This window comes from Vipera ursinii, assembly GCF_947247035.1.
Source record: "Vipera ursinii genome assembly, chromosome: 2".
Classification (NCBI taxonomy): Eukaryota; Metazoa; Chordata; class Lepidosauria; order Squamata; family Viperidae; genus Vipera; species Vipera ursinii.
The window spans coordinates 262,589,633-262,713,367 of NC_139513.1; the positions used below are offsets into that span (position 1 = coordinate 262,589,633).

At 39.8% G+C, this 123,735-nt stretch overlaps 1 protein-coding gene across 1 annotated transcript; it reads left to right on the forward strand.

Annotated features, from left to right (window-relative positions):
• Positions 1–48,733: 48,733 nt before the first annotated feature.
• Positions 48,734–121,542, forward strand: SV2C (synaptic vesicle glycoprotein 2C). Its single transcript, XM_083354751.1, has 13 exons — positions 48,734–48,831; positions 69,974–70,662; positions 84,855–85,035; positions 89,466–89,617; positions 100,430–100,563; positions 101,094–101,183; positions 102,502–102,612; positions 104,276–104,364; positions 106,522–106,686; positions 107,998–108,131; positions 110,206–110,409; positions 111,411–111,570; positions 120,336–121,542. The coding sequence occupies exons 2-13, from the start codon at positions 70,080–70,082 to the stop codon at positions 120,517–120,519; spliced, it is 2,187 nt and encodes a 728-aa protein (XP_083210877.1). The 5' UTR covers positions 48,734–48,831; positions 69,974–70,079; the 3' UTR covers positions 120,520–121,542.
• Positions 121,543–123,735: the final 2,193 nt, after the last annotated feature.

Here is a 123,735-nt window from a genome sequence, read left to right on the forward strand (position 1 = left end):
ATGAACTGTTGTAAGTTGAGGACTACCTGTATTAATTTATATTAATTTTTATCTTCTTTCTTATAACTTTACAATTATACTAAAAAAAATGAAAAGAGGCAATTTTGCTTTTTCACTAGGATCATCTCTGGATTAGATTAAGCTTGCCTGAGTATAGAATAGACCATTATGTGCAGAGGCTTTCCTAAGAACTGATTCAATGAACGCTCAATGTCCCAGCTACTTTAGAAATGTGTTTTATAAATCTGTGCAGGTGGATTTTCACTTTTTAGATATGCCTCTGTACATACAGATTGTGAAAAATGGCATTCAAGAGGCAACATGGTCAGGTGTATTATTTTCTTTTCAACTCACATGGTTGTGCAACAATTTATGATTTTTTTGTGAATTATATAACTATAATCACTGCATTATATTAAAGCTATTCATGATTCTTTGAATCTTCAAGGTAAGAAGATTATAAGATTATATCAACAAGTGTTATGCCATTCCAATTTCTCATGATAGGAAATAATTTATATTCAATAAATATATTGTTACAACATGCTAATCCCTGGTTAAATCATGATCTACTAAGGCTTCTATACCTGGACTGTAAAAGTCTGAATAACTATTGAATGGCACCAAAGATACGGAAAACTCAACTTATTGCCACTTAATAGTCTTCTGAGTTTTTGTAACCTAGGGACATGATAACCCTAGTGTAAATTATTTATGTTGGTTGTGTTGCACAGTACATTGAAGCATAAACCAACCACACTCAGATTTCATGCCACATATTGGCTGAGTTCGCATATAATGTTACTAAAGAGTAGCCATATAGTTTATGACTGAGCATGCTGTAGGAATCTAACTATTGACGGCATCAAGCTACATCCCTTCTGATTCTAGGCATTCATTTTATTCCTGCACTTCTAATCATCTGTTCAGTGGAGAAATTGCTCCTTAAGTGCTTCTAAAAAGCTCGATCTCTTATCTGGGCTATTGAAACAGGCAGAATTCTTACAACAGAAGTATGTGATAGTCTATTCTTAAAAATGTTTAGCTATTTTTTAAGGTTCCCAAAAGATTGTGATGGATATATTTTAAATGCTCCCTAATTTTACTTTGTTTTCAGATGAAAGTCTTTTTAAACAGTAGTACAAAGACAAAGACTTGATATTTAATATTTGAGAAATTAAACTTTGAATTCTTGTGTTAATTGGGCCAAAGAAAACAAATTTTGTTCTTATTACATAGTTCTCATTTTAAAATCTCTTTTTCAAAGTCACCAAAATTATGGAACTGTAGCATTTGATTAGTTTTATGGCACCATTAATAAATGCTTGACTTTGAATAAAGTGGTAATTTAGAAAATGATAAGTGGAGGCTGCCCAACCTATTATTTTGTTTGATTGCATTACAGTTGCTTTCATGCCATTGAGATCCAGCTGTGCATGATTACATTAATTCTCATAACAAATAACGCACTGGTGCATTGCCAACACAACATGGTTGAAGCTAATATAGTTGTCTTAGTATTAAGTTACCATAATATTAGTTAACATGTAATTGGAGACCAGTGAACTATTCCCATTAACATAGTATAGTACCTATGTTATATAGGTACTATATAACATATAGTTATCCTATATGTCCTGCCTGTTTCTCTGTATTGGGTCATTTACGTTGAATATGTTTGCTGTTTTTGAGTTATTTGTAAAAATAATAATAATGGGATACAAATAAATAAATAAAACTTCATATTTTATTTCAGGAATAATTTTGTCATGATCTATTTATGGCATCACCAGCCCAAGAGGAACCATGAAGAAAACTACCTAAAAAAAAGGTAGGGAAAGAACTTGGAATTCAAAGATAAGAAAGAGGAAGAAAGGAAGTAACTCAGCTTATTTTGATAGAAATTGCATCCTACTGGGAAGAGCCATTGTATTTCCACAGTGCTACAATTTGTATTCTCCAATCTTTGTAGAAGATTTTGAACTTGGTTTGCAATTTCCTTTACATCCATCAACCTCTCAGTGCTAAAGGAAAAAAAAAAACCTCCCACAATCACTGTACTCTCCAGTTGATGCAAAGGAGAGTGCAAAAACTGGAGTTCAATTGATGTTTTCCCAACCTATCACTGATCCTTCCAATCTCCTTACTCCTACCACACACAGCAGAGAAAGAGGATACTTCCCTTCCCCCTCTGCTTTTTTGTTCATGTCAGGATCGTTTGTCTGACTGTAGGCAAAAACCCTAGAGTCATTACCACTGGAAATGAGCTGCTGAAGCCAGGGCCCCAGGGCTGTACAGTGGAGAGAGGCGAGAACTCTGCAAAAGCCGTCTGCCCATCAGCTTCATGGCTTCAGTGATTTCAGATGGAGCAAAGCAGCAACAGAAATTAATCAACTTGCTGCTCAATATAGACAAGAGGAGGAATTCGCCCAGGTCCAAAGATTGTGAAGTGGTGCAAATAGACCAGAGAAACCCCTCCCCCTCTTCAGCAGATGAGAACAAATCAGGGTTTATTGTTTTAAGATTTTGAATTGGCAGAATGTTTACTTGAGACCCTTCTTTTTATCAGTATGTCCTACAAACGTGTAATGTCATCTCCATTAGTTTTTGAAGTAACTGGCCTAATCAGCAGTTACTTCTCACCAGCTCCCTAAATACAGATGAACATCTCAAAATTATATTTTGCCATAACATGAATGCTCAGCAGATATCTGCCAACAGGCTGTTGCATCAGTAATCCTCCTGCCTTTCCATTCATAAAACAAGAACATCCTTGAAGTGAAGCCCTGTGTGTGAAGTTCCAGTGTGCTCATGGGGGGGAAGGAGTGTGTGTGGGGTGTGTGTCTGTACCTTTGAGCTAGTCTTGACTCCTGGCAAGTGCCTGAATAAGTCCCTGCAGTTTTCTTGGCAAGATTTTGGAAATGGTTTGCCATTGCCTGCTTCCTAGGACACAGAGAGAGGGAGGGACTGGCCCAAGGTTACCCAGCTGTCTTTGTGTCTATGCCAGGACTACAACTCACAATCTCTTGTGTCTGACCTGATGTTTTAGTCAGTACACCAAACTGGCTGTTAATTTATGTTTGTGTGTGTCCCTTTGGGTCAGTGTGGACTCTTGGTGCCTATCTGCAGAGGACTTGCAGTTTTCTTGATAATGTGCACAAATCATATTCAAATAAAGTATAGCTACTTCATTGCATAGCTAAAGTTGGGAATTTTAGCTACATGCCACATAGAATTCCTCACCATCTGATGCTTTGAGCTTCATAAACTTCATAAAATTGCCTTTAGCCAGATCTGGTGCTTGTGAATCATTTTTGACAACAAGTCTGTCAGATGAAATGATCTGCAGTTCAGCTCTGTTGAAATGAAAATTAAATAGGCAGCTCCCAAAGGTTTTCAGTTTGCAAAACATACATTACTGTCTTCCAAGAAATCCTAAAGTCAGTCATCATTGGAATCCTGGACTGCTTCCACGTAAAGATTACATTCTGCTATCAGATTTGTGAGAGAAATGAATTAGTATCATAATCCTGATTTCCTTGGAAAAAAATATGCTTTTTTCATAGTAATAACAGAATAACAGTATAACAGAATTGGAAGGGATCTTGGGAGTTCTTCTATTTCAACAGGAAAATCAGGCAGGAAACCCTATACCATTTCAGATAAATGGTTGTCCAATCTCTTCTTAAAAACTTCCAGTGTTGGAGCACCCACAACTTCTGGAGGCAAGTTGTTCCACTGATTAAGCATTCTAACTTCTAAGTAGAAATTCTGTCCTGATTATATATACTGAGCAGTCACTGATTTCAGAATTTACTTGCAAATAGTGATGCAATCTAGACTCATTTACTAGGGCTTAACTGAATTTTTATCTCTTGACCTTCAAATCTCCAATCTTAAGACAAGTCTACCTGAAGAAACATCTTTCTCCTTGTATTCTTGGCCTGTTGCTCCAGGCCATAATGCTTGGGATCTTCAGTGAGGCGGCTATTTTTTGTACAACAATCTACTTTTTTTCACAGGACCAGTTGTCCCTGTGAAAAATACCCTCAACAGATCTCCAGTCCAATACTGTATACTTTCCATTGTTTATTAATTCATATTTCTAAGAAAGCTACTAAATTTTGTTGATAGTTGTCATAAGATAGTTGCCATATTTTACTTGTTATTTTGTCTTATTAGTTCCTTTTAAAATTCAATTTACCAATATTTCATTCACTTTTTTAAAAAAAGAAATGGACAATTTCATTTTAAGGTTATTTTAAAATTATTTTCTAGAACATTCATTCACTCAATGAATTTTTCTTTTTTTAAAAAGTAACACAAAATAAAATAACTTTATTCAGCCTGAAGCATTCAATATTTTTTGTTTATACACTATTGTTGTGAACATGCAGACTGAATATTAATACCTCAAATGTCAAAAATTTACTCCACTACTTACTGGCTTTAGGCAAAACTGCTTATTTCTCCACAAGAAAACCAGCTTTACTGTTGTTTTCTTTCCCTATACATTAATTTATTTGAAATTATTGACTAAAAGTTAATTTCTTGATGGAATAAGCTTTCTGTCTAATCACAAAATTGTCCTATAATGAAATGTCAAATAAGAACACCAGCTCTCCATGCTAGCACACAGGGTGCAACCGCAAGCTTGTCCAATCTTTCTGCCTTACTTAGTTTGCAGTGATTTGACAGCATATGGTGCTTTACCAAACTCCAAAACCAGAACTAAACCCTTCAGTATAAGTATAAAATATGTAATGATAATCAGATATTGTGATAACAAATGACACCATGTAGAATGTGACTTGCATTTCCTCAGAGTTCTTCCTACAGAAAACCTGGGAGTCTGGTGTCCAGAAATAAACCTGCTGTTCATTGTGAGGCCAGGATGCTCGCATGGCACATTCAAAGAACTGACTCCACATTCCTCCACTGGCTTCTTTCCTTAAAGTGATTTTCACCCTTTCAAAAATGTCTGCCTGGAAACAGTCCAAAAGTCCAGGTTTCTTGAAATAAGAAATATACTACTGAGGTATCCTTAGGGGCTTTCTTATTCTCATTTAACAGAGCTAAACTCCAGATCATTTCATCTGACAGACTTGTTGCCAAAAATGATTCACGAATGCCAAATCTGGCTAAAGGCTCTTTTATGAAGTTTATGAAGCTCAAAGCATCAGATGGTGAGGAATTCTACGCAGCATGTTACATAGCTCAGTGTTGTTTCCCAATTTTAGCTACTCAGTGAAGTAGCTACAGTATACTTTATTTGAATGTGATGAATAACATGCCCATGAAAATGGAGGAAGGTCATATTCCTGACCTGCATAATACTTAGCATTCTGTTTCCAGTTTATAATAACCCATCAAACAAACTGATCCTGTTAGGTTCGAATAGATGATCACACCGTGAGGTTTAATGCAAGAACGTTTATTAACACAAGCATAAGTCAACTGCCAATTAACCGTTTAACTCCCCCTTATATAGTCAGCTACATTCAAACAGTGGCCAATCCCCAGCCCGGAAACTCCCGCCTAAATTGCATCAACCAATAATTGCACTCAGAGCTTCCCGCTTCCAGAAAGGCCCTTTTAATTAATCTACAGACACAACACCCCTTCCCCCCCACTAATGTTATTTGTTAACATAGTCTCTCAAATATGATGGTGGCTTGTGAACCCTGGTGAGGTATCTATTACTCTTGGTGGCAACCGTCTCATTAGCTGTCTGGCCTTTGGCACCTGTCCCCGATGTTTGGGCCGAGGGCTCTGATGACCCGATGTTAGTGGTCTGTTGTTGTTGAGTTTGTTGTTGTTGACCTCTATGAGATGCACTTGAGCTACCCATTGGAATCAACTCCCAGTCATCGTTGCCAAGCTGAGGCACTACGTTAGGTATCCTGGTTTGTGTTTCAACTCCACCCACACCGTCCCTGGTAACTGTTGAGCTCAGGCGGTCAGGGTTGAGTATGACATCTTGAGCCTGTGTGTATTTGCCCACATCATTTTTTACAATATCAATTTCTGGGGCCCTTTTCCTTAATTGGTCTATATGTCTCTTCATTACTCTATTCCCTTCCCCCTCAATAGAATAAGACAATGGCCCCGTGACATCAATGACCACTCCCGGTACCCATTTGTCTCCCGGACCATGGTTCCTGGCCCACACTAAGTCGCCGATGTTGAGAGATCGGGTTGGTATAGCCGCCTCAGCTTCTGTGGGCAGTCTGTCAGGGTGAAGTCTATCCAGCTTTGTTGTTAATCTTCTTCCCCACCTCATCTCAGCTGGGCTCTTCCCTGTGGCTGTGCAGGGAGTAGTGTGCTGTGCCAGAAGGAATTGTGCCAATCTCTGTTGCCAGTTGCCGCGGATGATGCGTTTCAGAGCGTCTTTTGTTGTTCGGACGTTGCGTTCAGCCAAGCCATTGGTGGACGGGTGGAAGGGTGCCGAAGTCGTGTGCCTAATCCAATTGGCCTTGAGGAAATCCTGAAATTCAGCAGAGGTGAATTGGGGCCCATTGTCAGAGACAATCACGTCAGGTAACCCATGGGTGGCAAAGAGGCCCCTTAAAACCTGAATTGTTTTAGCTGATGACATTGTTTGTACAGGCACAACCTCCAACCACCGGGAGAAACTGTCTACCACAACTAGGAATGTTAGGCCTTGAAATGGGCCTGCGAAATCAATATGGATACGTGACCATGGATTCCTAGCCGCCTCCCACTTGTGAGTTGTTATGTGAGCCTGTTCCGGCCTAGATCTTTGACATAAGTAACATCCAGCTACGCACTCTTCAATTGCAGTATCTAGCCCAGGCCACCACAAATGGCTTCTAGCCAGAGCCTTCATGCGTACTATTCCTGGGTGGCCATCATGTAACTCAGATAATACTGACTTCCTATGAATCTCAGGTATCACCACTCGGCTGCCCCACAACAAACATCCCAGATGAGATGATAATTCATCTTTCCTCCTAAAATAAGGTGTGAATTTGGGGTCTGGATTCTTATTGGGCCATCCCCCCTGAACCCATGCTGAAATTCTGTTAAGTGTTAGATCTTTCTTAGTGGCTATGGCAATGTCTTTTGCAGTCAATGGGCACTCAGGTATTTCATGTAATGACAGAATCTGGCCCACTGGAGCAGGATCCCTCTCAGTGTCAGTCAGTGGCAACCTGCTTAAGGCATCTGCATGACCCATTTCCTTGCCAGGTCTATGTTTTAGAGAGAATGAGTATGCTGAGAGGAATATGGACCACCTGAGCATCCTAGGGGACATGATCTGAGGAGTCTGCTTATCCGTGGTGAACAATCCCAATAAGGGTTTGTTCTATGATTCTGATTCTATGTTTTTCCTGCCATTGCCAACTGATTCTATGTTTTTCCTGCCATTGCCAAGGGGTTTTCTTTTCTAAGAGTCTATGTAATGGTTCAGCTATGGCAGCCTTATGTGGCAAAAATGTATGATAAAAATTGACTAATCCTAAAAAGGCTTGTAATTCAGCCTTATTCTTGGGTTCAGGTGCCAATTTAATTGCTTTAATTTTTTCAGTTGTTGGGTGAATGCCCTTCTCATCAATTCTAAACCCTAAAAATTCTGTTGATTTAACTCCTATAAAACATTTTTCCCTTTTTAATTTAAGTCCTGCAGCTCTAAATTTCCCCAGTACCTGTTCCAGTCGGTCAGCTAAGATTTCTTCAGTTTTTCCAGCAATCAGGACATCATCAAAGTAAGGGCATACACCAGGTATGCCCTTTAAGGTCCTCTCCATCACCTCTTGAAAGATGCCTGGAGCTGCTGCAATTCCAAATTGAAGCCTGTGAACTCGAAACGCCCCCTTGTGGGTTACAATCGTTTGGGCTTCGGCGGCTTCCTTAGACACGGTAAGCTGTAAATACGCCTGCGCCAAGTTGAGCTTGGCAAAGATGGCGCCGTCCTGGATCGTCGCGAGGACCTGCTTCACCGTTGGGACCGGGTAAGCGTGTTTTTTCATTCCTAAATTTAGAGTGGCCTTATAATCGGCACAAATCCTCACATCCCCATTAGGTTTAAGGGGTGTGACGATTGGTGTCTCCCACAGGCCTCCCTCGACCGGTTCAAGTACGCCTTGGCCTACAAGCTTATCGAGCTCGGCCTCGATTTTTTGTTTAAGGGCGAAAGGCACCCTCCGGGCCTTCAATCTAATCGGTTTTACAGCGGGGTCCAAATTAAAGTTAAGGGGGGGGCCTTTATATTTGCCTAAAGATCCATCAAATACGTCTGCGAATTCATCGCAAACAGATTTGAGGGTCTTACTTTGAATTGTATTTATTCCCCCTACCCAAATTCCTAAGGCAGGGAACCAATTAAGGCCTACTAAACTAGTCCTTTGGCCCTCAGTCACTAACAGGTCCAATGATCCATTGAACCCCTTATAACTAACCCTAATGGAGATTTTTCCCTTGATGCTTATGGGGGATTTTTGGAAGTCGGCTAGCTGGATTTCTGTTGGTTTAAGCGGAATTTTGTGACCGCTTTCCCGTTCAATGTACTTCAGGGTTTCGCATGAAATTATTGATACTGAGGCCCCTGAGTCTACCTCCATTTTACAGGGTATTCCTTGCAATTGGACTGCAATTTTTAATTTAGGCCTCAGTATGTGATTTATTTTTTGGTGTCCTATGTGGTTGACTCTCGCCCCCTCCCCGCGGTTGGATTGTTGTGCCCTAGGTCTAAGGGTCTCTATGCCAAACTCCCGGGGGATTACCTTACCTTCGGCCCAGACGTCCAATTCGTGGATTCGGTTGTCTCGCGTCCGGTTGCGGCAAATGGCCTGGATGTGGCCGGTCTTTCCACACGATCTGCATTTCGCTGTGCAGAATCTGCATGTTGATCTGGGGTGGTTGCCCCCATAGCTACCACATCTGGTGTCTTGGTCTCTCGATCTGGGCAGGCTGTCTCGTGGCACTCTCTGCGCTGCTTGTGGTTGTTGCCTTTGGGCCTGGTCAAGAGCTTCGGTCCGCGGTGGTCTGGCTGCCATCTTACCAAATCGTCTGGAGATTTCAGCTATGTCGGCCTCCCATTGCTGGTCCACCTCCCCGCTGTCCACATGGCTTTCTAGGTTGATTTCGGCTGCAGAGCCCATGCTATTTCGGGGGGGGTCTCGCGTTCCCGTTGATCCATAAGTTAATAGCTCATCGAGGACTTCCTGCAGGTCTCCCGTGGGCTTAGCGATGATTCGATTTTGTAGATTCTCGTCCCGCAAACCGAGCACCACTCGATCTCGGATCCGGATCTCTAGGTTGTCATATTTGCACCTCAAAGCCGCCTCTCTAACCGCTGCCACGAACTGTGTAATCGATTCGCCAGGTCTTTGATTCCTTTTTTCAAAAATCCGTCTCCAAAATAATTCAGACCTTTTTGGCGTGAAGTGTACCTTCAATTTTGCCAACAAGTCTGCATACGAGACGCTAGAGACCGGCAGCGGTTGACACAGGCCGACGGCAACCCGATACACAGGCGTCCCGCTAATGGTCAGAAGAGCCGCGGCTTTCTTCCTGTCGTCCGTAATGCCGTTTACTAACAGGAACCCTTCAACCTGGCCAACATATTCTTCCCAGTCTTCTGGAAATCGCGGGTCAAACTCTTTCAATGAGCCGACTTGAGCCATCGTGAAATTTTTTCGGCAGCGTTGTACTTCGGTTGACTGCGTTCAAATTTTCCCGCCTCGCGCACAGCTGATTCTGCCGTTCCTTCACCGATTTGTCGTCTATCCCACCTTCGTCGCCAATTGTTAGGTTCGAATAGACGATCACACCGTGAGGTTTAATGCAAGAACGTTTATTAACACAAGCATAAGTCAACTGCCAATTAACCGTTTAACTCCCCCTTATATAGTCAGCTACATTCAAACAGTGGCCAATCCCCAGCCCGGAAACTCCCGCCTAAATTGCATCAACCAATAATTGCACTCAGAGCTTCCCGCTTCCAGAAAGGCCCATTTAATTAATCTACAGACACAACAGATCCATTATCAGCAATTATCCATATTCCCTTCCCATTGAGAAAAAGTGAGGAAAAAGTGGAAAATGAGTCAGAATTCCATGTGCAAACCCAAACTTCACCCACAGTGCCTCATTTCAAGGATCCCTCAAGAGAGTGAGGTCTTCTGACACGAACGGTAGGACAGGAGTAGCACTGGTGCAGCAGCCCACTGTTGAGTACCTAATGAGCACACAGGTTCCACCTGGAGAAAGCCCTATCCAAGGTCTGGTTCAGTATTGGAGGTGATCAGAGTTTTCATTCCAAGTAGAAAATCAATCTGGTAAAATATAATTTTGAGGCTTTTATTTGTATTTAGGGAGATAGGATTCTCTCACACTCTTGTTAATTAGGCCAGCTACTTCCAAAACCAAAGAGAAAATATTAGAGGTTTGTAAGATTTAGTGAGAAAAGAGAGTATCTCAAGTAAACATTCAGCTGATTCTGAATCTTAAAAAATAAATCCTACTTTACTGTTATTTTCTGAGGAGGGGAGGGCTTCTGTTTAGGTATTTGCACTATTCCAGAATGGTCTTCCATCCCACTGATTTATCAACTATATTATTTTTGGAGAAAGTTTAATAGACTAGACAAATTGACCAGTCTTCCTTGTTAGCCTTCTCTCTTTTCAGTCTGGACTAAAAAATGGAACTCCACGGATCAAGAATTTAGGTGCAGCGAATGATAGTATTTATTGGAAGGAGGATTTAAGATACATCTCCACATTTTCAGCAATTTACTTTACTTTCAGATGAGACACTTTTATGTAGGCAGTTTATGGCAGCAGAAATCTTCTCTATTACATCCTGCTTTTTTGATGTGAAAGGATGGAAGCTGGCTTCTTTTGTGAGGGAGGACATGCCTCTTTATTAATGTGAGAAACAACTCTCACATTCTTATTATTAAAACTATGAGACTAGTAGACTCATGTCAGTTTCTGACTCTCAAATATCTGAAATCCATAAATGGCTGCAGAAAAGCTTTAACACACTCATTTGGAGCAGAACCAGCAACATATGGTAGACAGGTCCATTAGTCTTGCAAAAAAACTTACTGCAATATATATAAAGAAGCCACACAATGGCATTTTCCAGTGGCGTAGCGTGGGTTGTCAGCACCCGGGGCAAGGCAAGTAATTTGCGCCCCCTAACCCGTGGATTTTAGCACTCGAGTCTGCCGCAGGGAGCCCCGCATCCTGGGCGTCCGCCGCACCCCCCACCCACGCCTCCCCCGGGAAAAGGGGGAAGGTCCGGCATCCCCTCCCTCACGTGCGGCAGAAGCGCCGGGACCCGAGGCCGTGCCAGGAGGCGGGCGGCGCAGCGGAGCCTCTGCTTCGGAGCCGGCGGGGGGGGGCGGCTGGGGGCGCCGCCGTCCCTTTCTTACCTCTGATGCCTGGAAGAGAGCGGAACCCGCCAGCGCAGCTGCCCGTCTCGCTCAGGCATGCACCGCGGCTGGCCGGGGCTTCCGCCGGGGGTGCATCCGGGCGCGGGGAGCGAGGGAGGGGGCCGCCATGACGCCCCGTGAGCTTGGCAGCCCTTAGCCGGAGCTGCGGCTGAGCCTGGAGCCGCACCAGCCCGCACCTGCTGCCCCGGGAGAGCTCGGCTCGCTCCTCTGACCCCCTTCCCGCCACCGCCGCCCCCTCAGCCACGTGCGCCAGGCCACCACCGCGGGGGCCGCTCTAGCGCGGAGAGGGGGAGGCCGGTCCCCGTTCGGCCCGCCAGCCCCGGGAGAGCCCCGCGCGAGCGCCTCGCCAGCCGCTGAACTCTGGCTTTTGAGCAGGAGCGACCTTGCCCTGCTTGCCCTTGCCCGGCGCCGGGAGCAGCTGCCGCCGACCGCCCCGCTTTTCGCAAGCCCCGCTACGCCGCTGCCACCTGCCGTGGGGTGAGGGAGTCGGGGCCGCACTGGCGGGTGCTTCTCTGGCAGTGGGGCATGCTGGTGCCCTGCACTGCGCTCCGTCTGCGGGGGCCGCCCTGGGAAAGGTGGAAGTGCAGCTGTGGTCTGGGATGGCTCCGAGCCCTGTCTGGCCGGCTTTGTGCCTCCGTCCCCCAAGAGTAGCTGGTTGTGAGTTGCTGCTTCCCCGAGTGCGCCTCAGGCCCGGATCCCCCCCGCGGGACTCCAGCCGCGCGAAGGGCGCTTCGGCGCATCTTCCATCCCTCCCGAGTGCGAGCGCGCCCCCCCCAGATGTTGCACCCGGTGCGGCCGGCCCCCCCTGCACCCCCCACGCTACGCCACTGGCATTTTCTGAAGTGCAGGTCAGGAATAACAAGGATGGATGATGGATGGATGCATGCTTCCATGGAAACCAAGTGTCCAATTTATCCTGTAGTCCATGTCAAAATGGTTGTGGAAGGCAGTATCTAAGAACTAGAGAGGAAGTGATTTACCCATAGCAGCTTTGATCAGCTAAGAGGAACTCAGGAAATCCTAACCTGACCATAGAATTGTTACCAGTATGAATGAGGCATTTTAGATTCTTGGTGTGCCAAGACTAGTGCTGGGGAAAAGACATAATGCTGTTTTCAACCTGGAAAAACTAAGGCTTAATTTAGGCTGCCTTCACAGTGGAGTAGAAGTGAGAAAAAGTTGCATTATGAGGACATGCCCTTTGGAAACAATCTCCGAACTACAGTTATTGAGTCATGTGAAAGAACCTCAAGAGTTTATTTTGAAGCTCAATTTACTGTTGGAAATGGTGGAAGGTGCCACAACTGGTATTAACTTTTTTGGTTATGCTACTTTCCATGCTGATTGCCCATATTTTCCCAGGTTCAGTGGGGACAGTTTCCTCATGAACTGAAGCATGGTGAATTTAGAAGGTGACTCTACAATTAAAAAACAATTAAATGCCTTCTTAGGGGTAGGAGTGGGACAAAAAATAAAAAAATCAAGATGGCAGCTGCAACTGTATGACTGGCAGCTGCAGCTGCTTCTTTTTACAACTTATATAACCTGATCTTGTTTCTCTTCAGTTCCTGTTATACATGTCTGAAAATTGAGAAGACTGTCAGTTCACAATGAGGTTTTAATCTGTGGTGAACAATGGCTGGAAAATGTAAGATGAACTCCCAAGTTGAGCAAACCCATGGCAGTATTTCTCAGAAGGGCCTTCTGTACTAATGAACTTTAATAGAATTATTTAGCAATGCTCTGAGCAATGCGGTTATAATTTTTCATAATGTCACTAATACAATTTTAGAGTATGCCTCTGGGTTTCCATTTAAATTTTATGTTTTTATTATTTCTTTATAAAATATACGTATCATACTTTTTAAAGAATTCTAAAGAATGGAAAAATGAATTACATTTTTAGAAATAACTAAAGGTAGTTGTAAATGAAAAATGAAGCACTCATTAATTCCACAATTGCTAATAAGTCATCAAGAATAGACTTCAAAGTAATTCATAAAAGTTACTGGTAACATTATCAGTGCATAAAACACAGGGTTACCTAGTTGGGTAACAAAACAACTGCAGGCAAACAACCAAGCTCAGAGAGCACCAAGGATTCCACCGTTCAACTCTGACATACAGATATTTTCTTTTCTATTGGAATAGTATTATTCCTAAAATAATACTGTAAATTAATAAAAACCTTTCTGGATTGTAATGAAGGGTTGTAATGTAGTTTATAGATAGTGCTGTCATGGTGGTAATTCCACTAAGTTACTCAGGGCTTTTTTTCTCATAGAACGCTCAGACCGGAGTTCCGGCACCTTTTTTTGGATGGAACCTTGTAGGGTAGGCAAGGCAGGTTGTATGACATGTATGAGTCCCGGCACCTTTTTCTTTTACAAAAAAAGCACTGAAGTTACTCATTTTGGCTGAAAGTGTGTAATTGGAAAAAGTTTGGTCTAGTCTAGAAAGCAGGAGTCTGTGAGTTTAAGTCATGCCTTAGCCATGAAAGCCAGCTGTATGACTTTGGCCCAGTCATTCTCTTTCAGCCCAACTCACCTCACAGGGTTGTTATAGTAGGGAAGGTAGGAGGAGGAAGCTGTGTTGGATATGTTTGCCACCTTAAGTAATTTGTAAAAAATACGGTAATAAAGGCAGGATACAAAGAAACAAATTATTCAAATAATTGTAATTTGTAATTAAATAGTATGGTTCATTGTGTATTTTCCCAAAATAAGGTAGTGTCATATAAGAAATCAATTTAATTTTTGTTATTGTGTGTCAGATTTTCTCAGAAAAAGATCAGAAAATAAAGTATGCTTATCAAATGTGGGAAATGGCACTTCATGAAAAGTTAACATATCTTCAAAATATTTTAGAAAAAAAAATAGTTTCGGCATTCTATTCTTAATTATTAGTTTAATGAAAAGAAGGACAATGGGTGATATGACAACAGTGTTCCAATATCTAAGGGGATGCCATGAAGTCAAGCTATTCTCCAAAGCACCTGAAGGCAGGAGAAGAAGCAATGGATGGAAACTAATAAAGGAGAGAAGCAACCTAGAACTAAGGAAAAATTTCCTGACAGTTAACAATTAATCATTGGAACAACTTGCCTCCAGAAGTTGTGGGGGCTCCAACACTGGAAGTTTTAAAGAAGAGACTGGACAGCCATTTGTCTGAAATGGTATAGGGTTTCCTGCCTTAGCAGGGGGTTGGACTAGATGACCTCCAAGGTCCCTTCCAACTCTGTTATTCTGTTATATTAACAAACAAAGTAAATCACCTTTGCCTCTAGAGATAAGCATTTAAACAGAAATATTGGTTATGGATAAATGCATTTCTTTTATTAAAATTAAAATGTACCTTTACATATTAACCAAGTTTTTTTTGCTCAGGTTTAGTTTTCATTAATTATTTCCATAGCCCCTTGGAACAAGAGTATGATAATGGCACCGTGCAAACTATATAGCTGTCTAGCTGCTAAAAGAATCAAAAGGACCGAGAATAAGCATTAAGGCCTAAGGGACCAACATTTGCTTTGGGTGATGGTGACAACAGATCTATAAGACTTTGCTTTAACACATAATTTCTTTCCAGGTGTCTGCCTGGGAGACTGAAAAAAATAAAGATGGCAGCCACAATCATGTAATTGGAGCCTCCTCCCTTTTTACTTGTGGCACAAGTATGATGCAGTAAAAAGGGGCAGGGCTTTGACTGCACAATCCTGTTGCCATTTTAATTGTTTTTATTCCCCTTATGGACACCCCTAGCCACCTTTCACATTTTCAAGTTTGAAACAATTTTTAGCCATCAACATCTTCATGAGATCTGCAACAAGGTTTTGCAGGGGATCTTCACGGACTTCATGGGAATAACGCAAGTGTTATTTATCTTCTGAAATTGCATATTGTTTTGGAGAGGTGCTCAGTTCCTTAATCTCCTTCTTACGAAAGCAGTACTGAAGCTCCGAATTGTCAATCCTTTCTGTTTAGGAAAGATGTAATTCCCTTTGTTTTCTACCCTGCTCAGAAACTGGACTTGTGTTGCTAAGGATACAAAGAGCAGAACATTCAGTTGCTGCGGTGCTTGGAAGATTACCTTGGTGATTATACTAGGAAAACAAGAATAATTTATTTTGTTGCACAGTTTTTGAAAACATGCTGTCAGGTAATTCACTGCAAAGGAAGACAAACTACTGGTACGTTAGTGCTGCGTGTTCAGTGAATTGCATAAGGCTAAAATAAGGAACTAACTTATAGGAGAGAAAAACACAATTGAATTGAAGAGCACAGTAATTATTTCTAATGTTCTTAAATGAGTAGCTATTAACCTTCACAGAATCAATGAACTAAAATATATTTGTGGGAAGAAGAATTAGAATGCTGGACATACTCTTTTTTTGGTCTTGTATAATTAATTGTACCCATAATCAAATTTGAGTAGTTTTTTATTAAATAGCCAAGACAAAACATTTTTTCTTGTATTCTTATTTAAGTGTCACCCAAATGTTTGAAGTTAAATAACTTATCTCTTTGGTGTTGTGATTCATATATCCACACAAATGTTAGTAGGTTGTGCCCACACAGACTTACCTACGAGTGTTGCACTGGCCAGATTTGACAGCAACTTGATCCTCCAGCCTGCTAGTCAGTAATGCCAAAGCTGAAGGCATAGGGACTACTAATTCAGCAATTAATCTAATAACATACTCAGGTATAATAATAATTATAAAGTTGGAAGGGACCTTGGAGGTCATCTAGTCCAACCCGCTGCTCAGGCAGGAAACCGTATACCATTTCAGACAAATGGCTGTCCTGTCTCTACTTAAAAACTTCCAGTGTTGGAGCCCCCACAACTTCTGGAGACAGGTTGTTCTAGTGATTAATTGTTCTAACTGTCAGGAAATTTCTCCTTAGTTCTAGATTGCTTCTCTCTTTGATTAGATTCCATCCATTGCTTCTTCTCCTGCCTTCAGGGGCTTTGGAGAATAGCTTGACTCCCTCTTCTTTGTGGCAACCCTTGAGATATTGGAACACTGCTATCATGTCACACCTGTCCTGCTCTTCATTAAACTAGACATACCCAATTCCAGCAACCATTCCTTATATGTTTTAGCCTCCAGTCCCCTATTGTCCAAACAGTACAGATAGTTCTCGACTTAGGACTACAATTGGGACCAGAATTTTGATGGCTAAGCAATATGATTGTTAAGCAAGTTTTCATGTGACTGGATTCAATTTTACAGCAATTTTTACTGTGTCCATTAAGCAATTCACATGCTCATTAAGTAAGACACATGATCATTAAGTCAATCTAGCTTCCCCAATTGACATTGCCTATAGGAAGCCAGCTGAGAAGGTCAAAATCACAATCACATAACTGTAAGACAATACAACTGCCACAAATGCAAGCTGATTGTCAAGAGCCTGAATTGCAGCCATGTGACCATAGGAGTGGTGTCACCATTGTAACTTTGAGGATGGGTCATAAGCCATTTTCTAAGGCTGTTGTGACTTTGAATGTCATTAATCAAACTTTCATAGTCACTTAATCATTGACTACACAGAGGATCAAAACAGTCCCTCTCTGAGGAGGTTAGGTGGTTTAAAAATGTGAAAAAATAAATAAAACAAATAAAACCAATTGCAATTTATCAACTAACAACCATTTTTATTCATATCTTAATTTTCAGCTGTTGGACATAGCATTTTTAAGAGTAAACCATTTTTCATTCCACTCAGTGGAATGTTTAATTTTAAACTGCAGTCACTTGGATTTAACCAGCAAGGAAATATGCTTTTGTGAAATGGACACCCTGCAGATGTGTACAAATTACAAGTTCCAGAATTCCAGATGTGCCCTATCTCTGAGAAGGTAAGAGGTTAGGGAAGGCAGTATCAACCATTCTTGCTGGAACAAGGTACTTATGTTGTTGGTTTTTTTTATTTGCATTAGTCTAAATGTCAACCCAGGGACGCGGTGGCTCAATGGGTTAGGACGCTGAGCTTGTCGATCAGAAGGTCGGTAGTTTGGCAGGTTGAATCCCAAGTGCCGTGTAACAGAGTGAGCGCCTATTACTCATCCCAGCTTCTGCCAACCTAGTAGTTCGAAAGCACATAAAAAGGCAAGTAGAAATAGGGACCACTACGGTGGGAAGGTAACAGTGTTCCGTGCGCCTTTGGCGTCTAGTCATGCCGGCCACATGACCACGGAGACGTCCTCAGACAAGCGCTAGCTCTTTGGCTTTGAAATGGAGATGAGCACCGGCCCCTAGAGTTGGAAACGACTAGCACACATGTGCGGGGGAACCTTTACCTTTACCTTTACCTAAATGTCAACCCAGTCCTTTCTTGGATATAAGCTACAAATCAAGCTTTTCCTTGAATGGAAGCATGGAAGACTACAAAGCATAGTAACTGAGTCAGTCTTTTACTGAGTAAATATTTAGTCATTTCCCCATTAATGATATAGTATATTCACATGTCATCTAGCCTTTGCCAAAGCAGTATAAAGTATGACCTCATTACTATTGTACAGTATAATATAGGCCAATAATCGTTGGATGACTCTAGAACAGTGATGGCGAACCTTTTTGAGACCAAGTGCCCAAACTGCAACCTAAAACCCACTTATGCATCGCTGGGTGCCAGGGGCGTGGCCACCGAGTGGGCGATGCTCCAGCGACCCGATACGGGCGTCGGAGGCCTGTAAAATCACCTGGGGGGAAAGCAAAATCGCTCTGCAGCCCTAGATCTGGACAGCAGAAGCATTTTGCAGGCCTCCGATGCCCGGATTGGGCCTCTGGAGCATCGTAAAATGATTGGCCGGGGGGCGCGCGAAATCACTCTGGAGGTGTACCTGGACTCGTGCTGCAGCTGCCTCCACCATCCAGCCCAGATCTGCCCAGCTCTTGCAGCTGCTCCCTGACTCTCAGTGCAGAGAGAAAGAGAGCAAGAGTGCAGGAGCATGTGGAGAGTGGACGGGGCAGCCTGGCCCCGCCTCCCTCCTGGTAATGGTGCGCATGCCCACAGGGATGGCTCCGCATGCCTCCTGTGGCACGTGTGCCATAGGTTCGCCACCCGTGCTCTAGAAGATGCTATAAATCATTAGTGGAAATCCTGCTGTATTAGGAATCTCGCTGATCGATTGATGCTTCATAAGTGACGGTTAATAATAAGCTTTATTAGCATATGGGTTGCTTTATGCAAGTCAAGATATCTTTACTGGAATGGCTCCAATACAGTGGAAAGAAAGCTGGGGAAACTGCACTGCTATTTTCTACTTTTCTGAGCAAAGAACATCTTTACCATTCAATTTTAAGTACATCTCCGAACTTTCATATCTTATTATTGTCTCTTGGAAAGCATGCCAGAGCTGAATGTTAAAAGCTTCCATTAGTAACTGATATTCTCACTGAAAAGTATTTTAGATCCATAATAGACAAGGAGGTGAGGGAGAACAGTTCTACTATATAAAAATTTAGCTTCAACTTCACTTTTACAAGAGACCATATTAAAGGGAGTAAATGGGATGTATTTTTTTCTAGGATTTTTTTTCCTTCACTGCTGTGTGATGACTTTTAGCATCCTACCAGAAGAGCACATATTATTGCATACTATATTTTAGAAAATGCTAGGAATCCATTTGAAAATGAATGTATTATGTTTATGCCTTGCTTTTTATTTAAAGACTGAAGCCATCTTCCCCCTTAATAAACACACCAGCAACCTGTGAGAATTTATATCTCTCATTCATTCTCTATAGCTGAAGCTATAGAGCAGAGGGCCGCATCAGCATTGCAGTTGCCCTCAGGGGGCCGGGTGGGTATGGCCTGGGTGGGAGTGGCCTACTGGGTAGGCGTGGCCAGCTCTACATCGTTTGCATCAAGGGTGCCTATGGGGGCCCAGGCAGGAGTGGGACAGATCTGAAGGTCTCTGGCAGAAGGAGGGTCTCTGGGCCAGGGCCAAGGCAGTGGGGGCCGTTCCCTCACTGTTTCCAGGATGGCTTTGCAGGCCACATGAAACCACTTTGCGGGCCGGATCTGGCCCCCGGGCCTTGTGTTTGACATGTCTGCTATAGATTATCAAGTTATCTCTGTGACTGTTCAACATCCCCTGATATTTTCTGGGGACATGTTTCTCCTCTTCAGTTCATTAGATACACCGTATTTTTAAATTGACAAATAAGCTGGAATAGTGGCTTTTAATCTGTTTTGAGGAACTGACTCCTCTTAAGTGCCCTGTTCAAACATTTGTCTGAAAATGGGGGTGAAAATGAAGTAACAAACGCTGGCTGCACCCTGTTCTTAACATGTGCTGTAATGGAAGAACTGTATCAGAAAGAGTACTTTTAGATGTTGAGATTTATCCTTTTGATTATATTCACTTCTAAGCACTATTTGGTTCTGAGTGTCTATGAAGATTCTCAGTCGTCCAGGTCATAGTTGTCTCAAAGCTGCTTCTTCAAAAGACAACTGATATTTTTTTTTGTTTTTCCTTGAAGACATTTCGCTTCTCATCCAAAAAGGTTTAATCAGTTCTGACAGGTTTGGGAGGGTGCGGGAGAAATGGAAGGATCATATTTCTTTGCAGTCACCTGGTCATTAGCACTCTCTCTGAGAGCCGTTGAAGCCACTTGGGGATTTATCTGTGCCCTCAGGCTCACCTGAATCAGAGTGCAAATGGGTGTGGAATCTGTTCTGAGTCACTGGCAAATGAGCTTTGGGAGTCAAGGTGAACCTCCTGACCTGTTATTGTATCACAACTGAGTACTGCACTATGAAAGGACTGAATTGCAAACTCATCTCTATTTCATAATTACCGGTATCTTTTCTGGGCATATAATATTTCTCATATGAAGTTGACAGGCAGTTGTTTTTATGTCTCTGCTGCTTTAATAACAGCAGAATTAGTCTCTTTGCTTTCTCACACATTCCAGATGCAACTCTCCTCAGTGCGATATAGTTGACCTCAACAGAGTGATTATTTACTCCTTACGGGCATCAACATGGACAGTCAAATTTGGAGTATCCAGATCTGTTGATGGCTAAACTTCAAAAGATTCAGTTGTTGCCTGTAAAATGTAGGACAATCTGTCCTGGAAAGATTTCCAAGTTGGCTTAGTTCTCTAGTTGTTCATTAAAGTACAAGAAAAATATTTTTTTCACAGATGAAGGCAGATATACATGTGTCAGGATAATGCTGCAGGATCCAATCTGAATCGGTCAGCGGGACCAGAGTTTTAGTCTTTCAAGCTTTCGGACTCAAGCTAGAGCCAATCAACAGGGACACCCCCCCCCCCGCCTCTCTCCAGAATGTCTGTCCTGGGCTGTTCTGTGTGTAGTATTTATGTGGTGCCTGTTGTATGTGGCTTTTAGTTGCTAATTGGGGTGTTGATGGCCAACTAGTAAATTGGAACTGATGACTTAATAGCCAGCCATCAATCCCCCCAACCCCCGAATTAACAACTAAAAGCCACACACAACCAGGAACCACATAACCATTACTGAAAAAAAACATTGCCAGGAAAACTGTAGGGACCAGTCAAGGAATTCACCAGGAATCAAGACTGGCTATAGGGCACAATTTTTAAAATAATCTTTGTTATGGAAGTTCCTTTTAAAGGGTTGATTTTGGGGGCAAACTTTCCATCTGAAGTACTCATATACAGATATTAGAGACTGATAATGCAAAACATATGTGTGTGAATTGTTGGGTAAATATACACTGACTGTTGTCAAAAAATGAAAACATAGAAAACCTGATCTGAAGCTAAGTTCTTTATTCAGTGCATTCAATTGGACACATATAGAACTATACTTGCAATCAAAGTCAATAAATAAACGGTTTAATTGCAGTCCCAAGGAAATCTTAGTCTATGCGATGATAAAATAAGGATGTTAAAGGGGTGGAATATGTAGAATGCAGGACAACTGTAGGTTTTGTTTAACTTTGATATACAGGTAATCCTCAACTTACAACAGTTCACTTAGTGATCATTCAAAGTTACAACAACACTGAAAAAGGGAGTAATGACTTTTCACACTTCTAATTATTACAACATCCCCACGGTTATGTGACCACAATTCGGATGCTTGGCAACTGACTCATATTTATGACAATTTCAGTGCCCCAGGGTCATGTCATCACCTTTCGCAACCTTCTGACAAGCAAAGTCAATGGGGAAGCTAGATTCACTTAACAACTGTGTTGTTAATTTAAGAATTGCAGTGATTCACTTAACAACTGTGGTGGGAAAGCTCGTAAAATAGAGCAAAATTTACTTAACAAATGTCTCACTTAGCAACAAAAAAATTGGGCTCATTTGTGGTCGTAAATCAAGGATTACCTGTATTCAAAAACTATCTGAACAAGGCTTCTATCACTTAGATGAGTTTCAGGATCTAGGATTCCGAAGAGCTATTCTAGAATTCCCACTGTTTCTAATAGTACACTGGGAGTGATAGATGGTAGAAAATTGATAGCAGTGAACAAACCATATATCTATATGGATTATTTCTTACATACAGAGGGAAATACCGCAGAAAGGAGGATAATATTACAAATGAATGTGTCTGATAAGGTACGCTGCAAGTGACTTTCATCTAAAGCTTTCTAAATGTCAGGGTTGGGTTAAAAATTAAAATTCTATAAAATATTTGTGAATGTAAGTTGTTCTTCCCTAATGGTAACTCCTCCAAATGACAGCTCCCACAATTCCCAGCTGGCATGGATGCTCCCTTTCAACCAATCCTAGGTGTTGTAATGTACAGGTCTGAAGATTGGAAAAGTTATGTCTCATCTTAAGAACACTGTATATATTGCAAGTGATTGAATGCAAAGGGGTATTAGAACTGAGTTTCAGAAATGCCCTAGCCCCAGATCAGAAGTCTTAGGGAGAAGATCAGGCAAGAAAGAGTATTTAAGGACAGTTGTATGAAATATGTATCAACTAGTAGCAAAACTAATGCTGGCACACTCTGGAGACTCATATTTAGCAATAGCAATAACATTTAGGCTTATATAGGTAGTCCTCAACTTACAACAGTTCATTTAGTGATTGTTCAAAGTTACAAATAGCACTGAAAAAAGTTACTTATGACCATTTTTCACACTTACGACCATTGCATCATCCCCATGGTCACATGTTCAAAATTCAGACATTTGGCAACTGACTTATATTTATGACGGTTGCAGTGTCCAGCGGTCATGTGATCACCTTTTGTAACCTGACACCAGAAGCCAGATTCACTTAAGAACCATGTTACCAACTTAACAACTGCAGTGATTCACTTAACAACTGTAGCAAGAAAGGTCGTAAAATGGGACAAAACTCACTGAACAAATGTCCCACTTAGCAGCAGAAATTTTGACTCAATTATAGTTGTAAGTTGAAGACTACCTATATACTGTCCCAGAGCACTTTATAGCACTTTCTGGATGGTTTACAATGAATAACCTGGATCTTCATTTTACCAGCCTTGGAAGAATGGAAGGCTGAATCAACATTGAGCCCCCTCAGGATCAAACTCCAGACTGTAGGCAGAGTTTGCCTGAAATACTGCATTCTAAGCACTGCGCCAGCACTTTTTGCTTTACTATCTTAGCAGCGGGTGTGACTTCAGCTCAAATTAGGCACTTTGAATTATGGACAACCTCATTGTGCTTTCCTGTTGGTTTTCTTGATTTCATTCCCCCCCTTTTTAATATACAATGTACATAAAAGCATCTCCTCTTGCAAAGACGTTGAGGTCTATTTTAAATCGTCATACAGCATTACGTGTGTATGTGTGTGTGTGTGTGTGTGTGTGTGTGTGTGTGTGTGTGATTTGTAATTCAAATAATCCTGAGTCTTCAAGCCTTGCAAAACAACACTTTAAAAAAATGCCTTATTACTTTTTCTCACCCCTTGTTTAAGATACAAGAGCAGCAATATCCTGAACTGACAGATCCTTTGTTTGGCCTGAGAGTGACTCTTTTTTGATATCAAATATGGTAGACATTGTAGGAGGAGAACCATATTAAAGCAATTCACAAAAGCTTTAATAACATTTGTTAATCAGAAAAGATGCCACCAGACTACTTCAAATAAATCACTGTCATTTTGTCCTTCAGAAGAAAAAAGCTGCTTTTTTTTGGTTCCCAGTTTGTGGAATCATTATCAAATCATAGCAGACATATTGCTTTAGTTTTGCTTTTGAATTACACCCTTAAAATTATCTCCATTCATTAAGGTACTTTGCCACACTAATTCTGCTTTTTCAGTTTGAAGCCAGACATGCTAAGTTAATCAGCCGCACAACAAGAACTTTTCTGCCTAATGCACAGGAGCATATCTCTCCCTGGCCGGGATCCAGGTCATGATGGCTGGTTTCTTAGGTTTATATATCTGCCTTTTTCTAATAAGACTTTGTAAGAAGAGATACCATTGGGTCAGTAAAACAGAATAGATCTCTTTTGAGAAAACAGAAAAGCTACCCTGATAGGATGATTCATGTCCTGTGTGCCTCTTTTAGAAAGAAGGACAATCTATTTGGTAAATGACATTCTTGCCATGATGAATCAAATGGGGTCTTGAACTAGCAATCTTAAAATGCTGGTGTAGTGTGGCCATGCTCAGCTGTTTGAAGAAGGGAACTGCAGAGCGGTGTTCCTCAGCCTCGGCAACTTTAAGGCAGGGCTTTTCAACCTTTTCACCCATTGTACCACTTTTAGGATATGGCAACATCCAAGTACCACCAGTCGCCTAGCAAGGTGTCAAAAACTTGAAGACCAAAAAAAAAAAAAAGGAAAAAAAGTGATGAAGTACAAGTAGTTCTCAACTTACAACAGTTTGCTTGGTGACTGTTTGAAGTTACAATGGCACTGAAAAAAGTGCCCCCCAAGCCACAGGTGAGCAAGACACCTGCGCTTTTCCTCCTGTCCGAGGTTTTCATTTCATTTTATTTTATTATTTTTATTACGTTTATATCCTGCCCTTCTCCGAAGACTCAGGGCGGCTTACAAGCTTAGCAGTAGCCTTCATTCTATGTATATGCCTGCTTGTTAGGGCTTTCACACACACACACCCCAAGCGGCATTTTTACAAAGTCAGCTTATTGCCCCCAACAATCTGGGTCCTCATTTTACCTACCTCGGAAGGATGGAAGGCTGAGTCAACCTTGAGCCTGGTGGGATGCGAACCTGCACTAATTACAGGCAGCTGGTGTTACTTAAGGAGGCATTAGCCCACTGCTCCATCAAGGCTCAGTGTTGTGAGCATTTCTGTTGAGGATTGACAGTGGGGATGGGGTGAAGGGGTGTTTGGTTTTTATTCCCCCCCATCTGCTGGGTGGTTGCGGCAGGTTTTGGTCACTTCACATGACCCTGGGACAATGTGACCGTCATAAATATGAATCAGTTGCCAAGCAACTGAATGTAAATCACAAGACCCGGGAGATGCTGCAACATTCCAGCTGATTGGCACTTCTTCTGGGCTCAGCAGAAGCACCGGGATCAGCACCGAGCTCCAGCTGGAGACTGGCGCTGATCCTGGTGCTTCCGCTGAGCCCTGACAGCCCTGCAGCTCCAGCCATCTCTCACTCAGGCTTGTGCGGTGCTGCCATCGGTTCAGCTCATTCCCCTCCCCCGCTACCACTTTTCTAGGATGGTCACGTACCACCTGCCAGGTGCTAATGTACCACAGGTGGTACCCGTACCACTGGTTGAAAAGCCCTGCTTTAAGATATGTGGACTTCAACTCCTAGAATTCCTTAAGCAGCCCTGCTTTATGTGAAGAATACTCAGCCCCACCCTGCTGCCCTGGTAGAAGCGTCCTCTTCAGATTTGCTTGTTCATTTGACCTGTTAAGAAATTTGACTTACTGACTACAGGCCTTCTGTATTTGTAAGGAAATTGAATTTGTTGGAATCTGAAGTGTGTATATGTAAAGGCCTGGGAACATTTGCAACACAATAACTCATCCTGACTAGATAAACACATTCTGCTTAATTGAGTAAAGTAAAATTGACTGAGTTCACACAAAGCAAAAGAGATAAACATCTCAGTTCTACTATGTAATGTATTATAGCAAAATCTATCCTGAACCAATGACTGAATTAGAGTGCATGCTGCTGAAAAATTAAACTTAAAAATTAGATCAAGCACCTTCTAATCTCAATAATCAAAAAAAAAGAAAAAAGAAAAAAAAAGAAACCCAAATGCTACCACATAAAAACAAATAACAGTTAAAAGCCCCAAACCCAATGTCACATGTTTATTTATTTGTGGTTTATTTATTCATTTTGTATAGCTGCTTATTTCAAACCAGTGACGCTGGGCAATCAACAAACATAAAAACAAAAGTGAAAACACAATGCAAAACAAAATTAAATACGAACAGCAACTCAGATATTATAATCCATCAGTATCACCATAGGTAAGAAATAGGGCCTTTTACACACTTGGGATCCTAGGCCTATGCGCATAGCCTGGTCTTCCGGGTCGGACAGGGGACCCAGGCTGAGGTCTAGGGGTAGTGGGGGGGCCTCGCGGACATAGATGGGCTCAAGTGGAAGCCAAGCAGCCCTCCCGAATCTGGGCTTCTGGACGGAGCAGCCGGTGGTGCGTTTCAAAAAGCAGAAAAGTTGGATTTTGAACATTTCAGCAGCGCATCTGCACCCGCTGCTTTTAGAAAGTACGAGGACCGGCAACTCTACTTCTCGGCTGATGCAGCGGGAGGCCGTGGGTCAAGCAGGCTATGCTTCCCCGGGCGCTGCAACGGCACCCGTTTTCCCCGGCGAGTTTTCACTACCTGGCCCCTGCAGAATCGCGGCGGCGCCCCCGGAGAAGCCTACCCCGAGGCTGCGGCCGATTTTTCCTTCTCCGGGCCTCTGCCGCCCAGAGCGTTGTTTCTCCCCCTCGTCTGTGTGTGTGTGTGTGTGTGTGTGTGTGTGTGTGTGTGTGTCAGACCCACGGGAATGGCTGGTAGGGAAGCGGCATTCCGGCATTCCCCCCCTTCCTGTGTGTCGGGCCCACGGGGCTTGACACACAGAGAAACGCAAATGCCGGACTGCCGCCACCTTTACTAGCCATTCCTGCGGGTCTGACACACACACACACACACGCACGAGGGGGAGAAACAACGCTGGACTGCGACCACCTCTGCCAGCCCTGCAAGCCTCTGCCGCCCCGGCGTTGGTGGTCGAGCTCTTCGGAGCCGGCAGAGAATCTCCCGCAGGAGGAGGTCGCGGCTTTCTCTCTTGCTTCGGACTGCAAGGATTTAAACTCCAGGAACAAATCCCGATGGAAGTTTTTTTAAAAAAAATACTCCTCTGGGTCGGACAGGGGACCCAGGCTGAGGTATAGGGGTAGTGGGGGGGGCTTGCGGACATAGATGGGCTCAAGTAGAAGCCAAGCAGCCCTCCCGAATCTGGGCTTCTGGACGGAGCAGCCGGTGGTGCGTTTCAAAAAGCAGAAAAGTTGGATTTTGAACATTTCAGCAGCGCATCTGCACCCGCTGCTTTTAGAAAGTACGAGGACCGGCAACTCCACTTCTCGGCTGATGCAGCGGGAGGCCCAGCCTCTCTTCAAACTCAGCGCCCGTGGCGGGGCTGGATTCGCCACCCGAAAGACTCTCGGGTGGCGCTTCCACGACGCAGTCGAAGCGCTTCGCTCCGCACACGGAAGGAAAAAGGTCGGCCCTCCAGCCGTGACCCATCTGGCGGGCGCTCCTGCTTTGCGGCTCTCGACGTCGCTGCCGGGAAGCCTCCGCAGTCGTGGAGGAGCGAAAGGCAGTGGCGGCACCTCCCCACGGTGGAGGCTCCCCGGCGTGTCCCTGCACCAGTCTCCCCCGCCGGCCGTGGGTCAAGCAGGCTACGCTTCCCCGGGTGCTGCAATGGCACCCGTTTTCCCCGGCAAGTTTTCACTACCTTGTCCCTGCAGAATCGCGGCGGCGCCCCTGGAGAAGCCTACCCCGAGGCTGCGGCCGATTTTTCCTTCTCCAGGCCTCTGCCGCCCGTTTCTGTCTGACACACACACACACACATGCATGCACGAGGGGGAGAAACAACGCTCCGGGCGGCAGAGGCCTGGAGAAGGAAAATCGGCCGCAGCCTCGGGGTAGGCTTCTCCAGGGGCGCCGCCGCAATTCTGCAGGGGCCAGGTAGTGAAAACTTGCCGGGGAAAACGGGTGCCGTTGCAGCGCCCGGAAAAGCGTAGCCTGCTTGACCCACAGCCTCCCGCTGCATCAGCCGAGAAGTGGAGTTGCCGGTCCTTGTACTTTCTAAAAGCAGCGGGTGCAGATGCGCTGCTGAAATGTTCAAAATCCAACTTTTCTGCTTTTTGAAACGCACCACCGGCTGCTCCGTCCAGAAGCCCAGATTCGGGAGGGCTGCTTGGCTTCCACTTGAGCCCATCTATGTCCGCGAGCCCCCCCCCACTACCCCTAGACCTCAGCCTGGGTCCCCTGTCCGACCCGGAGGAGTATTTTTTTAAAAAAAACTTCCATCGGGATTTGTTCCTGGAGTTTAAATCCTTGCAGTCCGAAGCAAGAGAGAAAGCCGCGACCTCCTCCTGCGGGAGATTCTCTGCCGGCTCCGAAGAGCTCGACCACCAACGCCGGGGCGGCAGAGGCTTGCAGGGCTGGCAGAGGTGGCGGCAGTCCAGCGTTGTTTCTCCCCCTCGTGCGTGTGTGTGTGTGTCAGACCCGCAGGAATGGCTAGTAAAGGTGGCGGCAGTCCGGCATTTGCGTTTCTCTGTGTGTCAAGCCCCGTGGGCTCGACACACAGGAAGGGGGGGAATGCCGGAATGCCGCTTCCCTACCAGCCATTCCCGTGGGTCTGACACACACACGCACGCACGAGGGGAAGAAACAACGCTGGACTGCCGCCACCCCTGCCAGCCCTGCAAGCCTCCGGCTCCGAAGAGCTCGACCACCAACGCCGGGGCGGCAGAGGCTTGCAGGGCTGGCAGAGGTGGCGGCAGTCCAGCATTGTTTCTCCCCCTCGTGCGTGTGTGTGTGTGTGTGTGTGTGTGTGTGTGTGTCAGACCCGCAGGAATGGCTAGTAAAGGTGACGGCAGTCCGGCATTTGCGTTTCTCTGTGTGTCAAGCCCCGTGGGCCCGACACACAGGAAGGGGGGGAATGCCGGAATGCCGCTTCCCTACCAGCCATTCCCGTGGGTCTGACACACACACGCACGCATGAGGGGGAGAAACAACGCTGGACTGCCGCCAGCTCTGCAAGGCTCTGCCGCTCCCCTCTCTCAGCAGCCTGTTCCGAACGAAGGGACAGTTCTTTTTTTTTTGTTCACTGGAGTATAAGCCGAATATATATATATATATATATATATATATATATATATATATATATATATGTGCGGTGACGCTGAGCTTGTTGATCAAATGGTCGGCAGTTTGCCGGGTCGAATCCTGAATGCCACGTAACAGAGTGAGCGCCTGTTACTCATCCCAGCTTCTGCCAACCTAGCAGTTCGAAAGCACATAAAAATGCAAGTAGAAAAATAGGGACCACTACGGTGGGAAGGTAACAGCATTCCGTGTGCCTTTGGCGTCTAGTTATGCCAGCCACATGACCACAGAGATGTCCTCGGACAAGCGCTGGCTCTTCAGCTTTGAAACGGAGATGAGCACCGGCCCCTAGAGTAGGAAATGACTAGCACACATGTGCGGGGGAATCTTTACCATATACTGTATATATCTTTGTCCTGCTCTTTACATACTTTTTTGGAGGAGGAAATGTACTGGATAGTTTATTTCAAATTTGTTTGAAACTTGAAAGCAAGCTACAAAATGCTATAGGAACTGTTATCTGCCTTTCACTCACTCACTCACTTATTAACTAATTAATTAATTAATTAAACATATCCAAGCTTTACAGTGGATTGTGCCCTAGAGAAGTAATTGATGAGCAATAGATATACTTTAAGACATTAGTTGATCTTAGCATAATGGCTCACTTTCTGGTCTGGGCATTCTCCAAAGAGCCAATGGAGACTTGTGTCTCAAAGTTGGACTCTCCAGTTATTTATGCTGATTGCATGTTTGGGTGGAACTGTGCCCTTGCATATGAATTTACATATCTGTATTCTTATATATACTACAGAAATGCCATAGTTTAAACCACAAAAGTATAAAGAAGTTATTGAAGACAGAAAATCCTTGCTTGTCAACTGTCCCATTGCCTTGCGAGTCAACCTTGACATTGCTCTTGGGCAGACATAAAGCTTCATCAATATGCTTTTGAAGTTAAATCAATTTTGCAAGAATGTAGCTGTAGATTTCCTATTCCTTTAGCTCCCTGGTTGTTTTTGTTTCCACATTCGGTACAAAAAACAGACATTTTGCAGTCATTTGGGAAAGCATACTTACAGGTGAAGATTTGGAATTTTAAGCATTGGAGCTCATTATATCTGATGAGCATTAGGCAAAGTTCATATATATTAGATTTACATTACAAAGGTGCTGAGGAAAAAAAATGACCCAATGTATTTTCCCTCTTTTAGCTGCAAGAGGAAAGAGATGGGAGGGAAGAAGAATTCTGGATTTACAAATTAAAGTTGGAGGTTATGAAGATTTTTTCTTAGATTGGCACTAGGTACTAGTTTCAACTCACTGAGCAACTCTATTGCCCTGATTTGTTTCATATTTGGGTTTTGCCCCAAATCAAAGCATTGCCCCCAAAATGCAGTAATGTCTTTTCCAAAGTGCTGCCATTCCAATATGTTGTGCTCAGATCAAATAATCCCTGAATTAGGGAATTATGGGAATTGAAGGCCAATATATACGGTAGACACCAGACTGGAGCAAGCTGCCAGAAAAATGTTGTTGTTAGTAGCGAAGTCGTGTCCGACCCATCGCGACCCCATAGACAACGTTCCTCCAGGCCTTCCTGTCCTCTACCATCTTCTGGAGTCCATTTAGGCTCACACCTACTGCTTCAGTGACTCCATCCAGCCACCTCATTCTCTGTCGTCCCCTTCTTCTCTTGCCCTCAACCTTTCCTAGCATTAGGCTCTTCTCCAGTGAGTCCTTCCTTTTCATTAGGTGGCCAAAGTATTTGAGTTTTAGCTTCAGGATCTGGCCTTCTAAAGAGCAGTCAGGGTTGATCTCCTCTAGGACTGACCGGTTTGATCGCCTTGCAGTCCAAGGGACTCACAGGAGTCTTCTCCAGCACCATAGTTCAAAGGCTTCAATTCTTTGGCATTCAGCCTTTCTTATGGTCCAACTTTCACAGCCATACATTGCAACTGGGAAGACCATAGCCTTGGCTATATGCACTTTTGTTGGTAGGGTGATATCTCTGCTTTTTAGTGTGCTGTCTAGATTTGCCATAGCTTTCCTCCCCAAGAGCAAGCATCTTTTAATTTCTTGGCTGCAGTCCCCATCTGCGGTGATCTTGGAGCCCCGGAAAATAAAATCTGTCACTACCTCCATTTCTTCCCCATCTATTTGCCAGGAATTGAGAGGGCCGGATGCCATGATCTTGGTTTCCTTAATATTTAATTTCAACCCAAGTTTTGCACTCTCCTTCTTCACTTGCAACAAGAGGCTCTTTAGTTCCTCTTCACTTTCTGCCATTAGAGTGGTATCATCTGCATATCTTAGGTTGTTGATATTTCTCCCGGCAATCTTAATTCCAACTTTTGATTCATCTAATCCTGCCTTTCTCATGATGTGCTCTGCATATAAGTTAAACAGGCAGGGTGACAGTATATAGCCTTGCCAGACTCCGTTCCCAATTTTGAACCAATCAGTGGTTCCGTGTCCAGTTCTCACTGTTGCTTCTTGATCCGCATAGGTTTCTCAACAGACAAATAAGATGGTCTGGTACTCCCATCTCTTTAAGAACTTGCCACAGTTTGTTATGATCCACACAATCAAATGCTTTAGCATAGTCAATGAAGCAGAAGTATATGTTTTTCTGGAACTCCCTAGCTTTCTCCATGATCCAGCGTATGTTGGCAATCTGATCTCTAGTTCCTCTGCCTCTTCGAAATCCTGCCTGTACTTCTGGTAATTCTCGATCCACATACTGCTGGAGTCTAGCTTGTAGGATTTTAAGCATAACTTTACAAGCATGTGAAATGAGTGCAATGGTGCGATAGTTTGAACATTCTTTGGCGCTGCCTTTTTTGGAATTGGAATGTAATAAACTGATCTTTTCCAATCCTGTGGCCACTGTTGAGTTTTCCAAATTTGCTGGCAAATTGAGTGTAGCACTTTTACTGCATCATCTTTTAAGATTTTGAATAGCTCAGCTGGAATACTGTCATCTCCACTAGCTTTGTTGTTGCTCAGCTTTCCTAAGGCCCATTTCACTTCACATTCTAGGATGTCTGGCTCGAGGTCAGTGACCACCTCATCGTGGTTATCAGGGATGTTAAGCTCGTTCTTGTATAGTTCTTCTGTGTAATTTTGCCACCTCTTCTTAATTTCTTCTGCCTCTGTTAGGTCCCTGCCATTTTGGTCCTTTATCATGCCCATTTTTGCATGAAACGTTCCCTTCATCTCTCCAATTTTCTTGAAGAGATCTCTGGTCCTCCCTATTCTATTGTTTTCTTCTATTTCTTTGCACTGTTCATTTAAGAAGGCATTCTTATCTCTTCTAGCTATTCTCTGGAATTCTGCATTCAATTGGGTGTATCTTTCTTTTCTCCCTTGCCTTTCGCTTCCCTCCTTTCCTCAGCTATTTGCAAAGCTTCCTCAGACAGCCATTTTGCCTTCCTGCATTTCTTTTTCTTTGGGATGGTTTTAGTTGCTACCTCTTGTACAATGTTGCGAACCTCCGTCCATAGTTCTTCAGGCACTCTGTCTATCAAATCTAATTCCTTAAATCTATTTGTCACCTCTACTGTATATTCATCAGGGATATGATTTAGCTCATACCTGAGTGGCCTAGTGCTTTTCCCTACTTTCTTCAGTTTAAGTCTAAATTTTGCAACGAGAAGCTCATGGTCTGAGCCACAGTCAGCTCCTGGTCTTGTTTTTACTGACTGTATAGAGCAGGGGTCGGCAACCGGAAAAAGGAAAAGAGCCACTCAGAACCGGTTCCATCACACAAACAAAAAAGTGGGAGCCGCAAAAAGTGCACGCGCGTTCGTCCACTCATGCGCATGCGCAAAAAACATTTTGTGCATGTGCAAAATGGGAGGCACCTGCGCGGTGATGGGTCTCCCCTTTGGAGAGGTGCGTGCCGTCCCGTTCGGAGACCTGCCGCGTTCGTCCATGTTTGACGAACGCGGCAGGTCTCCGAAAGGGACGGCGGCGGCTTGGGAGAGGTGCGCGTGCACCTCTCCCAAGCCACTGCCGTCCCGTTTGCACAGCTGCCGCATTCGTCCATGTTTGACGAACGCGGCAGGTCTCCGAAAGGGATGGCGGCAGCTTGGGAGAGGTGCGCGCGCACCTCTCCCAAGCCGCCGCCGTCCCGTTTGCACAGCTGGCGCGTTCGTCCATGTTTGACGAACGCGACAGGTCTACAAAAGGGATGGTGGCGGCTTGGGAGAGGTGCGCGCGCACCTCTCCCAAGCCGCCACCGTCCCGTTTAGACGAACGCGGCAGCTGTGCAAACAGGACGGCGGCGGTTTGGGAGAGGTGTGCACGCACCTCCGCCCTTCGGAAAGGTGCACGCGCACCTCTCGGAACGGGCGGTGCCACTCTCCATTTGGAGAGTTGCGCGCGCACCACTGCCCGTTCGAAGAGGTGCGCGCGCACTGGGCGACTGGGAGCCACAGGAGATGGCTCAAAGAGCCGCATGCGGCTCCGGAGCCGCGGGTTGCCGTGGTATAGAGCTTCTCCATCTTTGGCTACAGAGCACATAGTCAATCTGATTTCTGTATTGACCGTCTGGTGATGTCCATGTGTAAAGCCGTCTCTTGGGTTGTATTCTGTTGACAAATTTCTATCAGCTTGTGCCCTGCTTCATTTTGTACTCCAAGGCCAAACTTGCCAGTTATTCCAGTTATCTTTTGGCTTCCTACTTTAGCATTCCAATCCCCCATGATGATAAGGACATCGTTTTTTGGTGTTAGTTCTATAAGGTGCTGTAGGGCTTCATAGAACTGGTCAATTTCATCCTCTTCAGCACTGGTGGTTGGGGCATAGACTTGGACTACTGTGATATTGAATGGTTTGCCTTGGATTCGAACTGAGATCATTCCGTCATTTTGAGGATTGTATCCCAGTATTGCTTTTCCTACTCTTTTATTGACCATGAAGGCTACTCCATTTCTTCTGAGGGATTCTTGCCCGCAGTAGTATACCTGATGGTCATCTGAATTAAATTCACCCATTCCTGTCCATTTTAGTTCGCTGATTCCTAAGTTGTCGATGTTCAGTCTTGTAATCTCTTGTTTGACCACGGCCAGCTTTCCTTGATTCATGGATCTTACATTCCACGTTCCTATGGAGAAAAAATCTTTACAGCATTGCTATTTTAACTCTGACATGTTTGTGATTTAAGGATATTTGGTTCTGCAGGGAATCTTATACATGGGGAACTTGATGATCTCATTGAAGTTAAGCATGCTTTAACTGTCATTGTTTTTGGTGGAAGTGTTAAGCGCATCAAAGAGATGGTAATATAGTAAATTTTCATCTCACAGGGTTTTAGTATTAGCATATTTAGTACACATATATTTAAGCCAAATCCACCCAGAATCTAAGCTCTTTGAAAATGTTTAGCTCATGTCACTGAAAGGATTAATATATATTATGCTGGAATATATGAATGATTTCAAAAACGGAAAATGTTGCTATGTTGGTTAATGAGCGAGTAGTACAGAATATGATATAAGAAAACCAACTTAGTATTATAAAGTGAATTATAACATGGAGTTCCTAATTTAGTGGTTCCCATAAATCACAGGAAAAGATAATATGTAGTAACTATCTCTTTGAATTCTTTGGATGGAATGTAAGGGACCTAAAATGGCCAGGCACAAATGGTTCCTCTATGCTTATTTTGCTATTTGAAATGCATTCATGATACCTTTTGTTCATTTTCCCCCCAAATATCTGAACAGCTTTAAAAAGATCAAATATGCAATGAGAAAATACTATGTTTTTTCTATCTCTTTTGTAATTGAGCTAATACTTGATTTAATAGCAATGTCATCTCTAGTTTTACAGGGACTTATTAAGTTTAAAAGGTAGTTTTCTCATTGTGGGAGTGCACTGTTTCTTCACTACTCTATAGTTCTCTATCAGTAATGCCAACTGTTTTTTTATGCCTGAACTACTCCAAAAACCCATATTTTTCAAAATGTCAAGAGGGGAAATTAACCTTGGGATGCCCTTTCCTCATTTTAAGTATTCAACTACAGATTTTTCTTTGATATATACACACACACACACTTTATATTCATTTGTTTTGTACCTTAAATTTTCTTAAAATATCATAAAATGTGTTAAATAAGAAAGTGGGTTGAAGCACTTGTGTCAAATTATTAATATTTTAGGTGCCTCTATTGTTAAGCCAGATATTATCAAACTGTGTTCAGTTGGGTTTATTTAGATGTCTGGTTTAATGAAGAGAAGGATGAGGGGGTAACATGATAGCAGTGTTCCAATATCTCAAGGGTTGCCACAGAGCTGTTGAGTAATATCTATCTTTTTTTTTTATTCCATTCTATTTCTATTACCAGAATCATTCCCTGAGGACATCCACAATCAGAGTGTGGTCATATCCATCTTCCAGTGACAGAATTTAAATTAACTTCCCTAAGTATAATAATATATTGATTAAAATGTGTAGACTACAAAGAAACAAAGCACATGCTCATAATGAAAAACAGTTAAATTTAGTACCAGAATTTTTTTTAAAAAAAAGAAACCCAGGGTTAGTGATATTAAACAAAATGTTGTTGACTGACAACTTTCATATATAAGCTAAAAGTCTGCATAAAATGCTAAACAGATAATTCTGAAAATATCTAGTTTTATTTGTAGTTCAGGCAGCCATTATTTTTTATACTAAATGAATACTGTAATCCTGTTCAGGATTTTTTTATGATACATGAAGCAAAAGATGCTGTTTCCGAACTATAATTTGGGTGCGGGTTTTAGTCTTCATATTCATAGTCATCAATATTCTCTTTTCGGAGCAGTGTAAAACTATGTCTCTTTTAATTTCCTGTATTATAGTAATTTATAAAATGCATGTCATGTCATTTCAGGAAAGGCAGCATGATTTTATATTAAAAAGTGAGATTAGAAAAAGGATGCTAATTTAAAAAGTATCTGGCTAGAGAACTGTACAAGAGACACATCCTCAAAGGATATTTGTCAGAACAACAAAATAATTTAAGAAATAAGGAAATTTGGTACTGTTTAATAAATAATGAACTCAGATCCTGCAGTACACAGCAAATTATATTGGAAAGGGTCCAGTGAACATTTTAAAATGTGGTTTCAAAGTTATATTTGATTGACAGTAGCACAGGGCTTCAAAAAGGAAAGAAAATGGGAGGGGAAAATTTGTTTAAAGCAAGGTATATACTGTATACTTACCATGGTATTTCATTTCAGGGTAAGCAACTTTATACAGAACACAGAAAAAGAATAAAAAATGCTAAATCAAAGGAATTAAAGATCTGGGATTAAAAAAATAAATAAAAGGAAACAGCTATCTAGTTTATTGTTACCTAACTAACAATGTATTCGTCCCTGCAAATCATTCTTGATTCCACTCTATTACCATTTTATATATTTCCTTTTGTTCTTTAAACTTCTCACCTCTGAAGATCTTATAAATTCAATGCAACCATAACTTCAACCCATTCACTTTCATATATTTGCTTTACAGTTTATCCTCATTCACCTAGACCAGGGGTAGGCAACCTTGGCTCTTTTATGACTCATGGACTTCAACTCCCAGAATTCCTGAGCCAGCCATGCTGAGGGGAAAGGGAGAGTTTCTAAGTTGAGCCATGCTGGCTCAGGAATTCTGGGAGTTGAAGTCCACGAGTCATAAAAGAGCCAAGGTTGCCTACACCTTATCTAGACTCACTCAGAACCCATTCATTTGTTATCTTTCCTTTTGTTGCTTTATCCACATACTTTAAGTAATCATTTCCAAGGCATTCATTTTACTTTAATGTTTGACATATCCAAATCTCAACTCCAGAAACAAAATATTAATTGCCACCTCTTATTTCCTTTCAATCATAAGGATCTTCTCCACTATGCTAAATTTATTAACCCCTAAAAAACTTTTATTCATTCTTACTATCTTTTCTTTTGTACAGGTGAATAATCATGGCCTGTTCCCAATTGTCAGGCAATCATCACACAAATATTAAACAAGTAGTACAGACATTCCACATGAAAATCACATCCATATTTTAACATATTTTTACAGCCCTACCATTTTTCAAAATTATCACAGCATTTACAACTGCCTTAGTTTTTGTGAAGACCTATGTGTGCCAACCAGAAACCCACGACTACACAGTAACAAGTCTTGGTTCACAGCTAAACTCAAGCAGCTAAGTCGTGCCAAAAAGGAAGCCTTCAGGAAAGGAGATAGAATGCTGTACAATCAGGCCAGAAATGTATTAACAAGGGAGATCACAGCAGCAAAAAAAAGCTACTCTGAAAAGCTGAGGAATCAGCTCTCAACAAATGAACCAGCAAATGTGTGGAAAACTCTTAAAATATCACTGGTTACAGCAAACCCCCTTTCCATGCTGAAGGGAATCAACAACTGGCAGATGACCTGAATGTGTTTTACTGAGAAGAAACCACCACCAACTATTGCCACCATCTCCATCACAGATACACCAACAACAGCCAAGCCTCCTACAACCGACCCCATCCCTTTGGGCCCCCCAAAGACCTATTTCAGAAACAAAAGCCTGGAAAAGCACCAGGCCCAGATAAGGTCATTCCTTCTTCCTTGAAACCTTGTGCTGACCAAGTGGCCCCCATCTTCACCTGCATCTTTAATAAATCACTAGAGATGTGTTATGTTCCTTCTTGCTTCAAATGCTCTACTATCATCCCAGGGCCAAAGAAACCCTCCATCAAGGAGCTGAATGACTACAGACCAGTTGCTCTGACATCTGTAGTTAGAATAACCTTTGAAAGGTTAGTGCTGGCCCATCACGGTCCCACTGTTAAACCCCTTGTAATTTACTTACTGTGTAAATAGATCAGCAGATTATGCTATTAATATGGCTCTACACTACTTCTTACAACATCTTAAATCTCCAAGGACCTATGCAAAGGGTCCTTTTTGTAGACTTCAGCTCGGCATTTAATACCATCATTCCAGATATTCTTCTCACTAAATTGATTCAGCTAGCTGTGCCTGACCACACTTGTAAGTGGATCATAAGCTTTCTTTTCTTTTCTTTTATAAATATTTTATTAAGTTTCTAGTTTTACAATCATAAGTATTTAATAAACAACATGTTGTCTGGGACCATTAGTAATTCAGTGGTACATATTAACTTTTTCAATCTAGGCCCAATATTACACCAGCCAATGCTTCCTCTCATTTTCCGGTAGTACACATTTTCCCACATTAGGCAAATACAATTCTTATTGTTGTTAATAAATATACAATTGAATATCAACATCTTTGTTACATTTTCATAATAATATCAATAATGTTGGTTTAAAATATATTTTCTAACCAAAATATATCTTAATTGCATTTGCACTTAATATTCATTTAATTAATATCCTGTTTCCCCTGCTTTTTAAAAAATTTAATTTCCCATCAGTGTTCAAAATGTCTCTGTCGCTTATAATTTCTCATAATAAGTTATATTTGGGTAACCCAAAGCTTCCCTTATACAAACCCTCTTAGCATTTTCATATTTCCCTTCTCATACCAAAATGTTATAAATCCTATCTTTCTAGTTATAATAATACTTCTAACAATTATCTATTCTCAGCCATGTTCAAACATCTGATTAATAGTATAATATCCCATCTAATGGGTCAAAACCGCTATGTTCTTCAGTCTTATTCTAGCTTTCTTCTTTTGCCAACTAACTTTCCAAGTCAATGCATTTAAATCAAGTAATTCTTCCTCTATTTTGTGTATATTATTTGGAATAAAAAAGACAATTTGATTAAAGTATTTTTGGAAGGATACTCAGCCCATTGATATTCATTAAACAGACTCCATCCTTCTCCAATTTCCCACAATTCTCCTAACAGATCTATTTTCCATTCAATCAGCTCTTCTTTCTTATCCTCAAATGTGTTCTGAGATCTTGACAGGTAAGATATCTTTTCCATTTCCGATATTATTGCTATGTCTTCTAATTCTTTGTTTGTCTGAGTCTGTCTGTTAGTTCCTTTCTTTAGGTCTTCCATCTTTGGATCTGCTTCCTCTGATTTTCCTTCTATTTTCTAGATTGCTAGTTCCTTCTTTGTAGTCATTTTCTGAGTTTGTAGATTTAGATTAAAGAATTGTTCTTTTATCTCCTTTGTGTTATTTTTAATCTCATCATGAGGTAAGGCAATTGTCTCTTGTATTGATTTTAACATAGAAAGAATTTCTTTCTGAAATTCATCATTTTCTTGTTGGTATGTCAAGCTGAGGGCTTTGGGGACAGGTGTTAGGGATGGTTTTTTACCATTTGAAGCTAAGTATGGAACATCTTTTTTTTATATGTAGTCTTTATAGTCCAACCTATTTAGGGATTTAGAAAGTTTCAGTCAATTATCAAAATAATCATTTTGAAATCCAGCCAGCCTATCAGTCCGTCCTTAAGTCTCCCCTCAGCACATATAAGTAAAGTTCGTATTTTTCAAAATTTTCTGTCCAATAAAAACACATCCTTTCTGTCCAGAGAGAGAAGAGCATTTAAAATTGTTCTTCAATCAAAGGTATATAGTTCAAAATATTCCATCATTTCAATCAATAATGCATGTTTCTTCTATAGGGAAATAGCTCCACAACACAGCTCTAAAAGTAAGTTAGTATTTATATTCATAGTCCATGCAGGCCAGTATCAAAATAGTTTATTGTCTCTGCCACACAGATAAGCAGCCCAAAAGGTCCCCCCCTCTTTTCCCAGCTGCAGTCTTCAAAAGTGAAAGTTTCTGAAAACAACAAGAGTCTTACATGAGCCTGGGCTTCCAACCAAGTTTCCTTTGGGCATAATAAATTGTAGTGCCGTAGTTCACCACTAGATGTCGTTGATACTGTCCTCCAGCTTTTTACATCCAAACTTATATTACAAGCTTTTTAAGTCTCTTTTAAAAAATATCTCAAAAGCACTTTTAGTCCCCAAATTTCAAAGTTATATATGTGTATTGCTTCCAAATTAATCTTGTAATTTTCTCTATTTCCCTCAAGCAATTAATTCACCACTTTTCTTTTCTTCCCCTTCCCTCTTTCATTGGGGAGGATTCTTTGCTTTGGATGGTTTTTCCCAAGGAAAAAGTCTTAAAGTCATAAAGAGAGGATAGGGTCTCACCCAGTTCCATCCATGTTGTTCGAAAGTTGCTGGTTAATGCTTATTTTCTTTGATTGTCAGCAGCTTCTGACTGGCCACACAAATGTAGCTAATCTTTCCCCTGCCAGTTTGAAGGGCTTCCTCAGATCAAACAGAAGGGCTGCCATGCTCCCATGATCAACAACGGTCCCCTCCTTCTCTGTTGCCTCTTCAGGGCGACCTTTGACCCTTTTTAGCATCCCCAGTAGGGTGAAATGGAACGTGTAAAATGGAGCCCCATCTTCCTGAGCCCATTACGCTGTGACATCAAACCAGATGATCATAAGCTTTCTAATAGACAGGAAGCAGCAGGTGAAGCTAGGCAAAATCTCATCATATACCTGTACAATTAGCACAGGGGGCCCCCAGGGCTGTGTCCTCTCTCCACTTCTCTTCTCTCTCTCTCTCTCTCTCTCTCTCTCTCTCTCTCTCTCTCTCTCTCTCTATATATATATATATATATATATATATATATATATATATATATATATATATATATATGGATCTTCGGTCATTCGGGTTTCCTCCCGCGTAGAACTAAAGGTGTAGGTGCGACGTTTCGACGGAATCCCATCCGTCATCATCAGGCTGGTGGCTTCTGCTTCCTTCTTCTGGGAGAAGCATGTGGCTGTTTGTTCCTCTTTTTTAAACTGCCAGAGGGGGTGTGTTCTGTGGGTGGAGGTGTGCTCTGATTGGGTGGGGGACCAAGTGTGTTCTGATTGGGTGGGAGTGTGTTTTGAATGGTGGGTGTGTTCTGATTGGGTGGGGGTGTGTTCTGAGTGGATGGGCTGGTCTCAGCTGCCAGCTCCAGACTTGAGCTGGTGAGTTGTGCTGCTTTTGTTCGGCTTCGTGTTTGTGGTGGTGCCATGTTTTTATAGTGGGTGTCAGTTTGCTTATTGTGTGGTTTGGAGGGGTTTAAAGTGGCTGATGTTGCAGCTGTAGTTAGGTTTTTGTTTTGTGGTTGTGCCTCGTTATCATTGTTATCATTTGAAGCCACGGGACATGAAATTGATTTTAAAAAAAACCAAAACTATCGCCAAAATTGAACATTTTAACAACAGAATAATCAGAGAAGCCATTGAGATAGAAAAACGCCCCCACAGCATTAACAAACAAGATGATACTTCTCGCTTACCAGCCATTTGGAAACCCGCCTTGATTGACAGACGAGTCCCAACCACCAAGAATGATACCAGACCCAAACTCATGATAACATCACATGACATCACCACCACACAACCATTCAAAAAGCAAATCCGAACCCACAATGATAATGAGGCACAACCACAAAACAAAAACCTAACTACAGCTGCAACATCAGCCACTTTAAACCCCTCCAAACCACACAATAAGCAAACTGACACCCACTATAAAAACATGGCACCACCACAAACACGAAGCCGAACAAAAGCAGCACAACTCACCAGCTCAGGTCTGGAGCTGGCAGCTGAGACCAGCCCATCCACTCAGAACACACCCCCACCCAATCAGAACACACCCACCATTCAAAACACACTCCCACCCAATCAGAACACACTTGGTCCCCCACCCAATCAGAGCACACCTCCACCCACAGAACACACCCCCTCTGGCAGTTTAAAAAAGAGGAACAAACAGCCACATGCTTCTCCCAGAAGAAGGAAGCAGAAGCCACCAGCCTGATGATGACGGATGGGATTCCGTCGAAACGTCTCAAAGTACTGAGGTTTGCAGATGATACAACAGTGATTGGTTTCATTCGAGACACCGATGAATCTGCATACAGATGGGAAGTTGAACAACTAGCCTTGTTCAGCTGAAACAATCTTGAACTGAATACATCAAATCTACACAGTAGTAGATTTTAGGAGAAGCTCTCCTATTCTATCATATCTTACAATACTAGACAACACAGTATCAACAGTAGAGACCTTCAAGTTTCTGGGTTCTATAATATCTCAAGACTTAAAATGGACACCTAACATTAAAAATATCTTCAAAAAAGCACAACAAAGAATGTTCTTCCTGCGCCAACTCAGAAAGCTCAGACTGCCCAAAAAGCTGCTGATATAGTTCTGCAAAGGAATTATTGAGTCTGACATTTGCATCTGTATAACTGTCTGGTTTGGATTTGCAACCATACAAGACAGCCACAGACTTCAAGGGATAGTTAGGACTCCAGAAAAAACAACTGGCACCAGCCTGCCTTCCATTGAGGACCTGTATACTGCACGAGCAAGTAAGAGGGCTGTGAAAATATTTACAGACCCCTCACATCCTGGACATAAACTGTTTCAACTTTTTCCCTCAAGATGATGCTATAGGGCATTGAACACTAAAACAATCAGACACATAGACAGTTTCCCCCATCCCCCATGCCACCACTCTGCTAAACAACTAATTCCCACAACTATCAAACTGGTAGGGCTGTATTACTATTATCCTTCTCATCTTTCCTATTACCTATTTCTTTATCTTTTTATGACTATAACTTTATTGCTTGTATCTTACAATTTATATTAATTACTTTACTTAGTATCCTAGTCTGATTTATGTTGATTGCTTATTTAGTATCCTATAACTCTCACTGAGTGTTGTATCTTATGATTTATGATGAATGTACCGTATTTTATGATGATTATGATCATGATTTATCATGTTGCTTGTATGTACACTGAGAGCTGTACACCGGAGACAAATTCCTTGTGTGTCCAATCACACTTGGCCAATAAAGAATTCTAATTCTAATTCTTTCCATAGCACTTTTTCTGGGACAGTATCATGATAGCATTGGACAATAAAACTGATAGCACTCAATGTATTGTTGTCATTTCTAAACAAATATTTAAGATATCCTTTCCAATATTCCTTCATGTCTGTTTCATCGAAAAAAATCATTTTTAATTTTGTTCTCACCATTGAAATTCATTGCTTAGGCCTCATGACCCACTTCCGAAAAACAATGTTTTTATTTTCATCAACATGGTTCATTTTTTATGCTTCTTTTAACATTAACTTCTTTAATCTTAAAACTTGTGACCCTCTTTGATTACATTCTTTGTGACCATATTTTTTCTATATACATTGCACTCCTTTTCCAGGAGTTTTCACATCTTATTTCTGCTTCTGTTGGGAGATAGAACTAACTAATAATACATTTTTGTGCCTTCACTTCCTGCAGTCATTCCATTTTCATCCTTGTCTATTTTTCCCAAGATCCTGAAACTTAAAACAAAATTTGTCCCATGTCATAGACTCTTCTCTCTTAGCTCTAATCCATATATCCTTCAATGGGTTTTTTCCAATATTTCATCATAAACAGCATTATCAATAATAGTTTTTTGTTTCAATTCTGATGTATACATCTATAGTCCTACTTAAGCAGATGCTTTTTAAACTGAATTTTCTTTATTTAATCCATGCTCTTTACCATTTAGTCTTACTATAGATATTGACTTCCATTGACTATCATAGTTTTGGTCAATCAAGGTGTTGATCAAACTGAAAAAAAAAATCAAATTTTTAACCTTTGTGTCAGATTATCTCTAGTTAGCCGATCAAATCTGATAGCCTTCATGTTATGCTATCTTATCAGTTCTGTAAGTCTTTCCATAATGCAATGTGGTATTGCTAAAGCAAACAAGGAAAAAGGTTTAAGAAAGCAGATCAATGAAACATAATATGCAAATGAAGCTGCTAGATTTAGAAATATATTATGCGGTAACTCTACAGATGGAGAAGAGAAGTGCGCATTTATTGGTCCAACAAGTTAAAAAGGGCTGTTAGTCTAGAAGGTATATACCCAGTTTCTTTTAAAAAATGCAGGGAGGCAATAGAACCCCCCCCAGGAGGGAGGGGCTGTACTCCAGAGGAATAAGAGGTAATTCAGGCAGTTATTATGTGTGAGAGAAAGATGGTGAAGACAGCCTCTCCCTAATAGTTCACAGAGTATATTGTGGATACAGATAGTAGAGTCCTCAGTCTTTTAAGTCTTTATCTATAGGGGTAAACAATAAAGAACTGAGGTTGGAAGAATTGCCATGTATCTTTCTTGGTTTGACAGCTGATTCTACAGCCAATTTGAAAGGCAGAATCAACTGCCTTTTAACTGGTGAAGCATTTGCTGTTTTTTAGTACTTTGATGCCATGCTGTCCTTTTACTCTTAGTTATTGAGCGTGGCGTGATTTTGTCAGAAAGAAAATATCTGAGAGTTTGATGTATTTTTCATCTAAAGAAAGTTATAATTCATTCCTTTTCCATTCTCTTTACTTTTTTCTTTCTGCACTTTTATCTTTCTTTTTTTCCCTGACTTCCCCTTTTTTAATTGTTTATCTTCTTGCTTCTTTATCTTCTATTGTTTTTGTAATTGGCTAGAAAGGCCCAACAGAGGCTTCACTTTCTTAGGGTCTTGCGGAAGAACAGGGTAGAACAACAGCTAATGACCCTCTTTTACCGGTCTACTATAGAGAGTGTCCTCTCGTATGGTATTGTGGTTTGGTATGCTGGTCTGACAGCCGCGGACAGGAAAGTATTACAGAGGGTAGTGAGCACAGCACAAGACATTGTGGGCTGTTCCCTGACACCACTGGATGACATCGCCAGGGCTCGTTGCCTTGGAAGAGTGAGGAAGATTCTCAGGGATGACTCACACCCTGGACGGTATCTCTTTACTCTCCTACCATCTAGCCGTACCAACAGGCTGAAAAATAGCTTTTATCCATGGGCTGTTAGGCTTTTATTTTAAATGGGACATAATCTTATGCAGAATTGACTTGGGAGGCCGGTGTGTGGCGTAGTTGGTTCACATGGTGTGGTAGGATGGAGGGTTTGTTGTCACTGTGTGTTGGGGGGAGAGAGCACGGGGGGGGGGGAGGCTCAGCTAATCTCAATGTACACATGTTGTACTTTGACAATAAAAGTTTATTTTTTTAATTCAATAGTTATATAGAAAAGAAATAAAATTGAATGGCATTCTCAGAAGATTATAAATATTTCAATTTAATTTACCTTCCTACAAACAGAATATTGTTTTACATAAGAGAATGCAAATTCCATAAAAATAATAAAGATGAAAAACAGCTTTGTTCTCAGGGTGATTCTTTGGCCCGAGTGTCAAGAAAGTGACAGGCATACAATATCCTGTCACTATTTTTGTTGTGATTGCAGTGTCATAGTCAGGTAACATGTCATAGAGTTTAAGATGAATGACTGAGAAGGGTTTGAAACTCATGTTCTTAAAGAGAAGAACTGTCATCCGGTTCAGGTTGTGTAGAATAGTGTGCATACACAAGGCATTATTTGAAATGCAAATACCCAATTCAAAGTATTGTATTAGTTTTGTCTTCTTACAGTCAAAGTGAATATGCTGGTAAGGGGCACTTAAATTTTGCTTTAAAAAACACAACCAAATCCCCAATAACTCTCAAGGAATCCAAATCCAGTGCATATTAAGAAAACAGCATGGGGTTTGGTAACTTGTTCACTCTGCAACTGCCCTAGCCTTCAGTTTTTGGCTTTCTTTTCATTGATAGTATTTGTTTTGTTAGGGATATTTCCATTTATATCAACAGAAACTTTCCTCCTTGGGCAGGGAACAACCTAGTCTAGTGTGGAGGACCATTTAGACTTCCAAAGACAAAGCCAATTTTCACACCTTCCAATTTAACAGAATAATAAAATTGGAAGGGAGTTTTTAGAGGTCATCTAGTCCAACCCCCTGCTCAAGCAGGAAACCCTATACCATTTCAGACACATGGCTGTCCAGTCTCTTCTTAAAAACTTCCAGCGTTGGAGCATTCACAGCTTCTGGAGGCAGGTTGTTCCACTGGTTAGTTGTTGTAACTGTCAGGAAGTTTCTCCTTAGTTCTAGGTTGCTTCTCTCCTTGACTAGTTTCCATTCGTTGCTTCTTGTCCTGCTTTCAGGCGCTTTGGAGAATAGCTTGACTCCCTCTTCTTTGTGGAAACCCCTGAGATATTGGAACACTGCTATCATGTTACCCCTCGTCCTTCTCTTCATTAGACTAGACCAGGGGTAGGCAACCTTGGCTCTTTTATGACTCATGGACTTCAACTCCCAGAATTCCTGAGCCAGCTGCTCAGGAATTCTGGGAATTGCAGTCCATGAGTCATAAAAGAGCCAAGGTTGCCTACCCCTGGACTAGACATACCCAGTTCCAGCAACCATTCTTCATATGTTTTAGCCTCCAGTCCGCTAATCATCTTTGTTGCTCTTCTCTGTACTCTTTCCAGAGTCCCAACATCTTTTTTGGTGATATTCCAAAAGTGTCATTGTGTCATCCAACCATAATCGTGGGAGCATAACAATAATGAGGACCAACTTTGTATTACTTCAGTGATTACTGGTCAGAGCAATTAAGATGCTATGTCACTCAAATGGAAAAGGTGTTTTTTGTTTTTGTTTTTTAAAAAACTTTTCCTTCCATGAAGAATTCTAATCTGGATCTTCCTAAAGTATCCAATAAATGATATGAAAGCCTGTAAAAGTCAATTGTATGATTAATCCTATGTTCAATTTGCCCTCCCTATATTGTCCGATTTTCATTCTAGAGTATGCAAACTATATTAGATTTATAATATGAATGAATCCCCTATTTTGTGTAATTCAATTAAATTCCTTCCAACTGCAATCGGTAAATCAAAGGTTTTTCTCATTCAGCATTTAGTTTCTGACAGTTTAAGTTTACAGATCTTAACATTTTCTATACATGTTTTTTGTACTATATCCTCTTTAGTGCTAAGAGAAACTAACAGGTGACACATTGTAAATCACTGCTTATCATAACAGATTACACAGCTATTGACTGTGGGCTAGGTTGCATACTGCTGATCATTCTGTAGCTATGTACCAGTAATACTACACAGTATCCACACACATGCTATACAGTAGGGATGTCCACCAGTACTAACATTCTTCCCACCACATCAGGAGATCTATCGTTTCTTATGAAAAAGGGAGGGGGGAAATGTGGGGAGAGATGCTCATATTCTGGTGAGCAAGCATGCCCTACAACTCGATAGACCAGAAAGCTCTTGGCCTGAGATAGCATACTGGCTGAGACTGTTGCTATACTCAACCAATTAATTGTTTTACTATAGCAACCTGATTAATTATATGAATCTTGCTGTGAGCTGCCCAGAGTTACTGTATGTAAGATGGGCAGCCTCCCATAATTTAAATAAATACATTGTTCTATTACTGGGGAAAAGAGACTATTCCATAGAAAGATAAAACTACAGGGGATTGCATTAAATAATATTCAGAATAGGATCTTTTTATTTCTAAGCTAGTTTTATCATTGTGGGACTTATTTCTGTACAGATTGTAGACCTTTTTAGGCATGTACAGTATTTCTATGAACCCAGTTTGCCTGCCCCTTTATAGTGTCTTGCATAAATGCTCCATTTTAAATAGCTGGACAGCTAGGCAATCTGAAGCCAGGTTTATGAGTTCATCTTGGTATACTACACAGTGTGATCTCAGTGGGTCTTTCAGGACTGTCATCGTAATGTATCAAGTCAGCCACTTCACAGACTTAGGCTTAAGCAGGATTCATTCATCATGCTGAACCAAAACATACCAGTCCAGGCTCAGTAACTGGGCAGGTTCACTGTAGGAATAGTGGTCTTGAATGATGGTCTTCTGAGGCTGGTTGCTGAAAGTCCCCAATGGGAATGTGGCTTAAGAATAGAGCCACTGGCAATGTAAAGATGTAAGGACAATTCTATGACTGCACAAGCTTTGTTCCATGAAATGTTCTTCTGTATTACTAATTGGTCTCCCAGGCTCACCAATTTCTCTTCATTAGCCTAAGACAGGTACACCTCTGTCACACTGCAGTAGGTAGCACCACTGAGGTGGGGAAGCTGATGTAATCCAGCTGTTTTGAAGTCCAACTTCCACAGTCCCTTGCTGAGGATAATGATGAGCACCGATGGCAGCCTGTTGAAGGACGTTACTTTGGCACAGAGCAACCATAATCCACAGCCCTGACCAGCAGCGTGGGCACTTTCAAAATCCCTGCTTCACTACCATTTGATAACACACTTAACTCTGCACGTTTGGCAGCCCGCCCACTCACCCACCGTCAAGGAATATTTCTCTCTATATATATACTTATTGTCCCGCTTCACCAAGTCCGGGCTTGCTTTCAGCGCGGTTGTATGGAAAGAACGATCTACGGCAGGGGTCTTCAAACTTGGCCCTTTTATGACTTGTGGACTTCAACTCCCAGAATTCCTTCAACTCCCAGCAAAGCTGGCTGAGGAATACTGGGAGTTGAAGTCCACAAGTCATAAAAGGGCCAAGTTTGAAGACCCCTGATCTACGACAGCGTTTCCCAACCTTAGGAACTTGAAGATGCGTGGACTTCAACTCCCAGAATTCCCCAGCCAGCATAGCTGGCTGGGGAATTCTGGGAGTTGAAGTCCACGCATCTTCAAGTTCCTAAGGTTGGGAAACGCTGATCTACGGCGTCCACTTGAATTATCTATTCCCACCCTTCCCTCAGCCCCGTTTCACCGCTTCCCATCTTCTTCTTCTTCCTCCTCCTCCTCTTCCTCCTCCGCTTTCCCGCTGTTTTTTTTTTTCCTCTCTCTCTCTCTCCAAGCAGCCGAGAGAGAGCGGTCTCACCCGGCCATCGCAGTCTCCCACGCCTGCGATGCCAGATCTCGCCTCCCGCCCCGCCGAGAGAGACTCTCTGCCTTCCCTTGGCAAAGCGCTTCATCACTGCAGCGCAGGGGACGCGCGCGGCGGCGGGGGATCGGCGCAGCTACTTTCCCGCCCCTCCTCAGCCTCGGTCACGCCGCCAGGCTCCTCCTCAAGGAGGAGAAGACGGAAGGGGCGGGGGGGGCGGGGAGGGGAGTCCACTCTGCTGCTACCTCGAGCAAGCCGCAGCGCTCTTACGCAGGGCTCCGAGTGGTCGGCGAAGAGGCAGAAACAGCGGCGGGGGCTGCGCTTCCAGCGGGTAAGTGGGGTTTCCCCTCGGAAGGCCGCCTCTGCCGCGAGAGACTTCGGAGAGTTAGTTCTCCTCTCCCCCGTCAGATTTGGAGACGGGGCTCTCTTCGCGCTTTTTTTCCCCGAAGGTCCTTTAAAGCGGGGAGGGCTTCCGCTTGACCGGCGGCAGTCAGGCTCGTGCGATTTTCTTAAGGCGCAGAAGTTTGGGCGAGTTCCGCGGGACTTTTTGGGGGGAGAGTGAGGCGGCGTGGCGTTGGCGGGCCTCCTGCAGTCTTGTCCGAGGCGTCTCCGTTTCCTTGGCGAGCGCAGCGCTTGGGCGGGGGGGGGGTGTATTTCTGTCCGGCGCCTCTCAGGAGAAACCACAGCTTAGAGGGGGTCGTCGAAGTCTTGATGGACAATGCCTTCTTTTCGGAAAATTAACCCCCCTCTCCAAACTTGGGGCGGGGGAGAGAACTTTTTAGGGAGGGCAAGCGGGTGGCAAGGGCGGGGGGGGGGGAAGAGAAAGGCGAGGTAAAAGAAAAACTGGATGAGAGTGGCGGCGGCGAAGAAGAAGAAGAAAGCGCAAAACGTGCCGGGTGGCTGCAGAAAATCCAGCCGGGTTTGCGTTGGATGGGGAAAGCCTCGAAGCTTTGCAAAGGGCTTGAACGCGCGCGCGCTCACACACTTTCTCACACACGCGACCTTAGGTCGCTTCTCTCTCTCTCTCTCTCTCTCTCTCTCTCTCTCTCCCCCCCTCTCTCTCTCTCTCTTAGGATGAATCTGCAAGATTTTTTCCCCCCCCTCTCTCGAAAGCTTGCAAAGTTGTTGGCTTGCATTTCTTCTTCTATCAAACTGTGGACGCGGTTAATTTATGAGTTTCGTCGCCAATTGGCGACTGAATTGACGCACCATTGAGAGGCAACTTAGTCGTGTGCGCTTGATTGCCTCCGGCGCCTTTCCCCAACCTTCCCTCCTTTTCCACAACTTGGCGTGTGGAGCTGCAGCGGCAATAAAGGCAGAGCTCGAGAAGGTGGCGTGGATTTGGGAGTGGGTGGGTGAGTGAGTGAATGGGTGGGTGGGTGGAAAAAGGGCTATCCAAGGCAGACCGGGGAGCAGGCGGGTGGCATTTTGGAACTCGCAGGCACGTGCGGCGCCGCGTAGCTGCTACAGGGAATCCTACCCCTTCCTCCGTGCGCCCGGGGAGCGTGAAATTAATCCCTGCAAGCTGACGGGGAGTGGGGATGGGTGGGCTCACTCGGGGTTGCCGCTTTGACGTGTAACCGAAGAGCGGGCGGGGAAGGGAGGATCGACGAGCAGGACGGGAGTTCCCACGCAGCTGTACAGCTGAGATACTTGACTTTAAGTTTCGGTGATCAGTAGGACCCAGTGTCGTTCTTTTCCGCATAGCATTTTGTGGCGATGCTACATCGGAATTTCAAGCGTAAGAATCCCCCTCTTCTACGGAGATTCCACTTTCTTCTGCTCCCCCACCCGAGAAATTAATGGTGTTTCTAGAAAGGACAGAACATTAAGAGGAATCTCCATCAAGCCTGTGGTGCCTACCTTTTCTCGCCTGAACAGCACTGCAGTGCAGGGAGCTGACACGATCCAGTATGATGTCCTTATTTAGAGAGAGGCTGCCACCACATCACAATCCCATATGTTGGGTGTTTTTCACTGGAAAGGAATCAACATGCTTTTCTTTTTAAAATAAGCTGATATTTTAAGCTAACATGCACTATTTAATATTTAACATACACTGGAACAAGTATGTTTCCTTCCCTAGAATCATTGAAGTAAAATGAATATTTGGTGATATATTCTAACATCTGTCTGCCTAAAAAACAGATCGGCATTTGTGTGTTTAATGAACAACAGTATTTAACTTGGAAAGGAATTGCTAAAACATTAAAATATTATGTATGACTGTATGAATGTTACAATAAAAAGGAAACTAAACAGCAAATATATTGCAAGTTTATTTCATTGGTAAATGTCAAGACTGCATACAAATGAAATTATGTGGCCAAGGGAAGCAAAAAGTTAAATGCTTGAGTGTTAAGTTTTTCTATCTTTATTCATTTAGGCTATACCTGAATTTGACCAGAAAACTGCATTTTTATATATATCTATATCATCTATATCTATATATATCTATATCTATATCGATATCGATATCTATCTATCTATCTATCTATCTATCTATCTATCTATCTAATATCAGCCTCCCTAATTCTTTATTAGCAATTTGAATAATTTACACACACACACACACACACACACACACACATATATCTCCTAGATTTTCATTGAACACTTTGGGTGTTTTTTTTCTATTTCAAAATCTCTTTTTTATATGAATATGTGATTTCTCCATTAATTTGGACACATGAATAAAAACATCCAGAAAGACTTGCTGCAGTTTGGTGTTACATAACAGTATCAGTGATTGGTATATTGTTAAATGTATCTTATTTCTCCATATATGTGCAGGGGTTATAATGGGATATTTTTTAAAAAACAGGTGAAGCTAATGTTCAAAAGACAGAATGGGAGGCTATTTTTGTAAGCAAAGTCTAGTGCGTATGAAAAGGTAGTCAAGCTAGCAGCACCAAGGAACATGATAAATTGACATAACGAAGGACGAAATAATGCTGCTGTGTAATTTTAAGGCTGGGTGAAAAATCAAAATTATATTAAAACTGCTGCAGTGTTACCTTTTTATCCTATACAAATCTTAATCAAAACAACCTGACTGATTTTATTAAAACTGACTTCCAAGTAAATCCTGCAAGATTTTTATAACCTTGTATCTAGGTTGATCCTAACCTTGTGAATCTTAATGGAAAATCCCATTCAATATAATTAAGTTTGCTGTCATTGATTATATATAGCAGGAGATTTATATAAACCACTTTATCAAAATCTGAATGTTGGTGCTTATTTAATCAAACACATTTATTAGATTAAATGAATTTGCAAATAGGAAGGTGAGATTTCAGCTATGCAGCCTTTGTTATGTCACTGATAGCATTTAATATCCTAGAATAGATCAGGAATTGGTAACTAGTTTAATTGAGCTTTACTAAGTAATAATGTGTAGCTTTAAAAGGCTAAGTAAAAATGTTAACACTATAAATGAAGTGCATTAGATATGTTAAATTCTTATGCTCAAGGGTATTAAGAACAATGAGATCTGTATGCCAGCTTGTAGTACTTCTTTTTAAGATAAAAATACATTTTTAAAAAATTGTTTTAGGATGCAAGATTAAATATGGGAGCAAACTTTAATAATGTACTTTATAAAATGTATGGCTATCAGTAAAAATCATTTATTTTTTTGCAATTGCTGCATGTAACTTTTAATTTTATGTATTGCAACCCAGCAGTTATAAGCATTAGGCAATCAAATGTGTATTTTGTGAAGGATATCAATTAGGCAACCTTACAGCATGCTTTTTGATGAACCATTAATAAAAAAAATTACTAGGTATTTTCTTGATCAGTAAATCAGATAAGTAAATTAGTAAGACATTATTAAAAATCTGTTTTTTAAACTCCAGTATGACTATTCATTTTAACAAAAAAAGCATTTTCCAGAATATCTAAACTGTTGTGATATTTTTTAGAAAGAAAAATTGTAAATTATTTGTATGATATTCTATACTCAAGAGAAAGCTGATATTTGAAAGATACAAAAACTACTAGCTTGGATAACTTAAGGATGAAGTGGCTGTATTTCTGTATTGTCTGTACTAGGTATTTTAAACTGGGAAGAATGTAAATCTAATATATATCTTAACTGCTCAAACAGTAAAGCTGATATTTAGGTCAGAATCAAGAATTCCGGTGCGAAATTTCACTGACCCATTCTAAGGTTGCACAAAAAAAAAGACCAAAAGAAAGCAACACCAGATTGGTCTGTGAAGTTATTTTTTATTTCTGAAGTAGAAAAGCATATGAATAGAAGGCCTGTCTCGTGTCCTTGCAACCTCTACAGAAATATTTAGAATCTGGTTCTTTGAGTATTCAGAATGAATGAACCTTTATTGTCAAAGTACAACCATGTATACATTGAGATTAGCTGAGCCTCCCTTTGTGCTCCCACCCCCCAACTCACAGTGACAACAAACCTCCATCTTATTACACCGGCCTCGCAAGTCAATTCTGCATAAAGTTTATAAAAATTATTTCCCGTTCAAAAGCCTAACAGCCCACGGATAAAAGCTGTTTTTCAGCCTGTTGGTGTGGCTGGCTATACTCCTATATCTCCTACCCGATGGTAGGAGAGTAAAGAGATACCATCCAGGGTGTGAGTCATCCCTGAGAATTTTCCTCACTCTTCCAAGGCAATGAGTAGATAAATAAAACAAATCCAAATGAAAATCAGCTGAGGTAACACCTACCAAATAGTAATTAAAGGGCCCTTTATCTTACATCTCTAAAGGTGGATCTTCCAAATAAAATTAATTTGTCTTCATGCTGAAACAACATGCACTAGTGGAATAGTTGCCAGTTTTCTAATCTTTGGGAGGATTATAAAAGGAGGGGGACATTAGGGTTTGGAGATTGATATAATATTGTCCTTCAGAGAAAAGTTTTTCCATTGCAGTATAAAGTAGAAAACAATGAAGTATCTGAAGAAGTTGAATCTAATACATTTATTGTTAAAATGTACATTAATTTGAGAGTGTTGTCAATTGAAGAAACTCAGATTTCAAATAATAATAATAATAAAAATCCTTGATTTATCAGACTTTGAATGCTGTGGATAAAATTTGCTCATGCACTGTATGTTACTATGTATACATTTTAATACGGACATTTTTCTTGTTTCATTAATCCACTCAATAGATCTTTTATGGTATTATTACTAACATTGAATTTGAATTTTAGGAATGAGAAAATACTTGTGCTCCCTTTTATTACCACCACTCCAAACACAGATTTAAGTGATATATTAGCATTCATAATAGATGGCACAAACTAATAGAATAGCAATGTCTTCTGATCCTACAGAAAAGAAAAATAATCTTGCAGTTCCTAGTTTGATAGAATTTCCTGGGTATAATTGAACAGGCTAAACTAGAAAGGAGTAGTGAGGAGAAATCTATCATTTTGCATGCTGGTTGTGAAAATAATTTCAAGAAGGAAGAAAAATTACGGTACTCTTCAGAGAAAACCAGCAAAAATCACTATTGATTAAATAAAAATAAAATGTTTAGGAAATCAAGGCAAAATGTGTAAAATATGATTGCCTGAAGGTATAAAAACATCAGTTGATAATTAAAGTTACTACCTTACCAAAATAATTAGTCCCCTGCTTCAAGTACTAATTAACCTTAGCCCCATATCCTTGCAGCTTTGGGTAATTCATTGATTGGGTTTATATATCACACTAAGCCATAGTTTGCTTAACCAGATTTATAGACTAAATTAGATGGCTGAATTTGAGAATGGTTGAAGTAATAAATAGTGATTTATAAACCATAGCATCTGAGTTCATACAACTTACTAAGGCAAAATCAATTAAGTCATAATGACATTAGAGTTTTGTGTGAACCAAAATATCAATTCAGAGTAGCTAGTCGTTTCCAACTCTAGGGGCCTGTGCTCATCTCCGTTTCAAAGCCGAAGAGCCAGCACTTGTCCGAGGACGACTCCGTGGTCATGTGGCTGGCATGACTAGACACCAAAGGCGCACGGAACACTGTTACCTTACCACCGTAGTGGTCCCTATTTTTCTACTTGCATTTTTACATGCTTTTGAACTGCTAGGTTGGCAGAAGACGAATAACAGGCGCTCACTCTGTTACGTGGCACTTGGGATTTGACCCGCCAAACTGCCGACCTTCTGATCGACAAGTTCAGCGTCCTAACCCACTGAGCCACCGCGTCCCTATATGTTCTACTATATGAGCCAAAATGACTGCTGTGCAAAATGGTCTATTACACCAGGTTTGTGCAAGACATGTTTGCCCACACATACACATATTGTATGAGTGTAATTCATTAGAAGCTTGCTAATAAAATTCTGATGAGAAGTTCCTCAGAATTTCTTCTTTAAGAGACTGGAGGAAGTCCAGCAGAGACCTGGCTCAGCATCTGGCAGCTTTGTTGGGAATCCAGGTTGACCTTTCTACAGTCAGATGAAATTTGGTCAAGAAGGTCTTTTTGGAAGGGTAAGAGCCAAGAAACCACTTTTGAAGGAGGGTTACAGCATGAAAAGGCTAAGATATGGACTGAGGATCAGTGGAAAAGATTATTATGAAGTGATGAATCTTAATTTAAAATTTTTGGGTCAAATTGTTGACAATATGTTAGAAGAAGAAATGGAGATAGATGGACGAATAAGCGCTTGTGGTCTTCAGTGAAGCATGGGGAAACGGGCTGCATTTCTGTCAGTGGTGTTGGTAATATTGTCCATATTGATGGGATGCTGAAAAGTAATTTTAATTCATCTTGCCATTCCTTCTGAAAGGCACCTGACTGGGATTGGGTTTATTTGTCAGCATGATAACAATCCGAAGCACACTGCTACTAAGTGAAATCATATTTAATGAGAAAAATGGCTGATAAAGCACTGGCCTCCACAGAGTCCAGACCTGGATATTATAGAGTCAGTATGTGATCACCTGGACAGAGAAAGAAAGAGGACAATTTAAATCTAAAGAACTCTAGGAAGTGTTGAAAGAAGCCTGGTAGAAGATTACTAGAAGATTACCTCAGAAAACCTCTTCCCAAAAGAATTCAAGATGTGCTTAGAGTGAAGGGAGGTCACACTAAATATTGACTTTTGCCTGAAGAAGCCATTTTGTTATGAAAATTGTGTTTGTTTAAATTTTGTGTACATATTTCCTGTATTTTCTATTTCAATCTTAATACAGAGATTGAATAATAATTATGGATGGTAATTCAAACTTTACTAAAGCAACAAAGACGGTGGTGGCCTATGACTTGTACAGTAGGGTACTATATGGCATTTTTGTTATTTTTCCAACAAATTGTGCTAAAAGCAATTCCTTTTTTTATAAATAGCAATAAATAAATAAATGGCTTGGGTCCGGGTTATTTGAGGGAACACCTGCTGCCAGCAACAAGTTCCCTTCGTCCAGTGCGCTCACATAGGGAGGGTCTTCTCAGGGTGCCGCCGGTAAAAGATTGCCGGCGGATAACACCCAGGGAGAGGGCCTTCTCTGTGGGTGCGCCTGCCCTCTGGAACCAGCTGCCCGTGGAGCTTAGGACCGCCCCCGACCTTCGATCATTCCGCCAGGACCTGAAGACCTGGCTCTTTGAGCTCTCCGGCCCAGGCTGAGAATTTTTAACTGGGGTTTTTATTTTTAGGGATAATTTAATCTTTTTAAATTGTTTTTTAACTTTTGTACTTTGTATTGGTTTGATTTTAAAATACCCTGTAAACTGCCCTGAGTCCTTCGGGAAAGGGCGGTATATAAATTTAATAAAAAAAAATACGAATGTGGCCAAAAATATTGGCATATCTCCACTTTTTCTCAAAGAATCCCAATTTGCCATGAAATAAGTTAAAACTGTCACACGTCTAAGAGCAGACACTTTGCTTTTGATATATGATTTAATGTGTTCTTATAAATAGCAAAACAAATGAAATTGGTATGGAGATAACTTGGTACTCTTAGAATAAAATATGCTATTGGATTTCAATGATCTCTCAAGCAGACTATTTAATTAGTATCACAAATGTATTCAATTTCATTGGCACTCAAACTATTTGAATGGAGAAAAGTACTCGGGGTTTTTGGGTCCTTGTATGCAGCAGAGTCAAAGGGAAAAGCAAAGAATTATAAGAGGATGAAAACAATGTTCCTGTGAGCACAGTTGTCATTATGAAAAAGTTTTAAGACCCCTGGACATGGCTGCAAAAGGAAAACTGACTCCAGGTTGAGCAGAAGGATAGTTTGAATGGTGGACAAGATCCCAATTGATTTTGAAGATCAAGGTACAACACTATCAAGTTGCACTATCCATTTCTGTCTGACTGAAAGTGGTATTTTCGGTAGAAGACCCAGGAAGACCCCTTCTCACGCACAAAAAAATCAGACTCGAGTTTGCTAAAAATGCATGTTTGCAAGCCAGAGTCTTTCTGAGGGAATGTTCTTTGGGTAGATTAAACAACATCTAGAGTTTTTTGGTAAATCACAGCAGCTTTATGATCAGAGAAGGAAAAATGTTGTTGTTGTTGTTTTAAAAAAACACTTTTTTTGCTTCTAAGTTTGGGCCCCTTGAATGTGTGAAGAGCATAATGAAATCAGATTGTCAAGGCTTTTAGAGTGAAGCCTAATGCCCTGTCTCAGTTGCAGGTCATAAGTCCTCCATCAGGATAATAATCCAGAATATACATCTAAGAGAAGCCAAGAATGGTTGAAAGCAAACATTAGACTGTTCTGGTCTGCTATGAGTCCAGATCTGAATCCAACAGAATATCTATTGAAAGAGCTGAAACTCACAATTGGGAGAAGAAACCCATCAAACCTTACACAGTTGGAGCAGTTTGTTCAAGAAGACTGGGGCAAATTCCATTTGAGAAGTCTAGAAGTTGCATTCAGAGCTACAGAAAGTGCCTGATTAAATTATGGCCTTAGAAGAATGGGCTACAAAATACTAGGTTAGCGGACCGATAATTATTTCCATGTCATTTTTATTTGTTTTATTATGTACAAGAATACCCTAAGATACACTAAAAGCAACATATTTGCAGTATGGATTATAGAATAAAGAATGGTGGATGCCATTTTCTTGTGTCAGTTTCAATTTATTTCAGAGCAAATTGGGATTCTTTGGGCAAAAAAATGGAGGGGTACAAATATTTTAACTGCACTTATATAATAATTCAAATACATAAGAATTAGTCTCAGAATAAAATGAATAATAGAAATATAAATCTATAGAACTTTCTGTACAGCAACATGCTTTATTTACATTCTTTTTTACTGCTGATGTTTTGAACAGTTGATTTAAAAATATTCTTGTATTACCTGTTTTATGTGACTGGACATTTTTAATGTGTACCTTCTAAATTTATTATAATAAATAATAAAAAGCCAACATCGTTCAGTAAGTAATAATTTATAATTAAAAGAGAATAGGAGTGAATAGGAATACACTGCCGATAGGAACAAACAGATCTCCATTTTATAAATAAAGGTAAAGTTTCCCCCGCACATGCATGCTAGTTGTTTCTGACTCTAGGGGCCGGTGCTCATCTCCGTTTCAAAGCCGAAGAGCCAGCGCTTGTCTGAGGACATCCCCGTGGTCATGTGGCCGGCATGACTAGACGCCAAAGGTGCATGGAACGCTGTTACCTTCCCACCGTAATGGTCCCTATTTTTCTACTTGCATTTTTACGTGCTTTCGAACTGCTAGGTTGGAAGAAGCTGGGACGAGTAACAGGCGCTCACTCTGTTACGTGGCACTCAGGATTCAACCTGCCAAACTGCCGACCTTCTGATCGACAGGCTCAGTGTCCTAACCCACTGAGCCACCACGTCCCTATTTTATAAATACTGTATGGGATTTCTTGTCATTAATCTTTATATACTGTTAAGAGACTTGAATCATTGACTTTGACTTTGACTTTGGCAACTTGAGATGTATGGACTTCAACTCCCAGTATTCTCCCACCAGCCATGGGGAATCTGCAAGGAGTCTTCTTTTCTGTGTATGTTGTGATGCTGTATGCATGTCCCAAAGGGGCTGCGACAATTCGACATGGCCATCTTGCCACCACCAATTCACCATGGCCAACTTACCACAACCAACTTGTTGTGAACATCACATTTAACTCACTGCAGGACAACTTACCATGGCCAACTGACCGTAGGCCAACTCACTGCAGGACAAGAGTTACACTAAAATCAAAAAAATAGTGCAATAGAATCATTAAAGAAAGGATGCCAAAGGAGGGACAAAATGAAAACTGAATGACAACAATTAAAATATTTTAAAAATTATTTTAAATAAATGAAATTGAATTGTTCCACAGCAAGTCGTCCTGTGATGTTGAGTTGTGCTGCGGTGAGTTGCCCATGGCAGGTTGTCCCATTGCAGTCCCAAAGAGGTGCAGCATTCTCACTTTCATTTTTCAGAAACTGTGAATGTATTATACCACATAAAATGTATATGCCATGAATAAGTAAACAGAAACTCTTTAAGAATAAGTCTCAATAAAATTTAGGAAGAATTGTTTTTATTGTGCCTATTTTGCCAACTTAGATGTTCCATCTAAGATTGTATGTTGATTTTTTGCAAGAGAATTATAATAATGTCTCCACGCACTCGTTACCTCCCGTATAGACTACTGTAATGCTCTCTACATGGGGCTGCCCTTGAAGACCACCCGGAGGCTTCAGCTGGTGCAGAGTGCAGCTGCACGGGTTGTGATGGGAGCACCCCGATACTCCCATATTACACCCCTCCTGCGTGACCTGCATTGGCTACCGGTTGCCCTCCGGGTGAGATTTAAGGTGCTGGTACTTACCTTTAAAGCCCTACATGGCTTAGGCCCAGGATACTTGCAGGACCATCTGCTGCCGGGAACAAATTCCTATCGCCCAGTACGCTCACACAGAGAAGGCCTCCTCAGGGTACCGTCAGCTAGGCAATGTCGGCTGGCGACCCCCAGGGGGAGGGCCTTCTCTGTGGGAGCGCCAGCCCTATGGAATCAGCTCCCCCCTGAGCTTCGGATGGCCCAAAATCTCCAATCCTTTCGCTGCGGCCTCAAAACACTCCTTTTCCACCAGGCATTTTAATTAATTATATTTACAATTTTTAATTTATTTTTAGTTTTTAATTTTAATTTATTGCACAGATGATTTTAATTTTATTTTTATCTTAATTTCTGTACTTATTATATGTTTTGTTGTTAGCCACCCTGAGTCCTTCGGGAGGTAGGGCGGGATATAAATCCCATCAATAAATAAATAAATAATAAATAATATGTAAACCTATCTGGAAAGTAGATGCTTTTGATCAGTGTTTATTATCATAGCAATCAGTTTATCAAATTTGACCTGTTTCTGTGGGAACTTTATTCATTTCAGATTTTAATAGTTTTGTCCTTAGGATTTTGAATTAATTTGTTTGTTTGTTTCTAAACAAATTAATTATATGGAATAAATATTTTTATTACTCTTAATACTTTGTGATAATCAATAATTAGATTAAATAAAATAAGAAAAAGCTGTAACTTTGGTTTAGTACCTCTGTAATAAAAGATCTCTGTGTCTGCTTCAGTGATTTTGATTACAGTTTGTGTGGTGAATATAATTGATTGATTATAGCAATATCATTAAATACAAATCCCATTTCCAGTAACAGACTCTTAAGAAATTTGCATTCCAATCTATCAAATGCTTTGAAGACGTCTAAAGGTAGAAAAACGAGTAGAATTATGGTACACTTAAGATAATGTATTGTCTGAAGTACTCCCTAAACAGATAGTGATAAAATCATGTTAAGGACATTTTTACTCCCGTTTACCAGATGCAAAAATGGATGTCCATGGGGCAAAACATTTATAAGAATTCTTCATGGTGAGATTTTGAATTACAGTCATTTTTAATTCTCTAATGTTATATGGTAAATATAGAATGACTGATTGGAAGGTATCTTCTAAGGCTATTTTCCTTTGTTATAGGCAATATCTTGAGTAAAACAGCCTTCTTCAGCCTGACGAGCATTGCACAACCCCATTTCACTCAGTCTACCTTAGGAGAATGGTTGCTTTAGTTCAGAACATCAAGCTGGTGTCAGGGTAAAAAGCCTGGGGCTAAAAAAAATGCTGCTTTGGTATTCCTGAGGTTGAAATCAATGTTCTTGTGTCTCATCTTGTAGTTAATACCTAAACACTGACTTTTGAAACAAGGATCCACAAACAAATGAGCTAATATTTTCATAAATTCATAATGCTATTATGAATCAAGTACACCTACTTAGGTTAAAAGAATGCAGTAGCAACAACAATGAATGATAAATTGTTCCGAGAGCTTCCTGAATTGTAGAGGCTTTGGTTTCTGTGAGCTTGTATAAATTAGGTGTTGATAACAATACAGTGCACCTTATCTGTGACATACAGGGAACAATATTGATGAGGAAATGCTTCTATGATTTACAGATAATCATGATGTCTACAGTTGTACCAAAGAAGGCTTTTTTAAAATGGTGAATGTGAATTATATCCACACACCCTTTTTTTCATCAAAGGGGCTGCTTAGAAGCAGAAGTGATTTAATTCAAGAACAGTACCTGTAACTAGTTATGAAAATGCCAAATTGTCAAAGGGGAGAAATTAAAACTTGTAAGAAATTGCTAATTTTTCTTGACAGGGAGACATATTCTTAAAAGAATGCACTGAGAAATGAGGCACTTTGCTTACAACAAAATCACCCAATAAAGTTGCAGCTATTCAGCAATATGTACTTCTTGTTCATGGGAACCCACATAGTTAGTGTCAAAAGGATTCAGTGGCTTATAAAATCCAAAAGATAAGTATAAATTTGAAGTTTGTAAATATATTTTTGAGACTTTTTTTTTTACAAATGATGCCCATTGAATTGAATATCTTGGTTATCTACTATTGGTTCTGACCCCAACTTCAGGTTCTTTTCACTTGAATGTTTCTTTAAAAATTATTTCAGTGTGTGTGTGTGTGTGTGTGCGTGTGTGCGTGCGTGCGCACACACGCTCATTTTTAAAAAATTTTATACCCCATTGCTGAGAGAGTGAATTCATCTGATACTGTATTTAGAATATCAATTCTCAAATGGATATTATATTTTAATTACCCATTTTGTCAGTGCAGAGAATTGCTCCCAAGCATATGATAAACAGTCCTATGCAAGGCAAAAAGAGTAGGAGTAGGAATTCTTGGATGATAGTTTTAGTGAGCAAAGATTAAAATTAAAATCTGCAGCTCTTCTGTGTTAAAGCTTGATTGATCCTAGTAATTACCTTTATCTCTGTATTATTGAGGATGGATTACTTAATTAAAACTTATAGGCTAATTCCATCAAGCTTTTGATTTTTGGCTTTTTCATCTAGAAAAGCAACTTAGCTGTTGACCCAAGCTTTGTTAGCAAACTCCCTCCAAATGTCTGGAAACGAAACTCCTGTCTTATCTAATGGGAGTCCAGTATATCTACTGATCTCTGTATCTGGAGGTAATAAAGTTGGGAAACATCTCAGGATCTTCTGATTTCCTGGGTGACAAACATTTGTCTTCTCTCTGGTGCTTTTTAACTAAATGACATGAGGCAAATAGACTGCATGTCTTAGCAGGCAACAACACCATCACTGTGATTTAATTACCCAAGAGTATAGTTATTTGGGAAAAGTGGGCAGTGTGGTGAGATTGAAAGAAGGAATGTTGTAAAGCTGAAGAAATTATAGTGGTCAAAAGATGAGAAAAGCTTGAACTATTAGATTAGAAATAATGTCAGTAACATGATGAGCCACTTAATGCAACTGGCATGACTTATGACCGTGATGGCGAACCTTTTAGAGACCCAGTGCCCAAATTGCAACCCAAAACCCACTTATTTATCGCAAAGTGCCAGTAGTGCATCAGCATTGTGATACCCTCGGGGAGGGGGCAGGGAGGGTCCTCTGAGTGCCGCCTCTGGCACGCAAAAACCAGGGGCACAAAAATTGGCCACCGTGCTGCAAGGCATAAAAACGGCTGCTGCCATGCCACAGGATGCAGATACAACACACTGCAGCATGCAAGAATGGGGCAGGGCTAGTGAGTATCATGCAGGCAATAGCCTCACCCCATTTGTAGCATGTGCATGCTCACGGCCCCATGCATGCATGCACGCATATAAAATGCTTTCCCCTCCCTTTTCTTCCACTCTGCCAATTGACAATGGTTGGTGACCTCTGCTCTACCATCTCTACTCAAGCTTGCTAGTCAATGGCTTCACCTCCTTTGTGCTGGGTGGGGCTCCTCCTCCGGGCGGCAGTGGCAGCCTGATGGACCTGCTGCTGGTGGTGGTTGCACACGTGCCAACAGAGAGGGCTCTGAGTGCCGCCTCTGGTACGCGTGCCATAGGTTCGCCACCACTGACTTATGATGACTATAATTCCAGGCTCTATTATGGTCATAAGTCAAGGACTGCCTGTACACAAAGCAAGGCTTGGGTAACTTAATTAAATACAGCCAGCTGTTTAAGTTGTTAAAATATTTAGGTTGTGACTAATGGAATATGTGCACTATATATTCAGTTTAATGTATTATTTAACATACTTTGTTTGGTGTCTTTGTAATATTAACTGTTGCTGAAAAAAGATTAATCTATTATTCTAGTTTTAGTCATTTCACCCTTACTATAGATTTTAATAAGAATGATGAAAGATGGCCATTTCCCAATGAATTTAGAAATATTTTCTTCATGGTATAGTTCAGACATGTCAAACACAAGGCCCGGGGGCCAGATGCGGCCCGCGAAGTGGTTTCATGTGGCCCGCAAAGCTATCCTGGAAACAGTGAGGGAACGGCCCCCACTGCCTTGGCCCTGGCCCAGAGACCCTCCTTCTGCCAGAGACCCTCAGATCTGTCCTACTCCTGCTCAGGCCCCCATAGGCACCCTTGATGCGAACGTTGTAGAGCTGGCCATGCCCACCCAGTAGGCCAAATGCACTCTAGCCATGCCCACCCAGTAGGCCACGCCCACCCTGGCCATACCCACCCGGCCCCTTGAGGGCACCCGCAATACTGATGCGGCCCTCAATGAAATTGAGTTTGACACCCCTGGTATAGTTTAAAAAAAAAAGAATTTGCATATTGACTGTAACACAAGATTTATTTCTTGATAATGTCAGAGGATATACACACTATACCTGATTGTAGCAGTATCTAGTGTACAGTTGCACAGGAAGCTCCACTGAATCAATGATTAGAAAGAAGCTTTGTGGGCACCATCTCATCCAGTACCACATAGACATAACATCAATTTCTGCATCTTTAGGGAGTCATTGAAATATACTGTCTCTGAATTCCAGAAATTAGCCAGGTATGAGTAGAGTTGCTTGTAAAAACCTTAAGTACCTTGATATGCAATTTGACCAGAAAGTAATCTAACCACAGAAAAGGACAGATGTTGACATACAGGTAGTTTAACTTATAACAGTTCGTTTAGTGACTGTTCAAAGTTACAACAGCACTAAAAATGACTTATGATTGTTTTTCACACTTACGACCATTGCAGCATCTCCATGGTCACATGGTCAAAATTCATATACTTGGCAAGTGGTTCATACTTATGACGGTTGCAATGTCTCTGGATCATGTGACCTCTTTTTCAACCTTCTGACCACTTCCAGATCACGGAGATTCCAATTCTTTTGCCCAACTCCATTCCAGTTCCCCTACCCAAACAGTCTTAGGTCCAGGTCATTATATAAACTTTTTATTTTATTTTTATTTCTACAGTGTCCCATTCATTAGTATCTCTTTGATTTTGACTACATCTCATATTATCAGATAACTGAAACTTAATTTTTCCTGAAAACATAGTCTGTTCTGTTCCTTTTCCTATCTTCCATCTCTGTTGCCTTATAAAAGTCACCTTGAAAAAACAACCTTAACTTTAAATTGAATTCTGTTGCAGAAGACCTTTAATTAAATTTTAAACTATCCATATATTTAACAGACTACACGTATATGTAGATTCTAACTCTCATTTTAATTGTAGCAGTATTTTGAAGGCCTTGTTAAGCAGACTAAGTGTATTGTACGGATGATTCAATATGTAGGCATATCAGAAAGAAAACTGCCAACAATCGTTAATTTTGATAAAATCAGAATAAATCACATTAAATCATCAGTTGGTAAATACCATTGTACCCTAATTATTTTGCTATATGTTTACCAGTCTCTTACATAACCTTTTTGTTTAGTAATGAAGCCATTCTTTAGCCATTTTCTTTAGCTAAAGAAAAGGAGTTTGTCTTTTTCAAGTGCAACATTCACTTCTATATACAGAACTACTGATGCATTCCCTGATGTGCTTACTCTGTTCACATTATCATTCATTCTAAGGAACACATTTCCATGTCATTCAATTCCTTTGTATCTGTTATGTACTGGGTTCGTTGCTTAATGGCGAAGACGAGGCGAGTGAGTTCAGCAAGATTATTGTTTATTGCTTGCAGGATCTGAACTGAGAAACAGGGCTGCAAATGCAGCAATTTATACCCTGGCCTCTAGGTGGCGGCCAATAGGTTTAAAGCAACCTATTGCCGCCCTAGAGGCAACCAATAGCGGCGCTGGAGACGGGTTGTCTGAGGAGCTGAGGCCGTTAGCCAGCTTCCCTGCTCAAGCAACCTCCCAGCAATTACCCACGTGGTGTTCCCTTAACAAAACAAGCCCAATACATTACAGTATCCACTGAAATAATCACTAGAAATATGGGCAGACATATTTCCAGATCAGAGGAAGGAAACTATTTGGAAATCACTTTTTAAAATTTTAAGGAATTGTGGCATTATTCCAAAGGTCTTTAATAAAAGAATTGTTATCCCTTTTTCAATAAAATGAAAAGAGAGGTGTTGAGATGGATAACAAACGTATTTCCACATGCAATCAACCTATTCTACTTATAAACACTCCTTACCATTATCTAAGAGGAAAAAAGCCCCTTTCAAATTACCATGGGAATTTACAAGGGATGTTACTTGTAACGTCATATCAGGAGGGATGGTGGAGAATCAGAAGAGATTCTCATGCAATATTCTATTTTCACATGGGAAATTATTGTTAAGTATTATTGCCACCAGTGTGTACACCAAAAATCTATAGGTAAGTCTAAGTACTAAACATCCAAGTTTATTATAGATAGGATAAGATATGTCCTCCCATCCCTTAACTATCACCTTGCCTGTCTTGAATCATACCTCATTCTTTTCATCAAAGGAACAATTTTTGAGTAAAACAAGCCACCTCTCTGCTTTCTTCATTAATCGCTCCCAAAGTTGCTCAAAAGCAAAATCAGTTCAAAGCAACTTTAAAAATATTTTCCATAGCCATGTTTCTGGAGCATGTTTCTACAAATTCGGATTTTCTAGAAGTTGCATTAATGTACTTGAAATGAAGTAGAATAAAAGTAATTCGGTTTTCCAAAAGTGAAAGAGCTTCACAGTTATGCGCCATATTTACCAAAGAGTTTTGTAACCGGTTATGCTGCCAGATTAAAGAAAATTGTATGAATATATGACTGCATATATGATTATATAAATAGAAAACATTAAATATAACTGGAAAGTCTGTAAGGAATTTGAGACCCAGTTGTAGTGGCTAAAGCAGGGGTCCCCAACCCCCGGTCCATGGACCGGTACCGGGCCGCGGCATGCCAGCAACCAGGCCGCACAAACAAGCAAAGCACCATCCGCAGGATGCAGGCAGCACACAAAACCAAGCCCCCTCAGGTCCACAGAAAAACCTCTCCCCACGTAACCAGTCCCTGGTGCCCAGAAGGTTGGGGACCTCTGGACTAAAGCATCAGCTAGAAATGAGACTATGAATTCTAGTTTCCCCTTAGGCACTAAGTCATTTGGATAATCTCAAGGGGCTGCCCTTGAGGACCACTCGGAGGCTTCAGCTGGTGCAAAATGCAGCTGCGCTAGTTGTGTTGGGGGTCTCCCGATACTCCCATGTTACACCTCTGCTCCATGAGCTGCATTGGCTTCCAGTTGCCCTCTGGGTGAGATTCAAGGTGCTGGTGATGACCTATAAAGCCCTACATGGCATGGGTCCGGATTACCTACGGCAACACCTGCTGCCGGTGTCAACCTCCCTCCGTCCAGTGCGCTCCCACAGAGAGGGCCTCCTCAGAGTGCCACCGGTCAGAGAATGTCGACTGGTGACCCCCAGGGGGAGGGCGTTGTCTGTGGGGCGCCAGACCTGTGGAACCGCTTACCGGTTGAGCTCCGGATGGCCCCCGACCTTCGCTCCTTCCGACGTGATCTAAAAACTTATTTATTTGAACAAGTCGGCCTGGTCTGATGGGTTTGGGGTCTGGGGTTTTAACATGGATTTTAACCAATGTATTACATCGGGCATAATTATTTAATGTTTTTTTAACTTTTGTATTTCGTATTTTGATATTTATTGCCCTGTACACCACCCTGAGTCCTTTGGGAGAAGGGCGGTATAAAAATCTAATAATAATAAAATAAATAATCTTGAGCTATTCACTTCTCAGCCCTAGGAAACAGTCAATAGCAAATTACTTCTGAAATCTTGCCAAGAAAACTGCAGATTCTTGCCCAGAATCACTGACTCGAAGACATACACACATGCACACATGCACAGAGGTGTCAGATTCAGAGACCAGTCATCGCAGGATGTCCAAAATGTCTGTCTTCCTACGCATAGTTTATTGTCTTTTATACAGTTTTAACAAGCAGGAAATAACGCACAGCAAAAGCACTGTTTATTGGTGTACTCCCTAGTCAATCTTGGACAACATCCGAACATCCCAGCCAGGGCAGAGTCTTTCATATCTAGCTGGTTCCTGGCAGTCCTTGGCAGTGCTAATTGGAATGAGCTCATAGACATGTGGATAACAGGATACTAAGGCAGGCAGTTTTCTGCACACGGTCCCTTCATATCCTTGACCTCCATCTCTACACAGAGGAAAAACTGAATTATAGATTTGATTATCCTTTCCATGTGTGCTATTATGGTAGATAGCTGAATTACAGTATTTGTTTTCTTGGGTATTTAACCTTTAAGTTTGATACTCTTAGGCATCTACTCTGGAGCACAGAATATAAATTCTTGAATATTTAATCTAATATTGATAAGATTACTGATGCTTTTTAGAGCTCGGAGAATAGTTGGTGATCAATAAGGATCAGAGGATATTATTATCCTCCAGCCCTAATTAATCCCTTCTCAAAAGTCATTTAGTTGCAAAGTAATCAGAATCCTTAAAAGATTATATCTACTGCACCTTGCAGGATACATTTCTGGGAAGCTGGGGTTGGGGGAGGGGGTCACTGCTCACTTCCCAGCCCCTAGTTTCTCACCCAGGATATTATAAGATGTTTGGGTCTATTGGGTTGGTTGGTTTATAAGTGGTTTGGTTCTATTAGGTCAATATATTCATAATTAATTAATTAAGAATTAATGAATGAGGCATGAAAGCTGTTTAGAAAAACTGAAAGAAGAAAGTAAAGGAAGATTACTTTCTTGCTTTAGTTTTTCTAAACAGTTTTCATGCCTCAATCAATTATATCACATTCATACGAAAATTAATAGAACATTAAAAGTAATTTACAAATAAGATTGAAAAGAGGAGGAAAAGGCTACAGCATTAGAAACAGAATGACTATGATGTGTACCTTATGCTTCTGGTAGAAAAACAGCCCTGGTTCAAATGTTGGTCACCTAAGTATCTAAGAAGCCTTTACTTATGTTAGCATTGTTTCAGTGTCTCTCTGCTAAAAACAGGTGCTCCAAATCAAATGTTCACAGGTGCCACTGTTTTGTATCTTAGCCTCTTCTCATATTAAGGGCCTGTATGATATGGAGGATGATTAAAACAAATTATGGAGATTTTTGTAATTGCATTCTAAACACTTGATGGCACCAGATAGAATTGAATAATCCTAATGAATAAAAAGAAATGGACTCCGACACAGCGAAGGAATAACCCTCCCCCAATAATAATTACACATTTTGCAAAGATACCATTCTCTTCTTTCTTTTACTGTCTTTGTGTTTTCTCGTTAACTTTCAGTTCTGAATGTAGGAAATCACGCTGCCTTTACAGAGGTGATAAAATATAACCCTTGAGGCTGCTGGGGCTGGCTTTTATAGTATCATTTTCATGAGATGTTTTGGAACAATGTCAGGCAGATTTTAAATCAAAGATGCTCCATTCATGAGGGTGCTGCAGTGAATATGAGCACACTTTAATCATTGGAAAATGGCACTGTGTAGTGACAATTCCACCCCTTTTCCTTTTAGTAGAACTGCTAAATCATTTTGATAACAGCATTTAGGACTAAAGTGAGAGTCCTTGGAGAGAAGTTTGGCTTTTCGTCTAATTGGATTGCCTTCATTCTATTGGTCTTCAAGTGCCATTAATCTCTTCTAGACAAAATAACTAAGCCTGTAATGATTATTAAGGATAATGCAACATGAAATCTCTGTGTGACTTGATTTTATGGTGCAAAAAATCAAATACATACTAGATTTCATTTTGGTATATTTGACATTTAATTTTAGGCTGATAGGCATATATTTTTAATGTAAGATGAATGGGAAAGTGCTCTGTTCCTGATGTGCTCTGCAGTAAACCTAAAGTCTGAACAGATGTTAAATTTATGGGTTCTGTGTGCAAGATGGCAGAGAATTACATATAGCTTTGCATTTGCATGATTGGATGATTAGTGTTCAACAAAGGAACTATGCTGGAGGAAAGCAAGTTACAGGGTTGGAACAGAAACAACCTCCCTTAGAAACTCCCTCTAAACTATGCTGAAATTTGATCTTCTGAACTGATCTTTTTCTTGTAGTGCAGAAAGTTATTCAGTGATTTTGAGAGAAAAATATGTATGATACTTGATCTTTTTATCTATGTCATCTGTTGTCTGTTTTGTGTGCAGGAGCATTTCTATATAGCACCAGCCATCTGTAAATTAGTATGTTTTAACCTGTGGGACGCGGTGGCTCAGTGGGTTAGGATGCTGAGCTTGTCGATCGGAAGGTCGGCAGTTTGGCGGGTCGAATCCCGAGTGCCGCGTAGCAGAGTGAGCGCCTGTTACTCGTCCCAGCTTCTGCCAACCTAGCAGTTCGAAAGCACGTAAAAATGCAAGTAGAAAAATAGGGACCACTACCGTGGGAAGGTAACAGCGTTCCGTGTGCCTTTGGCGTCCAGTCATGCCGGCCACATGACCACAGAGACGTCCTCGGACAAGCGCTGGCTCTTCGGATTTGAAACGGAGATGAGCACCGGCCCCTAGAGTTGGAAACGACTAGCATGCATGTGCGGGGGAACCTTTACCTTTACCTTTTAACCTGTGGGAAATGGGTAGATAGATAGTTATGTTTCTTAAGCAATAATCATTTTAAATCTTTTGTGTGATTTTCGTAAGCATAAACAACTTTTAATTTACTTTGTTCTTCTTTTTAGGTTTTGTTTTGAAACTAAATGTGGTTTGGAGTTTCCGGCAGCTGTTCTCCAGCACAAGTATCTTTTTTGGACAGAACTATAGTGAATACATCTTGATAAATAGACAATGGATAGAGCTTATGAGATGGATGATAGGGTTTTATTAGCAAAAGGAGCTCAGGACATTGCCAAGGAGGCCAAAAAACAGGCAGTAAGGAAAGCAACCAGAGCAGTTGATAGAGCTCAAGATGGCTACACTGAAAGATCTTGCAACAGATTCCAGGCTGAAGAAGAAAATGATTATTATAGCCAAGATGGAAATTATGAAGGAGAAGGAAATGAAGATGAAGGATCAAGTGAAGCAACTGAAGGACATGATGAAGACGATGAGATTTATGAGGGAGAGTATCAAGGAATCCCAAGTACAGCACAGAACAAAGATAGAACTGTAGCTTTAGGACAGCAAATCACAGATGTTTACAAGGATCGATGTGAATTAGAGACAGAGAGAAAAGCTGATGAAGAAGAGCTAGCACAGCAATATGAGTTAATCATTCAAGAATGTGGACATGGACGTTTTCAGTGGGCCCTCTTTTTTGTCCTTGGAATGGCACTAATGGCTGACGGAGTAGAGGTCTTCGTGGTTGGATTTGTGTTGCCCAGTGCTGAGACAGATTTGTGCATCCCCAACTCTGGATCGGGATGGCTTGGTGAGTGTTACTTCTAGTCTGTCACACTGAATCATAATAAATTAGACAAAGGTTATATAGATACATATTTGAATATATATAAGATGCTGCCATGGTTTCTATTTTGATAAGACAAAAAAAGTTGTATTTTTCTTTTCATCTGCATTAAGACAAGCAAAAAAAGCAAATTGTTCCTGACTGTCCATTTGGTTAAAATTGAAATATATAAAGGTCTTGAATAAATATACTGGTAGGCTATGAAGGACAAAAACAAGTACCGTATGTAAGTTATTTTAATGAGAAATTAGAAAATGTCTCATTCTGCAGTATATTGTGAAGGGTAAATCAGGCAAAGTTCAAAGACAAAGAAGCTGGTACTAAATTGATCTGCTACAACAACAATCAAAGGAATCAACTCTTCTTTCCACCCAGAAGTAAAAACCACACAACCTCTTATGGTACAAGGAAGAGATTTAACAGGTATCCTTTTATTCTGTCATATATAGGATTAGCCTGTTAACAAACTGAAATAGTTGGATTTCTTCATTAGCATCTTTTCTAATTCTTGCAATAGTAAATAAACATGGAGGGTATCTGCAGTCAGGCATTTTGTTTGGAAAAATACCCACCTGTACCTTCTTCAGGACTCAGTGATAAACTGGAGTACAAGCATCATCATACAGGCGCAACCTCCCTTATTTGCCCTATGAAAAAATGCATGCCTTGTGTCTGCTATCTTGTGAACAGGCAAGCTTCTTGTGAAAATATCCTTATCTGAATGTGGCCACTGCCCCTAAACTCTACTTATTTTTCCTATTGTTCTTTCTGGATATTATAACAATCTATCCAGAATTTATCAGCATTTTCTACATGTGACAAAGCAAAGAAATATTGGAGTATGATTCACATGTTAATACAGAAGGTTCTTAGAGTGAATATAAAGGTAAAATCAGAGACTTTCCTTTTAGGTTTAAAGTATAAAGAATTTGAAAAAAAATGGAACTTTGATGTTATATATGCTCATGGCAGCAAGAATACTCTGCACAAAAATGGAAAGACACTTTGATTCCCACAATGGACAAATGGCTGAAGAAGTTGACCGAGTTAGCAGAAATGGCTAAATTGAGTGCTTTGATCAAAGAAAAGAACACAATTTCGTTTCTATTTGGAAATCACTTTTGGACTTTGTACTCGAAGTGGATAAAAATGATACTTTGATTTTGGGTTTTGCCGACTAGCTAGATTCGTTTTTATAGAAATGGCTAGTGTATACAATTATATAAAAATAAAAAGTTGAGGTTTTATGTTACTACTTTATTCTACTGCACCAAAAGGAGTAGGAAGTCAATGCTTTTCTCCCCCAACCCCATCCTATACTTTTCTTCTCTTCACCTTTTCTTTCCTTATTTTCCTGTTATTTTCATTTTTTCTTGTACTTCTGTATTTTATATTTTGATAAAGTAATAAAAGAGAAAAAGAATTTATCAGCATTTTCTAAATGGTGGATTTCCAGAAGAGTGTTTCTTCTGCTCTCCAAAAATCTGACTGCTCCAGCTGTTCTGACAGTGCCTGTGTTTGATTAGATGTTGAGACTCTGGAAAGAGTACAGAGAAGAGCAACAAAATGATTAGGGGGCTGGAAGCTAAAACATATAAAGAACGGTTGCTGGAATTGGGTATGTTTAGTTTAATGAAAAGAAGAACTGTGGTAACATGATAGCAGTGTTCCAATATCTCAGGGGCTGCCACAAAGCAGAGGGAGTCAAGCTATTCTCCAAAGCACCTGAAGGCAGGACAAGAAGCAACAGATGGAAACTAACCAAGAAGGAAAGCAACCTAGAACTAAGGAGAAATTTCCTGACAGAACAATTAATCAGTAGAACAACTTGCCTCCAGAAATTGTGAATGCTCCAATACTGGAAGTTTTTAAGAAGAGATTGGACAGCCATTTGTCTGAAATGGTATAGTTTTTCCTGCCTGAGCAGGGGATTGGACTACAAGACCTCCAAGGTCTGTTTTTCATGTTCAGCAGTCTCAGATGATTCCTGGGTGGAATCTTCTGAGCCTGACATTCCACAGATTCATCTGGAGCAGCTTTTTTTTTTATTGAAAAGTTTTAAGATACAATTTTCCTTTAAAAATCCCCCCTTCCCCCTCCCTCCTCCCCCCCTCCCTCCCCCCCTCCCCCCCCCGACTTCCCAGAGCTAAATACAAGGTATATATATAAAAAGCAATCATAAACAATCATATACTAACAACTATAAACTCTAAAATCCATCTCTCTCTAGCTTATATAGGATAAAACAAGCCTTAGTAATATTGAATATGTATAAAAAGAAACTAAAATAAGAAAAGAAAAAAAAACGAAAGAAGACTTATTCAAATGCTACATAAAACTTCTTAACCCTATACTTGTTCTGGATAAACTCAATCCATTTTCTCCATTCCATAATATAGCGTTCTTGCGAATGATCTTTCAAATAGGCCGAAATCTTCGCCATCTCTGCCAGGTCGGAAACCTTTAAAGTCCACTCTTCTATAGTCGGCAGTTCCTCTTTCTTCCAATATTGGCCTATCAAAAGTCTTGCTGCCGTAATTAAGTTCAACATCAATTTGGTGTCCACAACTGTAGCGTCTGCAATTATTCCCAACAAAAAAAGTTGCGGACAAAACTTTATCCTCTGTTTAAAAATCTTCTGCATATTCCACCAAACTTTTATCCAAAAAGCCTTAACCTTCTTACATGTCCACCATATGTGAAAATATGTTGCATCTTCATCACCGCACCTCCAACATTTAGGCTGATAATTCGGATACATACTTGCAAGCTTTTTAGGATCTAAATGCCATCTATAAAACATTTTATAAAAGTTCTCTCTTAGATTTTGAGCTTGAGTAAATTTTACGTTCCTCACCCAAATCTTTTCCCACGTGTCCATTGTGATAACTTCCTGGATGTTTTGGGCCCATTTTATCATACAATCCTTAACAAGCTCTGTTTCTGAGTCAATCTCTATCAATGCAAGATATATCCGTTTGATATGTGCTGGTCCCTGATTTCTAATTTGCTTTATCAAATTTTCATCAGTCATTGTAAATCCATTTTTCTGGTCTTCTTTCCACCTGGCCCGTAACTGAATATATTGAAACCAATTTTGAACAACCTTCTCTTCTCGCAAGAGGCTATATGATTTCAAACACCAAACATTTATTTCCAAGCTGAGGATCTCCTTGTACGTAGTCACATCATGTTTGAAGCCAGCATGTATATTTTCTATTGCGTGTTTTGGAATTGCCCACAATGGTATCTTGCAACTTAACTTATGTCTATATTTCTTCCAAACTCTCAGCAATGCCTGTCTTAAAATATGCACCCTAAACACGTTGTCTACCTTCTTATCATACAACAAATATGCATGCCAGCCAAACAACAAATCATGGCCCTCAAGATTTAATAACCTCCCTTGCGTCAAATTAATCCAATCACTTATTCCTACTAATGCAGCAGCTTCATAATATAATTTAAAATTAGGCAATTTAAGGCCACCTCTCTCACGAGTATCCTGCATAATCTTAAGTTTAACTCGTGGCTTTTTCCCTGCCCACACAAATTTATTGATACCTCGCTGCCATTCCTCCAAATTAGAATCTTTCTTAAGAATCGGTATCATTTGAAATAAAAATAAAAATTTAGGCAGGACATTCATTTTTACTGCTGCAATCCGTCCCAACAAAGACAATTGCAACTTTTCCCAACTCTCCAATTCTTTTTGAATTTTCCCCCATAGTTTTTCATAATTATTTTTATATAGCTTTGTATTAGAGGGCGACAAAATCACCCCCAAATATTTAACCCTTTTAACAATCTCAAATCCAGTTAATCCTTCTAAGAGAGCCTTTTGCGAAACTGTCATATTTCTGGCCAAAATTTTGGTTTTCTGTGTATTAACTTTAAATCCAGAAACCTTCCCATATTGTGTTATTATCTCCATCAGGTCCACAACAGAGTTCTCTGGCTGGGTCACTGTAACAACCAGATCGTCTGCGAATGCTCTCAATCTGTAGTCCTGATCTCCAATTTGTATCCCCTTAATTTTTTCCGAATTCCGAATTTTAACCAATAATATCTCTAATGTTAACACAAATAACAAGGGCGATAACGGACACCCTTGCCTTGTGCCCTTCTCAATATTACATGCTTCTGTCAAGCTATTATTAACTATAATTCGGGCAGTTTGTTTTTGATATAATGCCCTAATCGGTTGTAAAAATTTTTCCCCAAAATCCATTTTGTCTAAAACTTTCAACAAAAATTTCCAATTCAATTGATCAAAAGCTTTTTCAGCATCTAAAAAAATTAGCACCGCAGCGATCTGGTTGTTCCTTTCCAAAAACTCTAACACATCAACTATATGCCTCACATTATTTTTCATTTGCCTACCACTAATAAACCCCGTTTGATCCCCATGAATCACCTGTTGCAGAACCCTCATCAGTCTATTAGCCAAAACCTTAGCAAATATCTTGTAATCTGTATTTAAAAGCGATATCGGTCTATAGTTTTTAACTTGAGTAGCATCTTGGTCTTCCTTCGGAATCAAAGAAATAAAAGCTGTTCTCCAAGACGGTGGCACCTTTCCCCCCCTCTGGATTGTCTGGAACAGTTCCTTTAATGGTTTTATCATCTCTAATTGTAAATTTTTGTAATAGGCCGCAGTCAAGCCATCCGTACCTGGTGCTTTGTCCACCTTCAATTCCTTAATTGCTGTGAAAATTTCTTCTTCTGTAATCAGTTGATTAATCCCCTCTTTTTGTACTTGCGTAAGAACCGGGATGCTAGCATTCTCCAAATATATATCAATATCTTTTTCATTAATTTCCTCTTTAGCATATAATTTCGAATAGAAATCCACAAAAGCATCCTTAATAAGATTCTGTTGAAACACAACCCTTCCTTTATACTCAATCTTATCTATATTAGAAGCCCTTTGTTTTTTCCTCAATCTATAAGCTAACCATCTGCCTGGTTTATTAGCGTTGCAAAAAGTATTATGCCTAGCAAACCGCAGATTGGTCGCCACTTGATCAGCCATTAATTTATCAAATTGTCCTCTTAGCAGTCTAATAGCCTCCTTGGTCTTCACATCCTCTGAGTTCAAAATCAAAGCCTTTTCTTTTTCCTTTATTTCATTCTCCAGTTCTTTCCTTCTAGTTTCCACTGCACGTCTATGTTTATTATTCATATATATCAACACCCCTCTCATATAGGCCTTGCTAGCATCCCAAACCATATCCATAGAGGTACCCTTATTCATGTTAATCTCAAAAAAATCCTTCATCCGCTGTTTGCATTCTTCCACATTTCTCTGATTTCTAAACAAATTCTCATTTACGCGCCACGAGCGCCTGTCTCTTATCTCCTTATCAATCTCTAACCAAACTGGACTGTGATCAGAGATAGTTCTTGCACAAATCTTCACCTTTTTGGTCCTCAAAAAAAAATCATTAGTCAGCAAAATAAAATCAATCCTCGAAAAAGATTGATGTCTATCAGAATAAAAAGTATAATCCTTCTCCTGCAAATGTCTCTCACGCCAAATATCTCGCAATTCCAGGTCATCCTTCATTTCAAAAAAAGATTTAGGCAATCTAGCATGACTTGGAATGCGCTTGACAACTCCAGCCTTGTCCAACTGTACATCCAAAACACCATTCCAGTCCCCCATAAAAATAAAAGATTTATAATCCAACTGGGTAAGCTTTGTGTGAAGTAAACTAAAAAAGTCATCTTGTTGTTGATTAGGTGCATATAATCCAACTAAAAGCGTCTTTTTACCTTCTAACAGCAGCTCAATCATAACATATCTTCCATGCTTGTCTGCTTCAATTAAGTCTGCTGTTAAGGCACTTTTAACATAAACAACCACTCCATTTTTCTTGTTCTCTGCAGAAGCAACAAATTGCGTACCCAACCTCGAGTTCGATAAATACTTTTGATCCAAAACTCTAATATGCGTTTCTTGCAAACATATAACATCTGTCTTAAATTGTTTTAAATATTGAAAAACTTTCTTCCTCTTCTGTGGTGAATTTAGTCCATTAACGTTCCAGGTTAAGAATTTAGTTGCCATGCATATCCTCCCAAAGCTCTTGGAGCACAGCTTTGATAGGACTATCTTCTTTAGGCCGTGCTCCTCCCACTGCTTGGCTATGAGTACATTGTGAAGATTCTGAAGACTTTTGCTGGTCTTGTTCTTTTATTTTCTTTGCTCATTTTAAAGCAGCACGCGTTACCCTTTGCTCTCTAGGACCATCCAAAGAAGTTATAGCTTGATCTCCTCCAGCACCATTATCCTCTGTTTCATCCTCTTGATGTTCTCCTTCTCCAGATCCCTTTGCAGCTTCCAGAAGTGTTAATGGGGTTGCTTTTAAAACATTATTGTAGAAATCACGCGCTTGCTTCACAGTAATCAGCCGATACCTTTTACCTTCATGCATCACCATCAGCCCGTCTGGAATCTCCCATCTGAACCTTATATCTCGTTGCTTGAGCTCTTGCACAAGAAATGTAAAGTCCTTCCTTCTCCTTAAAATCTTTGGAGGGATTTCTTTTAAAACCAAGACTTCTTGATCAGCAATCACAACTTTAGCATCATAGGCAGCTTGTATAACTTCATCTCTAATTTCTCTTTTTGCAAAGTAAACCACCACATCTCTAGGCAACTTTCTCTGTCTGGCAATCCATGAATTCACACGGAACACTTTATCCATAGCTGCTCTTATTTCAGATGCTGGCTGGTTCAATACCACTTCGAGAGCCTCAGAAACCAGCTGCTTTAAATCTTCCTTAATATTCTCTTTTAAACCTCTGATTCTAACAGCAAACTGCATCTGGTAATATTGAGCAAGGCTTAACTCCCTTTCCATTTTGTCTCTTAAATTTTCATTCTCCCGTACTTTTACTTCTAATATTGCATTCTTTTGGGTCAAATCATCCACTTTTTCATCTAAATCTTCCACATATTCCGCCACTTTATGCACTGAAGACAAAATGTCTACCTTCATCACGCTGAACTTCTGTTCCATCCTCTCTTCCATTCTCTCCTCCAGTTTCTCCAATTTCTCCTCCATCTGTGCAAATTTATCACCAATTGATTGATTAATTGATTCCAAAAGTACCTGGGCATGTTTATCCAATGCATCTCGTAAGTCCTTCGGTGTCAGTACATCAGGAGGGTGCAACGCCTGTAATGATGATTGTTGCACCGGAGAAGATCCACCACTCCGAAGAGTTTTAGGGGGAGGTTTAGCCGCCATCTTTTACTTTTCAATTGTGACGCACTTTCACTTAAAGTTTAAAAAGTCCATCAAGCTTGAGAGTATAATAAAATAATCCTCTTCACCTTTTCCTCTTGTACCGCTCTGCCTGCTCCTTTAATCCATAGTCCTTTCTTCAGGCAGGGGTGGTCGCAGACGCCTGGCTCTGCTCCAAGAAATCCGGAGCAGAGACGCTGGCCAGCTGGGAGCAACCCAGGCTTCGGGGGAGTTCAATCCTTCAGCCGCCCAAGCTCCAAGCTCAGGCAGCCCCGGAGAACTCGACCCCTACCTGGGTCCTCACCCCCTCCTCTTCTCCCGAGGAGGGGGCTTCAAATTCGCCCGAACAGCTGATCGGCGCTGTTTCGGGCGAAAAAACACACAGCTGAGCCGCGGGCAGCCCGGGAAGGCTGTCTCCGGCGCCGCGCAGCCACCGGAAGTCCCCTGGAGCAGCTTTTTTAGGGTTAGAGTTTGAGGCCTGTTACTTCATAGTAGTTAAGGAATACCAGTTTGTTATGCAGCCAGCATATACAGTATAGCATGGGGCTGGGATCATCATTTGAGGGATCATCTCTCCTCTGTTACATCTATCCATCCTATCAGGCCTAGGAGAAATGGCATGTTACAAGCCTCATCAATTAAGAAGGTAATCTTAACAGGACCCAAGAGTGCCTGTCCTTTGGAACATCACCCTCTCCTTCCAGGTTAGATTTGTCCCAGCCCTGCTTGCTTTTCAAAAATCTCTAATGACATGGTTGCATCAATGAACCTGGGGGTGTAGTTATGGTTTGAAAACTGTTAGATAGTTATAATGATTAATTTGCACTTGCCTGCTTTTATGTTTTTGGGTTTTAATTTTGATTTTAATTTGCTTTACAAGGTTATTGTGCTTTTGTTCTCCTGTGTTTTGGTTATAGATTATTATGTGAGTTACCCAGTTACAAAAAATGAGATGGGTGATTTTGCAAATTGAATGAATTTAATTTTAATTTAATTTAATAACATTTATATACCGCCCTTCTCCCTGAGGACTCAGGGCGGTTCACAGGGCAGAATAAAATAGCAAATCCAAACATTAAAAAAAAGATTAAACAATTGCCATAGTTAAAAACAATGGAAATACAGCGCTAAAAACCCCAAGAAAAATTAAAAGACCAAAGATAAAACAACCCCAGCAATCCCCATCAGGCTAGGCCAGCTTGTACAAACAGAAATGTCTTAAGATCGCGACGAAAGGAGCGAAGATCGGGCGCCATCCGGAGCTCTACCGGTAGCTGATTCCACAGCTCCGGAGCGCCCACAGAGAAGGCTCTCCCCCTGGGGGCCACCAATCGACATTCTCTGATCGGTGGCACCCTGAGGAGGCCCTCTCTGTGGGAACGCACAGGGCGCAGGGAGCTTGATGCCGGCAGCAGATGTTCCCTGAGGTACTCCGGCCCCATGCCATGGAGTGCTTTGAACACCGTTACCAGTACCTTGAATCTCACCCGGAAGACAACTGGCAACCAATGCAGCTCACGGAGCAGAGGTGTAACGTGGGAGTATCGGGAGACTCCCAACACCACTTTCGCGGCTGCATTCTGTACCAGTTGGAGCTTCCGGGTGATCCTCAAGGGCAGCCCCATGTAGAGAGCGTTGCAGTAGTCCAGACGAGAGGACACGAGCGCATGAGTGACCGTGCATAGATCAACCTGTGTTTTTAATCATTTAAAAGAACCCAATAGGATTTCCTCTTCTTTGTCCAACTTCTCAGGTTAAGAACAGAGTTTCTGACTTTTGCATTTTTGCTGTATTTGATTTTGTGTTCAGATGTTCATTTTGTAAAAAGTAATCATTACTTTTTGCATGTTGGCTAGCTGATAGCAAATCAGCATAGACTATTAACACACATACTCTTTTGGTTCTCGGGTGAAAAAAGTGCAGATTGTCCTTGACCTATGAGTATTTGTTCAGCAGCTGTTGTTCAAATATATGATAGTGCTGTCTTCTCTCATGTACTATGAAATATCAAATTGCTTTTGCTGTTGTCACTAAGGTGAGCATCTATCTTCACAATTTTTACCTATAGATGTTGCCTGGTGTTCTTTACTATGGGGCTGGGATGAATTTCATATCTTGGATGAACCTGTTGGGAGTAAATGTTCTTGATGTAGTGTTATTTATTGATACCTCTGGGGATCACAATGAGGCAGCATAGTAGAACTTGAAGGGATTAGAAGGAATAGCAACAATTTTTAAAAATCCATATTTTACCAAAGCTCAATGTTCAAATGATCTCTATAAGACTTTATGATAAAATAAAGAAAAAGATTAAGACCCTGGCTAATGGATCCTGTGGAAGTGACCAAAGCACGTCTAGTTTAAGTTGATCAGTCCTGAGAAAGTAGACAGGGTTCTTGTTACTCTGAGCTCTGCCACCTGTAGTGTGGAACCACACCTCTCTTGTCTGGTCATGGCCGGCTGGGAGATGGCATGCAGTTGTAGTCCAAGCAGTGGTTAATGCCTCTTTGTGAGAGGGGGTGATCCCACCTAACTTAAAAGAGGGGGTGGTATTCCCCCTCTTTAGGAAGCCACAGTTGGACCTAGTAGTTTTGGGTAACTTCTGCCCCGTCTCCAACTTTCCCGTAATCTAAAGTTTTGTTAATAGTTCATTCAACTCTGTTTAGCTAGCTTTTAGATTCCCCCACCCGTTGGCGTCATCATTTATCTGCTTACAGGTAGTCCTTGTAAATGTTTAAAGATTGTTCAAAATTATGATGGCGTCAATCAGGTGTTAGTTATGGCCATCCTTGATGTTATAGCCATTGCAACACCCTTATGGTCACATGATCAAGAGTTGGATCCTGAACAACCTGTCCACATTTATAACCAGATTCATTTAAATGCCCCCCCCCAAATCTCCTCTCCATCTCTTGTCTTTTAGTCTGTCTTGTACTCTGTTGCCCTGGAAAACCTTTGTACAACCAACAGCTACCTCATGAAGGGGCAAGTTGGGCATGCCTCATCAGCAGAGGGAGGAAGAAGATGATGGAATATGCTTTCTGCAGATTTCATTATATTTTACAAGAATAGAGACCTTTTTAATTTGAATTTTTCATATTTTGTTAATTAACAACAACAACAACAACAACAATAACAATAACAATAATAATAATAATAATAATAATAATAATAATAATAATAATAATAATAAAAAAGTTGGAAGGGACCTTGGAGGTCATCTAGTCCAACCCCCTGCTCAGGCAGGAAACCTTATACCATTTCAGGCAAATGGTTGTCCAGTCTCTTCTTAAAAACCTCCAGTGTTGGAGCGTTCACCACCTCTGGAGGCAGGTTGTTCCACTGGTTAATTGTTCTAACTGTCAGGAAGTTTCTCCTTAGTTCTAGGTTGCTTCTCTCTGTTGGTTAGTTTCCATCCGTTGCTTCTTGTCCTGCTTTCAGGTGCTTTGGAGTCCCCGACAACCACAACTGAGCCCAAAGTTTCTGTTGCTAAGCAAGATAGTGGTTAAGTGAATTTTGCCCCATTTTACAACCTTTCTTGTTTCAGTTCTTAAGTGAATCACTGCAGTAGTTAAGTTAGTAACACGATTTTTAATTGAATCTGCCTTCCCCATTGACTTTGCTTGTCAGAAAGTCACAAAGAGTGATCTCATGACCCCGGAACACTGCAAAGGTCATAAATATGAGTTAGTTGACAAGTACCCTAATTTAGTTCACATGACCACGGGGATGTTGCAACGGTCATAAGTGTGAAAAATGGTCACACGTCACTTTTTCCAGTGCCACTGTAACTTCAAATGGTCACTAAATGAGCTGTAAGTCAAGGACTAACTGTACTTGATGGATAGGTTATATGCCCAGATTAATCAGTTTTCCTTCCTTTTGGTTTGCTTGTTACTGTTTATTTTTGATGTTCTTCCATTGCTTATTTTTGTTGTTTTTGTATTTTTGGGAGTTATTTAAAAATGTGTATTTTTTTTTAAAAAAAGCTTGCAATAAAATAAAATTTTAAAATGCAAGAAACTGTGCTGGTTATCCCGGTAAGCTTAGAGGTGTGTATGCATTCTGTTGCTTAATTTTGTGTACTGTTGATGCCGTCCTTAGTATATCTTAGTGCAATGACATCTTTGAAATTGCTGGTTTATCATGTTTGCTGCAGTATTTCTGTGACTTTGCATTTTTTAAAAAAAAGTTGTGGTGCTGAGGAAGAGTTTATGGACAATATGATTACTCTTTTCTTCTGAGTATTGATGATGTAAATAAAATTTATATTTAGGATGTAAAATGGGAGCCAGGCGGAATTGCAGAATAGAGCTTCTGCTCTTGCCTTTCCCGTCCTGCTCTTTCTCCCTTCCTCATTGTGCCAGGGAAACTGTAGTTATTTTTTATTTTTGGCAGTCAGTCAGGAAAAAGGTTAAATTTGCAAGTGAACCTTTATGTACTGGGATGGAGAGAAATTCACCATTTCCTGACTCCTGTAAGGTTCAGCGTACTATGGACAATATAGAAGAGGTTTATTTTAAAACTGGATTAAAATTTATTTAATACTTTCTGCTAGAATGTTGTCCTGCCCTGAATGAAGGAAATTGATTTAAAGATTTGTGTTCTGTGTCAGAGTTCAATAACACAGAGCCAGTTTATAATTCCTCTCAGTGGGAATTATACTTCCGGGACAAACTGTTGTTCCAATTTTGGGGAAGGCCAGGACTAAGGCTGCCAGATTTCAGCTGCAAAAATCGGGACGACCACAGGTATCAAAAACAAAAGAGTTTTCTGTTTTCATTTGCTGCTGTCAAAAGGGCCAGATTTTTGAAGGCCAGGAGGCTTGTTCTGAATTCAGCCATTTCCCATGTCCAAAAGAGACCTCCAAATTATATTTGGCACCAAAAGTTAACAATTTAGTGTCTCACTTTGTGCACACCTCTTATGCTACTACTAGACACACCCTTCCAAACTAAAAAGCCAAAATAGAAGAATGTGGGATATTCCTGTTACAACAATAACAATAATAATAGAGTTGGAGGGTACCTTGGAGGTCTTCTAGTCCAACCCACTGCTGAGGTAGGAAACCTATAACATTTCAGACAAATGGTTGTCCAATATCTTCTTAAAAACTTCCAGTGTTGGATCATTCACAACCTCTGTAGGCAGGTTGTTCACTTCTGAGGCAGGTTATTCTGCCTCCAGACATAAACAACCTGTTCATTTCTGTTTGTAGCCACTTTCTGTTATTCTTTTTCCTATGCAGCATATTTTTGGTTATTACTTTATATTTGCCATATATAAAGTACATACTGTACTGTATATTCCCCTTACAAAATAAATATGTCATCTAAAGTTTGATTGAAACTCCTATCCCATTGAGTTAACATGTGGAAGAGGACCAGGGCAATATCTCTTGACTGCAAAATCATTTGATCCTCTGATGGTCATGTGTTGTCCACAACTATTGTGGAATTAGGAACTCTTGTTACATAGAACATATATGAGAAACTGTTCATGTATAGGTTTCACCTGGCAGACTATTCATATTTGCTGAAGGGATGGTATCACATGTGATTTTTCAAAATAAAGTCTGGAGAAAGAGTTTTTGTCCGATTCTTATTCTTATGAAAGTGCATGGAGGAATATAAGGTATGGGCTATAATTTGAAATAAGTGCCCAGAAAATAAAAAAAAACTTAAGCAAAATTTTATTTAACTATTTTTTACAGCACCATTTGTGTTTGGGTTGTTTTATATAAAAACCTCTAAATACAGTGAGATGCTAGTCCCCAGCTCAGCTTTTCAGAGGCATTCCATCCTTCAAAAGGCCAGAAAAGCAGTTGTGAATATGTGAATTTATATATTTTCACAACAGATAGTGAATTGCTTGTGGCTGGTTTCAACCTGGTTTTGGAACAAAGTTATTAAGAACTTGTGCTGATGAAGCAACTGCAGCATTTCCCTATCCATGTTTTTAGGAAACATTGAACTTGAGGATATGTAATTCTTTTACTGGACCCTGTAACCCATTAAGTCATCCTTTGAAAGAAAGGTAGTATAGTCTGAGTGAACAGAATTAAGTTTAATTTTAGACTGATCATAGTTTTCTTTACACATATATAGTCTAAGAAGACTATATATGTGATAAAATGTAATTTTATATACATAAATAATATATATAATATGCAATTTTAATGCAAATAAACATTAATAAATCTATATTTATTCACCTAAATAGCTAAACAGAATGACCGTGGGCTGGCAAAAAAGAAATGAGAGTGGGAGTGATTTCTGACTTCCTGCTATCTTCCCCATTGACTTTGGGAGTGTTGGGAATCACAATCATGTGACCGTGGGCATTCTGCACAGAGACAATTTTGTGAATAAAACTGGTCTCATTATCATGTAATTTCAGTTCTACAGGAGTATTGGGTCCGAGATTTTTTTTATGCATTCTGTAATTTGGCAGATTGTAGGTATCTTGATTTAAAAATTGATGTGGTATGATGCACCATTTGGGCTAACTTGAAGTACAAACAGAAAGATAAACACAACGAAAGTTTTAGTAGTATATAGATTTATAGTGGAATACATTATATTGGGATTTTCTTATTCCATTATTGCTGTGCTGTTCTTGTATTTGCTTGCTTTGTGCTTTATTTTATTATGGCTAGTTGCATCTGACTGAATAAATGTACAAATATAAATATTTAAATAGTAGGCATTTTTGCAATTAAACATATATTAAATGTGAGAAATAAAGGGATAGGGGACTGTTCCCATAAATGTATATGCAAATTATTCATTTGCAATAGTTCCAAATAAATGATACCATTGCTTAATATTAAGAACAACAATGTATCGTGATAGTCCTGTTTAATCCTACACATTATTTTTTTTTATGTGTGTGTTTCAGGTAGCATAGTATACCTTGGGATGATGGTAGGAGCGTTCTTCTGGGGAGGCTTGGCAGACAAGGTGGGAAGGAGGCAGTCTCTTCTGATATGTATGTCTATCAATGGATTCTTTGCTTTCCTTTCATCATTTGTCCAGGGCTATGGCTTCTTTCTCTTCTGTCGACTACTCTCTGGATTTGGGTAAGGTCTTTGGCTTTCTTCTATTTCTTTAAATGACGTTTGTATGCTGATCTGCTTTAAGGTGAAGTGATACTAGTGGTTATTCCCAGGTCCCCTTCAAAAGATCAAATTTGAAAGTAGGGTGCTTCAGATATTTCTACATTCTCTTAGTCTGCACTTTTGGCTATGGTCAGCCCTATTATTCAGGTACGGCAATGTTATTTAGCTAAGGAAGAATAAAGGAGATAACTCCAACAGCGATGGCTGAAAATCCTGAGATAGATTAACCAGTTTTATTTGGTTGAAAGGTTGCTATTTATTCCTGGAGAACCTGGAGTAAGTCTCTCAGAAGTGGTCATCAGTGAGGGCCTGGAGAGAAAATGAAGGGGGAAGAGGAGCACCATGGGAGAAAAATCTACCCAAAGCAGATGGCTTTGAAAAACTGAAGAAGAGTATGAGAAATCAACTGCCAGTTATTAGTAGTCTGAGCAAGAGTGTCAGTCAGTGTAATTACTCTTGACATATCTCTAAATAGGAAGTAGGAATTAAGTTTAGACACAAATGTAAATACTGTACCCATGCAATTCATTGATACATTATAGTACAAGATAGCTTTTTGACAGTAGCAAGAAACTTAACTTTTTACCACTACCAAGGTAACAACTTATTATATCAAACTTTTATGATATCAAAGGATTGTATCAAAAATTTATCAATTTAGATGTATTTAGTTCATTCCTATCAATTGACTTAAATGATAAAGCTCAGTTGCTAATATTCATGTAAGACCATATCCCCCACTTCTTCAAACAGCATTGCCCTTTTAAATATTCTAAAATTTATATAACTTTACAATATAGGACACTGGGTTATCCTCCCAGAGATATGCAAGGCTTCCATTTTTGTTGGTTTCAGAAGTTTTGTAAGCTGCAATTTTTCTTGATACTTGTTCATACATCCACACCATTTGAAGGTGTTCATCCCAAAATGTATAGCTAAATGTCTATGGAGATTCTCAGTCATCTAGGTCTTGGTTGTCCCAAAGATGCTTTTTCAAGAGGCAACTGGACTTCTTTGAAAACGTTTTGCTTCTTATCCAAGAAGCTTCCATGACCTGGATGACTGAGAATTTCCATAGACATTTAACTATGCACTTTGGGATAAACACCCTTCGAATGATGTAGGAGTATGAAAGGATTTCCCAAAAAATTGCAGACTACAGGAACCATTTGTGGTTCAGTTTGAGATGCAGACAATATAGATTCATCCCGAACAGCCTGTGCCTGTGTTCAACAGTGAAGGGACACAGGGCAGAAAACATCCTGCAGAAAGCACAGCTCCACAACACAGTCATTTCAGCAGTTCCAAGAAGGCTCCACCCCCATTTGCACTACTCAGGTAACCCTGAGGACACAGACAAATCTCCAAGTGGCCTCAACAACTCTCTAAAAGAATGCAAATGACCAGCTATCCTCAAGAAATATAAATCTTTCCATTCCCCACCATCCAGTCATAGCTGAAGAAGCTTCTTGGATGAGAAGTGAAATGTCTTCAAAGAAAAACAAGAAAGACCAGTTGCCTTTGAAAAAGCACCTTTGGGACCACCATGACCTGGATGATTGAGAACCTACATAGACAACCATCTTTGTGCCATCTTTGGATTGTGCAAGTGTAAACTCTGATCCAGAGAGACTGAGCCCTTAAAAAATCCCAATTCTTTATGTGATATTGTAGAATACTGTGTCAAAGATTTATCCATTTGAATATACATATTTAATTTATTCCAACTAGCTGGCCTTAATGATAATGCTGATTTACTAGGATTTTAAGTTACATTCTAAAAAAAGGTACAGAATTCTATAGATTCACTTATAAGGAAATGTTCTATGAAATAAATCTTGAAACTTGGGAGTTTATAAAGATATCATGTTTTTTATCACATGTAATGACAAGGAAAGTTTATATGGGAATGCTTACCTATTTTCTGTTTTACTGTATTCCTTTGAATGACTTCAAGGTATGCAAAATATTATGAATTTGAAACAATCTGACCTATCTTTGAATTGCTGTTTCAAGCCTGGGCAAGGGATGTTTTTAAGATGGCCCAATCTAAAACAGTTTGCTTTGATTTTGGATCAATCCTGATATATTCTTTTAGGTTAGAACATTTTATACCCCAGTAATTTTCACTGTTATGCATGTTTGCTATACTTCAGTTCTTCAACATATTATACCTATATCTTGGTACATATCATTAAATGCTTATGTCAAGTCTGTGCTTTATTGTCTATTGTCCATGTGTTTGATTGCTTGAGGTGCGCGACCTGAATCATTGCCAGCTCTCAATAATAATTGTTCATTTAGTTATAATTTAATTTTAAATGGTTGATTTTTGTTATGTAACTGTATTTTTTGTTATAAATTGATTGGAATTTTAAATGAAATTAAAAGTAGCATAAAATTAATAAATAATAAAATATAAATATTTTTAGTATATTTTGTAATTGACTCAATAAATTCATTAGTGTATTTGTTAAATTTTAAGCTCTTTCAGGAGCGTAATGTAATATGCATAGCATTCTTTCCTCCAATTATTTCTCCATGGCATCTCAGTAGCATTGCAGGAGATCTCTTTTCCAGGTGCAGTGGGACCTAATATTAGTTTAAGCTGAAGAGAGCCAAATTTACAGTTACGAAATGTCCTCCATAAGGAGACCTCAGAGACAAAAATTGTGTCATTAAATATTTGTCTCTTTGTCCTTTGCACCATTTCCTAGATGGATATTGCCTTTCTGAATTAAATAGTTGCCTTTGAATCTCCAGTTTGTTGCAAATAGGAAATGATGGGAGAAGATTTCAGCAAAAAAGACACTGGAAAATCCCATTTCCAAAGCATGATGCTGCTTACATTTCTCTGAATCTGAACAGTGACTCATGTGTGATAATCTTTTATGTGAAAATTGTTAAAGTTTCTAAACATTAAATAGCAAGACTTTTCAGTATTTAACAGTTACATAAAGTATTTCAGTATGTGGTGATGTTGCCTCAGATGTCTCCTTAAGCACCAACATCAGCATTAAGAGCTTATGATAATCAAAGCTAAATTTCAAACATATTGAACAGCTTATGTAAAATGGGAGCTTATCATTGTTTAGGGTTGATAATGATATTTGAAATACCATATGTACCATATAACAATTCCCAAATATCCACTATCTAAGCCAGGGGTGTCAAACTGCCGGCCCGTGGGCCGGACGCGTCGCAACAAAACCGCGCCCACCCCATTGCTGGCAATGGGGAAAAAGCTCCGATACGCGATGTCGTGAGTTTGACATGTCTGATCTAAGCCATCAAAAATATCATTAAAATGTGTATTGCTCATAAAAATGAATATTTGTAGCTCATGGTTGAACTGTGAGGTCCTCTCTGAGCTTCATTGTTTTCTTGAACTACCAAGAATAAGCAAGCTGAGAAAACACTGAGGACCTCCATATGTATGGCTTGCTTTGATTATTCAATACAGTTGATTTTAAAAAATCTTTACTACTGCATTATTTATTTTACCCTATATTTAAGGTCTGTTTACAAAGACTGAAATAGCAGTTATTAGCTAATATTGTTTGAAATACAAAAGACTGTACCTCATATACTACAAATAAAAGACATTTTAAGAGAATTTTAAACCAATTTTGGGTGACCTTTTCACATTCCACCATTGCATCATTAGTATCCCTGATCAACATGGACATGTTTCTTCCACGTCCTCAGCTCTGTCCACGTGCATTTACATACTTTCTTCTTCCTGTTACTTCAGGGAAATCAAGGAATGTTTCTATCTCTCCCTTTGATATCTGACCCTTTGGCTCTGTGTCAGGTGTTAGAAGCATCCATCCAGGGATGTGTGCAGGCTTTCAAAATAGTCAAGATAATAGCCCAAAAGGCCCACTTGAAGCATTGTTTGCTTTCTTTGTGCAATATTTTTTTGACCACACCCTACTGATGCTCTGCATCCTTCCATATCAGTAATGCCTGGAAAACATGCAGTCCCATCACCCTTGAAAATTGGCCCATAGCAGTTTGTTATGCCTTTTGGTGATGAGCGAATCCATCAGAGTCTTTGCTTTGTTGGAGGGGAAAAAAGCACTAAATAAATAAAAGCAGGCTGGGAGAATTTACATTCTTTTCCATCTCAGATTACAATAAAGCCAAGGAAAAGCTTGGGGAGCCAGCTTGCTTGTATTTCTTCAGAGCTGTGCCTGGATAATGTTCAGCAATACAGTGACTTATAGCACACAGGCTTTCCTTACCGTAATCAACATTTCTTTGATGTAAATAAGTAATTGATTTATTTGTCAAGATTCCCAGAACTCTATTGCTTTCAGCATGCTTTCCCTCAAAATAATACAGAGCTTCTACAGACTTTTTGTTCTTGTTATTCCTCTTTTTTTTAGGATTGGAGGAGCTGTTCCAGTTGTATTTTCATATTTTGCTGAAGTACTTGCTCGAGAGAAACGTGGTGAACATTTAAGTTGGCTTTGTATGTTTTGGATGATTGGAGGTATCTACGCATCTGCCATGGCCTGGGCAATCATTCCTCATTATGGTGAGAAATGCAGGATTATTTTCTATAACTTCTATTGCCATTGTACATAAGCACTAAATGAGTTTAAATTGCAATTGTTCTTCCATTGACATTTTCATGATTTTCGCGATGGAATTACTTGTTTAATCAGCAAATATATGTACATAGAGTTCTTGACAATATGCATGTGTATGTTTTTAATTTCAGTTTAATATAATTCTGTTAACAGAAGCCATTGTCTGCAGTTACAGATCTATGTGAAGTAAATACATAAGCATGGGACTTTATTTGGCCCTTATCCCAAGATGTCCAAACAAAGACATTGTTCTTTGGGTGGCAATTTCATGTGGGAAAATCTGCATGATCTAAAATCCCAGTAGTATATGCAGGAATGCACAATCCTAGAATAATGGAGGGGGAAAAGTTTTGTTTTATAATTATAATAGCACTTTTTAAAATTCAATATACAAATTTTACCATTATGTTTTGGGAGCTGACAGACCTGTTCTCCCTTGTGCTGCAGAAAACTACTGAAATTTATTAATAGAATGATACACAATGAAGGCAAAATCATGAGGTCATGGCTAGAGCAGAGGTTATTGGGGCATGCAGCTGTCACAGTTAGACCCAAATATGAAAAGGCTCTTAAGCCAGCTGGGTGCCTTAGGCCACTAACTCTCACTCAGTCCAACTCACCTCACAGGGTTGTTGTTGTGGGAAAAAAATAAGACCGGGACAGATATGTCTGCTGTCTTGAGTTGTGCATAAAAATAATAAAGGCACGATATAAATTAAATAAGTAAACCTTTATTAAAATTTGGGCAAACATGAAACTAAGCTTGTTCAGCTCAGAATTTGACATTTCTTCTTCTTTTGCTGGGAACAACTGCAAGCTTGACAGATTCCCCGAATTGATTGACATAAACACAAATGTTGATTTGGCACGCTGCTATTCAAATTTTATTTAATATCAGTTCAACAGCTTATTCACAAACATGCCCAATATTGTTCATGCATGTTAAAAATAAGCCAATACACAAAACAGTTGCCCCTAATTATTTCATTATTAGTTTAAACAGCATTTCCTCTTCTCTTTGTCTTTCCAACTCTGCCTACCAAAGAATTGTTTTGTCAACAACTTGTCGCTAAGATGAAAAACAAGTGCAGTCTCGGAGTTATAAGTTTTTTTCCCCAAGCAAAGCAAAATCTGATGTTGGTTAGTCATCAGTTGCACTAAGACTTATTTATTTATTTATTTATTTATTATTTTATTGGATTTGTATACCGCCCTATTCCCGTAGGACTCAGGGCGGTTTACAGGGCAGTTAAAACCATGAATACAAAAAATTAAAAACAAATAAAACAATTAAATTAAATTCAAGCCCCAAGAGTAAATCTAAAACCCAGTTAAATTAACAACCCCACAGTCTGGACCAAACAGATCAAAGAGCCAAGTTTTCAGGTCCCGGCGAAATGAGCGAAGGTCGGGGGCAGTCCTAAGTTCTGTGGGTAGTTGGTTCCATAGGGCAGGCGCACCCACAGAGAACGCCCTTCCCCTGGGAATAACCCGCCGGCATTCATTAACCGGCGGTACCCTGAGAAAGCCCTCCCTGTGGGGGCGCACAGGACGATGGGAAGATGATGCCGGTAGCAGGTGTTCCCTTAGATAGTCCGGACCCAAGCCATTTAGAGCTTTATAGGTCATTACCAGCACCATTATCCAACCATTTCCACGTTTTGTATCTGCGAAAATAGGACAAATACTTATTTTTTTCTCCAGAGGATTTTAGGGGATATGCTTACAATTCTCCCATAACATATATGTTCCTAACTGAAAATATACATGATTGCATCAAATCCAAATCTAGTTTTTAAAAAGGAAGTTATTACAGTATTTTTTTTAAAAAAAATTTGTTTTGCTGATAATCTATAGATAGTCCTACACTTATATCAACTATTGGGACTGGAGCTTCCATAGGTAAGCAGTGCGATCATTAAATGAATCATCATGTGCACACGCCCAATTTTACAACTTTTGCAGAGGTTATTATGGATTAAGTAACAATCATGTAATTGTTTAATGAATCAGGCTTCTCCTACCATAGTTCTCCAAAAACAACACCGAGTCTTATATTAATTTTTGCTCCAAAAGACACATAGGGCTTATTTTCAGGTGATGTCTTATTTTTTACATCTATTGGTACAACAGACATGTCAAGCACAAGGCCTGCACCCTGGGCTGTAAAGCCCATGAAGTGCAGATGAGTCCAAGCGCTGATAGGTCGGCCCTCCAAGCAGCAGGCACAGGTAGAGGCATGGGGGTGAGGCATGTGATCTGACCCTCTGGATGCATTGGGCAGCCGCTTGCCCACTCCGTCCCCTCATCTGTCTTTGCTTGCCCACGGCCACGATGGGGTGGTGCTGCTACCGCGAGGTAAGGCAAGTGGTGGGGTGGAGGTGGCCTGGCTGCAGAGCTCTGAGATATGTAAGTGCGGAGTGCATAGGGCAGGTCTGGGGCTGGACTTGGGCAGGAATGGGGAGGGGAGTCCAAGATGCCTCTTGGGGATGGGGGTTTCCCACCCTTCCTGTTTGCCAGGGCTGTCAGGTAGGGTGGTGGGCAGGTGGCTTATCTCATGTGTGTGGTGGATCTGGAGGAAAAGGTTGGATGGTGGGGGCTGAGCGCTCAGGGACCGTGGCATGGCGCCACCCCTGCCTCACCTCCTGTCTCATCTTCTGGAGGCAGCAGCGGATCTGCCGGACATGTTGTGTAGCCACCTGCCCCATCGTGACCACGGGCAAGCAAAGACAAACTGTAGGATGGAGTGGGTGGGCAGCCACCCAGCACATTCGGTGGGTCAGATCTCATGGCCCCCCCACACCTCTACCTCCGCCTACTGCTTGGAGAGCCTGCCTGGCAGTCGCAGTGCTTGGACTCCCCTGCACTGTATGGGCTTCACACCCCAGAGCACACCAATAATATTATTTATATATATATATATATGGAAATGAGCACCGGCCCCTATAGTTGGAAATCACTAGCACGCATGTGCGGGGGAACCTTTACCTTTATAATTATATATTAATATTGTTATTTTATAATTCAATATGTTCCTCATGTGTTGCAATGGATGTCTGGCTGACAATCTTAACTGGGGTTTATTTTGGGGGTAAGGTTTATATTACGAGCATCTTGAAAAATCATGCTAGCGCTTATTTTCTGGTTGGGTCTTGTTGGAAGCTGGCTGGGAAATTTACAAATGGTGATCATGTGACTATGGGGATGCTACAAAGGTTGTAAATGTGAGGACCAGTCACTTTTTTCAGTATTGTTATAATTTAAATGGTTGGTAAATAAATGGTCGTAAATTGAGAATTACCTGTAACTATTTAAATATGATTTACAGTGCTGGATACCAAGCTATTTCAGAATACTTCTGTTGTCCAATATTGTAAGATAAATATATCAAACGGGAGAGAGAAAGAAAGAATCTAAAAACAAGATTATATTCAGCATAGAAATAATTTTCATTCTGGCCGAGATAGATGACACATTTACATCACAACCTAGGTTCCTAAAGTATTGTTTTCCTGTACTTTTCCTCTACTTTTATGTTTTTATTATTCAGAATTACTTGTTTTTGATTTTAGACATTTTAACTTTTACATTATCAAATATCTGAGTTCAAAAGTTTATTTTATTTGAAAAGCCAGTTCTAATGGTCTGTGCAGCTAAGCCTACTATATTTTTGGAAGATACATTATTGGTAGCAGAAAGCCAATTGCAGTGGTCATGGCTGACTTCATTATGGAAGACAGTGAATTGTTTTAGGCAGAATACATCTCTTTGCAGGCAGTATAATAAGCTGTTTACTAAGCCAAGTACATTTTGCTTTTGAATCTTTTTAACTCTTTTGAATTCTATTACTACAATGTGGTAGAAGATGCAGCTTCATTTAAATAAATAGGGGTTGTTTTCAGCTTGAAAGCACACAAGGTATCTTTTAAAAGTGCTTAATAATGATGGGAAACAGGATTATTGTAAAAATATTTGCATGTTAAAAATTGCTAAAAAATGTTGAAATCCAGTCATTTCCATTTACCAAAGAAGGAACGTTGCTGGTGGACCATATTTCCCCTTCTTTTTACATCCTCCTGATGCCCATTCCCCTTCATGGATTACTGCCTTGTCGTGGCGAAGAGGCTTGCGTAATTCAATGAAGCTATGAGCTATGCCGTGCAGGGCCACCCAAGACGGAAAGGTCATAGCAGAGAGTTCTGACAAAATGTGATCCACTGGAGAAGGAAATGGCAAACCACTCCAGTATCTTTGCCATGAAAACCCTATGGACAGTACCAAAAGGCAAAACGATATAACGCTGGAAGATGAGCCCCTCAGGTCGGAAGGCATCCAATATGCTACTGGGGAAGAGCAGAGGGCTAGTACTAGTAGCACCAGAAAGAATGAAGTGACTGGGCCAAAGCCGAAAGGACGCTTAGCTGTGGATATGTCTGGTGGTGAAAGGAAAGTCTGATGCTGTAAAGATTTTTTCTCCATAGGAACCTGGAATGTAAGATCCATGAATCAAGGAAAGCTGGACGTGGTCAAACAAGAGATGACAAGACTAAACATTGACATCTTAGGTATCAGCGAACTAAAATGGACAGGAATGGGTGAATTTAATTCAGATGACCATCAGGTATACTACTACAGGCAAGAATCCCTCAGAAGAAATGGAGTAGCCTTCATAGTCAATAAAAAAATAGGAAAAGCAATACTGGGATACAATCCTCAAAATGACAGAATGATCTCAGTTCGAATCCAAGGCAAACCATTCAATATCACAGTAGTCCAAGTCTATGCCCCAACCACTGGTGCTGAAGAGGATGAAATTGACCGGTTCTATGAAGCCCTACAGCACCTTATAGAACTAACACCCAAAAATGATGTCCTTATCATCATGGGGGATTGGAATGCTAAAGTAGGAAGCCAAAAGATAACTGGAATAACAGGCAAGTTTGGCCTTGGAGTGCAAAATGAAGCAGGGCACAGGCTGATAGAATTTTGTCAAGAGAATACGATGGTCATAGCAAACACTCTTTTCCAATAACCCAAGAGACGGCTTTACACATGGACATCACCAGACAGTCAACACAGAAATCAGATTGACTATATGCTCTGCAGCCAAAGATGGAGAAGCTCTATACAGTCAGTAAAAACAAGACCAGGAGCTGACTGTGGCTCAGACCATGAGCTTCTTGTTGCAAAGTTTAGGCTTAAATTAAAGAAAGTAGGGAAAAGCGCTAGGCCAGTCAGGTATGAATTAAATCATATCCCTGTTCAATATACAGTAGAGGTGACAAATAGATTTAAGGAATTAGATCTGATAGACAGAGTGCCTGAAGAACTATGGGCAGAGGTTCGCAACATTGTACAAGAGGTAGCAACCAAAACCATCCCAAAGAAAAAGAAATGCAAGAAAGCAAAATGGCTGTCTGAGGAAGCTTTGCAAATAGCTGAGGAAAGGAGGGAAGCAAAAGGCAAGGGAGAAAAAGAAAGATACGCCCAATTAAATGCAGAATTCCAAAGAATAGCTAGAAGAGATAAGAATGCCTTCTTAAATGAACAATGCAAAGAAATAGAAGAAAACAATAGAATAGGGAGGACCAGAGATCTTTTCAAGAAAATTGGAGAAATGAAGGGAACGTTTAATGCAAAAATGGGCATGATAAAGGACCAAAATGGCAGGGACCTAACAGAGGCAGAAGAAATTAAGAAGAGATGGCAAAATTACACAGAACTATACAAGAATGAGCTTAACGTCCCTGATAATCACAATGAGGTGGTCACTGACCTCGAGCCAGACATCCTAGAATGTGAAGTGAAGTGGGCCTTAGAAAAGCTGAGCAACAAAAAAGCTAGTGGAGGTGACAGTATTCCAGCTGAGCTATTCAAAATCTTAAAAGATGATGCAGTAAAAGTGCTACACTCAATTTGCCAGCAAATTTGGAAAACTCAACAGTGGCCACAGGATTGGAAAAGATCATTTTACATTCCAATTCCAAAGAAAGGCAGTGCCAAAGAATGTTCAAACTATCGCACCATTGCACTCATTTCTCATGCTAGTAAAGTTATGTTTAAAATTCTACAAGCTAGACTCCAGAAGTATGTGGATCGAGAACTACCAGAGGTACAGGCAGGATTTCGAAGAGGCAGAGGAACTAGAGATCAAATTGCTAACATATGCTGGATCATGGAGAAAGCTAGAGAGTTCCAGAAAAACATCTACTTCTGCTTCATTGACTATGCTAAAGCCTTTCATTGTGTGGATCATAACAAACTGTGGCAAGTTCTTAAAGAGATGGGCATACCAGACCAACTTATTTGTCTCTTGAGAAATCTATATGCAGGCCAAGGAACAACAGTGAGAACTGGATACGGAACCACTGATTGGTTCAAAATTGGGAAAGGAGTCCGGCAAGGCTGTATACTGTCGCCTTGCCTATTTAACTTATATGCAGAGCACATCATGAGAAAGGCAGGGCTAGATGAATCAAAAGTTGGAATTAAGATTGCCGGAAGAAACATCAACAACCTAAGATATGCAGATGGTACCACTCTAATGGCAGAAAGTGAAGAAGAACTAAAGAGCCTCTTGTTGCGGGTGAAGAAGGAGAGTGCAAAGGTTGGGTTGAAAAGTTGGTAGTGACAGATTTTATTTTCCTGGGCTCCAAGATCACTGCAGATGGGGACTGTAGCCAAGAAATTAAAAGATGCTTGCTCCTTGGGAGGAAAGCCATGGCAAATCTAGACAGCACACTAAAAAGCAGAGACATCACCCTGTCAACAAAAGTGCGTATAGTCAAGGCTATGGTCTTCCCAGTTGGAATGTATGGCAGTGAAAGCTGGACCATAAGAAAGGCTGAGTGCCAAAGAATTGAAGCCTTTGAACTATGGTGCTGGAGAAGACTCCTGCGACTTCCGTGGACTGCAAGGTGATCAAACCGGTCAGTCCTAGAGGAGATCAACCCTGACTGCTCTTTAGAAGGCCAGATCCTGAAGCTAAAACTCAAATACTTTGGCCACCTAATGAGAAGGAAGGACTCACTGGAGAAGAGCCTAATGCTGGGAAAGATTGAGGGCAAAAGAAGAAAGGGATGACAGAGAATGAGGTGGCTGGATGGAGTCACTGAAGCAGTAGGCGTGAGCCTAGATGGACTCCAGAAGATGGTAGAGGACAGGAAGGCCTGGAGGAATATTGTCCATAGGGTCACGATGGGTCGGACACGACTTCGCAACTAACAACAACAACAACGATGCCCATTAGATTTGCGTTAGGGGTCGATGAAAGCTTCACTTTTCCCTTAAATATGCTATCTTGAATACAATGAAGCTATTTCGAATAGCAGTTTGTGAAGAGTTTATATGAATCTTAAATTGAGACAAGATTGGTACTAAGAGTTTTGCATCTAAATGTTATAAGAGTGCCATCTAGTGACTAGTTCTGCTAACTTTTACACCTAATTGAAACCAGTATTCCTTTTCCTAGTGTATATCCCCATACCCATAGTAAGAATTTATTTTTGATTTAATTTGATTTGATTTCTATAGCTGCCCATCTCAATGAGTGACTGTAGGCAGTGTATATCATAAATACAATGATATCACTAACACTACATACCTTGACTTTTCTCTGGAGTTCAAAATGGCTTATGTGATAGTTTTTAATGTTACTTCTACAATGACAATCCTGCGCAGATTGAGACAGTGTAATCTATTGAACTCCATGGTTGAATGGGAGTTTGAGCCAGAAACTTCTCAGTCCAACCAGGTATCATTATATCTATAAAAAAGTCTGGTTTAAAAAACAACAAAGAATTCAAGAACAGTAGCTTTAAATGAAATCTGGGGGATAAATAATTGTGTTCTTTGATAGGTCATTCTCTGTAAACTCCCTTAATTATTTGTGGACGTGGAAGAAGTTCGAAAGCTAATAATGCTTTGGACCTGGAGCTTTTCATACGTTTGGAATTCCTCACCTGAGAACCAGCTGTGGAGATTTGCAGAATGAGAAACCAACACTGGCATGGATTCTCAAGTCATGTTCCTCCTTCTGAGGTTCAGGTTCTGAAATTGGAATGAGAAGGGAGTCTGAGAAACATTATCTCAGGGACCATAACATTTTTCCCAAGGAGAAAGCCAGCTAATAAATTCCTTTAATATCCAATCAATACATCCCTTTGTATTCCCTGACTTTCTTTTATACAGGTAGTCCTTGACTTACAACCATTCATTTAGTGACCATTCAAAGTTACAGCAGCACTGAAAAAAGTGGCATGACTTTTTTCACACTTAACAAACATTGCAGCATTTCCATATGATCGGAGTTTGATTGCTTGGCAACTGATGTATGTTTATGGTGGTTGCAATGTCTCAGGTCTTAATCCAAACTCAAATGAGTGGCTTTTTCATTGTTTTTTTTTATGTGGTTGGTGATTTTTCAGGAAAAAATACTGAGGGAAAGGGGCATAAAAAAAACCATTAAAATGGCAGTTGTGACTGCATGATCAAAGTCTGCCCTCTTTATATGCATCATGAAATATAAAAAGGGAACGAACGTGTGTGGTCATGCCTTCCATCTTGACATCTTTTACCGTCTCCCAAAGCCTCTCTTTGAGGCTTTCACAAAGACCTTCTTTACTTTGAAAGTGTTGAATTCAGCCTAACTGCATGATATATTCTGATATAGCTCTCAAAAATATACATTTATGGAAAATATTCTAGAAGCCATCTTTTTGCTGCAAAACAGAAAATAAAAAACACTTCCCTTGTCCTCCCAACACACAAAAACTATTTTAGAGTTGGTTTATTCTGAAAAGAGGTTAGAAATTAAAAATGCACATTTTATTGTTTTTGGTAAAAGCAAGGCAGCCTTTCTTGGCTATAATGGGTTCTGTTTGAATAGGATGCTTATGTGTTTTATCATTGATCTCTCTTATGCTAATGTCATCCTGTAGTCTGTCAGTGCAACTTGAATGATTTATTTGGTCTTTCTTGTAATCAGTAGAGTGAGAAGGTGATATTTAATGTGAAGCTGCTGCAGAGATTGAAAAAAAGCTGAAGGTTTTATTTTATGCCACAGCCCCAGAAAACTGTTCCCAACATGCACTTGGGCCTATTGTTTTAACAACCCGCCTCACCCCTTGGAATTTGCTGCTGCTTTCAAGATTAATGACTTTTGAATGCAGCATTTGCAGAGAGCAAGGGTGAAGTTTAACTTTGCAGAACTGCATTGCTGTCTGAATGAATCAGAAAAAGAACACTATATATCTTCCTGTAAGGTTACAAAGAAGGAATGGCAGATGGAAACCAAGACCACACCTCCATTTGGCAGCAGTGCAGATAAATCTATTCCAAATGACTTTTTAAATTTAGTTCTGGAAAGGAATATCTGAAATCTCATTCTTCATTTGCAACAAATCTTGGCCTCTTCAAAAAACAAAATGACATATAATAGTATAATCACTTGTATAAAGCTATAGACAATTGTATGTTTCTACATTAAAATAAATAAAATTATATTTATTTTAAAAATAGATTAGTTTGTTACTCTGTTGAACTATTAAAAAGTAAAGGATCCAAATTTTCAAGAAGGCAAAATTTTATTCCTTGCTGGTTAGTTGGGTTTTGGTAATTATATTTTAGATCTTTTTTGTAGAAAGGTAATAGTATAGATATATATTATAAGAGAAGATGTAATTTCTTATATTGTGTAGTTAAATGTGTTGGATCCTAGATGTAGATATGCAAAGGGTAAAATAAACCTAATGTATTAGCTGGTTCTGAATCTTATTGAAGATATTTAATACATGTAATGCAAAGGAAAAAGCTATTGCAGATCTGTACAAAATAAATACTTGGTCTATATACAAATAATGAAAAGGCAGTTCCTTTTTACAATGATCTCTTCATAATTAATATGATCACTGAAAATTGAGTGATAATTTTATAATCTTTTTAGTGCAGACTTAAATTAGAAATTTATAGCTAAATTAGATAACTGCCAGAGATAAGAAATAACTTTCTTTTCTAAGTAACTAAAGAGCAGGTACACATTAATATATCCTGCATGGTTTAGATTTTTTAAAAAGAACCATGGGGGAAAGAATAAAATGTTTTTTGTCTCAACTGACAGAAGTAATTAATAGATTCCCCAAAACGTATTGATCACAATAAACTCTGGGTCATATGAATGCTATTGCTTTTACTTAAGTGATAATAAATGACTACAAGGAAGGAAGGAAGGAAGGAAGGAAGGAAGGAAGGAAGGAAGGAAGGAAGGAGAGAGAGGTAATGCTAAGAAATTATCAGAACAAAATCTTGTTAAAGTAATAGATACTACCTTTGGACATGGTGGCAGTAACGGCCTGTAGTACAGCCACAGGAGTGGAATTTTGTGGCTTTCTTCTTGAAGTACTAGCAAAAGAGATAGCTAATGCCAGAAGTAATGGGGGATTACCAAGGAGAAATAGTCATTTCATTGAATTCTCAGCAGCTGTCACTAATTATAGGCAATACACTAAGTTGTATCAATAAGACTTTTCATACTCACAGCTCTGGATAAAGTAGTGACATTTTAATCACAGAATGTGACATTGGTTTTACTGTGGCATTTGACTTTTGAAAGAAGAAACAAGAATTTTCAAAGTGCATATTCTCTGGAATAGGCAGAACTTTTGTCCTGCTCTCAGAAATTATCTGGGTTTATAAGCCATGATGCCATTCTTTCAAAATATGTTGCATTTATAATACAGTGTCTTTTTCTCTTTTTTCAGGATGGAGTTTCAGCATGGGATCCGCCTATCAGTTCCACAGTTGGCGAGTGTTTGTTATAATGTGTGCCCTACCTTGTGTTTCTGCTGTGGTGGCACTAACTTTCATGCCAGAAAGTCCAAGGTTCTTGCTTGAGGTAAAATATTTACATTTCTTCAAAATGTTGAGCTTACCTGGGTCTTAATATCAACCTCAGATCAATTATTTAAATAACAAAAAAAAAATCAGGCCAAGCATTTTCAGTGGGGACTGGACATCTTTGAAGTTCTCTCTCTGGAAAATGTTATTTGTCTCTTTCTCTTTGACAGATTTAATAAAAGAAATTTATGGCTGCTTTTGTTATCATGAAATTTTATTCTAATCTTATTTGGTGAACTGTCCTGAAAAAAATGAATGTATTGCTGAAGATCTAAACATATTATGAAGCAATGTTCACTATAAATATTACTTTATAATATTACAATAACTGAGGTGATTTAAGACTATTACTGTAGATGCCAAATATATTCCACAATATGCCACTGAGTGAGATAGAAAAATATGCCAAAATATTTCTTTAAATGCAGATGTATTTTGAGTGTGGAAAGAGTAAATACAGATTGCTTTATCAACAACTTGCATTTTCATAATTGTTCCTGAAATTTTTAAATGTTTTCATGTCCTTAGACTGGAAAACATGATGAAGCTTGGATGATTCTCAAACAAATTCATGATACAAATATGCGAGCTCGTGGCCAACCTGAAAAAGTTTTCACAGTGCGTATTTTTATACAAGTATACCTCACTAGTGGAAAATTAGTTGTAATTTAGGTTGGAAAATTTATCAATAGAAACCATATATTCTTTTTGAAGAAAATAATACCATGAAGAGTATCTACAGTGATTATTCACATAGATCTTGAAGATATATTTTTGTTTAAGGACATTTCTTGATCCAGTTGTTACTGGGGTCCAGATAGCCTTGATAAAATTATCTGGCTATAATTCTTAATTCTTGCAGCCCCGGGGCTGCAGCGTATTCTTTTCCCAGTTTCTCTATGCTCACACACAAATACGCATGTACCCTGCACCTTTTTATCCCAGCCTCCCTGAATTCGTACCACACTGCAACACCCCCCCTTCCTCAACTCACACATAACCTGCACTGGGCCTCCCCCACCACTCTGCAGCAGCCCTGCACTCCTTATCTGGATCTCCCTCTGCTTTTGGCTTAGCAACTCATGCATCGCAACCTGGACTGCCAGAATTGCTGTCACTAAGTCATGTGGTCATGTGAATTGCACTTTATGACCTCATCGCTTAGTAGTGGAAATTCTGGTCCCAGTTGTTATCATAAGTTAACGACTGTCAGGCACAAGTAGCCAGATCCACATATGAAAGGTTCGAGTTGATTATTTTATTTTGTTCTACCTAATGTACAGGAAACTTCCAGACTGCTTGCCTTCCCTTGGGAACAACAGATAAGATTCCATGAAACTTAAAGGGGGTCAGCTTTATGTCTCTTCTGGCTGTGGAAAGACTCAAGGCTAGTTCCCCACCTGACCTCTTCTCCCTGCCTGGCTGGAATTTTCCCAATAATAAATGCCTAAAAATGTTCTTTTTTAATGTATTGTTATATTTAATAGGGACTGTGTAGTTGCTTATTTTTCATATTGGCTATCTCATTTTTGAAGGATATTATACAAAAATCATAACAAAATTAAAAACTGATATTCTCATATGAATTTATTTCCTTCATTCATTAAAAATATGTTTTTAAAGAGCTGCAACCAACCATTTTTATAGTTTTTAAAAGCTCTACAGATAAGCCGATTGCTCTAATAATACCGCAAAATATCCGTTTCTGAAGAACCTGCACTTTCATATTCTCCTGTTCAGTTGACCTTCCATGCAAATCGTACTTCTCTTTCTTTCTCAAGAGATGGGAACTAGCCAAGGTTAGATGTTTTAATTTATAAACATACAACTTGAAGCTGTTTATCCCCTTTTAAATAAGGCTGTTAACTTTCTTCAACTGTCAAATGTTTTTGTTTCTCAAGTAGAGAATAAAACTCTCTTCTTGTGTTCTCCATAGGTTAATAGGATCAAAACACCAAAACAGATAGATGAGCTTATAGAAATAGCAAGTGACACAGGCACCTGGTATAAGAGATGCTATGTCAGAGTGCGCACAGAACTGGATAGTGTAAGTAACACAGTCTCTATAATATTATTTATATTTAAATGCAAACCGGCCTAGAGAATGTAGAGAAATTAAACATTTACCATTATTATCATGCTTAAATGAGTCAGCGTTAAAGTTAGTAAAATAGATTAAAACAACTTCTTATGCTTTTAATTTTCCCCCAAATTAAATATTCTGTGATTCCACATTTCTTTAGAGATTTTCCAGATAGTGGCACCTTATTTATTGTATTGCTTTATCCTTCCCCTTCTCCCAAAAGTTGGTGATATGTTCTCAGTTAATTTTTGTGAAATAGATTAGGCTGAGAGATAATGGCTTGTCAGAATCATTCAATAATCCATAAAGAAAAAGGTTGCAGTGGGTTCACCCATGTCCGTTTCATTAAGGTAAAGGTAAAGGTGTGCTAGTCATTTCCGACTCTAGGGGCCAGTGCTCATCTCCGTTTCAAAGCCGAAGAGCCAGCGCTTGTCCGAGGACGTCTCCGTGGTCATGTGGCCGGCATGACTAGATGTCAAAGGCGCACAGAACGCTGTTACCTTCCCACCGTAGTGGTCCCTTTTTTTCTACTTGCATTTTTTACGTGCTTTCGAACTGCTAGGTTGGCAAAAGCTGGGACAAGTAACAGGCGCTCACTCTGCTACGCGGCACTCGGGATTTGACCTGCCAAACTGCCGACCTTCTGATCGACAAGCTCAGCGTCCTAATCCACTGAGCCACTGCGTGCATGCTAACTAAATTTGGCAAGAATGGCTTCCATATATACTATATACATCATGCAACAAGGCAAATAGAAACGCAGGCTATGGTTTCTAAAGTTTATAAATGCTATCAATCATCTGGTGTACAAAAAAGGGGGGGAGTGAGAGCTCAAACACTTATCTTTACTCTTTAGTAGTTCTTTTCCCTTTTCCTTTTTGTTTCTTTCCTTTTAATATTTATAAATAATAATACTGTGGAGATTTTGGGACTAAATTCGAGGAGATATACTTTTTTTGATAAAGATAACTCAATATATTTGGTCTGGTCATTTTTTTATTAATGCTAAAGCATTGTATAATTTCAGAAATTTTCTTTGTCCAGTTATTGTACCTACAGAATAAAGCCACCAAAATGGAGTATACTGAACTTTCGAGGGAAAAGTTGGTTTCTTTTGTCCAAGGCATTCTTAAATTTGCCAAAGTTTACATAATATATATAGCCCTTGTACATTACATTGGTGGACCATAATTGGTGTGGTACAGTTGCATTCCTGGGGCTTGACTTCTAAAGCTTAATTCAGAAAACTAAACTAAAAGTAAAATAATGTCTGCATTGATAATTAAAAGCATCATCTAGAGTCCTCTATCAAAATAACAATAATGTGGATACTTTGAGTAGGTAAAGATGATAGAGGTCCCTAGTGAAAAAACGACACCCATATGTGATGGCCTGCTTCTACTTTTATGCAGGCTGGGAAATCTGTAATCTCCAGTACTCAAGTTTCAGGTGAAAGATGTTAGACCCCTATGCCTATTGATGGCATAGTAGCATTTTCTTCAGGATCCTGAAGCAATGCGACCTGTTTAACTTTCTGTGATGCTTATTCTAAAGTTTGCTTGCATTTTTCCATTTAGGTTTAAATGAAATTTTAGAAACAAATCCAGTTTTTATTATTTCCTCACAGATTTGGTTAACGTTTAAGAGGTGTTTTACATATCCAGTCAAGGACAATACAATTAAGCTTGCAGTAGTATGGTTTACTCTTTCTTTTGGGTAAGGTTGATAAGAAATATATAAATTTTGTAATTGTAATTTGTAATTTTGTAATTGTATTACATTAACTTTGTTGCAAATTCATACTCATCCACGCGTGGTGCAATAGACTGGATGGATGTACTACATTCACTCTGTGAAGAAAGATTCAAACAAGTTAAACATGCTGAATTGCCATATGCCAGTTAGTAGGATTTTTCTTTATTATTTTCTAACCTAGAGACCTCTCCCATTATATATTTCCTGTGAAGTAGCCATGCTAGTTTCATTCAATTTCCACAATACTAGTGTATTATATTATCAAATTATTGTCATCTTGGATTACTCCAAATCTTTTTTGAAATTGAAGAAAATAAGTCTTTGAAAAGCATAAAATTACATTTAAACACGGCATACAATAGAAATACTCTTCTTTTTTTTAAGAGGTACAATTTAATATATGCAGTAATACTGCTAGTGATTGGGCTATTTCCAAAGGATCTGTATCTTTGCATTCCTTTACTGTTACCTTTCCAGTCAGTGACATGGATACGTAAAACAATAAACTTTTTATTCTTTTATAAATTTTTTAAACTGCTATTTTTTCATTCTTTAATTTTTTATATTGATACAAACATTTTTATTTAAAAAACCCCTCTGCACTGACTTAATATTTAAACATAAACCAACACGTACTCTTTTTTCCAGTCTCCAGTCCAGTCAACACCATTTTATAAATGTTCTCTATTTTTTAGGTCTACTTTTTAACCACTTGCATTAACTGAATAATAGCTCTTACACATGGTTGTTCTGTAAAATATATTTGAAAAATGGTTGTTAAAAACAATTTAACAACTCATTAAAAGGTGATTGCTTAGATTAATGGCTTTTTCCCTATCCACATGATTCTAAAATTGAAAATAATTATAGCAAATATATTGTACACTCACAATTTCAATACAAAATGCAACTCTATAAATATTTCTAGAAAAATCAGGTAAATTGGTAGGACTGGAAAAGTTCAGAAAAGGACAACCAAAATGATCAGAACAGCTAAAACTATCTCCTGTCAGAAAGAAATAATACAGAGATTGTTTTTTTAAAAAGCAGAGAAAGGGGAAACATGATAGAGACCTATAAAAGTATGCTTCCTGTGAGCAAATGGAAAACACCTTCTTCTTTCAGAATCTATGCCATTTGTTTTCTTAGAACATAGTGAAGACATAAAGTGACTTTGAAAGGAGATGAGACATCCATGGAAGATTAAGGGAATGTCTACTAGTGTTGAGGCTCTAGGTCATTTACAGGATCAGAAATAATACTATTTACCAGATCCTCAAGAGTATTTGTGGGAAATTGACTAAATTAGAATAGGTTTTTGGTTGAACAATCCTGGTACAGTTTTATGTGTGACTTTCAGTCAGAAGACAATGATTAAATACTACAAATCTACAAATATGCTACTCTTACTCCTCTCAGAAACAACAAAGCAATGAAAGTCCTTTCAATCAATGCACTTCGAAAACCTGTTTTAAAATGCTTTGCATGTGCCAATTACTAAAATTACAAAATAATAATTGCAAGCTACTTATAGTAATACAAGCTGGGGACAAAAACAAAAAAGAAATTGGACATATTGTCCCTTTTCCTCTAAATGTATGATCTCCAATTTCTACTTATTTTAAGGATTCAGCATTGCTAATTTTTGTTTCTTTTTTCTTAAACCATATTAAAAATTTCAAGTATGAGACCCTTAGCATAATCTACATGCATAAGTTCTGTTTTAGAGCTTGTTGGCATTGTCTTTCTCTTCTTATTCCCACCTCTCACCCCTCATGCTGCGTTCTATATCTAGTCATGACTTCACCTTCATTTTTCTATAAGTTTATGCAATTAGCTTATTTTCACTAATCATAGTTAAGATTAGCACATATGACACAATAAATAATGTTCATTTTAGATGTACATAGCAACACCATATCGTACTATAATTTTTGCAGCGAGGGGGAATTTAGAAATCCGGGAAAGCTATGCATGTTCTTGTTATATCTGTATGCAGTTGGAACATTGTAAAATACTTTTTTCATCAGTATATATTGAACACAACGCTGCATTATAATTCATTGTTGTGTCATGTATTTCTCTTGAATGCTGAAATTACATAAATTGCTTTTATAGGTACTATGGATTGTCTGTCTGGTTTCCAGATGTCATTAAAAATCTACAAGCAGATGAATATGCCAGAAGAGGGAGGAATTTTAGCAATAAGAGGATCGTGGACTTTGATTTCAACTTTACTCTGGAAAATCAGATCCATTTTAATGGGACATTCATCAATGACAGGTTGAGAAAAATAAATCTATTTCTAAAATGATTTGCTGAGTGTGCATTCTGCCTTTCCTTTAATGAGTTCAACTTACAAAGACCTCTTTCCTTAGTACTAAAAGACCTTGACTGAATTATCATATTTTATATTTGACCACAACCAATTTGAGAGAGGTTCAAATGAAAAGACATTATGATTTGCGTGTTGCCCAACAGCCCAGTTCAGGATCACCTGGTATCTCATACCAGTGTTCCATTTTATGTTTCATTTTCTTTTTTCTTTTGGAGAGATGGGTTTTAATATAGGTTAATGTTCTGCTTTTTTTTATTTAGCTCACCCTTTTCATAATCATAGCTAGCTCTAACTCTCTGATCAGTAAATACTACCAAGAATTGTTTCAAATCATATTTTGGAGTAAACTTAGCTGATGATAACCATAGTCTAAAGAAAAGAAGAAACAGGGGTGACATGATAGCAGTATTCCAGTATTTGAGGGGCTGCCACAAAGAAGAGGGTGTCAAACTATTCTCCAAAGCACCAGAGGGCAGAGAAACTGACTAAAGAGAGAAGTAACCTGGAATTAAGGAGAAACTTCCTAACAATTAACAGTGGACAATTAACCAGTGGAACAGCTTGCCTTCAGAAATCATGGGCACTCCATCACTGGTGGTTTTTAAGAGACTAGACAGTCACTTGTCTGAAATGGTGTAGGTCAGGGGTGTCAAACTCAATTTCACTGAGGGCCGCATCAGCATTGCGGTTGTCCTCAAGGGGCCGGGTGGGCGTGGCCTACTGGGTGGGCGTGGCCAGCTCTACATCGTTCGCATCAAGGGTGCCTATGGGGGCCTGGGCAGGAGTGGGACAGATCTGAGGGTCTCTGGCAGAAGGAGGGTCTCTGGGCCAAGGCAGTGGGGGCTGTTCCCTCACTGTTTCCAGGATGGCTTCGCGGACCACATGAAGCCACTTCGCGGGCTGGATCCGGCCCCCAGGCCTTGTGTTTGACATGCCTGGTGTAGGTTCTTCTCCTGCTTGAGCAGGGGGCTAGACCAGAAGACCTCCAAGGTCACTTCCAGCTCTATTCTGTTCTGTTCTGCTCTGCTCTAGTCTGATTCAGTTAAGAATGTGAGCTCTTCTATTTCCTGTCCTCCAAACCACTCACAGTTTGAGCATGGGGAATTTGAACATATTACTACAAAAGACTGAACCTTCAGAAGGTGATCTTTATTTAGCCATACTATTATTCAATCATTTGAAAAAATGCTTCCAGTTAGACCTCTTGCTATCCACCATGCTTTAAATCAGTACAGCAAATTCTTTCTTTTACTCAGGTTCACAATGATGACATTCAAAGCAGTTACTTTTCAAGACTCCATTTTTAAGAACTGTTACTTTGAGGATGTTACTACACTGAATACATATTTTAGAAACTGCATTTTTATAGAGACTGTTTTCTTCAATTCAGGTACGTTGGGAAAAAACCCACATTCTTTTGTTCCCCAAATCCTTTAACTGTGTGGTAGTTATTTCAACAGAGAAGAAAAGTTAAGCTGAACACTTTTTAAACTTGTGTTCTTACCAACTATAGGGATGTCAAGAGCTGAATTTCTGGCTGAGCTTATTATCCGATGTTGTCGGAAGTAACTAACATTTTTTTTACCAATTTAAAGAAGAAAGAATGGGAATATTTGGCTCCATGAATAATTACGTCATCTTTTGGCAGGGTGATTGGGAAGTAGCTGAGATTCTATGCTGGAATATGAGAAAGTTCAGCTGGGCCAACTATCATTTAAACTTTTTTAGGCAGCCACTGAGAGGGACCCTTCAGGATTCCAAAGGCAAAATGAAGTCAACGTCCACATGAAATCTTGGAGGTGCGGGAGGGGGGGGGGGTAGATGATTGGGGGGAACATACTGTGCTTAACATCACCTCGAGAAAGAACTAAGAGTGTTTTCTGATCCAGGTTTATTCATTTTTCTAGGTGTTTTTGATTGAGACTAATCCCACTGCCAAGAACTACATCTGTGTTTCGGGGAGAGAAGCGTTATGGGTGTTTTTTCACATTTTAAACTAAAATATTTTAATAGCTCAGATGTATGCATATCCTGTCATTTTGCCCTTCACCTAGCGTTTCTGATTAGCAATTGTACTAGAGTTACAAGGAGAATATAGGTAGTCCTCAGTTTACATGCATTCATTCAGCAATTATTTAGTTACAGCAGGGGTGTCAAACTCAATTTCATTGAGGGCCGCATCAGCATTGCGGTTGCCCTCGGGGCTGGGTGGGTATGGCCAGGGTGGGCATAGCCTACTGGGTGGGCATGGCTAAACTGGGTATGGCCTACTGGGTGGGCATGGCCAGCTCTATGTCGTTCGCATCAAGGGTGCCTATGGAGGCCTGGGCAGAAGTGGGACAGATCTGAGGGTCTCTGGACCAGGGCCAAGGAGGGTCTCTGGGCCAGGGCCATGGCAGTGGGGGCCGTTCCCTCACTGTTTCCAGGATGGCTTTGCGGGCCACATGAAACCACTTCGTGGGCCGCATCCGGCCCCCGGGCCTTGTGTTTGACATGTCTGAGTTACAGCATTGCTGGAAAAAAAAATGGACATACAATTGGTACCTGAAATTCCAGCTATAGCAGTATCCTCCAGTCAATGTTTGGAATCTGGGAGCTTTGATCACATGATTACCATTTGCGATCTTTCCTGCTGGCTTCCCAGAAGCGAATTCAATGGGGAAACCAACAAGAAAAGTCGCAAGTCACTCCGGCAAGTCACACCTGCCAGCAGCATCCTCTGCCCAAGCATTACCTCCGCTAGCCCTCCCAGTCCTTTGCTGCCTTCCCCAACTTATGTACAGCCTGCCCTGGGCCTCCCAAACCACCTCAGCCTGCCTCAACGTGTGTGCACCAGTCACATATAATGTGATCCCCCCCTCTTTTTGTATTTTTAAACAATAAATAGCAGATATTTTGGCAAATTCTTTCTTGCATTATTAAAACAATTTAACGTACTTACAGTAATTTAACGATTTTTCTGATCAATGATACGTTTATCACTAACTCTACAATTTGTCACTCCTTTGTCCACTTCTGCTATTATGTTTCTGTACCAATTATTCTTTTTTTTTCCTTGTTGGTTTGGTCCTTGTTTTTCTTTTTAAAGCAATTAATAAACTTTTTTTTTAAAGCTGCATTTGGCTTAACAGAAGTATGTTATCTTATTTATAAAACTCTGGTTAATTTATTTTTTTAGTCTTTTCACCTGACAACAACAAAAACATATTAAAAAAATAAACACACATAAAAAGTAATTTTAGTAGAACATATTTATGTCCTGCTGAGGAATAGGCATAACTAGGTTAGCAAACTCAATAATACAAAACTAAAAGAACATCATTAAAATATTAACATACTACAATATTAATATACTGGAATGTTATACTGAATACAATATTAATGCTGGCCTTTTTAGGCAATAAGTAAAAGAACCTGTGTTTGAAATATATTACACCTTTCACAAATTTCTTCTATTTCCACAGATCTTGAGCCATATAAATACCCTGGCAGTGAATTTAGAAATTGTACGTTCTTTCACAATAAGACCGGATGTCAAATTTCATTTGATGACGATTACAGTGCCTACTGGATTTATTTTGTCAATTTCCTGGGGACTTTAGCAGTATTACCAGGAAATATTGTCTCAGCTCTTCTGATGGATCGGATTGGACGTTTAACAATGTTGGGTAGGAGCTTCACTTTGAAATTGTTTTTTTTTAAATTTAAACATTCTTATTTTCTCCTTTTCACTTTAAGATTTACAAATAATCAAGCAGGGGATGAGGGATGTATATATAGAGATAGTAAGTTGTTTCCCCCCTCCCGGCTAGTTTTCAGTGCACTCTCAGATACATAGAAGAAGTAGATGGGGCAATGATTCTGTATTTTAAGGAAGAATGAATTTGTGAGAGGCTTAATGCAGCATTTCAGTCCTTAAACCTCCCTAATCCTATTTTCTCCCAAAATGATAGCCTCTTAGCCACACTGCCTATAAAAGGAGAAATAAAAAAAAAGAAAATACCCCAAAGTTTGGCTCCCATTTAACAAAGCGTTTCAGGTTTTTCTGTGACAGAAAGCAAAATAAATAAATAAATCATTTTTCTTATCAAACTCACAGACTCCTGCTATAAACTCTCCCTTTCCCCCCAACTCAAGAGATCATAACAGCTGAAATTTTATGCTTTATCATTTTATCATGTGGTAATCATGTGCAAAAGGAAGGTTTTTTTTTGTGGCAGTGCTGACCCTTGGAGGGGAACGTTTCTGAATCAAGGTTTTCAAACGTGATAAGAAAGCATAAAGTTGCTCATAGTTCAGAAATGTTAACATAGAGAAATAGTAGCCAGAAGCAAGTTTTAGAGAAGTCTTGAAACTAAGGAACTTGCCACCATGAATTTCCAAATCCAATTGAGTTCTTGTAAGGACTTTCAGCCTTCTTAATTCCCTTTTAAGCTGTTCTTTCTTCCTGAATAGTGGAGAGCCTTCAGGACATGACGCTTAGACTATTATTCTGTCACCTCTGTCAGTGCCCACATCCAGTGCTACTAAAAGTCTTTGATCATCACAGGTTCTTAGCTACTTTATGACTTTGCTTAAGTTACTACTCATGTTGACAACATTATAGTAATTGTTTTGTAAAGCCTTTGTCAGAAGCAATAGTAATTATTGACATTCGGTTTCCATACAGGTGGTTCTATGATACTTTCGGGAATTAGCTGCTTTCTCCTATGGTTTGGTACAAGTGGATCCATGATGATAGGCATGCTGTGTCTATACAATGGCCTTACTATCTCAGCATGGAATTCTCTTGATGTCATTACTGTGGAGTTGTATCCTACAGATAGAAGGTATAGTTCTATATTCTTGTCATGCTTTGCCTTCTTTTCAAAAGTTAAATAAGTCAACTGGACATTTCTAAGATATGTACTTAAAAGGTGAAAAAAAATAGGAAAAAGACTGTTTTTATAATTGTGAACAATAAAGCAAAGAGACTTCTACTGATCTGTATTAGGACTATATTATTTATCTTCTGTCTGACTTCAAAATTGAACTGGATGGCTATGTTCTGAGTGTTTCTACTAATCTTGAGTTGTATTAGAAACAATACATTCAGCTATGCTGATAGTCTGCACTAACCTCATCAATTTGTTTTGCTTTTGGACTATCAGTATTTTTTAATTTTAATTTATAAATCCAAAATGGTTATATGTCACTATATTTTTATTATATTTCATTCCACTACCAAAATTAACGCATAAGCCAGGGGTCAGCAACCTGAAACAGTGAAAGAGACACTCGGAACCAGTTCCCTCACAAAAGGAAAAACTGGGAGCCATAAAAAATGTGTGCACATGCGCATACATGCACAGAACAGGGTTTGACTGAAGAGTGGGAGCCAAGGCGAAATATGCACCTACCCTGCATATTTGAATTGATTGGTTGAACTTTTTTAGTCCCACTTTTTTTTTTTTTGGACTGCACATGGCAGAGGACTGGGAGCCACAGGAGACGGCTGAAAGAGCCGCATGCAGCTCCGGAGCCGCGGGTTGCAGACCTGTGGCATAAGCTGTAGCACAAGTTCTTTGAAGGCATTTTTTTAAAAAAAAATATTAACATAATAGTAACCAGAGCAAAACCACTTAAAAGTATATTCAAAAAGTTCCTTCAGTTATTTTTTTAATCAAAGAAGCATTTTCTGGAAAGTCTAGCATGATCTTCTATTTCAAAGGAGAGAGAGAGAGAGAGAGAGAGAGAGAGAGAGAGAGAGTATAAAATATCTTGAGAGGTATTTATGTATCCAAGACAATAATAACTTCTACTTTTCAAAGCACCACTAGTTGTCTTACCATAGTCTATCTTCAGAGGAAAAAAAGGCATACAAATCAATGTTAGTGAATTTGTGTAAATTATTGCTAATAGAAAATAAAGGCATCAATTAAGAATATGCAAGATAACAAGAAAAACACATGAGAAACTTTTTTATATATGATTAGAGACATTACAAGAAATTTTGTGGTAAGGTAGGAGTACGGTATCACCTGATGAAGAAGTAAAGTACAATCAGCCAGGCACTTCCAGATGACACTGGAAGAGATCGTAAATCTCTGGTTTTTTAAACTTAGCAAACAGAGATTTTCTTCTGTTGAGGTTAAACTTAGAAAATAGAAAATGGTGGATGTTCCAGCAAGATCTGATTTGGAGAACATAAAGTAACCTTAATTCAGTTTCAGTATTTTTAATTTATGCAAGATAGAATATAAATAGCTATAAAAATAAACTAGAGATTGTGTGAAACATTTTAGAAAACATTTTCTAAAAGTTCATAGAAGAAAAGATCCAAATGGCATTCAGAACAAGCTATTATAATAGAATGTAGAAATGCCAAGAATGAAAGCTTTGTCAACTTAACAATTGAATGCAGACTTTGCAAAGTAAAAATGTGAAATGAAAAATTACTCAAACAAGAATGATAAGAAGAAAGTCAGTTGGTGTTTTTTTTTAGGAAAAATAACCTCAAATGTACAGCTAACATAGGATTACTTAAGAGAAATAATGGATGACATCTGTTAGACAAATCAGGTTCAGAGTTAAGGATGTAAAAACTAATGAAAATCTTAACAAATGGAATATTGGAATAATCAGGAACCAACTCCATTAGAAAGTAAGATATAAGGGACACTAAATAATAGTCATTCAAACTGAAATACATTAAGTCCAGATGAAATGCCTATTTCGCATGTTGAAATCTGTAGAAAGAAGTTAAAGTGCTAACAGTTCTGTTACAAATATGAAAAAAAACTCTATTGTCTTGAGGATGAAAAAAATACCTATCCAAAATAAAGGAAATGTAACCACATGTGTAGATTATTGAATCATTGAATGAATTCTTTATGTATCTATTTTTTTCCAGCAATTATAAAAAAATTGATCCATAAATGCAGAGAAGCAGAAGGATTTGAGATTAAATTAGCTAACAAAGATGAATAATAGAGCAAGAATATTACAGGATTTTATTTTGCTTCCCTGACAAAGGCTGTAAATGTAGAATAGGGAATATATTAAAGCTAATGGGTATGCCAGAATACCTGATTATTCTCCTGAGGAATAATGAATAAAACACTATTGGAAAACAATGAAATGATAGATAATTTTATTTTCTTGCATTTTACCTTATTTCCATAAAATAAATGTGCTAGGAAAACAAAGAGGAAATTAATCCAATGGTAAAAAGGCAAGAAAAACCTTGAGTAAAAATCACAAAACATAGGGATATTTCATGACAAAAAAGATCACAATAGTTAAAGTAATGATCTTTCTAGTAATAACATAATTAACATCTTACAATTGTTAATTGATATGATAGTTGTAATCTTTCTCATATGTAATTTGCATCTACATAACCAAACTATTTTCTCTACCTTCTCCTCCCCACCTTTTCTTCTTATTTTTCCCTCCAACTCACCATAATTTAAATCCTACACTGCTCTACTCACTCTAGGTCAGAGGCCCCCATCCTTTTAGGCACCAGGGACTGGTTCTGTGGAGAGGTTTTTCCGCGGAGGTGACGTGGTTTTGTGTTCTGCCTGCATCTCGTGGATGGGGCTTTGTTTGTTTGTGCAGACCGGCTGCTGGCATGCCGCGGCCTGGTACTGGTCCAAGGACTGGGGGTTGGGGACCCCTGCTCCAGGTATCTGATGAACTGAGCAGCAGTTCAAAAAAAATTATGCTCTTTCATATAACTTGTTAATTGGAAAAGATACTGGGAGACTCCTGATTTTTTTGCCAATACAGACTAATATGGTTTTCTTCCTACAATGTTATTAAACCTGCTTTATTTGTTAAGGGCTATTGAGTGTGGCCTTTGACAACTGCTTGCCATCTTGATCTGTCCCCAACAGTAACACAGTTCTTCAAAGGACACTCCAATAATCATTTTAATCTCATTTATCTATCTTATCTATAGCCTTTCCATTTTTCAACGTCAGCCTTGCCAAGAGTAATATTTTTTCTAGTTCATATTATGCTCAGTAACATACACAAATTCTAGGATGTTTTGCGTGCTGATCATTGTCTCAGGAGTTCCATTAGTCTCTATTTGATCTACTATTGACTAGATCCTTGGTAATGTCTCTAAAATCATAATTTGGAAGGTATGTAATTCTTTTTCTTTTTAGTGTCTAGTTTTCATAGCTATATAGTATCTCTTTAAAGATAATTACTTTAGTAATTAGTTCTACTCTTTTTTGTCATTGTAATATCCCTAACTTTTGTGATTTTGCCCAAGGTTTTGTAAATGAAGTGATTCTCATGATTTTCACCTTCATCCTAGTCCAACATTCAAGGACTACCTGTAGTGTTTTTAAAAATCCATATGGTTCTTGCTTCTTGGGATTGCCAGCTATATGGAGACTGATACTTAGTTTTAATATAGGGGTATTTTTTTATGATATTGTTACTTTTTTTCTGTATGCCACATTCTGGCCTCCTCAAAAGGAAGAACAATATACAAATAAATAAAGCAAATACATGTTTGCCCATCACTTCCAATTTAGTGTAAGAGAATGGGAAATTATGGGATCCTGTGGATCCATAATATTTTCCAGCATGCCCTGTCCTCATCCAGTGTTGAAGGACTATAGAAGAAATGTACCAGTTTAGACATCCAACTAAAAATTATGTGGCTCTGGGTGCTTCTTTAAGATTATTGAATTGCAGCCTAAACAATTTTATTTTAAGGAACGCTTTCCTTTGTTAGCTATTTATGAACTATTGTACCCCTTATTTGATTTTGTCAGAAAACATGTGATTTCATACAATTTGGCAGACATTGGGACAGCAGGTTTTACTGCCACCCTGTGGAATGAACCTCACAATATTCAGTTAAATCCCCCTGTCCCGTCTCCCCCACAACTAGGATATTGCTGTTCTCACAGTTGTCTTTATTTTAGGGTGGGGTGGTGGGGTGAGGTGTTCATTAAATCAAAGCCTCAAAAATTGCATCCTTGCATGAGACACACGCTAGAAAAGCATCCCACAGACATTCCTGACATTGTTATTTCTCGTGAGTTGCATATGAAATCTTGTCAGACTAGCTAATTATGTATTGAAAACTTGCTCTCCTTCGTTACATTTCATGTCTTCTCCCATTTTCTTGGAAGACTTATAAAACTGTAGCTTTGAAATTGTCTGGTTTCCTTATTTTCCATCTTCATGGCTACAGACTAGAAATACTATTCACACCACACCTCAGTGTAATTTTTGCTCTCCTTTTCGTAATGAATTATGGTAATTACATTTTTTCCTGCCTGGATAGGCAGACTGTGTAATTTACTCCTGGTTAGCTGCCCACTGCTACTTCTAATCTTTCTTAGATGTCTTTCTGTGTAGGATATCTTATTATATTTTGCTTCAGATATGATCTCAGGAAAGATTTGTACGTAATATAATCTTTATTATTTCAATCTCTGTTCAGAATTGCACTCTGTAAGAGCCTTTTTCATATAAACCCAGCAGGTACAGCCTTTCTTCATGCTATAAAATACAAGTAAAAATATAGAATCGGTATCTTTTCACTAATGACACTTTTCAAAAAAGTTACAGGTAGTGTTGTGATTCAGGGTCAGCCTGTGGGTTCGGCAGTTGGGTCGGATGACTCAGATGAGGGGGAGGAGGGGGGTGTTGAAGAACTTGCTGATGATGGCTTTGAGGCTCCGCAGAGCCCCCAGCCAGGCCCCTCCCACCTGGTGGAGACCCAGCTGTGTGAGCCTGACAGCGTGGATGAAGATGACCCACAGCTGGCCCTGTTCAAGGACGCCCGACGCAGGAGGCAGTCAAGTAGGAGTAAACAGAGGAAGGCAATGGGGCTTCTCGGAAGGAGGGAGAGAGAAGCCACGCCCTGAACTCTTTATAAAGGACTTGTGTGGGGAGGGCTGGTTTGCTGAAAGCAACCACTCAGATAGTGTTTCAAAGCTCCGGTATCTTGGTTCGTGTCTTGTTTGTTTTTGTAATAAATTTGGCAGACATATTCCAGCCTCTTGCCGTCTGTAAAGGTGTTGCCTTTTCTGCAAGGCCGGTAGCAGGCTGGTACAGAACAGGTAGTCATCAACTTACAACAGTTCATTTAGTGACCATTCAAAGTTATGACCATTTCTCACAATTACGACCATTGTAGCATCCCCATGGTCACGTGATCAAAATTCGGATGCTTGGCATCTGGCTCATATTTATGATAGTTGCAGTGTTCTAATATCATGTAAACAGCTTTTGTAACTTTCTGACAAGCAAAGTCAATGGGGAAGCCAGATCCACTCAGCCATGATACTAACTTAAAAATTGCAATGATTCACTTAACAACTATGGCTAGAAAGGTTGTAAAATGGGCAAAACCCGTTTAACAAATGTCTTAACATAAATTTTGGGCTCAACTGTGGTCGTAAGTCAAGGACAACCTGTATTTATGTAGATCAACCTGAAATAAAGATTGATTCTCACAGTGATACATGGCTATGTGACAACATCGTGGTTTCTATCAAAAACCTATGATCCAGTGACTGATTTTGAAATTGTTACAAGCCATGATATTGTTTGACTTTGGGTTTTGTGGGAATCAAATCACATGCCTTATAATTAAATAAACCCATGGGCTTATTTTTTTTCAAGTTTCTCAGTCAGCCTCCAAGACACAAGTTGTTACCAACTATAAAAATCTGTCTTTTAAGTGTACACAAATATGCTCTCAATTAAAGCTCAATTCCTGGTAATTGCGTCCATGTAGTTTTATTGCTATCCTTAAGGAGGTTGGTTAACAATAATAGAGTTGGAAGGGACCTTTGAGATCTTCAACCCCTGTTATATTTCTTCCACAATGTTTCCCAGCTCCCCTATTTCACCTTGCAATTTGCAGGTGGTTCCCTATCCAAGAATTAAAGTATTTATTTAGAGTAGATGCAACCTAGAATTGAGGCTGTTCAACTTAGAAGTCTCCAAATATTTTACTTGAGTTTTTGAACTATATTCTTCTGGTCACTCAATGGATTTGTACTATGCTCAATGGCATGAAATTGATCACTGGAACTATTAAAAAGAACTACAAAGTTTCTTATGCTAGTAATCTTAAATCTTAATCTATTCCTATTAGCTTTATTAGGAGTTCTTCATGGGATATTATCATGGAATACCAGGGCCTTACATTAGATTGAGAATTTAAATCCCCAAAGATACCATTGTCAAGAAAATTGTGTAAAGTTACACAGTCAACCAATTATTTGATTTCATAATTATAAAAAGATAAAGTGTTATTTTTGCAAAATGCAAATATTTGACTACCTAAAATTTATAAGCCAAAAAATGACAAAAAGGACATCATTTAAATTGTATGCATGGTTATGCCATATTATCACAAGGAGAAATATTTTTCCCACAGATATGCAAATAACCAAACTAGTTCTACTAAATATGTCATCTGTATTTGTCAACATGTATTTAAGGGTGTCAAACCAGCTGCATTCTCTCCCCCCTACTCTATGCAATTACTTCAAGCTCTTCAAGCACAGGCCTTCTAGCTTTTAAATTTGCCTTACTGTCTTGTATTTGCATTGGCAATTAAGCGCACAGACTTTTTTGTGGACCTCTATAAAACAATAAAAGGGACGCGGTGGCTCAGTGGGTTAGGACGCTGAGCTTGTCGATCAGAAGGTCGGCAGTTTGGCGGGTCAAATCCCGAGTGCCGCGTAACAGAGTGAGCGCCTGTTACTCGTCCCAGCTTCTGCCAACCTAGCAGTTCGAAAGCACGTAAAAATGCAAGTAGAAAAATAGGGACCACTACGGTGGGAAGGTAACAGCGTTCCGTGCGCCTTTGGCGTCTAGTCATGCCGGCCACATGACCACGGAGACATCCTCGGACAAGCGCTGGCTCTTCAGCTTTGAAACGGAGATGAGCACCGGCCCCTAGAGTTGGAAACGACTAGCACACATGTGCGGGGGAACCTTTACCTTTACCTTTTTATAAAACAATGCTGCTGTTTTGTTAAGAGCACATATTTGTTTCTGTTTCCCAAGGGTCTATACATTACTCCATTATCTCAAACTAGTTTTTCAGAGTATGAAATAATATAGAAACCTCTGAACAAACAGAACTGATTTGGATGCAGTCTCATAAGCATCTTCACAAAGTACCTTATTAGTTGGGTCTCCCAAAGGCAGTTTCTGTTTCTCATAAGATTATTTATCTGATCATGTGTAAAACCCATGGCCCTGAAGCAGCTGAAATTTATAGATCTTTGCAAGCAATTTGTTCAAAACTGGTAAAAGTAATTTGTCTCAGTCTTGGTAGCCTACTGGACAGAGAGGATAAACAAGCTGGAGAAACCAGAAAAAGGAATTGTGTTTGATGTGGAATTGGGGAAATTAAAAAAAATAGTTAAAGAATAACCTGGCTCAAAACATGCAACTTTTCACAGCAACCTTAAGTTTTCTATTGATTTTGAGAGAAGGTAATCAAATGTTAGAAAGTCTTACCTTTGAGACATGTACTGTACTTTATTGAGGCTCCAATCTTGGTCGGTCACCAGCGGTTTTGTCTTCCGAGTGTTCGGACTCGTACTGGGAACTTCTCTCTAGCTGTGTGTGTTCTCTATTGAGTGTTTAACTTTGGAAGCAAAATTGTTTGTTCTAGTAGCCTTGAGGATTGCAGATTGCTAACTAGTCAGGCCTCATTCATACTTTACTTTGAAGAGCCATTGCATATCTTAATATGAAACAATGTTATTTGATTTTTTAAAAAAATGTATATCCTCCCTTTATTATTTTTATAAATAATTCAAGGTGATGAACATATCCAGTCCTCCTACTTTCACCACAATGACGTCTCTCTGTGTGAGTTAGGCTGAGAGAGGCCCAAAGTCATCCATCTGGCTTTTACTTGTTGCTTCCATTTCTACTCTCTGAGTAAAACGGGAGACAGAATAAGATTGAGCTTCATTAGTCAAGTGCAGTTTCATGCATCACTGAGTAGCACTTCTTCTAATACTAGAACTGTTAGACACCAGAATGGCAAAATGTTTCTAATAGTGGCACTGCACTGGTAGAATTCCTTCTTCATAGAAGCCTGCTAGGCATCAACATAGCTTTCTTATTTGATACCAGCAAAACATGCTATTCTTCCTAATCTTATTTCTTCTCTTTTAATATTTTGTTCTACAATTCATCATTCTTGGTCTTTTTGTAAACATCTGATGAATGGTATACTGCCTTTGTTTTGATTTAAAAAAACTGAGATCTTTTATTCCAGAAGTAAACGCATTTGTAGTAACATGTGAATTGATATGTTTACATTCATACATAGAATATGCTGTTTCAGAATTGTTTATTAAGGACAAGTGACTGTGGCTGTCATCTTGGGTTGTGATGTAATATTCTGGAAAGTCATGCCCAGTAATTCACTAGTGTTTTATCTTCTGTCTATCTTTTAAAGAAAAAAATGTATTTTTATACAGATAAAAAAACTTTTTTTAAAATCAAGGTCAAGTTCAGACAACATAATATCGCCAATCGTTATAGTATATGTGTCTGTACTTTCTGCATATTAATTCTAATTTCTTTTCCTCTCTTCCAGGGCAACCGGCTTTGGCTTTTTAAATGCACTCTGCAAAGCAGCAGCTGTTCTTGGAAACTTAATATTTGGTTCTTTTGTTGTCATTGCGCAATCAATACCTATTCTGTTGGCTTCTACAGTTTTAGTGTGTGGAGGTTTGGTAGGACTTCGACTCCCTGACACCAGAAACCAAGTACTGATGTAATTTGAAATGGGTGGTGGATAAAAAAAGCCATTTATTTGCTTTCCTCTGTTTCTAAGTGTCATTTCTTGCCTAGAAGGGAGGAGGCTTCAGATTGTTGGTTCAAGAAAAGTAATTGCATAGAGAAGTTCTACCCTCAAAATGAAACCACAGCAACAAAAAATTAAGAGACACACAAGAAAAGGGAATGAAGAGTGAACTCAGTGGAGCCATTTGCCCCAGCATTGTGCATCTCATCAGTCCAACCCTCTTAAGTTCACACCTGTGGAATTCCAATGAGTGGAGTCTACATGTGTCGTTCCCTCACACAGACCTTTGCAGATAAAAACCGTGGAGGAACCTGTGTGCATGTAGACGCCCAAATTACATTTTTGAGAGAGGAGAAAGATGAAAATTATGGACTGGAACTGGTGGGAACATAAGCTATTAGGGAAAGAACAAATGGCCATTGTCACCTTACCCCTCAGTTTGTTTAATGAGTGCATAGAGATATTTCTAAAGGCAGTTGCTATTAAAACAAAAACGTGTATAACCCCTGTAGCAAGGAGGGCCGGCCGGCAGTGCATCACTGTGGGGTGGCTTGGCAGCCCCCAATCTGACCTCCAGAGCCACCCCACAGCAATTGGGGCTGCCTGAGCACTGCGCAGCCACCACAGATGGGAGAAAGGGTCAGCGGGACCTGGGCTCTTGTGCTTTCAGGGGTAGGGCTACATCCCTTTTATTTCATGCTGAAAGAACATTTGATGAAGCTGGCATAGTGGCTTCTATGAATATCCCACCTCTAATGTATATGCTTTGGAAGTCACAAAGATTAATACTATATTTTAAAAAGTAGATTAATATAAATAAATATTCAGCCTTTCTTAGGAATAAATGTTAATCTAACAAAACTGTCTCCAGAACTCCTGTTTGTAGCCTAATTTGCATATAAATATGGACTAGCTAGGGAAAGTTGATCTAACACATATCATGAGACAAATTAGATTAAACTACATGATGATGCTTGAGCATAATTTCCTATATTCATACAGGAAAAGACAAAAACCATGGCATTGTTTCTTTTGTAAACCACTATATAAAACACACACACACACACACACACACACACACACACACACACACACACACACACAGATTTAGGCATGGGAAACCCTAGCCTGTTGTAACTGAATCTGTTTAAGATGAAAATAATAATTATACCAGTGTGAGCCAGCAGTGTGCTGCAGCTGCCAAAAAGGCCAATGCAGTCCTAGGTTGCATCAACAGAGGGATAATATCACGATCATGTGAAGTGATATTGCCGCTTTATACTTCATTGGTAACACCACACATGGAATAATGCTTCCAGTTTTGATCACAAAAAAGATATTGAGACTCTACAAAGAGTGTAGAGAAGAGCAACAAAAAGTGATGAGGGGACTGGAGGCATACAGTGCAGGAACTGGGTATTTATTTATTTATTTTATTAGACTTATATACCACCCTTCTCCCGTAGGACTCAGGGCGGTTCACAAGGTTTTTAAAAACAATGCAACAAATTACAAAAATTAAAAACAATTAAAATGATTACACTAACCTTGAAATAAAAACCCAGTTACAATTAAAATACAATTAAAACCCCAGTTAATACTCTCAGTCCAGGCCAGAAAGTTCGAAGAGCCAGGTCTTCAGGTCCCGGTGGAATGAGCGAAGGTCAGGGGCAGTCCTAAGCTCTACAGGCAGCTGGTTCCAAAGGGCCGGCGCACCCACAGAGAATGCCCTCCCGCTGGGTATTGTCCGCCGGCAATCTTACCGGCGGTATCCTGAGAAGACCCTGTGGGAGCGCACAGGACGAAGGGAGCTTGATGCCGGCAGCAGGTGTTCCCTCAGGTATGTCTAGTCTAACAAAGATAAGGACTAGGGTAACATGATAGCAGTCTTCCAATATTTGAGGGGCTGTCACAGGGAAGAGGGGGTTGACCTATTCTCCAAAGCACCTGAAGGCAGGACAATAAGTAATGAATGGAAGCTTATCAAAGAGAGATCCACCCTACAATTAAGGAGAAATTTCCAGACAGTGAGAACACTTGCCCCCAGAAGTTGTGCATCCTCTATCATTGGAGGTTTTAAAGAAGAGATTGGACAGTCATTTGTTCAGAATGGTATAAGGTCTCTTGTTTGAGCAGAGGGTTGATTAGAAGACCTCCAAGGTACCTTCCAATTCTATTATTCTGTGTTTTGTAACTAAACTAACAAGATGATGTGAGTACAAATGAAATGTTTTTAAGTCATGTCATCCTTTTCAGAATGTTTTTAAAATTAAAATTATAGTATGGGAGAGCAATGCCCCTCTATTGTTCTGATAATAATATATATATTTTATAAGTAAGTGTGGTTAACAAAAACAATTGATATACAAATTGAAGGATTTTTAAAGATAATTTTAATCGTCTAGTTATAGACATACATAATGTTTTAGCCTAATAGAACAGGATCGCCGCTAAGCAGACAATGCAGGCCAGCATATCATAGAATCAGAGCTGGAAGGGTTGATTTAGACCTTGAAGTCCAGCCTCCTGCTCAGTGCAAAAATTCAAATTAAAGCAAGTGAAAAAGATAGCTGACCAACTAAGGCACTTTTTTTCAACCAGGTACCCTTCAAGACAATTGATTTACAACTTCCATAATCTTAAATCAATTTGCCATGCTATTTGGAAATTATTATAATTATAGTTCAGTACATTTGAAGGGAGACTTGTCAGGGAAAGCTGTTTGAAGGGCTGCCTTTATATGGCCTGGCAGTCATACCTACATTTTGATAAAGGCATTTTAAACAGATTAAAATAACAGAGAGGTAAAGGTATAAAGATATCCCATTGGGAAAAAATGTCCTGTGTATTCTTACATGCATACAGTACATATAATTGCACCATAATTTAACACACTATCTTTCCAAATTCTGACTCATATTTTCCCCCCAAAGAAATACATTAAGGTCAACCAGGGAAAAGTAGGCATGCCTTAACTATGTACATTCTAAATAAAATTGAGAAGATTTAGGCTAACTGCTTTTTCTCTATGTGTGATCTGTAATCTTTATGTTTTAAATTGCTATTCAGTGCAGATATTTGTGTTCTAATACTGATTTAAGCCAAGAATCCATACTAATGGTGTCCTAAGTTAGTAGAAAATCTTCACATTGTTGATGAATTTTGTAATGGTTATTTTCAGTTCAACATA

Excerpts from the sequence above, each read along its gene's own strand:
- SV2C (XM_083354751.1), top strand. The coding sequence starts at position 70,080 with ATGGATAGAGCTTATGAGATGGATGATAGGGTTTTATTAGCAAAAGGA. Across the intron at positions 104,365-106,521 it reads TGGTTTACTCTTTCTTTTGG|GTACTATGGATTGTCTGTCT; the intron begins GTAAGGTTGATA and ends TTGCTTTTATAG. Across the intron at positions 108,132-110,205 it reads GACTGTTTTCTTCAATTCAG|ATCTTGAGCCATATAAATAC; the intron begins GTACGTTGGGAA and ends CTATTTCCACAG.